The 123969-nt window shown below is 44.5% G+C and overlaps 5 protein-coding genes across 15 annotated transcripts; 1 reads left to right on the top strand and 4 right to left on the bottom strand.

Annotated features, from left to right (window-relative positions):
• Positions 1 to 9696: 9696 nt before the first annotated feature.
• LOC106607146 (transmembrane protein 184B) lies at positions 9697 to 24082 on the bottom strand. Of its 2 annotated transcripts, XM_014203774.2 has the most exons (10): positions 23625 to 24082; positions 21021 to 21257; positions 19760 to 19925; positions 14011 to 14101; positions 13726 to 13801; positions 13543 to 13634; positions 12991 to 13160; positions 12635 to 12829; positions 12143 to 12169; positions 9697 to 11717 (listed from the first exon to the last, which is right to left on the bottom strand). In XM_014203774.2, exons 2-10 carry the CDS (start codon positions 21255 to 21257, stop codon positions 11491 to 11493), a joined length of 1281 nt encoding a protein of 426 aa, XP_014059249.1. In that variant the 5' UTR covers positions 23625 to 24082; the 3' UTR covers positions 9697 to 11490. The 2 variants fall into 2 exon arrangements, with proteins under 2 accessions (XP_014059249.1, XP_014059250.1); XM_014203775.2 differs by lacking the exon at positions 12143 to 12169 and having other exon boundaries at positions 23625 to 24079.
• Positions 24083 to 24232: 150 nt separating this feature from the next.
• Positions 24233 to 34152, bottom strand: kc1e (Casein kinase I). 3 transcript variants are annotated; one of them, NM_001140384.1, is given in 12 exon segments: positions 24233 to 25886; positions 26211 to 27063; positions 27193 to 27259; positions 27580 to 27719; positions 28140 to 28329; positions 28967 to 29115; positions 29279 to 29449; positions 29661 to 29889; positions 30296 to 30444; positions 30734 to 30844; positions 31346 to 31436; positions 33895 to 34054. In NM_001140384.1, coding segments are annotated over 9 exon segments (1248 nt in total). In that variant the 5' UTR covers positions 31422 to 31436; positions 33895 to 34054; the 3' UTR covers positions 24233 to 25886; positions 26211 to 27063; positions 27193 to 27226.
• Positions 34153 to 35405: 1253 nt separating this feature from the next.
• Positions 35406 to 60336, bottom strand: LOC106607147 (trinucleotide repeat-containing gene 6B protein). Of its 3 annotated transcripts, none has more exons than XM_014203778.2 (21): positions 60213 to 60336; positions 57885 to 57972; positions 57587 to 57608; positions 55581 to 55940; positions 51302 to 54001; positions 51060 to 51215; positions 50779 to 50963; positions 50589 to 50651; positions 45147 to 45305; positions 44763 to 44897; positions 44366 to 44509; positions 44055 to 44153; positions 43665 to 43860; positions 43207 to 43359; positions 42911 to 43078; positions 42650 to 42793; positions 38685 to 38777; positions 38325 to 38540; positions 38062 to 38132; positions 37485 to 37624; positions 35406 to 37148 (listed from the first exon to the last, which is right to left on the bottom strand). In XM_014203778.2, the coding sequence occupies exons 2-21, from the start codon at positions 57939 to 57941 to the stop codon at positions 36626 to 36628; spliced, it is 5784 nt and encodes a 1927-aa protein (XP_014059253.1). In that variant the 5' UTR covers positions 57942 to 57972; positions 60213 to 60336; the 3' UTR covers positions 35406 to 36625. The 3 variants fall into 3 exon arrangements, with proteins under 3 accessions (XP_014059253.1, XP_014059252.1, XP_045576386.1); XM_014203777.2 differs by lacking the exon at positions 60213 to 60336 and adding an exon at positions 59553 to 59977; XM_045720430.1 differs by lacking the exon at positions 60213 to 60336 and adding an exon at positions 58247 to 58701.
• Positions 60337 to 61523: 1187 nt separating this feature from the next.
• LOC106607148 (caspase recruitment domain-containing protein 10) lies at positions 61524 to 73946 on the bottom strand. 2 transcript variants are annotated; one of them, XM_014203779.2, is made up of 24 exons: positions 73756 to 73946; positions 70785 to 71027; positions 70136 to 70273; positions 69857 to 70043; positions 69399 to 69537; positions 69003 to 69191; positions 68776 to 68895; positions 68462 to 68587; positions 67953 to 68123; positions 67655 to 67753; positions 67047 to 67083; positions 66367 to 66404; positions 66004 to 66092; positions 65754 to 65800; positions 65515 to 65635; positions 65189 to 65366; positions 64966 to 65089; positions 64545 to 64785; positions 64254 to 64320; positions 63425 to 63527; positions 63161 to 63319; positions 62847 to 62959; positions 62106 to 62221; positions 61524 to 61960 (listed from the first exon to the last, which is right to left on the bottom strand). In XM_014203779.2, the coding sequence occupies exons 1-24, from the start codon at positions 73760 to 73762 to the stop codon at positions 61753 to 61755; spliced, it is 3060 nt and encodes a 1019-aa protein (XP_014059254.1). In that variant the 5' UTR covers positions 73763 to 73946; the 3' UTR covers positions 61524 to 61752. The 2 variants fall into 2 exon arrangements, 1 of the variants encoding a protein (XP_014059254.1); XR_006770223.1 differs by having other exon boundaries at positions 61723 to 61960; positions 62847 to 63003.
• Positions 73947 to 94104: 20158 nt separating this feature from the next.
• LOC106607149 (cdc42 effector protein 1) lies at positions 94105 to 106210 on the top strand. 5 transcript variants are annotated; one of them, XM_045720432.1, is made up of 5 exons: positions 97009 to 97387; positions 101460 to 102070; positions 102671 to 102836; positions 103759 to 104231; positions 105360 to 106210. In XM_045720432.1, the coding sequence occupies exons 4-5, from the start codon at positions 103778 to 103780 to the stop codon at positions 106004 to 106006; spliced, it is 1101 nt and encodes a 366-aa protein (XP_045576388.1). In that variant the 5' UTR covers positions 97009 to 97387; positions 101460 to 102070; positions 102671 to 102836; positions 103759 to 103777; the 3' UTR covers positions 106007 to 106210. The 5 variants fall into 5 exon arrangements, with proteins under 5 accessions (XP_014059258.1, XP_045576388.1, XP_045576389.1 ...); XM_045720433.1 differs by having other exon boundaries at positions 101460 to 102019; XM_014203785.2 differs by having other exon boundaries at positions 101460 to 101966; positions 102671 to 104231.
• The last annotated feature ends 17759 nt before the right edge of the window (positions 106211 to 123969 follow it).

Genomic DNA, 123969 nt, shown 5'->3' on the forward strand with positions numbered 1-123969 from the left:
TCGCAACCAACTGAAAGGTAAATACACCGCCATCTACGGTACTGGATTGTAAGGCCGGTCACGGCCTCCCTATTCATCTATTTCTCTTATCTAGTCCTGTGTTTCCGCCTACTGTTCTGGAATGTGAGTTCATTACACTTTGTGACCCAAAAAGGGATGGGGAAAAGGGAAGAGAAATTGCCCTACTAACTAACCCTACTCCCATGAAAACTTCGCCACTATTCCAATTCTTGGCCCTATCTGATCCTACACTAGGCCGGCAGCCTGTGTGGACGGGACACTTCTGCAGTAAAATCTCGTACACTGAAGTACTTCTCTGCAGCTGCCACCACAACATCTATTTTCTGTGATTTACATTCCATTTCTGTGGTACAGTTGATTGGCTATGAACGCTAAGAAACCAACCGCACTGAAGCACGTTATTCCTATCATTCTGGGCCTCGGCCTACTCACAGGGACTCTCTTAGGATCACTCGCCCCGATCTCTTTACCTGCCTTTCTCTCCCCAGACACTTCTGATCTCCAGCACCATGTGTACCCTTACAGGTAACACACAGCTCTTTCCACCAATACTACACATTCCTTTGTTTCATGCCCTCCTGCACACTTCTCACATCTAGGAATCTCCATCATACACAGTGCTGCAATATGACTATGAGCTTGGCACCTAAACTCCATAATGGGTTTGGGCGAAAAGCTCTCACGGGATAACTGACACATCCTAACTTGACTTTGTCGGGTAAAGACACTGCTTTAAAACTCAGCAGGACAGACAGTGTCTTCTCTGTTTCACCATGCTCTCCACCGGGGCTGCGTTGCTCAAAACGGCGGCCGTCACAGACACCAGGAATCTTCCATTTCAGTTGATCCTCCCAAACACTTAACGCCACCCCAGTTATCACTCTTTTCAACAGCGCCCTGCTCCGGAGAGCAAAGCAAGTCACCGTTCTTATCCCGAGGAGCGTGGTGCGGAACGCCCCATCCCTCTGAGCGGAAGACACACAATCATCACGAGTCCACTTTGAGTTACTTTCACCGATTTCAAGTCCCCAACCTCTTCTCCACCCAACTAGACACCACATATGGATCAGCCAGAAGGCAAGGATCCATTCTCTCAAGATCTCACTTCCACTAGGCCAGAATACCCTTTACCATCATCGGACGAGGCTAGAACTTGCCGGTCTTCACTGCACCTGCTACCGCAGGTAATTCATCCTCATTTTAGTCAGGTTCAATGTCTTAGCTACCGGAGTATGTTTTTAGTTTTTATACTTGACGCCAATCTTCCTCACCACACCGCTTCCCTCTTCTCAGCTCTTTTCCATCTTCCTCGCTGTCCACTTCCACATCTCCATGCTCTTTCCTTTCCTTCATCCGCTGTAGTAGCAAACTGTTCAAATGATTCTTAAACTCCATCCTGGGGTTTTTCTGAAGAGGACTATAGACTACAACATTTGGGGTTTCATACTGGGGTTTTTTCAACAACCTTCCTTGCTGGTGATCATACTAGACCAGCTCCATCTCTGCTTGATCTGCTGGGCACCTCCTTGGCCAGGGAGGTGACCAAGAACCCAATGACCATTCTGACATAACTAGTTCCTTGGCTGAGATAGGAGAACCTGTCAAGACAACTGTCTCTACAGCACTTCACCAATCTGGACTTTATTGGAGAGTGGCCAGATGGAAGCCACTCCTGAGAAAAAGGCAAATTACAGCACACCTGGAGTTTGCAAAAAGGTACGTGAAAGACTGACAACATAAGGAAAAAGATTCTGTGGTCTGACGAGACAAAACATTTACTTTTTGGTCTGAATGCAAAGCGGGGAGCCCAGCCAACAGAGAATTGCAGTAGTCTAGATGGGAGATTACAAGATTCCTGGATTAGGACCTGCGCTGCTTCCTGTGTAAGGATAGGTTGTACTCTACGGATGTTGTAGAGCATGAACCTGCAGGAGCGAGTCAATGTTTTCAGAGAATGACAGGGTGTTGTCCAGGGTCACGCCAATGTTCTTTGCACTCTGGGAGAGGGACACTGTGGAGTTGTCAACGTGATGGAGAGGTCTTGGAGTGGGCAGGCCTTCCCTGGGAGAAAGAGAAGCTCAGTTTTGTCGAGGTTGAAATCAACTGTAAAATTGATTTAAATTAATTTAGCTATTTTAAAAGATTGGCTTGCATGTTCTTGTTTGCTTGTACAAATAGTCAAATACAGTGTTACAAGATGGCCTATTCTCAACCACAAGGGCCTTGGACTGTACAAAATGCAATAGCCCTCTGCTATCTCTGCCATTCCTCATGCCCTGCCTTATTCCCCTCTTCATACTTTTCCCTTAAACCCTCATGACTCCAATCACAGCAGATTTTGCAAAATATGTACGCTCTTTTGCATCACTACCCAACTCAACTGCTGTCTTTTCCATTAGTTTGGATATTGCATCTTTTTTCCTTCATCATATCCCTCCTGTTCCCCTTCCCATAGCCTACCTTATCATCCCTCTTAAATCCCTCTAGTTTCCCATCCTTCTCTCCTTTCTGATACTCTTCTTATATCCCAACATTTTACCCTCCTCCTCTCCCTTCATAAACCCTTCCTTCTCCCCCATCTTAATTCCATGCCCTGCCTCATCCTATCCTTTCCTCCCTTCTTATACACCTCCCCATCTCTAGCTTTTGCAATCTCTTTCTCCAGTGGGGCACAATTATTTTTTTTTGCTTTCTTTCTTGCTTCTCTCTCACTCTCCATATTCAGGTCTTTTATCTAATTTTTCATGCATTTATTTTACAGGCAAAACTTTGCTCTTTCTCCTCTTTCTTTGTTTTCCTCATCAAACATCTGTTCTTTGAGCTCCTCTTCAAACTTTATTTTCTTCTCATTCTGTCTCTTAGCTTCAGTATCTCCTGTTCTGTCTTTTTGAATTCCGCCCCCTTTTCTCTCTCTCTCTCTGATTTCTCTCACTTTACCTCCTTCTGAATGGTTTCTTTCAACTTAGCAATTTCTGCCTCTTGTTTTTGTATCAACTCCTTCTCTTTTTATATTTTCCTTCCTCTCCTTCAGTATTTTAGGGCTGCCTGTACTTTATGGAACATCTTATTGGTGTAGCAACTCCCTCCATTCACTTTCACCATGATGTTTATCTTACCCAGGAGCTCTGTGACCTGAGCGTGGTGTCTATCATTGTTGTTAAGTAAATGGTACACTACATGACCAAAGGTATGTAGACACCTGCTCGTCGAAAATCTCATTCCAAAATCATGGTCATTAATATGGAGTTGGTCCCCCCTTTGCTGCTATAATATCCTCCACTCTTCTTGGAAAGCTTTCCACTAGATGTTGGAACATTGCTGTGGGGACTTGCGTCCATTCAGCCACAAGAGCATTGGTGAGGTCGGGCACTGATGTTGGGCGATTAGGCCTGGCTCGCAGTCGGCATTCTAATTCATCCCAAAAGTGTTCGATGGGGTTGAGGTGAGGGCTCTGTGCAGGCCAGTCAAGTTCTTCCACACCGATTTCGACAAACCATTTCTGTATGGACCTCGTTTTGTGTACGGGGCCATTGTCATACTGAAACAGGAAAGGGTCCATACTAGCTGAAGATTATGAGATAGCTGTGGCAGAAATATTGGTAATGTTATGTCTCTTTATGTAGCAATTTGTCAACTGAATTATAATAGGATGAGCCATTATTAGGGGAGTCATGCAAGCTTATGACAAGTCTTACAGTCCATTTTAACCTCATCATAATGATACAATATGGTTAATTAAATGTTTGCCTCTTATACAGTATATACACAGCAATGTATTTTTGACAAACTAAGTTGATAATGATGCTGATGAATATTATCAATCACTGTATTGCCATGTATTGATAGCCTTCCTTCATAGACCCCAGATGCGCGCGACTTTTGTCTGCAGTAAGAAATCCATCGCTATCTGTGCCCATTCAACAAAGCCTAGATAAAAAATTGTATTACTTCTAAACAAAATATATTTTGGGGGGTCTCATACGCTTACAATTTGGTTGTGATCTTTGAGAAATAACTATTTTGGATGCAGCATTTTTTTATCTAGAATAGTAATGCTCATTTACATAATAGGCTGTAGCAAATGCTAGCAAAAAATACATTTTACTGTTTGAAGTTGAAGTGTTTTTGAAGTATAATGCAGTTGATTTGCGATGATGACACACACAATATATTAAGCAGGACATTCATACGAGCCTTAAAATCCAATTATAATCTAAAAGTAGTGTGAAATGCACTCATAAACAACATGTAAATAGAGGCGTTTTTTTCTGGCGTTTTATAAGAACTTCCCCGTCTTTTGACACCAACTTGCATCGCCCTCGTGCGGCAATGTTTGCTAACACATAAAGGGGTCTATTGTATCAGAATGATCAAAATGTATCAGTGCTTGTAGCCCCGTACTTTGTGCTTGCCATTCCATATAGACATTAAAATACTTACGAAAATATATAATAGGTCCAAATTAATGTATTTTTGACATCTATTTACCTGTTGTTTTGAACTTCTCCAGAGATCTGATAGTCACCCTCATGTTCTCAATCTCTGTGTTACAGTAATGGGATAGATGTACAGATGTAAGATCTTAATTTTAAAAGGTTTAAAAAGGCTTCTGAAGTTTGTAATTTCCACTTTGCAATGTCAGATTTGATTTTCCTCTTATGAAAAATGTATTGACTCTTAGAAAAATCATTCACATTTCCTGTTGCTGAAGGATTCTTTTCCTGCTGTAGCAAACTGGCTAAAATGTAAGATCCTACATCTGTACATGCAAGTACGTACTAGTCCTATAGCATCTATCTGTGTTCCCTATCGTTTTCTCTACAGCCTGAAGCAGAACTGGCACCTCTGAGCTATGGTTTAACTCATGATATCGCCCCTCTGCATTTTTGGATTGTCTCCTGACTGCTCTCTTCTTCATATTTTCTCTTGGCTCTCTGTTTGGTTTTGTGCTTCAACACAACCATAAAGTCATTGACCTTTGAACTCAGTATATTCTGGATAGTCTCTTAATTTATTTCGTCTTCATCAGTGAGTTGAGCCTGTTGAGGTGCTCCATACAGAGCAGGCAGCTCCACCAGAGTGACTACACGTCTATCTACCTTTCCCTGTCTCTTCATACACACTGAGCAGGAGGTTCACTCTGGGCTGGACTTTGTCTGACCCAGTTGGCTGTGTAGAAGTCTTCCAAGCTCCTCTTTTCCCATACAGCACCAAGTTCACTATTGCAGACATTGGGAAGAGAAGATAATCAGATCATATTTCTAATTTACACGCTTCATTTGGATTACTTTATAAGCTACTGAAACATAACTAAGGGTATCAAATAAATATTGCTCAGACAGTCTTAGAGATTGTAGGCCCTTTTTAATAAATTGTTGGTAACCACTATTGAAGTAAATTTCCACTGAGCGAATCTGCTGGGTTTGAATGGTAAACTTCTTAAGTTAGCTGCTCTCTAGAATGCAGATGTCACAGGAGTTGTTGAATGGAGACCAAGGCGCAGCGTGGATAGTGCTCATTCTTTGTATTTAATGAAATCACTTTAACAACAAAAACGACCAACAACAGTCCCGTCAGGTACTCTAGACTAAACGGAAACAACTACCCACAAAAACAAAGCAAAAACAGGCTGCCTAAGTATGGCTTCCAATCAGAGACAACGATAGACACCTGCCTCTGATTGGAAACCATACCCGGCCAAATCATAGAAAACAAAACAGAATGCCCACCCACCTATCACACCCTGGCCTAGCTAAACAGAGAAAACACAGCTCTCCGAGGTGAGAGCATGACAGCAGATCTAGTTATGATAATACCAAAGACTTGTGCTGCAGTAAATTAGGTAATCTACATTGTCCTGAATGTACTGTATAAATACTTTAAAATGTATCTGTATAGCCTACTTACTGCTGGGGGGGATCCAATTCCATGCTCTTGGATTGTTTGTGTATTTTCAAAGTTCCCTCTGTTAACAAAAGGCATGAGTTAAATAAATCATTATGTGTAAAAACATTTTTTTTTTAAATACAATATGAACAATCAAGACACCATAGCAATCACAGGAGGTTGGTGGCACCTTCATTCGGGAGGACAGCTCATAATAATGGCTAGAATGGAGTGAATGAAATGTCATCAAACACATGAAAACCACGTATTTGATACTATTCCGCTCCAGCCATTACCACGAGCCTGTCCTCCCCAATTAAGGTGCCACCAACCTCCTGTGATTGCTATGGCTGACTCATGCCTGATGTCCACTGCATATGAATGCATAATGATTGTACAACTTCATCTATAAATAGTGCTGCTCAGTCCTTTGGCCCAAAAGTCAGTAAATATTCCACTATCAAATTTTCTAAGTATTTTTCCAAGATTTGAATCAACACAGCGGACATGCTTATCTTAGATCAGTGGCATTCTTTCCTGTCATTACATTCTTTGTCTTCCCCTTTTGATTCTCAGTAACAACTTTCTTAGTATCATCTTCTCTGCCTGGTGTATTGGTACAGTATCTTATGTGTTTTCGTTGTAGGTATGATATCCTCATTTGTTGTCAGTCACCATCTTTGCTGTTCTACACTCCTTGGTGAGACAGTGCTTCACAAAGTAGGTGCGGCCATAGTATCCTTTTATCTCTCTATTGGTATGTTTTATAAAATGTCACTTGCTGCTTTTTGGAGACTTACTGACGATGTCCCCTCTTGTGGGGTGTATATGACACATTTAAAAGGTTTGGTTAGTGTTTTTCCAACAAGGATATAATAGTCATAGCTATGAAGAATAGTTTAATAGCAGCCCTACTCTAGTCCAGGGTTTATGCGGATGAGGTACTGCAGGCCAGATCAAAAAGATTAAAAAAATATATGGGCCTGAGCACGCCCCATCCTCAAAATCAGAAACTTTTGCAGTGGAGCAGGTCGATGGCTTTTAAGTTCTTCGGGATTCAAATTGCTAAGGACTTAAAATGGTCCACACACACGTGCACAGTCGTGAAGAAGGATCGACAGCACATCTTCCCCCTTAGGAGGTTGAAAAAGTTTAGCATGGGCCCTGAAATCCTCAAAACGTTCTACAGCTGCTCTATTGAGAGCATCTTGACTGGCTGCATCACTGCTTGGTATGGCAAGCAGTGAACAGCTTCTATCCCCCAAGCCATAAGACAGCTAAATAGCTAACAAAATGGCTGGTCAGACACAGATCTGAATTGACCATTGTATTTATTAAACATTTTGCACTGTCTCTATGCACACTCACGCACCAAAACACAGAACATGCACACACTTTTATACTGACTCTACACACACTTACATACAATCTTCATTTACGCTTGCTACTCTGTTTATCATAGATACTGATGCCTGGTCACGGTATCCCTGTGCATACAATATCTACCTCTATCACTACAGTATCCCTGTACATTGTAAATATGGTATTGGCACTGACCCTGTATATAATTTCTTACTTTCTCGTGTTCTTATTTCTATTTCTCGTGTTTTTGTTCTACCCTGTTACTTTTAGTACTACATTGATACTGATTACTGCATTATTGGGTTTAGAGCTTGCAAGAAAGGCATTTCACTGTACTTGTGCACGTGACAAAACTTGAAACTTGGCGTCTAAACAGAACAACTATATTTCCTGGTAGCATCATACATCTCTGAACCAGAAGACTTTAGCTTTTCTGCATAGGGAAGTGACCAGCTCCTAAAAGTGGCACTTTAAGCTTTTTATGCAGCCAACCTAAAATGAACAAATGCAATATCAATCAATCCCACTGACTCTCCTCTCACTCTGTAGTCACTCAACACAAGGACCAAATGAAAACATTCCATTTTATCTGTCTTTTTATTTTGCGGTTGTTTAAACACCACAAATTGCATCAGAATCTATAAAGCAGAATAATACCAATATACAAATGAACACAAAAGTATGAAACAAAATAATATAAGGAATATGGAGCAAAGATGATACAGAAGTAAGCATTCTGTGCTTTATCATTATTATACCCACCAATAAACATATTCCATTATCTAGTTCATCTTTATATACAATATCCTGTCTTTTCAGAAATAATATACTAATTTCAATCAAACGACACAGCATAGGGCACATCATTAAAACAATCACTTAAGTGTATGTAGCCTATACTTAACATTCAAACCAATGAAATATACAGTACCAGTCAAAAGTTTGGACACACCTACTCATTCCAGGGTTTTTCATTATTTTTACTATTTTCTACATTGTATAATAATAGAGAAGACATCAAAACAAATGAAATAACACATACGGAATCATGTAGTACCCAAAAAAGTGTTAAACAAATCAAAATATAGCCACCCTTTGTCTTGACAGCTTTGCACACTCTTGGCATTCTCTCAACCAGCTTCATGAGGTAGTCACCTGGAATGCATTTCAATTAACAGGTGTGCCTTGTTAAGTTAATTTGTGGAATGTATTTCCTTCTTTAATGTGTTTGAGCCAATCAGTTGTGTTGTGACAAGGTAGGGGTGGTATACAGAAGATATTTGGTAAAAGACCCAAGTCCATATTATGGCAAGAACAGCTCGAATAAGCAAAGAGAAATTACAGTCCATCATTACTTTAAGACATGGTCAGCCTATCCAGAAAATGTCAAGAACTTTGAAAGTTTCTTCAAGTGCAGTCGCAAAAACCATCAAGCGCTATGATGAAACTGGCTCTCATGAGGACCGCCACAGGAAAGGAAAACCAAGAGTTACCTCTGCTGCAGAAGATAAATTCATTGGAGTTACCAGCCTCAGAAATTGCAGCCCAAATAAATGTAACAGACACATCAACATCAACTGTTCAGAGGAGACTGCGTGAATCAGGCCTTCATGGTCGATTTACTGCAAAGAAACCACTAAAGGACACCAATAAGAAGAAGAGACTTGCTTGGGCCAAGAAACACGAGCAATGGACCTTAGACTGGTGGAAATCTGTCCTTTGGTCGATGACTCAATTTGAGATTTTTTGGTTCCAACCGCCGTGTCTTTGTGAGACGCAGAGCAGGTGAATGGATTGATCTCCGTATGTGTGGTTCCAACCGCGAAGCATGGAGGAGGTGTGGGGGTGCTTTGCTGGTGACACGGTCAGTGATTTATTTAGAATTCAAGGCACACTTAACCAGCATGGCTACCACAGCATTCTGCATCGATACGCCATCCCATCTGGTTTGGGCTTAGTGGGACTATCATTTGTTTTTAAACAGGACAATGACCCAACACACCTCCAGGCTGTGTAAGGGCTAATTGACCAAGAAGGAGAGTGATGGTGTGCTGCATCAGACGACCTGGTCTCCACAATCACCCGACCTCAACCCAATTGAGATGGTTTGGGATGATTTGGACCGCAAAGTGAAGGAAAAGCAGCCAACAAGTGCTCAGCATATGTGGGAAATCCTTCAAGCATTCCAGGTGAAGCTGGTTGAGAGAATGCCAAGAGTGTGCAAAGCTGTCATCAAGGCAAAAGGTGGCTACTTTGAGAAATCTAAAATATATATTATATTTAGATTTGTATAACTTTTTTTGGTTACTACATGATTCCATATGTGTTATTTCAGAGTTTTGATGTCTTCACTATTATTCTACAATGTAGAAAATGATAAAAATAAAGAAAAACCCTGGAATGAGTAGGTGTGTCCAAACTTTTCACTAGTACTGTATTTAGTGGACCCTGTAGACCAGGATTTTTTAACCCGAAGTGGACCCTGGGCATGTGAGAGATGGGTCGTGAGTTATGAGAATACATCTATAATAACACACTATTTCTTCTGAATTTGGGTCGTTAGAGGAAGATTTGAGTCACTGGAGGACGGTAAAATGTCTAATTTGGGTTTCAAGATAAATGTTTAAGAACCCCTGCTGTAGAAAAGCACTTCACTCAGGTATTCAAATATGGGTAGTGTTCCTATTTACATTTTCTGTAAAACTGCAGCTTTGGAAATGACAGTTCAGTGAGAGGGTTTTTTTATGAGTAAAACGTTTCAAAATTATCTGTTTGTATGTTGTATTCAGCAAAAAGACCTCTCAAAGGAAAAAAATCTATGAGGCTAGTGACACTGAGCAGCAACATAGCAACCCTAACAAGACAAGAAAACAGCAATGATAAAGAAAGCAGGTATATTCAGGCATAACTGACCTATATTAATGCTGAAGATATACATAGGCAAGGCTTGGCTATGTATTCAAATAAACTATTTCTGCTCAACAAGCTCCTCCCAGAGGCTGGGCTGGAAATCTCTCTGCCTCTTGCCACCAGGGGGAAGAATTGCTTGGTCCCCATACCCTTGACAACTTTACCGAGTTTCTAAACCCAGATGTGCAACATTGAAGTCTTCCAGGAACACTTGCGAAACAGACCAGGCTGAGGTTTGAGATGAGAACAGTGAAATTATTTTATTTTTTTTCTCAATCTAAAGACACAACATAGATTCGAGCCAATGTCTTAAGTAGTTGAACATGTTATTACTCCAACCTCGTCAAAGTGACAAACTGATACGTTTTCATTTTCGTCCAAAAAACATTATCAATAGACATCCTTTGATGAGACAGTTCGGCGCGATATGACCTTCAGACCAACGTGATGGTAAAACATGCCTGATCTGTGCCGCACATAATGCCCCAAGTACGGGATTCTAATCCTGTCTGCTGCGGCCGGGTCCAGCTCTGCTAAGAAGCCCATTCCTCTTTAATCTGAAATCCGCACCAAACCTCTGTCAACAGCTGTTCCCTCAATACGTCACCAACAACAACCATAACATTCCTGGGAGACACCCCAAATGACCCCCAAAACCCCCCAATTATATTATCCTCACTGTACCTTCCTGTTCCTGCCAACACACACTAACACACATCATATAATAATAACCTCCCTTCATAATAGATTAGTTTAAAATGAGAAGAATACCATCAGGTCAATAAACATCAAAATATTCAGTGATTTCAGGGTCCCTTAGTGTCTTATCCAAGTCACTCTGAAATCTTAAGTTAGAGAGGGTCCTGCTGACTAAGCGGGATCTCCCTCTATTTGGCAACATTTCAGCAAGAAGCAGAGCTGGCAGGAGGGTGAGGGGGGATGCTGTATAATTGACAATATTTCAATGGCACTGATGTCAATGGCATGCAGGTTGGTGAGTGTTTCTCTGTGTGGTAGGCCTTTTGTAGTGTTAACACACAGCCTGAAGACACCTGGGAATGGTCTATGCACGTATGTGTGTGTATCTGTATTGATCCATATTGGCAGTGGTATGTGGCAATGGACCTCTATGTAGTAGGTTGCTTGTATTGTCAATAAAGACTGAGAATATGAGTACTATGTTCATGTACGCAATGAAGTGGATCAGCCAAAGGACTCAAGCCTGTCGATTTGGTACGGCACTATAGTAGAGTCCATAAAGCCCCTCCTGTCTCCCCCCCAGTAGTACCACCGGTCGGTGTGTAGAGGGGCTCAGAACTCATCGTCGGAGCTGAGCAGCAGGGTCTTCTCGTTGTCGCGGGTGCTGAGGTTGCTGTGGCTGCGAGACACCGGCGCCCCTCCACGCTGCTCAAGGGTGGACTGCTGTGTGTACTGCTGGTAGGCCGGGGAGAAGTTGTGGATGGCGTCCTGCACCATGTCTCCGGGGTTCATGGTCTCCTTCAGACTGCTGGAGATGCTCTTCATTGGGGCGCAGCGACCTGCCGGGAGAGGATGGAAATAGAGGGAGGATAAGGGATAATGGAAGGAAGAGTGGAACCCTACAGTGAGCAACCTGAATGCCATAAGTAAACAAAATGGAGGATCACATAATACTACTGAACCAAAAAGACAGCAACAGGCAGTGGAGCTCCTAGTGCATTGCAAGGGGTGAGTGAACTCATACACAACACAAAATAATACATTGAAAAAAGCAGTACATACTGTACAATAATGGCAATACAAATGTATGACAGCACTGAGGATGCTCAAAATAAATTGTTTGTACAAAATAAAGCTCTATATATCTCAGAAACAGTTAAAAATAATAGAATAACAAAATATGAGCACATCACAGAAATGGAGTCAACCAGAAAGCACTGTGGCAGTGAGAAGCCAAACACAGCTGAGCTAGTGGTAGACCTACCGTACTGTCCATAAATAGGAAAGGACCCTTATAGTGCAGCACAAAGAGAGACAGGTAAAGAGAGAGAGGAGGGACATAAGAAAATATAAAAGGATGAATATTGAACAATAAAAAAAGAGAAGGGTGAGAGAACAGAACAGGAGAATAAGGAAGAGATGGAAGATAAATGAGAGGAGAAAAAGGGATTCAACAAAAGAAAAATAGTGTAAAAACCGAGAGAGTGGAGAGGACAGAGAGGGAGAACAAAAGAGAGGAAGAAATATTTAGAGACAGAGGGAGCAGGTCAGTGGAACAAAGTCCCTGAAATAGACTTGAAGAGCAACCATGGAGAACCAGTGTCCTGAATCCTCACTGAACACAGTTCCAGAAACATAAGCAACTGCTTGTGTCAGGAATACACACTAATATGCTAGTGATGACTTGATTTCTTTTTACTTAAACAATTACAGTTTTATCTCTCATCTGCATGGATAGTTCCTTCTGTATCCTTACCGTAGGAGTCCAGCCTCTTGTCCATGTAGACCTTGTAGGTGAAGGCGTGGCGCAGGGCCACAGCGGCAAAGAACATCTCAATGCAGATGATAAAGTTCTGGTAGCCGGCGGCGACCGTGCCCTCCCCCACTGACACTTCGGGAGAGTTGATTTTAGGGATGGCTCCACACTTCTCCAGGATGGCCAGCAGCATACCTTATCCCCCAGAGAGAGAGGGAGAGAGAAATCGAGGAAGGAGGATAAGAGTACTGTCAAATCCCATTGTGTGTATTATCTGGGAGAGAGGGTCGGCACACTTGGATGCAGCATTATCTATGATACATTGTGTGTGTGTGTCGATCGAGAGGTTTCCTTACCCTGCCAGAAAGAGAGGAAGATGACAGACTTGACCATGAGGAACTTGAGCATGGGGCTGTAGGGGACCAGCAGGTTGCGGGTGGCGAAGTAGAAGAGAAAGAGGGCGTAGAGAGACAGGCTGACAGAGAAGTTATAGATGATGGTCACATACAGGTACCCACTGGCCACACTGGAGAGAGAGAGAGAGAGAGAGAGAGAGGCACAGCCAGCTATCAGAACAGTGTCAACACATAGAGATGTCTTAGCACAGTCTTGTCTTAGAGATTAAGTAATATAATTCCTACTCTGAGATGCTTGACAACTACAACCCTGACATTTCGGTGAAAACAGATTTATAGCCAGAAGAGTGTAAATGTAAAAATCATCTGTGAGAACAAACAAATAACATTTAAACTGTTCATACAGAAAAGTACAGACTAGTAAAGATATTATAGACAAACATGAATCCTCTGTGGCTTTTGAAACAATTCACTTTGAGGTCAACACAGGTTAAGCAAATACTCTGATATAGTATAGAGTAGAATGAGTGAGTGTCCCATAGCCCTACGTACTTGAAGTCTCCATCTCTGTACTTCCCAAAGGCCTGCAGGATGACCGTGATCATGGCCATCAAAGGCTTCACCACACAGAACTGTAGAGTGGCCTGAGAGAGAATATGTAATTCTGTAACAACTCTGTGTTCATATGTGAGGGTTTCTCACAAGTAATGTGTGAGAAGAAGGCTTTCACTATACCTGTTTGCAGAATCGGAGGAACCCAATGGAGTAAGTCCTTCCCCAGAGACAGCAGGTGCCGTACACACAGCTGGACCTGTAGACAGCCAAGACACAAGCATTTGGTAGTCTGTGTTCTCAAGATCCAAATGGCATGAAGAGGCTCAAACCATACAATAAAGTATTGATATACATTACTATTCTGCAGTTGTGGGATGTTTGAATGACATTCTTGGATTGTACATGAATTGTCTTTTTTCTATTTTTATAAGAGAGGACAAAGAGTAATAATAGAAAGAGACTCACTCAATGGGCTTTCCTCTGATCTCAGCCATGATGGCGCTCTCCCCTCCAAGGTACTCATAACACAGGCTGAGGAAGTTGTAGATCACAAACGCTACAGAGGAAACACACACAAACACATGTAAGCCGTGTCAGAGAGTTGAGAGAATATGAGGGTAGTTGCCACTATGCAACTACAGCAGTCTTTCGGGTTAACCCAGCAAAGCTTTCATATCCAAAATCAATCTGTCTGTCTGTGTGTATTTGGTCTGTTTGGACTCTGGGCATCCCTTGAGAACCCAGAAACATTTATGAGAAAGAACACTAACACACACAGAAGTAAACATGTTCTATCTAGAGGCATTGGCCATATTCCTCTCTACAGTATTAAGGCCTTGGTCCCTATTTCCCACGATGTTCCTCTCTACAGTATTAAGGCCTTGGTCCCCATTTCCCACGATGTTCCTCTCTACAGTATTAAGGCCTTGGTCCCCATTTCCCACGATGTTCCTCTCTACAGTATTAAGGCCTTGGTCCCCATTTCCCACGATGTTCCTCTCTACAGTATTAAGGCCTTGGTCCCTATTTCCCACGATGTTCCTCTCTACAGTATTAAGGCCTTGGTCCCCATTTCCCACGATGTTCCTCTCTACAGTATTAAGGCCTTGGTCCCTATTTCCCACGATGTTCCTCTCTACAGTATTAAGGCCTTGGTCCCTATTTCCCACGATGTTCCTCTCTACAGTATTAAGGCCTTGGTCCCCATTTCCCACGATGTTCCTCTCTACAGTATTAAGGCCTTGGTCCCTATTTCCCACGATGTTCCTCTCTACAGTATTAAGGCCTTGGTCCCCATTTCCCACGATGTTCCTCTCTACAGTATTAAGGCCTTGGTCCCTATTTCCCACGATGTTCCTCTCTACAGTATTAAGGCCTTGGTCCCCATTTCCCACGATGTTCCTCTCTACAGTATTAAGGCCTTGGTCCCTATTTCCCACGATGTTCCTCTCTACAGTATTAAGGCCTTGGTCCCCATTTCCCACGATGTTCCTCTCTACAGTATTAAGGCCTTGGTCCCCATTTCCCACGATGTTCCTCTCTACAGTATTAAGGCCTTGGTCCCTATTTCCCACGATGTTCCTCTCTACAGTATTAAGGCCTTGGTCCCCATTTCCCACGATGTTCCTCTCTACAGTATTAAGGCCTTGGTCCCTATTTCCCACGAGCAGGACACTGATGTGCTGTGTCAGTGCATGGGCCAGTGCAGAAAGCAAAACAAGATGAGAGACTGAGTCATTGTCCCCAATGGCCTCTGGCTAAACCGCCCTCCATTCTAGCTTGGATCAACATCGTTCTGTCCCCATGTGTGCACACAAAGCTACCCTCCCCCACTGTGTGTGTGTGTGACGTGTATTCCAGAGATTCCCACATATTGATATCCATCCAGCTGAATGTTTAGTCCAAAACGATTCAGTTACCATCCTATTTAACAACACATGCACAGTACTGGTATAATCTAATACGCGCCTGTTTATTTGAATCCATTCATTAGCATAAATTATTTAGCTAAGAGATTTGAATGGTTCATAGAGATTTCAATTGATTTGGAAATTAAATAAATTGTTTCAAATGAACAGAGCACAGTTGTCAGACTGAATCACTTCCAGTTCATCGGGGCAGAAGAGGCACTAGGACTTCTCTCTGTCTCTCCTTTGGCTGTGAACACTGTTATTGGTGTCATTGACTGGGAGGAATGTGGTTTCAGCTGCTGTCCCTGGTGTTCAGTCCATGCTAATTTCAGGGTGGTGAAGCAACTACAGGACGAATCAATCCTGAAGCTTAGCTGCTCTTTCTCTTGTTCTGGCATTGGAAACTCCAGCCATAAAGGACCCCTGCCTATTCCATTTGCTTTCCTTGTATATTGTATTTGCACACATATCGCTGCATAGAGGTCTGAGTAGACAATAATGGGAATCCCAGTGGCATCCTTATGGTAATGACTCCTGCTATTCGAATGTTTGCAAGCATGCATGTATAAATACACAACATCTCTCTGTGTGTGTGTGTGTGTGTGAGAGTGAGAGTGAGAGAGAGAGAGAGAGAGAGTGTGTGTGTGTGTGTAACTTTGACAGCACTGAGGCCCTCTATATTCAGCAGTGTGGAGCCCTGGGGCCACAGCTGCTGCCCGTGCGGTGTGCCATGTGCTGGCAGGGAGAGCCCACTGTGTGCAGCCTGGCTGAGCTGTCAGCTCCCCTGCCGTCAATCCATGCACTCTCAGCACTCACACACATCATACAGTACACACACATACACACAGTATTCTCTCACGCATCGTAGACTCACACAACTCTTTGACACAAGGTAGACAAAATGTGCAGCGCAAAACACTCGTTCATGCATTGAGCACACCTTCGCACTGAGATCCCTTTTTCCCCACAGACATAGGGTTGTACATTGTACGTACAATAGAGTTTGTCAGGAATAATTTGATGGCAGAGACAGGTAAGCAAGGGGCACACCTGTCTGTATTATGTAACCCATGTAACAAAATGCTAATGCCAATTTCTGTTGATGTTACTTCTGTTGAGATACAGCCGGCTGATACAGAACAGCCAGACAATTTATCTGTTCATAAGTGAGTGGTTTCTAAAACTCTTCTCAAGGCTTCAGTCGTTTGCATACTGTTGCTAGGGAACAGGCTTCCCCTCCCCAGCAATCCCAGCAGGCCTTGGAAACAACAAGAGAACAAAGATGGCCACTCTCGTAAAGGCAGAGAGACCGCAAAGGCCATCTGTCACTAGGGACAGAACAGATTCCCACACACTCGATACTACGGACCAGGGGTTGGAACCGGTTCAGAGAACAGAACTAAAAACCGGAAAAGAACTACATTTTTCTAGGAACAAAATCAGAACCAGGAACGAAAGTGATCTATTCTTCTCCGGAACAGAACCATTATTTTAAAAGCATGGGGACCGTTTAATAATGTCCCGGGCATTTCCATTTTTTTTAAAGTCCCACATAATAAACAAAGCGCCTATGCAAAGCCCTCCCTCTGTCAATCAGAAACTTCTTCCAGTGTCGTCCTTCTAGAGGTGTGCCGAGTAGTCGGACAAAACGAGTATAGTAACAGATATCTGCAATTTTTTGGAAAGGACTTGATCAGAGTATTTTTTGTAATTATCTTTCTCATGTCAGTCAAGTGAGGTGCTGCATGGTCTAAATAACTCAACTGGCCAGTTTGCCTGTCTTTAAAGAAAAGGACAGGCTGTACATTGATCCTGCTACTCTGATTGGATAGAGTGAAGCTGTATTTCTCTGTCCACTTGCTTCATAATTTCACCCGATCACGTTCACTTCTCTGTTTCGGTCTGATCATTCTGACTGCTGCTGCCTCCTGTTAGCCTGCTACTATGATAAATCAAATGGCAAAGGCGTTTGGTATCAAGCTATCAATGTGCATAATATATAACAATCGGGGCGAGGGTAGGGGAAAAAGATTAAAAATGGAGTCCTATATCTCCTTCTCTAACTTTAAGCATCAGCTGTCAGAGCAGCTTACCGATCACTGTACCTGTACACAACCAATCTGTAAATAGCAAACCCAACTACCTCATCCCCATATTGTTATCTTGCTCTTCTGCACCCCAGTATCTCTACTTGCATATCATCATCTGCACATCTATCACTCCAGTGTTAATGCTAAATTGTAATTATTTCGCCTATATGGCCTATTTATTGCCTTACCTCCCTAATCTTCTACATTTGCACACACTGTACATAGATTTTTCTATTGTGTTATTGACTGTATGTTTGTTTATGTGTAACTTTGTGTTGTTTTTGTCGCACTGCTTTGCTTTAACTTGGCCAGGTAGCAGTTGTAAATGAGAACTTGTTCTCAACTGGCCTACCTGGTTAAATAAAGGTAAAATAAAAAATGCTGACGTGCATTCTGATTGATAGCAAACTTGTCTGGCCGCTACAAATTGAGGACACACAGACACACCGCTCCTAATCTGCAACTTGTTTGGTCTGTAAACGTGCAGGGAGATAAGTAGATGTTGGCAAAATACCGAAGCATATTAAAACCTCTACGTTTTCCCCGATCACTAGTATCATCCGATCTGACTATCAACTGTAAATTTATGGATACAAATACGAGTATGGCCATGTCGGCCCAAACATACTGCCTGCCAGCTGAAAATGTTTGCCAGTGTGCGTGTAGACTACCTGCCCCTCCCCTCTGAAGCATAGCTGTAGCCTACTGACGTTACAAGTATGATTCAGAAGATTGGGAGAGATATTTTGAATTAGAGAAGAATGGATTAACTTTTTCATTGTTAGTTAGGGATACTATAGTTATCAAATTTCACATTGGATTTATTAACTACAAAAAGGTAAGACGTGTTTTTAATTCTGGTGCCGCTCAGTACACACAAGCTTGTTAGCTAGCTCTAAGCCAACTCTGAAGTTCAAAGAAATAAAAGTTCCTCTTTAGAAGCTGCTCCTCCGTTGTTACAATTCTGTGGGCTTAATTCAGATAATGCATGTCATCACAAGATGCTCAGTGCTTCTAGCCAAGTCTCTACCCACCCACAAAATGTCAGTTGCACCTCGTGTCCTACACTTGTCTTTCCATCACGCATGTAAACAGCTCTCTGAGCTATAGCTTGCCCGTTCCATAGAAAGCTGCTCTATCCATACTGCATACTTGGTGAAGTAATTTAATGTTGAGTTAGATGTAAAAAAAATATAGATATTTCAGAGGTTTAAAAAGGAACGATTTAAACCTGTCATCTTTTGGGGTCGAACCGGTTCAGAACTTTATTTTGCAGGTTGAAAAAGTGGAATGGAATGAAAAAAAAAATGTTTCTATTCAGAACAAAACGATTGTAAAATGATTTTGTTTCCAACTCCTGCTACGGGACACAAAACAAGTGCACATGCAAAAACACAATCATCGAACGTATGTCTACCGAAAATGTGTTGAGTACTTGTGCATCTCCGATGGAGTAGAACGTACGTGTGTGATATTACTTAAAAAAAACACAGAACATGTAATAGCACAGAAGAAAGATTTCGGCCTTAACAGTGTACTGCAAACAATGGAATGCACCTGTGCTTAGCGCAAATACATTTTTCCAATGCAACATCAAACCATAGACCAGCAGGATGAGCAACAGACCACAAACCATGTCTATCACAGCTCTATTTGAATGTAAAAGAACAAAAATATAAACACAACATGCAACAATTTCAAAGATTTTACTGAGTTCCAGTTCATTTAAGGAAATCAGTCAACTGAAATAAATTAGGCCCTAATCTATGACTGTTGGTTACAGATACCTTTAAAACAACGGGCCTCAGGGTCTCGTCACGGTGTCTCTGTGCATTCAAATTGCCATCGATAAAATGCAATTGGGTTCGTTGTCCATAGCTTATGCCTGCCCATACCATAACCCCACCACCACCATGGAGCACTCTGTTTACATCAGCAAACCGCTCGCCCCCACACACGTGTTCTGTGGTTGCGAGGCTGGTTGGGCATAATGCTAAATTCTCTAAAACAACATAGGAGACGGCTTATGGTAGAGAACTGAACATTCAACTCTCTAGCAACAGCTGTGGTGGACATTCCTCCAGTCACCATGCCAATTGCAAGCACAGTATCTCTTCTCTCTAAAACAAATATACTTGTATGTATTTTATGTTTCTCAAGGTATTCTATTCAGGTAAGAGTCATACACCATTGATAGGGTTGGAAGGTTCTCACCTTCGTAGCAGTCGCGGACCGTGTCAAAGTAGACGTAGTACTCTTCGTTAGTGAAGAAGAGGAGGCTGAGCCACGAGTCAAAGGCGTAGATGGGAACGATGAAGAGGATGCGAACTATGTGCCTCTGCTCATTGGGAGAGCTGTAGTAGCGCAGGTGCATGTAGATCTGTCAAAGGGAGAAAGATCGGGAAAGATACATAGACGAGAAAGAGAAGGACAGAGTGAAGAGGGCATCATTTAATCTCAGCTCCTAAAGGACCTGGCTAGATTATAATGTACTTCATTGTAGGAGAACAATTTAAAAACTTTAAACGTGACAGTTAAATAGACAATGAAGTGAAAGGAGGGTAATTGTGTTTGAATATTCAACAGCTTCCTTCTCCCTGAGAGGGACCACAGCTCTGTCAACGTGAGCTAGCTAAAAATGGGCTAGCTGAAACAAGTGTCTCATGAAATCAATGTGTTTTCACTAGGGCTCAGTGACTGTGACTGTGGTCCTGCCCATATCCTGGGGAGAGCAGTCGACATCGTGCGTGTGTGTGTGTGATGAGTGGACCTGTGTTGTGTTTTTCCATTCGGATGAGCAGGCTCTGTCATCAGTACCTTTTGTCTACTTCATCCTGTCCCAGGTTCCCACTTACACAATGCTACACCTATCACCTTTCCTGGCCTGGGCACACACACCTTTGGTAAAATAACAAACAGTAGGGCGCTCGCACACAGAGAGCACCGTACCCAGCTTTGTTGCTAGGCAACAGCCCCGCTCTCTGATGTCATTGCAGAGCTAGGTACACCTGTTGTCAGAGCGACGGCTCATCTTTAACCCTTTGTGTGAGCAGCAGCACACAATGGAGAGGAATCATTAACCTGGGCCTTTCAGTAGCTCTGAACCTACAGGAGGTTAGTGGTCTGCAGGCAACATGACTACATATTTGAAGACCTGCCACAACTACTTTATCATGGCTGAACAGCCTGAGCTGTTCCAGAGTGCATAATCAACCTGGACCTGGCAGGCGTGAGGAATCTGAAGGGATGCCTTGATATGCTTCTGCAGTTACTATCTGCAATTTGATTTGTGCATACTGAGATTACTACTGTAGGCACTAGGCATCCATCTTATGCAGCAGTGAGACCACACTAACATATGATTTGAGTACACACAGTTGAAGCATATGTTAGATGCAGCATGCAGAAAAACATAGGAGTGTGTGTGTGTGTATGTATGTATGTGTGTGTGAGAAAGAGTTCGCTAGCCCCTTACCTGGTGGCAGGTTATTAGCAGGGCTGTCCAGACAAAGAACCCTGACACGGTCTGGGCAGTGGAGGTCATGAGGAAGTATGGTTCCTCAGGGGTCACCAGGGGGGTGTCTGGCACCCAGGAGGCGTTGGAGCCCAACGGGGCCGCTGTGGTCGGGGACCCTGGGGCCATATCGGCTGGGGAGTCATTTTCCATTCGATCTGACAGGGGCATGCCACGTCTCCACAGCTCCTCCATCATCTGGAGGGAGACAACAGGGGGATATGGTGGGTTTTGGGTTTTCCGGATATTCACAATCACATTAACAGAAGTAACTAAATATGTAGAAAAGGTGGAGCTACATTAAGGAACAGTGTGCCTCCCAAGGGACCAAAACCCTAGTTTCTTTCAAGGTTATCGAGCACATTATACACATGGATGGTTGTCTCGGGCATACCAATAAAAACCTACTACTTTATTCAATTGAACAATTAAAGCTGAAACTAACATCCTAGTGGACAGAGAAAATCTAAATAAGATAAGGAGAGGAGAGAAAAAGAGGGGAACCAGAAGGAGCTGAGTGAGGGGGGAGAGAGAGAGAGGAACCAGAAGGAGCTGAGTGAGGGGGAGAGAGAGAGAGAGAGAGAGAGGAACCAGAAGGAGCTGAGTGAGAGAGAGAGAGAGAGAGAGAGAGACAGAGAGAGAGAGAGAGAGAGAGAGAGAGAGGAACCAGAAGGAGCTGAGTGAGAGAGAGAGAGAGAGAGAGAGAGAGAGAGAGAGAGAGAGAAACCAGAAGGAGCTGAGTGAGAGAGAGAGAGAGAGGAACCAGAAGGAGCTGAGTGAGAGAGAGAGAGAGAGAGAGAGAGAGAGAGAGAGAGAGAGAGAGAGAGAGAGAGAGGAACCAGAAGGAGCTGAGTGAGAGAGAGAGAGAGAGAGAGAGAGAGAGAGAGAGAGAGAGGAACCAGAAGGAGCTGAGTGAGAGAGAGAGAGAGAGAGAGAGAGAGAGAGGAACCAGAAGGAGCTGAGTGAGGGAGAGAGAGGGGAACCAGAAGCAGCTGAGCGAGGGGAACCAGAAGAAGCTGAGTGAGGGAGAGGGGGACGGAAGTTGAGAGAGAACACAGGGACAGAGTGAATCAGTCAGACAGAGCGAATTGGTGTGACATGGGCTCAGGGCCCACTGACCCAAATTCTCCTTCTCCTCCTGGTTTGAGAGCAGGGGTGAGCATAGGAGAGCCACAAATACACAAAATAAATCTCTATGGAGCACACTGAAGGACAGACTGGGTATATCAGTGCCAGTGGGACATATAGCTAATGAGAGAAATGCATTGAATGACAGAAAAATTGTCAACATTTATGATGTTGGTTTGAGTCTTTTAGCCGTCAGCAGCACATGATCAATTCTCAAAGTCAGCAAGGTGACAGACCCCTATTGCTCATTAGGTCTGTAATACTGATGTATTGCAGAGTAGCCAGATAGCAGTTTTCTAATGGGAAACTGTAGGCTAAGTGGTCATTAGAAAGATGGACAGATTCTCCACACCCTTGTTCTCAATCCTGTCATTAGTGATGCTCACTAGGTAATGTGATTGCTAGATTATCAGTCTGGAGTCCAATGATGGCAATAACCTAATCATTCAGAATAAAACTACTGATTTAAAAAAAGGGGATTCAATTAATATACATGGCTAAATATAGGCAGGCCGTGTCCATGGGTGACTCAAGCTGCTGGACGAAGCCTGCTGTATGCATTACATTTGAGGGGACAGTTACATTTGAGTGTCACACTCGTTTCCCTCAAGTTGGGTTTCTCAAGTAACTATTGGTTTGTGATAAGCATAGACTATTGACTGATGACTATTGAGGTTGAATATCAGCAATATGTAGGCCTATTCTGTATAGGCCTAGAGAATGAATGCCTATTAGGTTTATAATGTGATTTTCCCATGACACAAATGCTTAATTATTCAAGAAAAAGGGAAAGGGTTGAGACAGTAGTAAAGAATGAAAGTATTGGTCAATATCGATGGCTTCTAAAAACAGCAAGCATGTTATATTTATAAGGTATACATACTGCTGTTCAGTCGTAATTGAGAGCCATGTCTGGTGCATTTCGTTTGGTTCAAAGACCAGATAATTCATATAGACACGACAGGGGAGACTCCATCAATCCCTGCTGACTGAACCTGAGGGTGTATTTCATGCCATCTATTGTACTTTGACCTAAATCCTATCAGTCATTCAACATCGGCTTTTTGACATTGATGCCAAAATAAAACGAGATACATTTCTGCAGTTTTCCTCTCCAGATATACTAAAGGCATAACATACTAAGGAGAATATAGGGCGTTGTAGTGAGAATAAATGAATAACATAATTTCCATGCGGACTTCAATAAAAAAAAACATTAAAACAACAGCAGCTGCCTATTTTCATATGAGAAGAAAAGGCAACCAAAACCTCTTTATGGATGATTTCATTATGAAAATGGTCATTGTACTACAAAGTAAAAACAGGAGCTGAAATTACAGCTGTGTCATCAAGCGAAAGCTACATTCATCGTTCGTTTGTAAACAGTTTCTTTCCATCGATTCCGAACACAAAAACACAGCGCGAACGGTGGCTTACCTGCTCTGCTGCAGTTGTTTGATTTGTGTACACACTGCGGCTGTTTAAATCCAAGCATAAATGTATCCTAAATACGTTATTAGCTACGACAGACACACATTCATAAAATAATAATTCATACTAAATTAAAATTACTACAATATAACGTCAAGTGAGCAACCAATTTAAACCATGTTTACAGTTGTATCTAGCTCGCTAGCTAACGTTAGCATAGCTAGTTAGGTAGCTGCTCGCAAACTCTTCAAAGCCTAGGCAAATAAAAACTTTTGTCTGTACTAATAGTCCATCTCATGTAGAAAAACTTTATTCAGTCACTATCATTTCAAAATAGCATTATCGGGGAACGCTCGTGAATTCGGCTCCGTTATTGCCCTGTATCTCTCCTAGAGATTCACTACGCTAAGATTTTACAGTAGCAGAATAGCGAAACTCCTCCACCGTTCCTACTTTCACGCAGGCGCAGTAGCTTCATCGCCTTGAGCCACTTTCCCATGATGTAACTCGTATATGCCAGCTGGTCTTGCATTGTTGTACAAACCCACATTTCTAATATTTGTGTATGAAGAATTTACCAGGTAGTATGAAGTTAATTCCCTTCAGTAGCTTTGTTTTCATTCGAATAATATTACATATTTTATTGTAAATACATACGTCTTAATGAAATAAAAAACACAATTACTTGCTCGCTCCAAAATAACTTGTCACAAAACATTTGGATAATAGTTTCCCCATTTTAAAGTTAATTTCTTTCACATACAAATCAAGGGGCAACCAAGCTTTCTTCCATTCAATTTCAGTAATATATCCGTTCCAGAAGAATTGAACTTAAATATTTATTAAAATCTATAGAATTAGTCAATGACAAGAACAACATTTTCTTACATAATTTCCCAAATGTAAACCCTGATCCTTTTAAAAATGTATCTGCAAATGGAATGTAAAATATTCATTATTCCTGACATCTTCATGTATTCAAGTGTAGTGACTTATTTTTCAATCTGTAAACATACAATAAAGTATGTACTGAGTTGTCTCATTACTGTAATGAATTTAATTTGAATTTTGAAGAAAAGCATTTTCAGACCCAGTCACTCCTCCATAGTCCCCTGAAATGGTCCTATTTTAGATAATTACATGTAATTTCCCCAAATGCAGTGTACACTTACAAAAAAAAAAAAAAAAACAACAGTACACAAGTGCATAGAACTGAAGTAGAATAGAGCCATTTCAACAAATTACTAAAAAGAGTGGAAGTTTTATTTTTTATTAGGTCATAAAATATACACAAATACTGTTGTAAATAAAGTTAAAGTGTGTTAAAGAACTGTACAAGATATCAGTACACAATACATAAAGTGTATACTCCCCATAACCTGACCAGCGCCATCCCTCCCCGTAGTTACATTGCCACTGGGTCACACTGGCTTGCCAAAGGGACACGTCGCAAACACAGGTCATTAACAGAATCTGTGACATCACTGTGACTGCATCCGAGTCCCAGTTATCATCAATGACATCAAGGGTGCTGGTAAATGACATCCAGGGACCTCTTATTTTGCAATAGAAGGCGCCAATGACGTCAACCCCTGTCAGCATCCCCTTTTTCAAGAGTGCATTTTTTGTTTTTAAAGGAAAAGTAGACAGCCCTATATCAGGTCCTTGGTGGAGAACATGGACAGCCTCCAGGAAAGGCTTTGAACAGAGTGATGGGGAGAAGTGTGACAAATTCTCAACAGGCTATGAACAAACTGCTGGTAATAAAATAAACGGGACAAAAAGAGGAAAAACAAAGTGCAATACTTCAAGAGTTTCCTCATACACAAGAGAAACAAAATTGAGTTTCAAAAAAATAACAGTGAGATGGACAATCTGAAATAATAAGGCATGAGTAATGTATAGCCTGCAGTTTGTCCCCAGCAGCCCTGTGATCTTAACAGGAGACCTATGGAATTCTGAGAGTCCATGCACCAGACCTACACTTCTGACACACACACACACACGACCCAGTTAGCGATGTAAAAGTTTCTAAAATCCCTCCCAATTTAGTACTTAATATTTTCAAAAATTCTGATCCCCAGCCACAATTTATGCATTTAGTATGGATTTTTCTACATTACACCTTAAACAACCAGCCACATTTTGGCTTTACACAGAAATAAAAAAAATATTTACAGTGAAGTAAATTTTTTTTTATTAAAATGCCATTCCACTTCATGCACCCCCCCTTCAATCAAGTACAGAGCTCATCCATTCCCATCAGACCTACAAAAAGAAAAGCATAAAAATAAAATGTAAAAGTTGATGTTAAGAACAATCATGAACATCATAGCCACCATCATTTGCCAACTTGTTCATCGCAGTCTCTGGTCAAATACATTAAGAAAGGTTGTGATTCTCCCATGTCTTAAGAGTGCTGCACAGTCTTAAAATAAGCTTTGACCTTACCAACCTACCAAATATTATGACCAAAGAACACAAATCAAAAAGGAGACCAAAGTGGGAGAAAAAGGGAGGATAAAAAAAAACAAGTGTGGATGAGGTGGTGAATAAATGAGAGCAGGAGAAGGGTAGAAAATGCATGTTTACCTCAATCATTGTGTGAGGTGTTGGCTTTTGGGCAACATCAGTTCCAAAGAGGGCTAAAGTAGAGAATTAGCAATTCAGTAAGAGGTAAAGTAGGGGTAAAGAACCCAACACTATTTCTACACCATTACAGCTAATAATCACTTGCTCTTCCTTTCTCATGGCTTCATCTACCACCCACCCATCTCTCAATCTTTCTCACCATTCCTTCTCTTCAGCTGCATCTTTCCTTTCCAAATTGAAACATCAAATAAAGAAACTAAAATTGCCCAAGCCTCAACAATACCCCCACCAAATGAATATGATCTATTCACAGTAAATCATACCAACGGAGTACAGCCCCTTACTATTCTATAGATGAATTGGTTAAAACATACATGGGCACATTTTGTGTGTGTGTGTGGTCTTTGCAGTGTAAACAGAAATGGCTAAATCCACACAAGCCCAAATTTCGAGTTGACCTTTTCTTGGTTTGGAACACGTTTGTGCCGGAACGATATTTGGCAAAGGAGCACCTGCTTGGCTTTGTGGACCCCCAAATCAGTCTTCTACCTCTGCCAGCCGCCCAGAAAATAGTGGGGGAGGGACAAAGGTGTGTGGCAGGGGGTGCATGATCCAAGCTACCATGGGGTAAATAGGTCAGTGGAGAAGAGGGTGTTATTCACTATCTTATCCTCGTACTATTATAGGCCAGGTTTATCCCATCAAAGTTAAGGTGGAGGGGAGAAATTCCTGCAGTCCTTGACCAACTCATCGGTTTATGATTCTCTGTCCTTTCCTCCAAGATCCACTTATTTGTCCAATTGGCAAAAATTCACAAAAGAAACAAAATTGGGACAAAGGATCTCTTGAAGCCCTGCAATGGAAGATTGCGTATTTAGTCAGATGTGTAGATAGTGTTTTTTTTTGTTATTTATCACCTATCTGACAAACTAGGTACATTTAAGTCCTGTGTGTGTCAACTTAGGTAAAGAGACATCCTCACCTGTCAGTATCCAGTGCATGTGGAGCGGAAGGTTTCACTTCCCCAGGTGCTCAAATGGCATGCTGACCTGCAGAGAGAAGAGGGGAGAGAACAAATGACTCAGAAAATTGGAGTGCAAATGAGAGGGGGCGAACGAGTGCCGCAACTGTGGCACAATATAAAAATAATAAATCAACCCACTGCATGCTACATAATATAGAAGCTAAACACTAATAGGAAGTTCTCTGAAACGTTGACAAGAAATGTAATCTTGTTCTGGAAGGGTGGACATTTTTCCAGTTGATACTCCCCCTCAAAAAGTTGGTCGTAGGAGTTGGCCTCTGGTGCATGGCACCTACCTGGGTTTTAGGGTTTGTGATGACGTATGATGCGGTAGCGTTAGCGTACCTGCGATGTGGAAATTCGGGATTGGTCAAGACGGGCTGTGAGGTCAGAGGATGACACGTTTGCGGGTGCTCCTCGGTGGAGCCGCATGCTCACCTTCCGCTCACGCTCAGCGCGAGAGATAGCCCGCGGCGACGTGTTCCCTGAAAGAGGAAGAATACAAGGGAGGAAGCCATTTAGAAATAGAACTATTGACTTTGCAAACCGTCATTTCTGTCAATGTGTTTACAAAAGTATTTATCTATATCAAAAGCTACTTCATTGTCCCCCGCGATGAAATCGGGGAGTGGTCTGCGGCTTGGTCTCCGTTCGTTCGTAAATTAGTCACCCGCAATCTGACAGCACTGGGACGATTTTGACGAAACTTGGATGAATGATGTCTTGCCATAGAGATCCGGCATTTACAAAATTACACTGATTGGCAGAAGGAGGGAGCTATAGTAATTAACTGAAATGTGTTAGGCGCACACACACACTCTCTCTCCTCTTTTTGGATAATTTCCTAAATGTTTCTATTCCATTCAACTATAGCTCTAGTTAAAAGAGCACAGGTGTGTCCTCACCAGACTGCTGCACCCGTGCGGCGGGGTTAGAGATGGCCTGCTCAGGTCCATTCCTAACTCTGTTGACGGCTGGTGGGTTTGGCCCTGGCGGGAGACCTCGTGCAGCAGATCCCCGAGGGCCTCCTACGATACGCTCGTCCCTTTCGTCAGCTCCCCTCCTCTCACCGTCTTCTGCTGTCCTACTGGCACCCTGAGAGGAGACCACACAGGTTACAGCAAACCCATACCTCTACATAGAACTACATCCAAATCTTTCAGAATCATTCTGGTTATGTGGACACACTGGATAGTGTATACCTTTTTTTTTTTTTTTTGTCATTTAGCAGACACTCTTATCCAGAGCGACTTACAGTAGTGAATGCATACATTTCATGCATTTTTTTTGTTGTTGTACTGGCCCCCCGTGGGAATCGAACCCACAACCCTGGCGTTGCACACACCATGCTGGCGTTGCAAACACCATGCTCTACCAACTGAGCCACAGGGTATACCACTGCTTTACAAGCCTGTTTTTGGAGAGCTACCCTCCTGTAGGTTTTCGATCCAACCAGTTGTAACTAACCGGATTCAGCTTATCAACTAGCTAATTATTAGAAATCAGGTGTGCAAGATTAGGGTTGGAGTGAAAACCTACAGGACAGTAGCTCTCCAGGAACAGGGTTGGAGTGAAAACCTACAGGACGGTAGCTCTCCAGGAACAGGGTTGGAGTGAAAACCTACAGGACAGTATCTCTCCAGGAACAGGGTTGGAGAGCCCTGGTATAGACAGACAGAATGTAGCACTTAGTTCCTTGTAAAGAATAAGAGCTTTGGTGTGGCAAACTCACAAATTTGAGCATGTTCCAGTCGAATACGTAGTCATAGGAGAAGCCTTGTCTGTGGAACAGATTCCTGAAGAGTTGCCGAAGGTATGAGTAGTCTGGCTTGTCGTCAAAGCGCAGCGAGCGGCAGAAATTCAGGTAGGTGGAGAACTCGGCTGCAGACAAGCAATGCCAATAAAAAGGGAAGGTTGAGCAAAAACCCAGGATTGAGAGACTGTGGTATATGCAAACATTTGTTATGACACAATGGGGAAGGAAAATAGTCCACACACATTGATACAAATGTCACAGCCCAGACAGATACTAGCAGTCACTTACAGGGGTATCCTTTGCAGAGCACCTCGATGGGGGTGGACATTTTTTTCTCGCTGATGCGTTCGTACTTTTGCCTCTTTGTGGCGGCTTTCAGGCCTTGCCAGGGCAGAGAGCCCAGGTTGAAGTACATGAGGACATATCCCAGAGACTCCAGGTCGTCACGCCGAGACTGCTCTGAAGAACGGGAGACAGGTTTGAATGATTTGCTATTTACGACATAGACAGGATCGAGTGGTATCAAAATATCTAAGCTAAGGACAAGGGGACAATAGTCACTACATCTCAACACTAGGCATGAGCATGGAAGGGTAAAATGAAATCACATTCATAAAGACATTTAGATATTTCAGCCAAACAGGAGGAGGTGATTTATAAAGTCCCTTACCGATGCCCAGGTGGGTGTTGATGGATGCGTAGCGTGCAGTGCCCGTCAGGTTCTTGTTCTCCCTGTAGGGGATGTGCTGGTGTGTGCGGGCGTCTCTGTACTTCTTGGCCAGGCCAAAGTCGATGATGTACACCAGGTTGCCCTTCTTCCCCAGCCCCATGAGGAAGTTGTCGGGCTTGACGTCGCGATGGATGAAGTTCTTGGAGTGGATGTACTCGATGCGACTGATCTGGAGAGGACAGAGGGGGATTCAGAAGAAAAGGAGAAGCGAGACAACAGAAAGCTCTGCTGGCATGGTCTGTAAAAGCCTTGAAACCTTCTTATAAGCAAACCGTAATTTAAACCCTCCAACAGCCAATGCCTTTCGGGGGCACAACATTGGTAAAAACAGAAACAATAAGTAACAGAACAAATCTGAGCAAAAGGAAGAACAATGAGGAGGACAGGAAGTGGAGAAAGGACAGCCAAAGACCATAGAAGAGTAATACGACTACACAGCAAAGTTAAGAGAAAAAGGGTGACACAGCAGCACAAGCAAAGTTAGGACAGCAGACAGAGTTAGAGGTGAAGGGTATAGAGGACAAACAGTACAATGAACGTTGAGGGGAAAAGATGACACCATAAGAGTTCTGTACCATCTGGTCTGCCAGCAGTAGCACCGTTTTGAGGCTGAACTTGCGGGAACAGAAGTTGAAGAGGTCTTCCAGACTGGGGCCCAGGAGCTCCATCACCATGACGTTGTAGTCTCCCTCTGCCCCGCACCACTTTATCGAGGGAATCCCCACTGTTAGGCAGGCACAAAGAAGTAGCTTTTAGTGTACATCTAACCATAGTTACTTGCGCATACATCTTTTTACGGCTAATGTCATACAACAACAACTTCAGCAAAAGAGTGTTTCAGTGCTCAACACATTTGTGGTGAACATGATTCTGAAATAAAATAAATGCAATAAATGGGTACATTTGACCATTTATGATACAGTCACTACTTACTGATCCCAATACACTCAGACGTGTCAATATGGCATTTACTAATGTTCCTTCTCAGTCACACCCCCCCCCATTCTCCTCACCTCCTCCCTGCATCATCTTGTAGAACTTGCTCTCGATGTGCAGCTGTGGGTGTTTGGTCTTCACACATTCCAGCTTAATGGCCACCTCCTCGCCCGTGGCAATGTTGGCACCTGAGGAAGCGCACACACACACACACACACACACACACACACACACACACACACACACACACACACACATATACACATTAGGGCTAGACTCAGGAGCAACTTGTGAACCATGAACATGGAAAGAAACTCCGGTTGAACACCCAGGGAGTGGAAAGCAACTCCGGTTGAACACCCAGGGAGTGGAAAGAAACTCCGGTTGAACACCCAGGGAGTGGAAAGAAACTCCGGTTGAACACCCAGGGAGTGGAAAGAAACTCCGGTTGAACACCCAGGGAGTGGAAAGAAACTCCGGTTGAACACCCAGGGAGTGGAAAGAAACTCCGGTTGAACACCCAGGGAGTGGAAAGAAAATCCGGTTGAACACCCAGGGAGTGGAAAGGCTAAGGCTAAGGGGAGGAAAAAAGACAATACGGGGACTAGGCCAGTAGACAGAGACAAATGGAGAAAAGGACAAGGAAGAAGAGAAATGCCAACAGAGGGAGATGGAGCACTTCCACTTACCAAGGTAAATGTCTCCAAAGGACCCACTCCCTATTTTCCGTCCCAGTCGGTACTTGTTCCCCACTCTCAGATCCATGGTGTTGAAGGTTCACTATGGACACAGAAGACAAGAAGAGGCCAAGATGTTACGAGGCAACCATGACCATACAGTCTTATATTGTACACTTGGCATAGGCTAATTTGCTAATTAAAATAAACAAATGATACAAATACAACATAATTCACTAGACCTCGAATCGAAGGCAAACTTTGACTAACGGAACATTTCTTCCTGAACCAGCGGTAGGCCGTCTTACAATGGTCACTTTGCACATTCCAATAAAGGATGGCCATTAACTGCAAACAACTAAATGAATTGAGTGAGTGTGTAGCTTGAGCGGGTTGATTAGCAGACAGCTGTCTGGGTTCCAGCGATCGGCTACACGATTACATTTGTAGGGCTGCTGAGGAGAGGTGGTACAGAGAAAGTGGGAAATACAGAGGGAAATATGGAAGATGAGGCCTGAAAGAGAGACAAGAGTAAGAAAAACAACATATCTTCCTGGAAGGGCGCGGGAGAGCTCCCCAGAGTCAGCTGGGGCCTGGATAGTAGAAATTGGCAGACACGAGGGAGGGAAGGAAGTGAGTCTTCTGAGCCAAAATGCACATGACACAGGAGTAGGATCATCACTTATTTAGCACCCTCAACCACGCCATATTCTGCAGCCACTGCAAAGGCGCTGCTGCGTGGGCTGTATGTGTGTCAAAGCCCAGAAACGACTCTGTGCAATGAACTTTAGAGCAAGACCTGGAGAAGGATGAGGCATCATTTATAGAGCGCCACACCAATTTAGGTGGCCTAAGAAAAGCTTTTTCTATCTCTCAGTTGACAATGTAGTACATACAGATGGGAAGCATGATTCAGTCAGTTCTCATTAATAAACTACTACAGAGCTTTTCATTGTATGTGTATGACCTTGTCATGTTTTTCCTATGATTAGGCCTAGGCCATTCTACAACACAAGCCACATTATACCTCACCATGATTACAGGTCTACTTCCTCTCAACATAATACTTTGGAAATGCAAGTAGCTCATGACAGAGCAGAACGAGGAAGAACGAGAAGAAACATTCTCAGTCAACCTCAGTTTGTGGGTAATGGGCATACCAATTCGGGAATGGAAAAAAAAGTCATCAATTGCGTAGGACTAGTTGTGCATATTTAAACTACCAAGGGGGACCAAATATCTTTCCGGAAATGATTCCAAAGAATGGGCATGAGGTTCTCTCCATTGCCTGTGGTGTTGTCAGAAGAGGCATCAGCTGACTAGGTGACAGACAGAAATACAGATGTGATGGTAGTAGATGGATTAGGGTTAATAAAGGGTTAGGTTTCATTACAACAGAGCGTTCCAACTGTAGAGACCCAGCTCAGGCCTAACATTAATCAGGGCCTATGTATTAAACACCATAGATGAATTGCTTTGTCGGGAATAGTGACATTGCTTTATATCACACATTGCTCCGTGCATGACATTCAGCTATGTAATACTGTCAACTATAGTGTGTCACAGTGCAGAAAATCCCAATGGTCTACCGCTGGATATTCAGTTTGTAACATGGGACTTGTGATAATTATTTAGCGGTTGATTAATCCTACTGGGTCATGTGAGGTTTTATCAATAGATCACAGTTCAGAGCCAGACTCTATATTTTGGTAGGAAACGATCAGGACCTGGTAACTACAGTGTAAACCGTACACTCCGGCACCATGTATTGCAATATTCAACCATTACCACTATTCCCATGAAACCCTACAGAGTATTTACTGACTTGAATCATTTCATCAGTGTGGGCCTGTAACCTACATAGAATTACAATGCGTTCTCTTTAAGAGAAATTCTGTCTTAACAAAAAGCTAGGAGGATTTCACAACCACATGAAGAGAGGCTGCCTACATAATGCCAGTCTATTTCACCTAGTGTTAACGTATTAGCTAGGTACGGCAACGTGAAATGTAACATTTGTATGGACAAAATCCTTTTATGGATTGGAGTATCATCAACCCAACTAAACATCTTCTCACGTCACCTTTTAGAAAGCTGTTGGTAACAATCAAAAGGGAAGTATCTCAACTAGGTTGAATAGTTGTGACATTTACGATCACTCAAAAGTCGAACTGGTTACAATAATAATAACAACAACTACCGTACACTTCAAACAAAAGGTTGCTACTGTGACAATACCAACTGACCGTATACAGCAGTGGTTGTGCCTAGCTAGTAAGTAGCCTGAGAATACGCTTGCCGCTACAACCATGTACCAGTCATTCACACCATTTTAAATGCCTTCAAGCTTCACAAATAGTTGACAGTGTATACGATCATGTAACATTTTGACTTTATTCTAGCCGCACCCTTACACTGGGGTACCTACCCTATGGTCTCCAGTGATAGCCATCTCTATTCGCCCCTCCCCCTCTGCGACGCTCTGAATACAAGACTCCGGTTCGGTCGAATCAAGTTCCCTGTCCCCCCTGGTTTCGTCGGTTCCCCAGTACACTACTCACACGATATTAGGTTTATTCGAGAGGTGGTTCAGTGGCGGTGCTGATCCGAAGGATGTCAGTCAGACTGGGCCCCGGGCAGCGAAGGATGGGAACGGATTCTGGTGGCTCTCATACCCCAATTTTCCTTTTGCATCGGCTGTACTCCCTGTTGATAGTCCCTGTGAAGCTTCAATACGAATGGCCGTCTCTATCAGAGTTCTGTCTCCCCCTCTCGTTATTTGCAACGCACCATTGACAACATCGATGATGTCAGAAGCACCCGGATTGCCTTAAAGAAATAGAACAGCTACAACTGTAGACATTCTTAAATGTTACACATTTGAGGAATAGGCAGCCTCAGAAAATAGATGTAACTGAATTCGTGAAAATAGGCTGCATTTACACAGGTAGCCCAATTCTGATATTTTTTCTCTCACTAATTGGTCTTTTGACCAATCAGATCAGCGCTGAAAAAGAGCTGATATGAAAAGATTAGTGTAAAGATCAGAATTGGGCTGCTTGTGTAAACACAACCATAGAGAGTTGGCTTTTGTTCAGTTATTCAGAGAATAGGTATTTGCAGGATGATTAGATTCTTATGAACATTGTCATGAAGGATAATAGAGTGAAGACAAGAGCCATCATAACAAATAGCAATGGTTCTGGTTTAGAGATAGTGAAGATTCCATCCAGACATTAGTCCTCATGCACATTACCAAAGGGTTCTCCATAGTCCTGCACCGTGGAGTTTGGACACAAGCAGTAGAAGTGAAATAACAGCGGAGGTCCCCATAAAGTACCTCTGGACCCTGATGGTTTTGCACAGTGATGGGCAACTGGCAGCCCCCCCTTTCGTGGAACTCAGTTGGGGTCTCAATTTGGTGTTGAAAGTCAGAATAGTAGAACACAAGGTGAAATTTCAAAATTTGCTTGTGCATCAACAGTTTTTTCTTGTTACGTCAGTCACTCAATTAGCCCAATTAATCAGCTAACATTTTTTAGATTGGTAAATTAGTCTAGCCAGCCATCTAAACTTCTAGTAATCATGGTCAAATTACCGACCGGGGGTTCCCCATTGATTTTGTTAATCACTCTCACTCATATTCAAAACTACAAACATTTCTCTCCACCCTATGGCAAAATTAGTAGAATTGCAGGAAATGTTCTAAAATGACTGCATGTGTGGCTATGGATGTCGGTATTCAGTCCCGCAACCCACGAGTTCAGATTTTTTGTGGCCCCCACACCCACCAAAGTGGCCCATCTCTGGTTTTTCACATACAGGATTTAATACTCAATACTGTCATACTAATTGCACCGCAAATGATAGATCGCTGGAGAAGCGCATGCTTCTTACAGGCTGTGGCTTGTACAGTAAATAGGATTGGTTAAGATGGCAGAGCAGATGGACACCGGATTATTTGAGTGCATGTGACGTGGACACAGGAACCCGTGTGTGAACGGTGTTGGGACACCTGAGGATAAGAGGCCATTCTGTATAGATGGACAATTCTCAATGACCACAAGACAAGTAGAAGCCAATACTTTCATCTTTATTTTTAATCTTGTTCTTTTTGTTTAAATAAATTTCTTTGTAAAATCTCAAAACGAAACACTGAACAGGAGTGTTAAAGCCTGTCTTAATTTAAAACGATACACAACAAAACATATAAACGCACGGTAACTCTTTTCTGTGTCTTGTAAACAACCCCCCACCACTCCACAGTTTGATAAGATTTGGCATGTCCTTTTTTCAATACATATGCCTTCAGCTCTTTGTCATTAAAATTTTTATTTTTATTATTGCAGTTCGGACAATAAAAAAGACAGTCTGCAAAAAAAATATTAAATTAAGAAAAAAAAAGCATTAGTGCCAATGTTCTTGAACAGTCAGCAGTATACCGAATGCACTCAAAACATATTTTTAGACCTTCTGTAAGCAGCCTCGCACACTAATCATGACAGGCAGTAACATGCACACTACATTATCCTCACATTCACACAGGGGTTTATCACTTGGTCTCATTCTCACTCATACACACACTGAGTATTCCACACACAGTATCCCACTCTCTGAGAAATGCAATGTTGCCTCATACTGCCAGAGTTTCAACAATTATCATAGTAACAGTAACAAACGTGATTGAGAGAAAAACAACAGTAGGAGGTCAGCATTTGAAAGGAACAATTACATTTCAGTATTCCACTGTTCAAAATAAAAACCACCATACAAAACAGAAACTAACATACACAATAAGATACAGTTCTGTCATCAATCAGAGCAGTGTGTTTGCACGTGTTTTGATTCAGTCTCCATAAGGGACATGAATGGAAACTGCAGGTTGTCCTGCATCACGTAGTTTTCCTATATGACGCGAGTAATGCTGTTACAGTGCCCATCTGTCCGAAGGCTAGTTTGTATTTGGTGTGTGCATGTGTATGTAAGTCTGTCATCAAATCACCTACTAAGCACAATGCAATCCAGCCAGTCTCTCAGACCGACAGACTTTAACTTCAGGTTCAAGTCTAGCAGTTGAAATCTTCATCTGTGGAAAAAGGCCTTACACATCTAACAGTCCCTGCATTTGTTTATATAATAGCTTAAGTCTGGCCATGAGAATGTGTGTAAGCATGTCTCACATTTCTGCTTGTGTGTTTACGTGGTTATATTTAGTCATTTATATATGTATTTGTGTGTGTTTCCCAGTGTATGTCATGTCAGTGTGTCTAAATATATACTTATGTGAAGGTGTCAGATGGAGTCAGCCCCTCCTCCCAGCAGGTCACCAGGCAACAGGGCAGCTGGGCTGCCCATTTGGTGCCTGTCCTCCATTTGGGGTGCACCCCACAAGCTGCTGCTGGAGTAACCTGGGGTCACACCACCCCAGAGCCCAGACCTCCCTGCCTCTACCCGTCCCACCCCTTTCCCAGCCCCGTTGGCGCTCCACTGAGCAAAAATACCAAGCCCAGGACCTTGGGCTGAGGTGGCCTCTGGAGAGCTGCCCGTACCATCCAAAGTTTGCCAGCCGGAAGGCCCCACACTACCCAGAACCCCTCCTGCCCCGCTGTTTCCTGCTCCTATTGCTGCTCGTTCACTCCCCGGGGAGCCCCCGCCGCTGTTGCCCATGGCTGTGCGCGTTCCTGACGAGCCCTGGGCTGCCCCTGCCGCTGGGCTGGCCCCCTCCGCACCTCCAACCTGGGAATGTGCAAAATAGCGAGCCACTTCCTCCTCACTCACAAACTCCGCCAGGATTGTGGTGTTCCCCAGAACACACCTGGAGAAAACAAAATAGGGCAGTGTCCTTTAGTAAAACAGGAAGTAGAACATTTACTAACTGAATGGTCATCAGGCTCTGATTCAGCATTATAATCTGAAGTCTTGTTTTAAAAAGAAAGCTCTGTGTGCGTAAATGAAAAAAAAAAAAATGCTCAAGATTGCAATAAAATATATTAATCATTGCAATGAAATAAATCGAGCAATTACTGCTTTTTAAAACATGCTGCATGGAGCTAACATTAGGGCAAATTTGTAAATCTTTCATTACAGGCGTTTGGCATTACACTAGGCAGCAGCCCGGTGTTTGTTAGTGTGTAGAGGGGTAGTAGCCTACATGTGCAGTGCACCCTGAGCCTTGGCTGCTTCCTGACGTGTGCTGTAGCGAATCAGGGCGCTGCCCTGGGTCAGGCCGAGGTGAAAGGTCAGCAGGGGGCCGTGCTGCATACAGATAGTCCGTAGTGTGGAACCGTCGATCTGTAGGGGAACAGAAAACGTAGTGGGATACCCGTGTGTCTGTGGTGGGCAAGTGTGAGACTGTAAAAGGGCGGGCAGTAGAATTAAACATTTCCCCATTCTGTTTTTCCCTTAGCAGCCCTTTCATGCCAACGCCATTCATGCAATCCTTAATTGATTCAATGGATCAGCCAACCTCACAATCCAATTACACTTGGGTCACGCATGACACCGGCTCATTTGCATAGAATACACCGAAGGAGAATGCTGATGAACAAGAAATTCACACCCACCCCTCTCAATGGCCATTTTATTTAACAGCTGTGATAAATTCCACTTCGATGATGGGTCAGAAAACATAAAATTCCAAATCACCCACAACATAATCCCTAGCCCCCCCCATCCTTCTGCTCATTGGTGCTAGTGCCAACATCTTAATCAATTCTCTCCGTCTGTACCTGAGGGGTGAGGTTGCTGAGCAATAGCCAGCAGCTGCCTCTGGAGGCCACACCATCACTCCACGCTGAGCCTACGGAGGAGAGAAAGAGGGCAGTCAGAAACAAAGGATAGCCTTTCAATCTTTTTTCTGTTGTAAAGCCGGTATCTAATAAATATCTTACTACAATGAGTTCTGAAAACCCAACAGCTATAAATGGTTTCGTATGAAGTTGGCCAGTAAACAGTTAATCACTACAGGGTTGATCCAGATATATAATATTACCTGTCCCAAATCTTGAATCCTGACTGCCCCCGCCCTCTCCCCAGCCCCTGGCCAAACGCGGGGCTCCGCTGCCCCATGGGGATGTCGAGGCCTGTTTCTGACTGGTCAGTCCAGGAGGGGGGCGTGGCAGCTGGGAACTGACGCGACTGGTCTTCCACGGCTTATTGTGTCCGATGGGCTCTGGGGGCCAGCTGGGTTTGTACTCCGAGTACTTTGCTGAGAAAACAAGCACAACTTTAAACACATGACCAAGATCATAGATCATTTCAATATATCATCAATTTACAGAGCGTTGGTTAGCAGCTCATTCTCTTAAATATTAGACTTTAAAGTTGTTCATATATTAGAGAATGTCACTACCTGTGCTGTGTGCATTGCCAAGGGGGCTGTCTGAGGCACTGTAGGGCCAGGCACCTGGTGAAGGCAGCAAGGTGTTGAGGGAGGGGTTTGGCCCTGCAACAGAGATGGGATGCGCTCAAGAAATACTGCAATACAACATATGGTGTGCCTAGGGCTGTGACAGTCATGAAACTTTGTCAGCTGGTGACTTACAATCAAGTAACTGTCGGTCTCACAGTAATTGACCGTTAATTAACAAACACATTTAGCATCTCCTGGCTTCCACACACAGCCTACAAGCCACCGCTGTGCACATTCCTGACGAGCCCTGGGCCGCCCCTGTGCCTGGGCTGCCCCCCTCCGCACCTCTAACCTGGGAATGTGCGAAATAGCAAGCCACTTCCTCCTCACTCACAAACTCCGCCAGGATTGTGGTGTTCCCCAGAACACAAGGGAAACATAGCTATTTTCAATAAATTATCAATTTACAGAGCTTTGGTTAGCAGCTCAGTCTCAACTATTGGACTAGACCTTAAGTTGTTCATATTAGAGAATTCCGCTACCTGTGCTGTTGCATCCCCAGTTGTGGGATGCAACAGATCCCAAATTAATACAACCACCAATATCAAAACTTTTTTTACACAATGTGGCTGACGCAACAGATCAGAAGGTTTAGCTTAAAAATGTTGATAAACGATTAGGCTATTTCTTCACATTATAAGCACAGCAATGCGCACATGGTAGTAGGCTATAAGCGCACATGTTCCATTAGTGGAAAACACCATTATTAAAAGTCACCGTGAGTGCAATTATGCATGTAATGCTTTTATTATAAAAAAGGTGCATTTTTAGGGTGAAACTTATCTTCCCCAAACTTGAAACTCACTCGCTGCTCATGTATGCTATTAAGGCTCTACACCCCTTATAAAACTGATGAATGTGCTTAATTTTAAGAAGTTATTTGGCCATTTTAGTTGTGATACAAACATTAAAACATTTTCACAAATATCATTTATCATTCACAAGTGACAGGCTAATATTGCCACAAGGGTTGCACATTTTGGGGAATATATGCAAATTAATATTAATACCATTTAAATGTATATTTTTTGCATTGGATATATTTACCATATCATATGTTGACAGAAACAAACATTTTACCTTATAAGTAGACAATTGCAAATGATTAAATCCTTCCAATAGAAAAAAACATTTGTTACAAGTTGAAGTTTAATTCAATGAATTGACTCTTCACATGGGATGAACAACAAAAAGGGAATTGAATGATCCATCGCATCTCCCAAAAACATTTTCAACATACATCTGTAAAATGATATAGTCTAGAAACTAAAGCATTGGTTGTCTTCCTCAGAGGCTTCCATGTCTTCTCCCTGGACATCCTCAATGTCCACCACCTCTTGAACATCAGACTGAGGCCTCACTGTCACTTTCCAACCTTGTTGAGGATGGCTCATTGTCAGGCTCAAAAAGCCTCAAATTTGCCCACATGGCCACCAATTTTTCAACCCTTGTATTGGTCAGCCTGTTGCGTGCTTTGGTGTGTGTTCCCAATCAAGGACCAGTTGCGCTGAGGCGGCTGATGTTGGTGGGATTTGGAGGATGATGGAGGCAACATGAAAAAGAGCCTCAGATCCACAAAGTCCCTTCCACCAGGTGGCTGATGAGATATGTTGGCACGACTGCCATATTGCATCTCCATCCCAAAGCCCTTGCATGGAAGTGTACTTCACCAGACTGCCAAGAACCTTGTCCTCCCTCCAGGCCAAGGAGGCGAGACACGGTAGTGATGACACCATAGGCCTTGTTGATCTCTGCACCAGACAATGCTCTTGCCAGCATACTTGGGCTCCAACATGTACACTGCAGTGTGTATGGGCTTCTGGCAGAAGTCTTAACACTTTTTGATCCATTTCAGAACTGCAGTTTCCTCTGCTTGGAGAAACAGTGAAGTGGGCAGGGCAGTAGCCATTTCTTCTCATACATCTGCACGCAGAGTCTCAACGTCAGACAGGATGGCATTGTCTCCCTCAATCCGTGCAATGGCTACTGCTATAGGTTTCAGGAGTTTCAGGCTGCTTACCACTCTCCCAAAAAACATCATCCAGGAGGATTCGTTTCCAAATGACGCGGTATGTAAGCAGTTGTTTCTTAGTTTCTCTCTCTTGTAGAGTGTATCCATTGTTTTCAGTGCCATGATGTCCTTGAGGAGCAGATTCAATGTATGAGCAGCACAGCCAATGTGTGTGATGTGAGGGTAGGACTTCTCCACTTTAGACCAAGCAGCCTTCATGCTTGCAGCATTGTCTGTCACCAGTGCAAATACCTTCTGTGGTCCAAGGTCATTGATGACTGCCTTCAGCTCATCTGCAATGTAGAGATCGGTGTGTGTTGCCCCTTGGTGTGTGTTGCCCCAGAATACTGATTGAGAGGTGGCGATGACGTAGTTAATTATTCCATGCCCACGAACAGTCGACCACCCATCAGAGATGATTGCAATACAGTCTGCTTTCTCTATGATTTGCTTGACCTTCACTTGAACTCTGCATCCAGAAAATGAGTAGATAAAGCATGTCTGGTTGGAGAGGTGCATGCTGGGTGAAGAACATTCAGAAATCTCTTCAAATACACATTGCCTGTGAGCATCAGAGGTGAACCAGTTGCATACACAGCTCAAGCAAGACATTCATCAGCATTTCTCCGACTACGTTCCTCCATTGAGTCAAAAATCTTCTGATTCCAGGAGGACCATGAGCTGTTGCTATCGATAAGGTATCCGATTCATCATTTTCATCTCGAAATGAAGTAGAGGTACTTTTGTCAGAGGTTGCTTGTTGTGAGCGCTGAGGGAACTTTGTGCACTTGGCCAGATGATTCTGCATCTTTGTTGCATTCTTCACATATGATTTGGCACAGTACTTGCAAATGTACACAGCTTTTCCTTCTACATTAGTTGTAGTGAAATGTCTCCACACATGAGATAGTGCCCGTGGAATTTTCCTGTAAAGATAAGAAAACAAAATGTTAAAAAAAAATACAATTCCATGTACAGATAAATAGTTAAGCAGTTAGATTAAACAACTCCTTCCTAAGATAAATGTTTAACAAAAAAATAAAACATGTATGGAAACAGGTGAATTAACACTCCTCAGTTAGCAGGCTCAAGCAAACTAAAACCCACATGGTAGAAAAAACTAACTAGCAGAAATTGTTAACAAGTTAGAAATGATTTAAACTTGTTTCTGTAGGCTACTATTTACAAAAAAACATGTATGTCAGAAAATATATTCACCCCATCCAGTATTGTAATCAAAACTTACCAGAAAGCATGTAGTCCTTGGCTCAGACAGTGTAGTAGTGTGGGCTCAACAGCATCTCATTAGTGTGCAAGATCTTGAGAATCAGCTGTACATGTAATGGAAGAATGCACTGCACATGGAAGAATGTGCATGCAGAGGGTTGCAATTCCATTGAATTGGGGATAGTTTAACCAAAATATGCCACAAGACCTAGAATTGCCTTAAATGTAACCTACAAAAAATGGTTCACTGTTTAAGCTAACTTTTTTTGATGAATTTAAGCAAAATTTCCCAAATTCCAGGGCTCAACTTCCCATGGTAAATTTCCAGACATTTACCAACCCTTTGCAACCCTACTTGTCACCCATCAGACTATTCTTGATTTAATCTTGTCTTTACATGTACCAAATAATATATATTTGTGAAATTTGTTTTGATTTAGAACAGACCACTGTCGTGCACCTGTACCAAAACAGGGGCAGCGGGATTTTTTTAATGTCATCTATGCACTTAAATATCGAATGGAGGATGCTTTTCCCACCAGGCAGTTTGACTGCCTTCGTGACCGCCAGTGTAGCAGTAATACGGTCACGGCAACAGCCCAAGGTGTGCCAATAAGTATTGAATGAGATTAAACCTATACAAAAGCAGTGATTAAACAGTGAGTACCTGTGTTGTCTCGCAGTAACTGGTGGTCAGAGTCACTGAGGCTGGAGGGTCCATGGGAGCCCAGAACACTGCCAGGGGTCATGTAAGGGTCAGACTCCGGGTCGGCACTCTGGATGCCTTTCCAGGGCACTCCAGGCTGGAACTCTGTCACCACAGAAACGACTACTGAGCTTGGCAATAGACATTTTTTGGAACTGCAATGTTTCATATGTCCATTTCAAAATTGTGCATTAGGCACTTGGGGTACTGAAAGCAACTTACCTGGGGGCCAGCTGGATGTCCCAGTCATGGTGCCCATCTTGCTTCCAGGGGTACGGTGCCAGCTGTCAGAAGGGCCCTGAGGGGGCATTCCCAAATCATCAACCCCGAGCAACTCATACTGTGAATATGGGGAGCCCTCTCGAACTTTCATGGCCATGGGTAAAGGACCTGCAATAGCACACGACAAAAACAGATATACAAATAATTTGTCAGTTTGACATGGCATTTCCTTTTATGGCTTTATATTGGTATGATTATTCATGTCATTTGCTAGACATTGGATTTTAATGACTCACCATTCTTGTGATGGGCTGTATCTGGGGGAGAGGGGGCCGGAGAGTGACCCTCCATCATCCATTTGAAGCGGGACTGCTGCCCTCCTCCATCCTTCACCCCCCCCACCATGGAGCCCAGCTCCAGCCCAGACAGGTTGCCTCCAGGAGCAAGCCCTGAGATACCGGGAAAAACATGGTCAGATGGTGCAGTCATGAGCAAATATGATGGCTGTGTTGATAAAACTTGGGCCAGCGTAATCCCCCTGAAATCAAACATCACGGAATAGCTGCTAGGGGATTTAAATGAAAGACTTTCGTCATGGCAACGGTGATATACGAGCTACTGTTTACACAAATTAGTTGGATATGATTTAGTAATGGTTTGCCTTTGACGTCATACTGAGTAGACTGCTCTAAACTGACAGATTGGACTGAGATGTGTTAGAGATAATAACAAAGACCAAACCTAAGCAACTTACCAGAGTACATCCCCTGTGTTTTGGCATGAAGATCTGACAAGGGCCCACCCATACCAGGGTGGGGCATCGAGTCTGCCAACGGCTGTTTTGGTGCCCCTCCAAGAGATGGGGACAGTTTGGAGCTCCCACTGCCTCCGCCTACCACTCCCTGTTGTTGCTGTCTCTGTTGTTGCAGAATAGCCATGATTCTAGCCAGCTATGGAGACATGGGGTAAGAGAAAAGATTGAAAACTATGTACATAAACCAAACATTGCATCAAGAGACTAAAGACAAGCTGGCTAGAAAGCTACTACATGCCGAAAGTCTAGAACAACTATTGCATCTAATATTTAAATTAGTCTGGACTGCTATAGTGATAAGGCACTACACTACTATGGGACGTTCAGTACCTGCTGTGGATCAGGCTGCTGGCGTATAGACTGGGGCAACTTCCTCTGGTTCTGCAGGAGCTGCTGCTGCTGTTGCTGCTGCAGAAGGAGCTGACAAGCCTGGGGGGGTATGGAGTTGGCAGGCACAAAGTAGTTTTACTATTCGATTCCACTGAGGGAGCCAGTATAGTAGCAGTTTTACTGTGGCAATTACTTGATATACTTGATATCCAATCAATACAAGATTATTAGAATTACTGAGCAAATTTGAAAACTGTGATGAATGGTTCAGACGGCCTGAACCACAACTTCGAGGCAGAGACGATATTTACCAGGTGGAACTGCTGCACATGGGGGTAAATGTTACTAAGTACTGCAAGTTGCTGTGGGGAGAGCTGAGGTGGGAACACCCCTCCTCCGACTCCTCCAACACTGCTGCCAGGAGAGGGTATCTGCTTTAGCATGGGGCCCGGCACCTGTGAGGTAAAATAAAATAAAAATGAAGCATCACCATGTGTATTAGCACTGTGGACACTGGAGAAAGAAAAATGCTCTCTTGGATATAGAATGTAGAGTTTTGTTATACAACATGGCCAATATTCCAAAATGGTAATCTAAAGACAAGATAGAAAATATGTTATTGAATGCTAGAGCACCTGCTCATACCCAACGTGGAACAACTTTCTAAATAAACACTAATATTCATGAGATTCAACACAGGTAACGTACCTGCGCAGACAAGAACTGATGAGGGACTTGTCCACGTAACCCTTGGGAGGGGTTCATGGGATGCATCCCAGGCTGGTGCATTCCCCGAGACTGAGGATTCCCACCGCTGCCACCAAATAAACCATGACCACCCATCTGGAACGATGGATATACAGAAAAGTAGTTAAATATGAAATTATAAAAAGGAAAAGTGAGAGCTGCTAAAAAGGAAAATATCTATAAAGTTAGTTGACAAAAAAAGCTAGCTGATGTTAGCTGGCTAGCTAATGATAGCGTCAACATATCTAGCCTCCTTCACCTAGGCCAATCGACGGCTCATGCAAACATTGTTTAGCATAGCTTCAAGTACACCTTGAACCCTTTTGACAGGAGTATGACTCTTACCTTGTCACTGTAAGGCCCCATGTCTCCAGGACCCATGTCTTTGGAACTGGGCATACGGTAGCCGCCTCCACCTCTTCCTCCTCTCCGCATTTCACCGCTGTAGTCATTCATCCCTCTCTTATCTCCTTCCAATTTTTTATCAAGACTCAAGTCCTCGCCCTATTAAAAAGAGTAGGACGCTTGTTCTTACTCAAAGTAAGTGTGATCAAAGACTTAGTAACTTAGTTGTCACGATCTGGTTAACCATCACTACAAACACTTATGTTTTAGCATTTATTAACTTAAGGATATCTTCAGAACTATCCATTTCTCAACATCTTGAGAACTGATGCTACTTAGCCAGTTCCAGTTGGCTAACGTTAGCTACTAGCCATGCTAGCATGTAATTACATTCCAAATCATGGTGAGACACTATGTGCATCCACAAATAATAAACCATATAAATTCATGCAAAAAACTGCAACACCTCTACTCCTGTGTGTTTGGTGGAGTATGGGAACCGTGCGCACATCTACTGTATGCAGTGCTCATTTCACCCCTTAGGACTTCGATGGCTTAGTAAACCAGTGGAAGGCAGGATTCGGAATGAAACCAGGTGTGCCGAGCGTTATTTGTGAAGACTGCAGGCTCTATTTCAGGGTTCCCCAACTGGTGGCCTTATTTGGGTCAAGTTCTGGCATGCAAAAATAACAAAATTAGCTGGCTTGCTAAGACACCAGTATATGCAGTTAACATTATTTGATAACTAGTTAGATGTCATTATGTATTTCCAAAACTTTGGTTTACTTTAATGTAGCTGTAAGATAGGTGTTGACAGCAACTGGCTGACTCAAACAGCGCTAACAAAATGTTCCCTCTAAGCTGCACGCATGCCACACAGATCCCCGGGACTGCCGCGCAGAAATATCAGCCCACAGAGAGATGCACAAGATTGAACTTCACTGCTCTAGAAAGTTGAGTGGTCACCAACTGGTCAATCATGATCGACCGGTTAATCGTGTAGGCATTGCTAGTCGATGGCCAAATTAAAACCTAACGATAAAGCATTGTGTTCCTATTTTTACCACTGTTGCCGGAAAGCGCACCCTGATTCAGCTGCCCTGTGCGCCAGGTAGGAGAACTGTTGCCATTTTTAACCGTTTTATTTGTCTTAAGGCAAAATCTCTGCCTTCCTGGTGGGCCCAGAGAGCAAATCAAGTGCACTATAGGTCTACCACTGGCCAATCGGGTGGCTCATATAACCGTGTCTGCAGTAACGTAGCAGGTATAACAGGAAGCTACAGCAAAGTTGATACCGAGTTTTCAAAACCATGACGAGACCCAACGAATACAGCAAAGATATAATTTTTTTTATGAGTGGGTTCAAGTTTAACTCAGCGCTGTCAACACTTTGTATTCAATACTTTTAAAAGCCATAAAATTAGCATTCTTCCCATTTCCACTCAGTGCTACAACATGCACTGCAGCAGTAACGAATGAGTAGGAAAGTATATATAGACTTGCGTTATTATTAGCGGCTTGGGTCGTTTTAATAGAGGAATATTTCACTTTCTCTGTTCATAGGAGTAACATTAATTTGTGCAATAATGCGGTGTCATCAGCTAGAAGACTCCTTTTTTGGTCAGTGGAGGAAAGGGAGAACGGAGGGATGTTAAGAGGCTGTATGCTGCTACCTCCCTCCGCTGAGACTGACCATCAAATGCCGACCCCATAAGAACAGAAAAATAAAAAGCTAATTATTTAAATGTACGCTCACGCAGCTATGTCTCACAAGTAATACAACAATGGATCTACTACCAGTGTGATCATATAGCCTACCTCAAATTTTTTTAAATTAATATTTTAAAATGGCCCAAACAAAAATGCTTTGGCAGGTCAATTCAAGCAAAGTAAATATGTGGTGATAACGTATTGGGCCTAAAGCTTACTGCACAAACCTGATAGCTACAGTACTGTTTTTACTAGTTAATGTTGCATAGGTTATGTTTTAAGTCAGGTAAAAAAAAAAATTCTGAGCAGTAGATCTCAGGTTGCATTTTGACTCAGAAAAGGTTGGTGACCACTGTTGTAGTTTTCCCTGTTAACACTATCAACGTTTCCCTTTACTGTGGTAATTGTGATCGAATCAACGCAATATTATCCACGTTCAATGCAACATACCGAAACAAAACTAACTATGCAAGAGATTTTTATGTAGGCAGAACGCATCGGAGTAGAATACTATTGCATTGACACTCACAACTCAGCCAGGGGCAGCATAAACAAATCAGAGCTGCAGTAGCTCTATATGCAAATAGACCATTGCCATATATGGATCTGTGCCATTTACTTTGAACTGGACTGTGTTTACGGCATGAGCGGTCATGAGTAGATGGGGTTGTTTTGAGATCAAAGCGAGAGCTGCATGTAGCTATGTGCACATTTTGCTCATATTTTTTTATCCTTTATTTAACTAGGCAAGTCAGTTAAGAACAAATGCTTAATAACAATGACGGCTTACCCCGGCCAAACCCCCCTATGGGACTCGCAATCACGTCTGGATGTGATACAGCCTGGATTCAAACCAGGGACTGTGTAGTGAAGCCTCTTGCACTGAGATTAAGTGCCTTAGACCGCTGGGCCACTCGGGAGCTCCTTTGCTAGTTACTAAGTTATTAGCCCAGTTATAGGTCATTTGTAGTCAGTAATAGGGGAGTGATTGCTTCCTACAAGAGAACAAAACCTGTACATTTCTAGACACCTTTGAAAGACGAGTCAGGTACAGACCTTTTTTGTCTTAAAGGGGCAGTGTTGTATTTTGAGTCAGGCTTGAATAAGATAAGTAGCCAATAGGCAGAGGGCTTGCATTATTGGGAATAGACTGGCTTGCCGGGTCCTCCAAATTAAAACCTGTTGGGGCTTGGGGGCAGTATTTGCACGGCCGGATAAAAAAGAACCCGATTTAATCTGGTTACTACTCCTGCCCAGTAACTAGAATATGCATATAATTAGTAGATTTGGGTAGAAAACACTCTAAAGTTTCTAAAACTGTTTGAATGGTGTCTGTGAGTATAACAGAAATCATATGGCAGGCCAAAACCTGAGAAGATTCCATGCAGGAAGTGGAAATCTGATTTGTGGAATCACCTTCAACACTTTGCCTATGAAACACACCGTGAGTTAGGATTCATTTAGCATTCCTAAGGCTTCCACTAGATGTCAACAGTCTTTACAAAGTGGTTTGAGTCTTCTCCGGTAGAAACTGACCGAAAGGGAGGCCTGGAAAGTTGGTCATGGGGGAGGGCCATTACTACTATGACGCAGGCGCCCATGGGTACCCTTTTGTTCCGAAACGTTTAGTAAGACAATGCAATCGTCCGCCTTGAATATTATTGAAGCTCTGATTGAAAAAGGCCCTAAAGATTTATGTTATACAACGTTTGACATGTTTGAACGAACGTAAATATATATTTTTTGCACATTCGTGACGACAAGTCCCACGCGCCTCGTACATTATGAGTAGCCTTCGGAACGCGCTAACAAGAAGGAGCTATTGGGACATAAATTATTAACTTTTTCGAACAAAACTACATTTGTTGTGGACCTGGGATTCCTGGAAGTGTCTTCTGATGAAGATAATCAAAGGTAAGGGAATATTTACAATAGTATATTTGATTTTAGATGGTTCCAAGATGGCGCTAACCTGTATCGCTTAGCCTATTTTTCTGAGCATAGCACCTCGTTTATTGCAAAGTGTGATTTCCCAGTAAAGTTATTTTTAAAATCTGGCAATGCGGTTGCATTCACGAGATGTTAACCTGTTATGGCTAGGGGGCAGTATTTTCACAGCCGGATAAAAAAACATACCCGATTAATCTGATTATTACTCCTGCCCAGAAACTAGAATATGCATATAATTATTAGCTTTGGATAGAAAACACTCCAAAGTTTCTAAAACTGTTTGAATGGTGTCTGTGAGTATAACAGAACTCATTTGGCAGGCCAAAACCTGAGAAGATTCCATGCAGGAAGTGCCCTGTCTGACAATTTCTTGCCCTTCTTGATTATCTCTATCCATTACAGAGGATCTCTGCTGTTACGTGACACTTCCTACGGCTCCCATAGGCTCTCAGAAGGCGGCAAAAAGCTGAATCGTGGCTTTGCAGGCTCTGGTTGAAAAAAAGTAGCGCGTTTGGATAGTGGCTGGTCACAGTACTGTGAGACTCAGGCGCGTGCCCACGTCAACCCCATGCTTTGTTTTCTTTCGTCTGTTTACCTAAACGCAGATTCCCGGTCGGAATATTATCGCTTTTTTTACGAGAAAAATGGCATAAAAATTGATTTTAAACAGCGGTTGACATGCTTCGAAGTACGGTAATGGAATATTTAGAAATCTTTTGTCACGAATTGCGCCATGCTCGTGACCCTTATTTACACTTCGGATAGTGTCTTGAACGCATGAACAAAACGCCGCTATTTGGATATAACGATGGATTATTTTGGACCAAACCAACATTTGTTATTGAAGTACCAGTCCTGGGAGTGCATTCTGACGAAGACAACAAAGGTAATCAAACTTTTGTAATAGTAAATCGGAGTTTGGTCAGGGCTAAACTTGGTCGGTGTCTAAATGGCTAGCCGTGATGGCTGGGCTATCTACTGAGAATATTGCAAAATGTGCTTTCACCGAAAAGCTATTTTAAAAATCGGACATATCAAGTGCATAGAGGAGTTCTGTATCTATAATTCTTAAAATAATTGTTATGTTTTTTTGTGAACGTTTATCGTGAGTAATTTAGTAAATTCACCGGATGTTTGCGGGGGGTATGCTAGTTCTGAACGTCACGCGCCGATGTAAAATGCTGTTTTTATATATAAATATGAACTTTATCGAACAAAAAAATGCATGTATTGTGTAACATGATGTCCTAGGAGTGTCATCTGATGAAGATTGTCAAAGGTTAGTGCTGCATTTAGCTGTGTTTTGGGTATTTGTGATGCATGCTAGTTGCTTTGAAAATGTCAGTGTGATTATTTTTGGCTGGGTACTCTCCTAACATAATCTAATGTTTTGCTTTTGCTGTAAAGCCTTTTTGAAATCGGACAACGTGGTTCGATTCAGGAGAGGTGTATCTATAAAATGGCGTAAAATAGTCATATGTTTGAGAAATTTAAGTTATAGCATTTATGAGGTATTTGTATTTCGCGCGACGCGATTCCACTGGCTGTCCCAGGTTCCCAGACAGGTTAAGTAACACCCCGCAAATGTTTTTTCCAGCATTCTGATCAGTTCTATGTAATAACTCAAAAAATGAAAAGTGAGGTGTAACTTTGTATTGGGACTTTTGATGAGTATTCTAATGCAAATCCATGTTATATGTGGTTACGTTTATGCTAACTACCCTTCAACAGAAAATGCATCGTCACCATCCTTTCTTCCGAGACATAATTAATAGGGCTTACCATGAGTCCCATATTTTGGAATTGTCGTGTCATTGGGTTCATCCAGTTGTCTCCACCTCCACCCTTTAGGGAACAAACGCACAAACATGCAATGTAGCTAAACATAATCCCTCAGAAAGATGTCTTTCATAGTTCCACAGATTAGGATATTAAAACAAAATTGAGCAAGCAGACCCTAATCACAACATACCTTGAAGTTGCCCCTCTTTCCCCCGGGGCCTTGCCCCCAGCCACCAGAGTTGTAGTTGCTGCTGGTCTGTGAGCCTGTGCTGTTCCAAACTCCACCAACGTCCTCCTCATCATCCCAACTGGAGTGTCGAGAGGCTGTAACTGGGCCCTCTCCTTTGCCCCAGCTCTCTTGCACTGACTTTGAGCCTATGGGACATGCAAAAAGGGGTCATGCAATGTCCTAAGGAGTAACAACCCAACAGCACATTTGCCTTACGATGAAAACTCCTTTAAGTGTCTTACCAGATTTAGATGAGGGGTTTCCCCAACCAGCAGCTTTGCTTGAGTTATCTGGGTCTCCCCAGCCAGATGGTGCATCAGAGGTCTGCCCCCAGGAAGCGGTACCATTATCCACAGATTGTCCAACGAGGTTGCCACCCCCTCCCCACATACCTGGGCCTGGTAATACAGAGAAGACCATATTAAAGAATCTCCCAGAAATGCAAGTTGTTGGCCTTTGAAGGAATAAGTCGGGCATAGCTTACCCATTCCAGGTGCATTGCCAGGGTTTGAGTCATGGTTAGCTGGGATCGCAGGCTGTCTCCTTGGTGGTGGCTGTTGTACAGATGTAGGTGGTCCCTGTTGAGTTTGGCCTTGAAGTGGCGGTGGCGGACCAGAGGGGGCACTATTTTTGTCCCACAGGTTCACATTCTTGCTGTTGTAGCAGGTGGGATCGCCCCAGGCTGAAGTGCCATCGTCAATCTCCATCTTGCGGCTAATGGACTGAGGGGAGGGCTCCTCCCACCCGCTGGGCTCAGGAGCCTCAGCAGGCCCAACGGGGATCTGAGGGATGGGGCCAGCAGTCCAGCCCGAGCTTTGGTTCTGATTCTGGGTGGGAGGACCTCCTGACCTGCCCAAGCCTCCTGGTGGCTGTTGGGTCTGTGATTGGTGTTGCTGTTGATTTGGGGCTTTCAGTGTTGCCGCTTGGCTGTTTGGTATCTGTGCTGAATGCGGCTTCATGCACCAGTCCTGGTGCGGTTTGCCGCCCATGTCACCTCCACTTCCCCAACTCCTCTGTGGGCCTCCCTCATCTATGTTACCCCAAGATCCCTTGCCCGTGTTGCCTCCACCTCTGCCCCTCCCTTCCCCCCAGCCTCCACTGACTGTCTTGGGTTCACGCTGCACCCAGTTGCCTCCCCCTCTTTGTCCCCATCCACCTCCCTCCCTACCCAGCTCTTTCCAACCCCCTGCAGTCGCCTTCTCCTCCTGACCACCTCCCCAGCCACCCCCTCTTCCACCACCCTGTTCTCCAAAATCTCTCCAGTTACTTCCTCCGCCCCCTCTGCGGTCTCTCCCCTCCTGCTCCTCACTGCCCCAGCCTTTGCCATGGCTCTCTGAAGTACCGACGTCACCCCAGGCTCCACTCGTCTTTCCCTGGCTGCCATCAATATCTTCCACTGGCGTCCTGGAGGCAGCAGAATTCCGCATGTTGGATGGTGGAGCACAATTTGACTCGTCATCCCAGCCACCCTTTGATGGTACAGGGCCAGGACCAGTGTTCATAGTAGGTATGTGGGCCCCAGCAGATGGATCAGTAGTCATTGTGCTGTTGCTTGCGGGGTAAGTAGAAGACCGGCCAGTAGAATTAACGGCTTGGGATGGAAATGCAGGGGAACTGCTTCCCTCATTTTGACTGGCTGCTCCTATATCCAGGTCCCAGGCCACATTCTGCTGTACCTGGGTCTGCCCCCATCCGGTGTTGGACAGCACCCTGGGATCCAGGTCCGACCCGCTGAGCATGCTTTGTAAGGCCACTTCAGGGTTGGGGGGTGGGTTGCTGGAGCGGTGGCGGGAATGCTCCTGGTGCCGATTGTGACTCCCAGCCCTGGACCCTCCTCCACTGGAGCATGAGGGGCCTCCACTTCCTCTGCCACATTGACCTGCCCATTCCCCCACAGCATCAACCCCTTTCTGATTGTCCCAAGCTGTTGTCATAGAAGCAAATGTTGGTGAGGCAGACTCCTGGGATATGCCACCGCCACCACCACCACCTCCGCTACCTCCACTGCTGCTGCTGCTCTCGCCTCCACCGCTACTTCCTATAGCTGGGTTGCTGGAACCCCTGACACCTGTCGACCCCTGTGTACCGCCCCAACCCTCCTCTGTAGCCCCATCCCATGCTCCCTGAGATACCACTGGGGTATTTGAGCTAACATTTCCCCTGACCCATTCCTCATTTACTGCTAACCCAGCTTTCTCACCTTGGCTGCCGAAGCCCCACACGTTGGCCTCCTCCCCCTGAGCTGCATCTCCCCCTAATCTGTCCCACCCGTCAGTCTTAGAGGCACCTGTGTTGAGGTTAGAGGGGGGAGGCAAGGCTCTCCATGAAGAGGAAGAGGTTGTGGAGGAGGATGACGAGGCAGAGAGATTCCCGCTCCCTCCAACAACCCCACTGTCCACAAGGTCTCTGCCTCCTTGATTTGGTCCTTCTCCAAGCTCCAGCCCCAAGCCTCCCCAGTCCCCATGGAGATGCGCTCCATCCCTGGCAGGCATTTCATGGAGTTGGTGCTGATGGCTAGCTTGATTCACAGAGGAGAGTGGATGAGTATGGGTGGTACTGGCAGAGAAGGATGTTGTGATGGATGAGGGCACAGCTTCAGTGGTAGCTGCACCAACCCCTGTCGTTCCATCCTGCACAAGGGCAGGCCAGGCTGAAGGGTTGGCATTAGGGTTGAAGTTGGCACCAGGAATTCCACTGTTCACACTAAGAGGGCTCTCCTGAGCCCCAGGAAGAAAGGAGACTTTGGAATTGTTGAGCACTAGCCCCTCTGTTGTTGCTGCTGCAGCCACTCCAATTCCAGGCTGACTGGAAGAGCCCCACACGACACCAGACAGGACACATTCAGTGAGTGACGAGGGGGAAGAGTGGGGTGGGGAGGGACTGTCTGAACTCCCAACTCCTCCTGCCCTCAGATGCTGTTGGGTGCATTTGTCAGTCCGTGAGGCACTGCTGTTGTTGGGGCCATCCAGCTCTGCTCCCTCAGTAACCACTCTATCCCCACCCACGATGCTGGGCCACTCTTCAAGGTCACTCCCATCCACTATCACCTTCTCCCAGCCCTGAGAAGGGGGCTGGCCGCCAGAGCCCACCCCCCATGTGGAATTTGCATAAGTTGAAGAAGCAGCGACTGAAGATGAGGGTGAGGCGTGGGGGGGTGAAGGAGAAGGTGACCCCAGATTGGGATCTGTAGATAATGAGCAAATATACTTTGTTAACTTGAGGACCGTGTTAACCTGTTAGGGCTAGGGGGCAGCATTTGCACGTCTGGACAAAAAAAAATGTACCCGATTTAATCTGGTTACTAATCCTACCCAGTAACTAGAATATGCATATACTTATTATATATGGATAGAAAACACTCTAAAGTTTCTAAAACTGTTTGAATGGTGTCTGTGAGTATAACAGAACTCATTTGGCAGGCAAAACCCTGAGACATTTTCTGACAGGAAGTGGATACCTGATGTGTTGTATTACCTTTAAACCTATCCCATTGAAAAACACAGGGGCTGAGGAATATTTTGGCACTTCCTATTGCTTCCACTAGATGTCACCAGCCTTTACAAAGTGTTTTGAGTCTTCTGGAGGGAGATCTGACCGAACAAGAGCCATGGAACGATGATGTCCCATTAGACACCTGGCGCGCGAGTTCATGTTGGGTACCCTCGTTCCAATACGTTATAAAAGAGTATGCATTCGTCCACCTTGAATATTATTCATGTTCTGGTTAAAAAGGCCCTAATGATTTATGCTATACAACGTTTGACATGTTTGAACGAACGTAAATATATTTTTTCCCCTCGTTCATGACGAGAAGTCCGGCTGGCTTAGATCATGTGCTAACAAGACGGAGATTTTTGGACATAAATGATGAGCTTTTTTGAACAAAACTACATTCGTTATGGACCTGTGATACCTGGAAGTGACATCTGATGAAGAGAATCAAAGGTAATGGATTATTTACATAGTATTCGATTTTAGATCTCCCCAACATGACGTCTAGTCTGTATCGCAACGCGTATTTTTCTGGGCGCAGTGCTCAGATTATTGCAAAGTGTGATTTCCCAGTAAGGTTATTTTTAAATCTGGCAAGTTGATTGCGTTCAAGAGATGTAAATCTATAATTCTTTAAATGACAATATAATATTTTACCAATGTTTTCTAATTTTAATTATTTAATTTGTGACGCTGACTTGACTGCCGGTTATTGGAGGGAAACGATTTCCTCAACATCAATGCCATAGTAAAACGCTGTTTTTGGATATAAATATGAACTTGATAGAACAAAAAATGCATGCATTGTCTAACATAATGTCCTAGGAGTGTCATCTGATGGAGATTGTAAAAGGTTAGTGCATCATTTTAGCTGGTTTTATGGTTTTGGTGACCCTGTCTTTGACTTGACAAAACATTACACACAACTCTTGTAAATGTACTGTCCTAACATACTCTAAATTTATGCTTTCGCCGTAAAACCTTTTTGAAATCGTAAAACGTGGTTAGATTAAGGAGATGTTTATCTTTCAAAGGGTGTAAAATAGTTGTATGTTTGAAAATTTTTAATTTTGACATTTATTTGGATTCAAATTTGCCGCTCTTGAAATGCACCTGCTGTTGATGGAGTGCACCACGGGTGGCACGCTAGCGTCCCACCTAGCCCATAGAGGTTAAGGTTAAAACAGCATGTTAATTACACTTGGACAAATATTCATTTTGCTGCCAACTTCAGATCCAAACCACATCCTTTCATTTCAATGTTGACCCACCTGTGGATCCAGATGTGGTTGCATTGGGGGCATCTCCCTGTGAAAGAGGGGGTGTGTCTCCCCTACCGCTGCCTCCCCCCAGCAGCATGCAGGACAGTGGTGGCTGGCCTCTCTTCAGAAGCACTTTGTGGTCCTGCTGGCAGCGGAATCGTGGGGGCACCTCTCTGGGCATATAGCGCTGAGTTCCGGTGGGGGGCTGTCCGTTGGCCACAGCCGCCCGGTTTGCATTGTTCCCGCCCGGAGGAACAGCGAACCCAGCTGCAGGGCAGGGGGACGATGGTGGAGTGGGGCCAGGGCTGGGAGACACAGAGCCAGGAGTGGCTAGTGACTGTGTGGAGGTGGCCTTGGTTGATTCTGGCACTTAATGAAAATTAAATGAATGAACCACGTCAATAAAGTCAAAGCTGGAATGCATCCTAATGCTATGTAACAATATAAACGTTACTATTTCCTCGCTCATCCTTATCTTGTTTGATGAAAGGAAGGGGTGTTACAGATGTACAGTACCAGTCAAAAGTTAACCCCTGGAATGAGTAGGTGTTTTCTTTATTTTTACATTGTAGAATAACAGTGAAGACATCAAAACTATGAAATAAATACATGGATTCACATATAAAATTATAATTTAATTTTGTTTCTATTTGAGATTCTTCAAAGTAGCCACACTTTGCGCAAAGCTATCATGGCATTCTCTCAACCAGCTTCATGAGGTAGTGACCTGGAATCAATTAATTAAAAGTTAGTTTGTGGAATTTCTTTCCTTCTTAATACATTTGAGCCAATCAGTTATGTTGTGACAAGGTAAGGGTGGTATACAGAAGATAGCCCTATTTGGTAAAAGAACAAGACCAAAGACCAAGAACAGTTCAAATAAGCAAACAGAAATGAAAGTCCACCGTTACTTTAAGACATCGTCAGTCAATACAGAACATTAAGAACATTTAAGTGCAGTCAAAAACCATCAAGCTCTATGATGAAACTGGCTCTCATGAGGACCACCAGAGTTACCTCTGCTGCAGAGAATAAGTTCATTAGAGTTAACTGCACCTCAGATTGCAGTCCAAATAGGAGAATGCGTGAATCAGGCCTTCATGTTCGAATTGCTGCAAAGAAACCGGCGCACAATTGGCCCAGCGTCATCTGGGTTAGGCAGTCATTGTAAATAAGAATGTGTTCTTAACTGACTTGCCTAGTTAAATAAATAAAATATATAAAAACACTACTAAAGGATACCAATAAGAAGAAGAGACTTGCTTGGGCCAAGAAACAAGAGCAATAGACATTAGACCGGTGGAAATCTGTCCTTTGGTTTGGAGTCCAAATTTGAGATTTTTAGTTCCAACCGACGTGACTTCATGAGACGCAGAGTAGGTGAACGTATGATCTCCACATGTGTGGTTCCCACTGTGCAGCATGGAGGTGGTGGTGTGATGGTGCTTTGCTGGTGAAACTGATTTATTTTCGAATTCAAGGTACACTTAACCAGCATGGCTACCAAGGCAATGCGCCATCTCATCTGGTTTGCGCTTAGTGGGACTCTTTTGTTTTTCAACAGGACAATGACCCAAAACACACCAGGCTGTGTAAGGGCTATTTGACCAAGACAGAGAGTGATGGAGTGCTGCATCAGATCACCTGGCCTTGACCCAATTGGGATGAGTTGGGCCGCAGAGTGAAGGAAAAGCAGCCAACAAGTGCTCAGCATATGTGGGAACTCCTTCAAGACTGTTGGAAAAGCATTCCAGGTGAAGCTGGTTGAGAGAATGCCAAGAGTGCGCAAAGCTGTCAGCAAGGCAAAGGGTGGCTACTTTGAAGAATCTAAAATATAAATTATATTGATTTGTTTAACACTGATTGCTACATGATTCCATGAGTTATTTCCGAGTTTTGACATCTTCACAATTATTCTACAATTTAGAAAAATAAATAAAAACCCTTGAATGAGTAGGTGTGTCCAAACTTTTGACTGGTACTGTATATACAGGACTACAACAAAAAAAACATACCTTTGACTTTTTGTTCAGTCACCTGAAAGTATAGAAGACCGTCAGTGCCATGAAACAGCCCACACATTACTGTAATGAATGTCAAGCGCAAATACCACAAGCAACTATGGAGCGCAGGCCAAGTAACTCATTATTGCCGTCACGACTACAACTAAAACACAGCCAGAACAGTGTGGCTCTGACTTTCAATGGGCCATGAAACTGGATCAAACACCAGACAATTCTGTTTTGAGGAACATACCAGAGCACTCTGAATTATGTAGGCCTAATTTCCTGATGAAAAGTGGATATTATATACCTTCTGGGAAGCTTCCCTTTTCTTTTTATCCTCTTTCTTCTTTTTCTTGTCTTCCATGAACTGCTGTTCCCTTTCCTGATTCTCCTATCTGGACACATTTAAATGGATGTGGGCATTGATATTGGGCAACAAGCATCAACATCAAGTTACATACATTTGCTGCGACTTGCCTAAAAACGTTTTATCAACAGTTTATCAAAATGAACTCTTCCACAATTAGTTAATGTTGTCAGAACTATAGTATTAAGCAGACAACCTTGGCAACAGTGTGGTAGCCACCCTGAATTATTCATTTTTCAAGCAAACGATTACAACTCCAAACATGCACACCAACAGAGAGGAAATGTAAGACTGGGCAGTACCTGACTGGTAGATAAGAGAACCCGTTTGCTGGTAGAAATATTTAATTATCACGTAGGTCAAAGCCTAACGAACTAGTAGAGATGGCGAGAAGGTGAGTGTGTGCAGGATAGAGCGAGCTAGTTGGCTAGATGGGTCAGGTATCACGGGGTGGCATTTAGTTTTAGTCCCCCTGTTTGACTCAGCTTTACAAAAGCGCTCCACTGAAAACGCTAGTAAGCTGAAAATGTGGTCTTTTGAGTGCATGTATGGGAAACAGAAACAAAGCAAGTTTGCGCTATGGGAGGCATTTTGGCAATTTGGACAAGAGCTTGTCCAAATTGCGTAGTAGTAGTCGTCTAATCTGTAAATACAATTTAAGGACGGCAGTCAAGTTAAGCCGCTCAAAATTGTCAGAGGTAAAGAACTAGCTAGCAAGCAATCTAATGTTCGAGTAAAAAAATATATATTTATACTGTGTTATGCTGATCTATACGCGGCATTAAATAAAAACAATTCCAATAATAGCTAACGTTACATTATGCTAGCTAGTGCCACTTAATACAAATCAGCTAGCAGAAGCTTGCCTGGGGGTATCGCTCTGCCGTTTGCCAGGGCCTTTTCCAGCCTCGAGCTCGAGTACAGAGTAGCCCCAATCTGGACACCCGGTGGCGTTGGACTTAAAAAACGGACTTCGCGAGAACCAAGTCACGTAACGACACAAATGTGTGTTAACCTAACTAACTAAATTGTTAAAATAGTATTGACACTAACTAGCTGTAAGATAGCGCTTTCGTGCGAGCGACTTTGACGTCGTTAACTGCTGCTCAAAGGTAAAGTCAAGTAGGGAACACGACGTACAGCTGCCGGTTTGCTAACCAGCTCCCATAACTAAGCTCCATACATAGTTTAAAAAATAAATAAATACAAAATAAATAAAAAACATCCATACATATCGGCTACAGAGATACTGTTGATTAGCTGAGAATTCCGTGCCTATCAAAAATAGTTAATGGCAATGTTAATTGAATTGAGTGTGTTTCTCAAAATTATTCATACATACACACACACACTAAATAATATTGCTTCATAGCATGACTTGTCTGTTCAATCAACTGTCGTTTCTGGACTGATGTGACTGACAAGGCCAAAGAAGCTACGATAAAACTTCAGTGACGTTCTCTATAGCTAACTTAGCTGACTGACGTTAGCTAGCTGTCGCTTATAACGTAACAAGGAAAGAAAAAAACCCAATAGCACACACATTTTACAACATTGTAATGAACAACCTAACGTTACATCGTGTGAAATAATGTTTTAGTTACTCACCTCAGGAATCACAAACATAAAGTACTTTGTGAAATTCTTGCAGACCTAGTTAGCTAAAGCTAGTTTAGCAATCTAACGGTAGTTCAAGGCTAAACCGAATAAGAAATAACATCACCAAAAGGCGAAATGTTAAAAATCGAGAAATTAAATTAACGTATATCCTTTCGTACGAATGTAGTTTAAGCTGTAAACTACACATGCATAACCTCTTGTTGGTTGCAAAGCGCTGTGAGGTCGGTTAGTTTACTATCGGCCATTTTGCTTCTCTGTGCAGCTTGTGTTGTTGACCAGAGGGATGGGGGCTGGATGGATATCTGCACTCTGCAGCAAGGGGGCGTATTCTCTCCCAAGCGTGACGTCATTTACATCCAATTAGCCAGAGTGTTATCAGAGATGACACTTCTCAAGTTTGGTAGAAAAAGTTGTAAGCCAAAGCAACAGTACAGGACCAAAACTAGACAGTGGAAACTGAACAACCTCTGCCATAACTCAGTGAACTTAGATATTGCAAAACAAAAACTCATCAATAACCTAGTCCGTTCTCATCTTTGGTTTACAGTCAGCTCCCGAATGAGATAATGTATAATCAATGCATTCACTCTCTTCTCTTCATCATACCTTTTCCAGAACACAAAGTATTATCTTTATCGTAAGACTGACCTCAAAATACCAGCCTCATTTGACTGCTTATTTATACCCTCTTGTTATGTGATATTTCCTCATGTTGTTGTTTTTCTCTTTTGTTGCCTAGTGGCGTCCGCATGCTTCCCAGACGGAACAGTTCTTGCATATATTATGATGACATTTTGTGACGTTTTTGTTTGTTTTGGGACCTCGGGATGTTTTTTTTCAGCAGTTCGGGCACACCATTTTTTTCTCTCAAGGCAAGCGGAAGTCGGTCGATGAAGTCTACGCCCCCTCGTCGGCGATTGGTCAACAGTAGGGCTACTTCAATGATGTGCTGTCTCAAAGAGAAAAGTATCGCCCTCATCCATATTTATTCCCTTTTTCGTTTTTTTTATTTAACCTTTATTTAACTAGGCAAGTCACTTGAGAAATACTGCACCAAATATCCTAGTCAAATGCAAAATTGCGTGACTAAAATTTCCTTAACAAAAACGTCAACATTAATGAAAAATGTCTTTGAGATATGCGGGGTTCAAAACTGGTAACTCGGAAATCTCCTACTTCCGACTTCAGTCCATTGGAAACAACTGGGAACTCGGAAAAAACGAGCTCCGACGGGAAAAATCGATTTGAACGGTCATCCAACTCGGAATTCCATCTCGTGAACGAGGGGCACTTTCTAGATCTCCGACTTTCCAACCATAGGATCACTGACGTCATGATTTGACCTCGTATTTTTCCGAGTTCCCAGGTGATTTGACCTCGGCATTATTATATCTCTGCGGTATCATCATGCTTTATCCTAAAATGTGGTCTGAGGTGCCGTATGGATGGTGTGACGCGATTGCGGGTCTCCAGAGGCATGCAGAGGTCAAATTGAGTGGAGGTTTGATTGGTTGACAGTAGATGAGAGGGGGGGGGGGGGTCCTAGATATACACAAACGCACTTTCTTGACAACTTCCTTCACAACAGCTCTGGGCTGCTCTGCAAAGCACAACAAATATGTTTGCTCTGACTTCTGCGGAGGCCGCATTGCAATGAATACTGTATGGTCAATGCAGATGACGTATTGACCATGCAGCGCCTTTAAGCTCTCGTTTTTTCCGAGTTTCCAGTTGTCTAGAAAGCAACATTCTAAAGGCCAAAAGTTTTCCTAACCATAAAGCAGTTTATGTACTTTATTTTTAGAATAACTTTCAAAAGCTATTGTATTGTGACTAGTGACCAAAGGCAAATGTAGGCAAACCGCAACTACTAATATTAATGTCTATGGGTGTTAGAAAAGCGCTATACAAATTCCATGTATTATTATAAATTATTCAAGAATTAAAAAAGATGCTCTGTTAACTAATGAAGGTTGTTTAATGCTGATGTTTAGCATAGGTAGACAAGAAATACAACATAAAAACATAAAGACACGTTACTACTAAGGTTTAATTCATCATATGAACATGAAACTTCCTTTTTACTGCGGTAGAACTAGGTTTCTAAATGGGTGTGTGTGAAATGTATCTTTAATTGTATAAAATGTAGCTTAGTAAAACAATAAAATTGGGCGATAAACATTGGGATCTATTGGAGCCTTTCCAACTCAACCCACAGCAGTGCCTTCTGCTGGCTGTGGATGACATTGCGTATGGCGAGAAGCAGATCCTCGGTGCAGCTCCAGGTGCTGGGTTCCAAAGTGTGGTAGAGCAGGGGCAGGGTCTCCAGCTGCTGCTCGTCCGCCTGACACACCTCCTCCATCACGCCATCCTCCCCTCGCCCGGTCAGCAACTTCCTGTCAATGGGGCAAAATAGATAGACTTTGTAACTAGTATTTATAAATTGGATTAGAGAACATACAACTACAAAAATAGAATAACTTATGATCTAAAAGTGTCTTGTAAACACACACAAATACAGATAGTCAGTCAGGCACCTACTTTAGCTTCTTGTGTTTTTTGTTCTTGGGTCGGATATTAATGACGATAGGGTAGACCCCCTGCCTCAGGAGGCCCTCCACACTACTCAAGCCCAGCTCCAACAGACAGTGCTTGTCCTGAGAGACAAGACACAGAAACTGATATGGGAGAGGTAACCCACTGGGTACAGACATCAGTTCAACATCTAGTTTTGATTTACATTAGGTGAAGTTGTCAACTAACATGAATTCAATGTGAAATCAACAAAAAATGTCACCATGTCATTGGATTAAGATAAAATCTTTGATGGAAAAAAAGACAAAATTCCCTTACGTTGATGACTTTTTTCAAATCCAATCAGTTTTTATGTCGATTAAACATCATTACATAACATTTTCTTGTTGAAATATCGTGGAAGCAACATTTTGGGGCTCCCAAGTGGCACAGTGGTCAAAGGCACTGCATCTCAGTGCTAGAGGCGTCACTACAGACCCTGGTTAGATTACAGGCTGTATAACAACCGGCCGTGATCGGGAGTCCCATAGGGTGGTGCACAATTGGCCCAGCGTCGTCCGGGTTAGAGGAGGGTAGGCCATCATTGTAAATAAGAATTTATTTCTGACTGACTTGCCTAGTTAAATAAAGGTTAAATAAAAAATACAAATTGACACAACCAGTTTTTGCCCCATGGGAAGTGTTTTTTTGTATGTGTGAGAGAGAGAAAGAGAGAGAGAGAGAATGAATGAATGAAAGAGTGTATACCTGGCTTATTACATCCTGAATAGACTGCAGACTGATTCCAAGAGCCTGCTCTGGGGTGGAAGCATCTAGCAGGAAAACACTCTTATCATTTCTCTCTGTGGCCTGGATTGGCTCTGAAATACATCACTCCATGAGAAGCGATAGAGAGACAACATATCTACAAGTAATTACTTTAAAACACAGCCGACCATGCAAGAAGGACAACAAGCATGCAACTAGTGCTTCTGAAATTGAGTGTGTAGTGACAGTATGTAAATAACCGTGTGGTGTGTGTGTGTGTGTGTGTGTGTGTGTGTGTGTGTGTGTGTGTGTACCTGGTTGGCAGGTGTTGAAGTCCAGTCCAGACTCTGCTGGCTGAAGCAGTCTCTCTATGAGGCCGCGAGAGAGTAGGGAGGGGGAGAAGATGACAGGCCGTTTGGTCTTGACCTGTATTGGCTGGACCATACTATAAGGAATCAGGTGCTCCTCGTGACCTGAGCAAAGACACACACACACATTTAGGTTCATGCATTTTTATCTTACTATAGTCTTCAAAGGACAAACAAAAATATCAATAAAGTCATATGGGAGGAGCTTACGGTTGCTGAGTGTGTAAAGGACCTGTGGGGTGGAACCAATCCCACGACAGCTGGGGGACACAGCCTTGACCAATCGCACACGCTCAGAGCCCTTCTTGGATACCTACAGTGAGGAATGGAGGAATTAGTAGTCTGGTTACCCTTGGTTACCAGAGATTCACACACAGTATTTATGCTGCAGTAGTTTATGTGTCGGGGGGCTAGGGTCAGTTTGTTACATCTGGAGTATTTCTCTTGTCTTATCCGGTGTCCTGTGTGAATTTAAATGTGCTCTCTCTAATTCTCTCTTTCTCTCTTTCTTTCTTTCTCTCGGAGGACCTGAGCCCTAGGACCATGCCTCAGGACTACCTGGCATGATGACTCCTTGCTGTCCCCAGTCCACCTGGCCGTGCTGCTGCTCCAGTTTCAACTGTTCTGCCTGCGGCTATGGAACCCTGATCTGTTCACCGGACGTGCTTGTTGCACCCTCGACAACTACTATGATTATTATTATTTGACCATGCTGGTCATTTATGAACATTTTAACATTTTAACATCTTGACCATGTTCTGTTATGATATCCACCCGGCACTGCAAGAAGAGGACTGGCCACCCCTCATAGCCTGGTTCCTCTCTAGGTTTCTTCCTAGGTTTTTGGCCTTTCTAGGGAGTTTTTCCTAGGGAATTTTTCCTAGCCACCGTGCTTCTTTCACATGCATTGCTTGCTGTTTGGGGTTTTAGGCTGGGTTTCTGTACAGCACTTTGAGATATCAGCTGATGTACGAAGGGCTATATAAATACATTTGATTTGATTTGATTTTGATTTGAGTAGGGACAAGAGGAGACTTACTTTCTTCTTGAAATCATTCTGCTCCAGGGCTATGGTACGTAACCTCACCAATAACAGCTGCTGGGCTCTGAGATAGAGAAAGATTTAGGGGATACACATTTATCACTACGTGTCCCATGCAGTCTGTGAGTGCAGTCTAACAAAGCTAAACATTTGCACAACTGTCTCTTATAGATTAATGGAACGTTTAATCTTCTTCTCATGCTTATTAAAATGTCTTACATTATATAACCCGTTCATTTGAACTCTGTCACAAAGGTATTATTACAGTACATGGCACCTCTCCCTTACCGGTTGTAATTGGGCATGACCCCCGCCTGCAGGGGCTTGGCTGTGCGGGGGTTCACCAGGGTGCAGCGCCACTGGTACTTCCCATTGTAACGGGTGTCAGTGACGTGTATTATGTCATCACAGCGTACCCCCAGACAGGGCAGGTCGCTATGAGGGTCCAGGTCCAGGTTGACACGCACGTAGAAGGAGTCAGCACCGTAGAAGGTAGGAGAAGGGAGCTGGGAACATAACTTGGAGTAGGCTGAGAAGAGGAAAAGGGGTGGGCAGTTAGTTACACACACTCTATTCTTTTATCTTGTTTTGTTCTATAAACAGTCTGACGCCTGGATAAAGGCCAAGACCATACACTATAAAGGTGTACTGTACTGAAAAAGCACATCAGTCAAGGAAAACAACTGTAAAAGCTGTCTCAGAACTTCACCCTCTGTGTTGGTCTGGTGTTTGAGAGAAGAGGGCTCTGTCCACCACTGCAGAGAGAAGTGGGCCACCTCTCCAGTGCACTGGCCCATCAGCACACTGCCCCCACCAAACAGAACCTTCTCCAGCTGGGCAGGGAGGAGAGTGACAGTTATACTCAGGCCTGTGTGGCTGTTTTTCTACTATCTGTTTGCCTGTCCATCTGTCTGTATGCCTCTGTTTCTCACCTCCAGTAACTCACTGCCCTCCTTCAGACCACACTGCTCAGCAGGAGAACCAGCTCTGACGCTGCTAACAAAGATGCCTGTGCGGTTGCCCCCAATGATGGTGATGTCATCTGCCAGGCAGCCTCTTCCTCTTTTGGGCATGGTGGGGGGACTAGGTACGGGGGACAGGGGCTTGAAACTGAAAGAGGAAGTGGAAAGAGAGATGGTAATTGCACTTATCAGTATACAGTTAAGATTATATCTCACACCATAATGGGTTAGCAAGTGTACCTACACTACGTTGGATTAGCTGCCCTGATGTAGGCAGCAAAGAGATGGAGACATACCCGAGACTGCTGTAGTTGGGTTTATGGGGTGGGACAGGGGGCAGGTTGACGAGGTCAGGGGGGAAGAGGTGAGAATGCAGGGAGCTACAGGAGTTCGACAGGGAGACCTCACTCTGGACTCCTGAAACACAACATAATGAGACATCACTACACACATCTATACTTAGCAGGGGTTACAGGTATTACAGGTTGCTATAGACTTAGACAGACAGGTGGGGATGTACTGAACTGAACCAAACCTGTGAGGTTCTCATTCTCATCACTGCCCCAGGAGTCCAGGTCAAACCTGTAAAGGGATAAGATCACAATAGAGGAGTTTTCATCATAATTTATTTAGTTTTAAATGCATGTACAGCATAACATGGGATTTAAGAGAGTGATATCTCCATATTAGAGAATAATGTAAAAGCTGACTTGCTATGGTATGACCATAAATATCCTCTTAAATTAATAATAACTCTAATTCCTAATTCTATGGGTATGACATACTCTATGTTGACCCTGCGGTTGATGGAGTTCATACAGGGAGGGAAGGGGAAGATGGAGAGCCTGTTAACATCCCTCTCACTGTCCACTGTCTGTAAAACACACAGGACACAAACAAAAAGGGAAATAGACAATGACTAAAGCATCGATGCAGGCCCACAATTTAAACCTATTCATTGTCTCCTTGACAACTTGAAAAAGTTGATTAATTATTCAGCAATCCACATATACTGTGTGTATTCACAGCTAAACTGTTCAGTGAGAAAAATACATTTGTTAATATAATACAGATGAATACTAGATGAGACATGATGCTTTGATATGTTGGAATATCACAAAGTGTTGTGGAGTAATTCAACAACTCACTGGTGTCAAGAGATTGTCCTCTGAGTTTGAGCGGGAACCTGCAGACAAAATAATGTATTTAGAAGTCCAAGCCTATCCTCTCTCATCAAAGTTGTCAAAAAAAAAAAAACATTTGTTTTGGCCATGCCTATTTCTATCATGTCTTATTCAAACAGTAGTTCAAATACAAGGTTTATCCTTCATCAGCTACAGTGATGTAAAAATGTTGAATAAATAAAGCAAACATGAAAAAAGAGGGATTAACTCAGGAATGCTCTTTTCTTCAATGCTATCCTTGCAAAACCTGAATCCCCTAATCCAGTTGTCCCCAACCTTTTTCCGTTACTGTACCACAAAGTATATTTTGCTCTGCCCAGAGTACCCTTGAAGTACCCCCTCGTGTGCATTTACCAGTAAGCCTATGGTCTGGTGAGTCTTCTCAAGTACCCCCTATGGATAGGTCCTAGTACACCTGGTTGGGAAACACTGCATTCATCTCAACTCTACCCCCTGTATATAGCCTCGCTATTGTTATTTTACTGCTGCTCTTTAATTATTTGTTACTTTTATTTCTTATTTTTGTTGGTATTTTTCTTAAAATTGCATTGTTAGTTAAGTCAGAATGTCACTGTAAGGTCCGTTGTATTCGGTGCATGTGACAAATAACATTGGATTTGATTTGAATTGAAATATAGGCTTACCTTCGGAGTGGTCATGGGTTTGGCCTGTAGAGGGAGACTGTGACACAGAAATGAAAACAGAGACGTCATCAACATCTGTTCACTGAAAGGTATCCTACAGGTACCAACATGCTGACAGTTACACAAATTCCTCTCTGGCAACATCAATTCAATTCAATTCAAGGAGCTTTATTGGCATGGGAAACATATGTTAACATTGCCAAAGCAAGTGAAGTAGGTAAAAAACAAAAGTGAAAGAAAAAATACATAAAACATCATATCTCTAACTCCATGCAAAACAACAATGTGACCTAATTAGCACACATGAGTTGCTTCACCCTGATCTAAAAAATAATATTCTCTGTAGGTAGACCATGAATAACCATGCCAAGTAAAATGATCATTATTGTTATGGGGATCAGCTCAATGGTACCTACTTAAGTACAACTCTGTGAATGAGTCAAATGAAAAGACAGGTTGGACAGCCACATTGCCACACTCTTCAAGGAATATTTATTACATGATTATGAAGAGATAAATGTTGTGGCTGCTGTTGATGGTAACACTATAATGTTGCTAATATTCTAGCTGCTGCCAATGAAGATGATAAGATGGCGATGAACCCTGACCTTGCAGAGCAGCTGGTGAGTGCCGTTGGGCAGAGGGCTGAGGTCTAGGGAGCAGCAGGGCCCGTAGCACTGGTCCTCGCTGCACAGAGACAGGTGAGACTAGGAGAGGGACAGAGAGACAATCACATTAGAAGAGTACAGGAGAAGGCTAACAGGTCCACACTGTAATTTGATTATCATATTTTTGTGAGTGTGTGAAACTGTATGTCTGACAGAATAGGGAAACACACTTGTGTTGTGCAAGTATAATCAAAAGTGTGTACACAGTATGTGTGTACACACAGTAGCTGAGACTCACACAGTGCAAACAGGGGGAACTCTGCTCCCTGCTCCTGTCCTTCTCTTTCTCCAGCTCTCTTTGCTGCTGCTCTAGATTGGCCTGAAGCTCTGCGATGCGTTTACGTAGGCGGTTCTTGTCCAATAGGCAGTCAGTATACTCCAACTGCAGGCTGTCTCGACTGCGCAGAGCCTGAAGGATTTACAGTATCAGAAGGAGAGAACGTGCCAAAGAGATGAGTTATGAGGAGACAGACAGACACTGAGTGGGGGAGATACTGAGTAGTGGAAACACCTGCGTGACTAGACAAAAATGATGTATTACGGTGAGTAATGGGACAACTATGTAGAGAAAGGCCTTATATTATCCAGCAAAAAGGCCTCAAACTCAACACTCCGACCTCAACATTCCTCTGTGCATGTGCATTCAGTGTCCAAACAGCCATGAACTATTTAAACCAACAGAAACAAAAACCTTACCACACATTGATTCGTTGATTCTAACCCATATCCCTACTCAGACCTACTGACCTGGTCCCTCTCCTTCTCCAGCTCCATAATCTGGTTGAAGTAGGATATGCTCCTTTTCTGTTCTGTCTCCCAGTCCAGCTGGAGAGTCCTCACCTTCAGCTGCAGCTGCTCACACTGAGACTCCAGCTTCACAACACAACACACCATACCATCAAAGACAGAATAATACAATTGTGTTGATATACAAGAGGCATGTTTTAACACTTTATGAAACCTTAACAAAGACAACTTGAAAAACTATCATCAGCTCAGTGACTTCTGAGAGTAAATTTACGGGACAGAATGGCGTGAATAGGCTCTTTCTCTGCTCTCACCTTGTCCCTGAAATCCTCAGAGCTCTCCAGCTCTCCTTGTAGTCTGGCGATGTTGCCACACAGCTCGTGTCTCTGCTCTGCTGCCTCACTGCGGTCCTGCTTCAGGATGTCCAACAGAGCCTGAGGTGAAAACGGAACAACACAAGAGTTAGAGCAGCACTGTCGGAGCGGGAAAACATCACAAACTCACAGGGTGAATCAGATTCCCTCTGAGTGGTGGCTCTCACCTGTGTTTCAATGTGACCTGACTTGTGAATGTCAATGTGCTGTAGTGGCTTCTCACTCTTCTCCGGAACAGCGGGGGTGCCGTTCGTGCGATGGGCGACACTACTGTTCCTTCTGACTGGCGCCGTAGAGGCAGGGCTACTGTCAGTCTGTTTCTCTGCCTCCATCAGTCTGGTCTTCAGCTGCTCCATCTGTAGAAAAGGTTGAGTAAGAATATTACAAGGGAATCCTACCAGGGAAAAGGCTTCCTATAAAGGCATGTCCCAACAGCTCTTTAAAATAAATGTATACCCTCCATCCACCCTTTTATCTTTCACCAGCTGCTTTCTTCTGTCCCAGTCACCTTCCCTCTCCTTCAACAACCCATCAGACCCTTTGTCCCCCTCTCCTCTCTATACCTGTTCCAGTAGCTCTCTCTCACGTGCGGAGGCCTTGGCCTGATCCTCCAGGGCACGAGAGTATTTCACAGCCTGTTCCAGGTGTCTGTCCTTCAGCCGGCCCAGCTCCCTGCAGCCTGCCTCCCAGTCCTGACGCAGCCTGTGGGAGACACATTCAGCCAGCTCTCAGTACACTGGACATAGAAACTGTACATCCCTATTAAAGAAATGTATGACAGCCATGGACCATGGCTCATCATGAATGTAGTTTATGTATATCATTCTCGATGTTTCAAATTCCGGTCTGAATACTGTCATTCACCTTGGGTGTAGTGCACATTGTTGGGCCCTGTGGATAACAACCAGATGTTTGTGTGGTTTTACCTGTGAAGGTCAATGAATCAAACTTTAATGCTTCTCATACTGTCATTTGTCTCACAGTTATTTAAGCCCTGTATGTGTGGTTCCGTGTGGTGTACCTCTCCATCTGCAGCCGGTCATGTCGTAGGTCCAGTGTCTTGCGTTCAGCCCGGCTGCGCTCCTCCTCGGCCACACGGCAACGCTGAGACAGGCGGCGCTCACACACGCGGCTCCCCCGCAGCTGCTCCCTCAGCTTACGCACCTCGAGCAGCAGGAACTGAGTCAGGCCCTCTGGACCCTCCTCATCTGGGGGGGACACAGCAGTGGAGGTAAATGGGGGATGGGGGAACACTGGTCATACAGGAGTGGAAGGGGGATATTTGAGGACAAATCCTTACCCAAGATGATGGAGCAGCGCTGGGTGGGCTGTTGTCCAGTGAGCTGAGTGTATTGCTCGGGGTGGTAGAACTCCAAAGACTCCATGAAGGCCTGCAGGCCACGCTGGCCCCGCCCATGCAGGATGTCAATCAAACGTCCTGATTAACAGTTATGACATCATTAAAGTTTATAAGATGAGGACGACAATACATCCTGAAGATGGAGACACTGTAAGTACTGTACTGACACAAGTGTGAAAGCTGCTCATGTTCCAGGTCATTTTTTGTCACCTCTCTAACCTCATCTCTCTGTTTCTTCCTCTCTCCCTGTCTTTTTCACTCCCCATCTGTCTACCTCCTCCTTTATCTCCCCCTCTCCTTTACCTAGCTAGTGGCCAACCCTTCATTCCTTTCATCATGATCTCCTGCCTCGTTACTCATACCCGTCTCCCCTCCCTCTGTCTCTCACTCCCCTCTTGCTATCCTTCCTAACCACCTTTTTCTCACACGGCACAAACCCCTACTTACCTCATTCTCTCCGACCTACCCCTTCTCTCCCTGCCTCCTCTCACTTACCTTTTACACTCTTCTCATTCCCTTCCATAATTTTTCTCTCATTCTCCCTCTCTTTTTCGCTCCCACCAATTCCCTCTACCTCCCTCTCTCTCACCAGCCTTGCTGATACGTAGTGGGTACTGGGTGGAGTTGAGGACCTCATCCTCATCCTGCTCGTCGATGACCTTGCACTGCCTCAGGTAGGGGGTGAGCTTGGCTGGGTTCAGGATGCGGGTCAGCTTGTGCCTCACCCCCTCCACCCGGTCCCACAGCTCCTCACAGCACTCCTCAGAGAACGGGGACACCGGCCGCCCCTCTTCTTGTCCCGTGTCATAATCCTTCACCAATACTGTGATGCCTGGTACAGAGGAAGCAAGTTAATACAAGACTGGTTTGAAAGAGGAGCCAAAGTTATTCTGTGTTATAAAGAGAACAGGCTCAAACTATGTTCATAATACAGTTTTTGGCCATTGTCTGCTGCATTGTGAGAAGGAGCAGAAGGATTTACTTTTCTGGCTGCGCTCCAATGAAAGCTGGAGGGGATTATTTCACATTTAACATACATTACAGAACATTCGGAAAGTATTCAGACCCCTTGACTTTTTCCACATTTTGTTACGTTACAGCCTTATTCTAAAATGTATTAAGTAATTTGTTTCCTCATCCATCTACACACAATACCCCACAATGTGAAAACAGGTTTTGGAAATGTTTGCTAAAAAACAGAAATACCTTATTTACGTAAGTATTCAGACCCTTTGCTATGATACGTGAAATTGAGCTCAGGTGCATCCTGAGATGTTTCTACAACTTGATTCTACAACTTGAGTCCACCTGTGGTAAATTCAATTGATTGGACATGATTTGTAAAGAAACACCTGACTATATATAAGGTCCCACAGTTGACAGTACATGTTAGAGCAAAAACCAAGCCATGACGTCGAAGGAATTGTCCGTAGAGTTCCGAGATAGGATTATGTCGAGGCACAGATCTGGGGAAGGGTACCAAAAATATTCTGTAGCATTGAAGGTCCCCAAGAACAAAGTGGCCTCCATCATTCTTAAATGGAAAAATTCTGGAACCACCAAGACTCTTCCTGGAGCTGGCCGCACGGCCAAATTGAGCAATTGGGGGAGAAGGGCCTTGGTCAGGTAGGTGACCAAGAACCCGATTGTCACTCTGACAGCGCTCCAGAGGTCCTCTGTGGAGATGGGAGAACCTTCCAGAAGGACAATCATCTCTGCGGCACTCCACCAATCAGGCATTTATGGTAGAGTGGCCAGATGGAAGCCACTCCTCAGTAAAAGGCATATGACAGCCCGCTTGGAGTATGCCAAACGGCACCTAAAGGACTCTGACCATGAGAAACTAGGTTCTCTGGTTTAATGAAACCAAGATTGAACTCTTTGGCATGAATGCCAAGTGTCACGCCAGGAGGAAACCTGGCAACATCCCTACGGTGAAGCACAGTGGTGGCAGTATCATGCTGTGGGGATGTTTTTCAGCAGCAGGGAATGGAAGACTAGTCAGGATCGAGAGAAAGATGAACGGAGCAAAGTACAGAGAGATCCTTGATGAAAACCTGCTCCAGAGTACTCAGGACCTCAGACTGGGTTGAAGGTTCATTTTCCAACAGGACAACGACCCCAAGCACACAGCCAAGACAACGCAGGAGTGGCTTCGTGACAAGTCTCCACCCAGAGCCCAGACTTGAACCCCATCGAACATCTCTGGAAAGATCTGAAAATAGCTGTGCAGTGACGCTCCCCATCCAACCTGACAGAGCTTGAGAGGATCTGCAGAGAAGACTGGGAGAAATTCCCCAAATACAGCTGTGCCAAGCTTGTAGTGTCATACCAAGAAGACTTGAGGATGTAATCACTGCCAAATGTGCTTCAACAAAGTACTGAGTAAAGGGTCTGAATACTTATGGAAGTGTGATAGTTCAGTTTTTTTTTGTATACATTTGCAAAATATTCTAAGAACCTGTTTTTGCTTTGTCATTATGGGGTATTGTGTAGATTGATGGGGAAAAAACGATTTAATCAATTTTAGAATAAGGCTATAATGTAACAAAATGTTGAAAAAGTCAAGGGGTCTGAATACTTTCCGAATGCACTGTATACCAGGATGTAGGATTAACTTCTAGTACTATGAACACATTTGATGGTGCATTATCTGCACCAGTGATTTACTCAGATTTCTCCTGGTGTTGCACAAGGTTGGTTGGTGGGTCGTAAACAATGATAGGGAGGACATTCAATCTGTCTCAGAGCTCAAGAATGCAAACACTGGTGTGATTCATATCACACACTTAAAAACCTACTGCGATAGCAGACAAAGACCTCCTCAACTACTTAGGAGCAGTTGAGCCAACTCCCTGGACTAAGAAAAAACTTGTTCAATTGAGACTCTCGACACGTTTAGTTGTACAGATCAGGGACCCATGATCTAATTCCGTTACCATAATTCCATTACCGGGTGTAAATCCCCTTCCCTTACTGTAATTCAATAACCAAAATAGATTTTTTCCAATTTAAGGTGCCGTGTCATAGCTGACAGCCCATTTTTCTGCAGAACTCTGAAGCCACGTAATATATGTTTTAAAGTGAACTATTCAGAGACAATGAGGGGGTAAGTGCTCCATAACCACGCCCCCCTCGCGAACAGACAGACAGGTCGAAACACATCTGTGTCCTGTGGAATCTTTTCCTGTCATCTCTCTTTTGCTCATGCAGACTACTCATGTAGTCAATAGAAAACAGATATCGTGAGACCCTTTTTATCAAGAACAACTTTTTCCAAGAGCAGTGTCAACATCTCAAAATAAAAATAAACACCCCTCAGACTACTTGGCAATATGAATATTTACTACATTATTTGAAAGGAGCTTACAATACCAAAAATAACTGTGACTGACAAGACAATAAGGAGGGTGAAGTGTCATTCAGTGCCACAACTTTTCACCACCGATTTAGTCATCTAACTTTATCTGAAAAAGTCAGGTAAGAAATTCTGTAATATCATCTGTAAAAGAAATTTAGAAAATAAACATGATAAGAAGAAATCTTAATTTCCAACTTACCACTCATTGTCAAGGATTGATCGTGTTGTAAGCAAACTCCTCAGACAGATATTCCACTTTTCATTTTGATCAATCATAAAAGGATGAATGAGTACATAGAAACGTAAACTACTATTCCACTATGGCTATGCTATTTCGTTGAGAAGCTGGTTGTGTTGTACCTGGGACGCAGTATCACACTCCTCCCCAATTTTGCAGTCCCTCCTCCTCACAATTGCTTGCACATACCATATTCCACCAATCAGCAATTGTTCACAACTGTCCTGATCATTCCAGATGACCAAACCAGGATAAGTTTCCAACAACCGGATGTATCCGGTTTTCAGGGATACAGCTAATTCAACATAAGCTTCATTTTCTGCTGAAAACCGGATGTGGTACTCCTCTCAGGCATTTTCTTTTAAGCCTACTACTTTAGGTTATAGCCAGGTCAACCCAAATACTGTATCTCCAGTTAACCCAAGGGCGAAATCTTCTGTTTGAAAATTGAGAAAGCGGAGGAGTTTGACCGTTTTCATGCCCAAAGTTGACCGTTAAAGCTAATTTCCTGCAATAAAGTGTTCTTGGTCTTTGGAAATAGATATTCCTGTGCACACAGTGTATGGTTAACTTTAAACAAATGTTGTTAAAAAGGAAAGCCTACCATAGTTCAAATGTAACCAGCCATCATTAGGCTAGAGGACAACTTCCATTTCAACTGGCCATACAGATCTAAGATCATGAAGATCAGTTATTTTCACTGTTCAACTTTTAGAGTTTACTCCCTTCAACGCAATTAGGTATTAAAGCTGCTTTTGAAGAGGGGCTTGAGAAGGGCTTTTCCACAAGGTGGAGCAATCCACCCACTGCTTTACAAAGTTGCTCAGTTTAATTTCTCTTTCTTTCTTTCGTCAATATCTTTGGAAGTTCCATTGCTCACACCAATAACACCAGCTGTTTTTATTACATATTTGGATTAATTCTGTTGAATATATAGGACCGTTTTGTCCTATGTTATATTTTGTTAGATAGCTATACCCTGGGGCTCTTGCCCAGCAAATGACTCACCCTGGCCTGGTCCACTGACTGGTCTCTCTTTTACTACAAAATCTTGAATCATGATGAAAACCTATTTCCTAAAACTGCTGTAGCTGTCTACAATAGAGGGAACACGCCTTACATACACAATGACACATCATTTCATTTCAATATTATGTAATTGCTTTTGAAGCAATGAGATTTAGAAAAGCCCACTTATTGCATACAGTTAAGACTAATAGTGGGTTTAATGTGAGACAGGAAATATGGGGTGCTTGACAAATGAATGTGTCTTTCTCTTGACACACTGAAAGGAAATGTCAAGCTACCCTCGGTCCCTGGGCCTCCCCTGAATAAACAAGCAGACCAGTGTCTCAGAGCTGCTGGACTGAAGAAGGGCCTACAGCACAGAAGCCAAAGCAGTGGGGCCTACAAACAAAAAAACATAAATTACTTTGTTTTTAGATATTCATAGGCGCCTTAATGTTCAGAAATAGATGTTTGAAACCACTTCAGCACGTCCTCTCCCCCCTCCCCATCTCTCTTTCATTCTCATATTTTCTCAAAGCCCTCCCCTGCTTCTCACATTCAGAAGAACTATGGCCACAGGCCAGGCCCAGAGGGGACATCGTTCTTGTCATTTCTGAGGTGACAGAAACAGAGAGGGCATTGAGAGAGCCCCAGAGCCCATTGCTGCAGTGTTGGAATGTGTTGTCCCAGTTCAACACAACCACACTGGCCTTCACCCAGTAGACCCACGGCCCCATCTCTGACTCGACCCTCACTGTCGGCTCTGCTGCAGCAGAATCAACCCTTTGTCCACACAAAGAATGTGTCTTTCCTCACTTTTGGGGGGAAAACAGAGAATGAAAGAGTAAATTCTAATCTTGCTCTGCAATTTATTCTCCTCTAATTGTTCCCATATGATGTAGAAGAGATTATGCATGTTACTGATTTAGATTCAGATCAACACAAAAGATGCAACATCACCAAGGAGGATCCAGAGTGTCAGAGTGTTAGGAATGTTTTATTTAAACAAAAAGAAGTTAGAGGAAAAACAAAGAAGAGAGAAAAATAGGGTGCATCTATACAGAGACAAAATTACTCAGCCCATCAGAGGAGGCTCTCTTTGGGCATTATGCACTGTTTTCAAAAGTTGGAGGGGCTCTCTTTCAATGGATTCACCCTGAGTGATTTGTGATTCAAGTAAGTCAGCTGGGTAGTGACGTCTTTCAAAAGCCAATAACTCTCAGATAGAGGCTGATGATGAGGGCAGGGCCCACTGTGATGGTCAGGTGTCTCAGCAGCCGCTCACTCCAGTCCAGATAACACAACAGCTTCTAGCATTCTGACTGTCGCCAAGCTCAGTCAGTCAGAAAAATAATGATTTCCTGGAGACACAGTGACTGCTCCTCAAAAAACCGCCAATGCACTTCACTAAGGCATGCGTGCCTAACTGTGGAAGCACTGAGAGTAAACAGGAAAGGAGCAGGAGTTTCTCAAGATCCCGCGCTGCCCCCCCCCCCTGCATGTCTAGATGTCTATATAAAGTTGGAGTGAGAGAACACAGCACTGTGAAATAACTTAGTACTCTCACTTAACCCACATTATTTCCTAAGTCCTATAATTAGTAACAATTATAGTCTGTATAGTTTTTTTATGATTGGACAGGTCTTATAAGCTCAGAGGAAACAGGATGTTTGCTGAGTGGTGAGTGACTGTCACTGGCAGCTTCTTTGTTTTGCTTTGTCAACGGCTGCTCAGCCAGCAATTACAAAACACAGATATACTTCACACAAATAAGTTCAGTCCACTTTCTTGGCAACAAGTTCAAACCCTGTGGTGAATTTTTTTTTTTAAATACAGGGTTACACACTTAGAAAATAGGTTTCCTCAAGGATTATTTGGTAAGGGTTTGTGCCCTTTAATGGTTATTTGCAGTTCAGAAAAGGGTTTGTTCATCTTTTTGTGATAATTAAAATGTAGGGGTGGCAGTTCATTCGAATATTTTGGGGTGTGGTTTTACCGTGAGTGAGAGTGTCATTCCAGTTGATCTAACCTGTTGTGTTATGTTTTTACATGTTAATTATGACTGTGGCCAGTGACGGTGTCTTGTGAAAGACTCACGTATGGCCTTGTGTCAATTGAGAACTGTTGACTAAATCAGTTCTCAATTCTCCCCTCAGGGACCCCTCGGTGTTCCAGAGCTGGCATGCCTGATCCAACTTGTCAAATAACACAATAATAACACCTATGGAATTGTAGCAATATAACATGCCTAACCAAAATAAAAATAAAACTTGCATGGTTATCCAAAAGGTTCTTTGTCGAACCTCTGAGATTGAGAAAGGTTCTTTATATAACTATTCTCCATAAAGGTTCTATAAAGAACCATTAAAAAGGGTTCTATCTAGCACCAAAAAGGGTTATAACCATAGCGAAACTCTTTTTGGTGCTATATATGAGTATGGTTCTTTATAGAACCTTAAAAAAAGGTTCTAGATAGCACCAAAAAGGGATCCGCTATGGTTAAAAGCCAAATAACCCTTATTTTGCACTATATATATATTTATATATACTGCTCAAAAAAATAAAGGGAACACTTAAACAACACAATGTAACTCCAAGTCAATCACACTTCTGTGAAATCAAACTGTCCACTTAGGAAGCGACACTGATTGACAATAAATTTCACATGCTGTTGTGCAAATGGAATAGACAACAGGTGGAAATTATAGGCAATTAGCAAGACACCCCCAATAAAGGAGTGGTTCTGCAGGTGGGGACCACAGACCACTTCTCAGTTCCTATGCTTCCTGGCTGATGTTTTGGTCACTTTTGAATGCTGGCGGTGCTTTCACTCTAGTGGTAGCATGAGACGGAGTCTACAACCCACACAAGTGGCTCAGGTAGTGCAGCTCATCCAGGATGGCACATCAATGCGAGCTGTGGCAAGAAGGTTTGCTGTGTCTGTCAGCGTAGTGTCCAGAGCATGGAGGCGCTACCAGGAGACAGGCCAGTACATCAGGAGACGTGGAGGAGGCCGTAGGAGGGCAACAACCCAGCAGCAGGACCGCTACCTCCGCCTTTGTGCAAGGAGGAGCACTGCCAGAGCCCTGCAAAATGACCTCCGGCAGGCCACAAATGTGCATGTGTCTGCTCAAATGGTCAGAAACAGACTCCATGAGGGTGGTATGACGGCCCGACGTCCACAGGTGGGGGTTGTGCTTACAGCCCAACACCGTGCAGGACGTTTGGCATTTGCCAGAGAACACCAAGATTGGCAAATTCGCCACTGGCGCCCTGTGTTCTTCACAGATGAAAGCAGGTTCACACTCAGCACATGTGACAGACGTGACAGTCTGGAGACGCCGTGGAGAACGTTCTGCTGCCTGCAACATCCTCCAGCATGACCGGTTTGGCGGTGGGTCAGTCATGGTGTGGGGTGGCATTTCTTTGGGGGGCCGCACAGCCCTCCATGTGCTCGCCAGAGGTAGCCTGACTGCCATTAGGTACCGAGATGAGATCCTCAGACCCCTTGTGAGACCATATGCTGGTGCGGTTGGCCCTGGGTTCCTCCTAATGCAAGACAATGCTAGACCTCATGTGGCTGGAGTGTGTCAGCAGTTCCTGCAAGAGGAAGGCATTGATGCTATGGACTGGCCCGCCCGTTCCCCAGACCTGAATCCAATTGAGCACATCTGGGACATCATGTCTCGCTCCATCCACCAACGCCACGTTGCACCACAGACTGTCCAGGAGTTGGCGGATGCTTTAGTCCAGGTCTGGGAGGAGATCCATCAGGAGACCATCCGCCACCTCATCAGGAGCATGCCCAGGCGTTGTAGGGAGGTCATACAGGCACGTGGAGGCCACACACACTACTGAGCCTCATTTTGGCTTGTTTTAAGGACATTACATCAAAGTTGGATCAGCCTGTAGTGTGGTTTTCCACTTTAATATTGAGTGTGACTCCAAATCCAGACCTCCATGGGTTGATAAATTGGATTTCCATTGATTATTTTTGTGTGATTTTGTTGTCAGCACATTCAACTATGTAAAGAAAAAAGTATTTAATAAGATTATTTATTTCATTCAGATCTAGGATGTGTTGTTTAAGTGTTCCCTTTATTTTTTTGAGCAGTATATTTCAATTGGCAGCTGTCAGCTTCTTAATAGTGCTTTGGTGATTGACCAGTTCATTCAAACACTGTTCTAAAGGAGCCAGTGTTCTTATGGAAGTTCTATGACCTATACACACACACACAAAAAAATATATACAACTACTCAAAAAAATTAAGGGAACACTAAAATAACATATCCTAGATCTGAATGAATGAAATAATCTTATTAAATACTTTTATCTTTACATAGTTGAATGTGCTGACAACAAAATCACACAAAAATAATCAATGGAAATCCAATTTATCAACCCATGGAGGTCTGGATTTGGAGTCACACTCAAAATTAAAGTGGAAAACCACACTACAGGCTGATCCAACTTTGATGTAATGTCATTAAAACAAGTCAAAATGAGGCTCAGTATTGTGTGTGGCCTCCACGTGCCTGTATGACCTCCCTACAACGCCCGGGCATGCTCCTGATGAGGTGGCGGATGGTCTCCTGAGGGATCTCCTCCCAGACCTGGACTAAAGCATCCGCCAACTCCTGGACAGTCTGTGGTGCAACGTGGCGTTGGTGGATGGAGCGAGACATGATGTCCCAGATGTGCTCAATTGGATTCAGGTCTGGGGAACGGGTGGGCCAGTCCATAGCATCAATGCCTTCCTCTTGCAGGAACTGCTGACACACTCCAGCCACATGAGGTATAGCATTGTCTTGCATTAGGAGGAACCCAGGGCCAACCGCACCAGCATATGGTCTCACAAGGGGTCTGAGGATCTCATCTCGGTACCTAATGGCAGTCAGGCTACCTCTGGCGAGCACATGGAGGGCTGTGCGGCCCCCCAAAGAAATGCCACCCCACTCCATGACTGACCCACCGCCAAACCGGTCATGCTGGAGGATGTTGCAGGCAGCAGAACGTTCTCCACGGCGTCTCCAGACTGTCACGTCTGTCACATGTGCTGAGTGTGAACCTGCTTTAATCTGTGAAGAACACAGGGCGCCAGTGGCGAATTTGCCAATCTTGGTGTTCTCTGGCAAATGCCAAACGTCCTGCACGGTGTTGGGCTGTAAGCACAACCCCCACCTGTGGACGTCGGGCCCTCATACCACCCTCATGGAGTCTGTTTCTGACCGTTTGAGCAGACACATGCACATTTGTGGCCTGCCGGAGGTCATTTTGCAGGGCTCTGGCAGTGCTCCTCCTTGCACAAAGGCGGAGGTAGCGGTCCTGCTGCTGGGTTGTTGCCCTCCTACGGCCTCCTCCACGTCTCCTGATGTACTGGCCTGTCTCCTGGTAGCGCCTCCATGCTCTGGACACTACTCTGACAGACACAGCAAACCTTCTTGCCACAGCTCGCATTGATGTGCCATCCTGGATGAGCTGCACTACCTGAGCCACTTGTGTGGGTTGTAGACTCCGTCTCATGCTACCACTAGAGTGAAAGCACCGCCAGCATTCAAAAGTGACCAAAACATCAGCCAGGAAGCATAGGAACTGAGAAGTGGTCTGTGGTCCCCACCTGCAGAACCACTCCTTTATTGGGGGTGTCTTGCTAATTGCCTATAATTTCCACCTGTTGTCTATTCCATTTGCACAACAGCATGTGAAATGTAGTGTCAATCAGTGTTGCTTCCTAAGTGGACAGTTTGATTTCACAGAAGTGTGATTGACTTGGAGTTACATTGTGTTGTTTAAGTGTTCCCTTTATTTTTTTGAGCAGTGTATAAAGGCCACAGATCAGAGACTTTGAGACAGCCAATGTCAAATTGTTTAACAACCAAAAATGGATGAAAGGATACAATTAATCTAAAACATTTCAGTGAAGACCAAAGGTAATCTGAACAATGTTTTTAATGTATATGTCCCACTACTGGCAACAAAGACAGCTGTGCACTATGTGCAGAAACCCACCTCAAGGTGAAATGTCTTTCTGCTGTGTGTGCGCATGTGTCTATGTATGTCTGAGTGTGTGTGTGTTACCTAAACAGTGTCTGTTCCTCAATGCTCCAGACATCAGAGGTCATACTCCAACTCCACTGTCTACATGTGTTGTGAATGGCCAGTTTTAGGATTGACGATTATCATCACAAATGTTAATCAGTGTTAATGAGATGAGCTGGTCAATATGGATATACAGTATGAGACTTACCACTAAAGAGTAAAATAATAAATTGTGATCTGGGAACATACTGCACTTCAAATTGACAGAGAGAGAAGATCAACTTCTATCACTCTCCTTCCATGGTTCTCCTCACTATAAATGAATTTTTCAGTCATAAAAACCATCCAACACCATTAAACTCAGCCCATTGTGTTTTGTAGATCTAGTAACCATTCCAGGACATTCCCTCTCTGCTAACCAAGGAACACTATACTGGGATCTGGGCACAGAGCCATGGGTAGCAGAGCAGCCACATCCACAGACCTGCCTGTGTTTTCCATCAGGCCCTGTGCAGCGCAGGACGCAGACTGTAACATAAAGCCCAGTTAAAAATTTTGCATATTAGCATTAGTTGTTCAGTTTGTATAGTTATAGAATTTGCGCAGGGGTCACGGGTTGAAATTCAATACCTTATTTGTCTTAATAACTCACTTACTCACACTTAGAGACACACCTACAAGAAAACAACCCTCTACCCAAAATGTACACACCTTGCACATGCACACAAATGCACCACCCAACATCACCTTATTCAATATTACCCTCATGCCAGCCATATCTTTATCACTTCCTTTCCAAAAACATGTGGTTATCATTAACCTTTAAATTATAGAATGTATGTAGCATGCATGGCTATCTAAATGTAAGCACTGCCACACATATGAACTGCATTTATAGACAGCTTTGTTGACCACTCAGACTTTATGAAACGTTTAGATTTTAGAATGTGCCTTTTCTAACCGCATGTTTAGTGTTGTGTTAAATGGGTTTAGGCACATTTGAGAAAAAGCACACAAATAGAAATGGAAAGTTGTGGCAAGGCCAAATACAATAAATACTGACATTTTTCTCTTTCCTATAAGAGGGACTCCCAGTAACGTTGAAAATGGAACAGCAATACTTGGCCGACCAGTTACAGTCGCATCTGAAATTATTGGCACATTTGATAAAGATGAGCAAAAAAAGACTATATAATAAATAATACAAGAAGGATTACTTAATCCTATCCCAGGTATTCCTTAAAGAGGTGGGGTTTCAGGTGTCTCCGGAAGGTGGTGATTGACTCCACTGTCCTGGCGTCGTGAGGGAGCTTGTTCCACCATTGGGGTGCCAGAGCAGCGAACAGTTTTGAGTGGGCTGAGCGGGAACTGTGCTTCCGCAGAGGTAGGGGGGCCAGCAGGCCAGAGGTGGATGAACGCAGTGCCCTTGTTTGGGTGTAGGGACTGATCAGAGCCTGAAGGTACGGAGGTGCCGTTCCCCTCACAGCTCCGTAGGCAAGCACCATGGTCTTGTAGCAGAAGTCCCCAGGACTTTCCTGCATATGCCTCCTTCTTTGGCGTGGCCAAAGAGCTTTGTTTTCATCTCATCTGGCCATAGCACCCAGTTCCAATACAAGTACCAATGCTGTTTAGAAAACTACAGTTGTTCACATTTGTGTGCGTGTGTGTGTCAATAAAGGCTTTTTATGGCAACCCTTCCAAATAGCCTATTGGCATGGAGGTGGCGTCTAATTATAGATTTGGAGACTTGGTGACCCCAAAATGCGACCAAATTCTGTAATTCTCCAACTGTGGCTATTGGACATTTCTTTCCCTCCTTTCCCTCTCTTCCTCACTGTGCATGGGGACAATATACACTTGGGTCCAATACCAGGCAAGTTCACCACTGTTCCAGTAGTTTTAAACATAATTGTTGCCCTAATTGTGGTAAGCGGTATACAGTGGCTTCAGAAAGTATTCATACCCCTTGACTTATTCCACATTTTGTTGTGTTACAGTCTGAATACCCCATAATGACAAAGTTAACATATTTTTGGGCATTTTAGCAAATTTATAAAAAATGAAATAGAGAAATCTCATTTGCATAAGTATTCATACCCCTGAGTCAATACATGTAGAATCATATTTGGCAGCCATTACAGCTGTTAGTCTTTCTGGCTAAGTCTCTAAGACCTTTGCACACCTGGATTGCACAATATTTGCACATTATTCTTTTAAAAATTCTTCAAGCTCTGTCAAGTTGGTTGTTGATCATTGCTAGACAGCCATTTTCAAGTCTTGCCATAGATTTTCAAGACAATTTAAGTCAAAACTGTAACTAGGCCACTCAGGAACATTCAATGTCGTCTTGGTAAGCAACTCCAGTGTATATTTCGCCTTGTGTTTTAGGTTATTATCCTGCTGAAAGGGGAATTTGTCTCACAGTGTCTGTTGGAAAGGAGACTCAACCAGGTTTTCCTCTAGGATTTTGCCTGTGATTAGCTCTATTCTGTTTTGTTTTATCAAAAAAATCTCCCTAGTCCTTGCCGATGACAAGCATACCCATAACATGATGCAGCCAGAGTAGTACTCAGTGATGTGTTGTGTTGGATTTGCCCCAAACATAATACTTTGTATTCAGGACATGAAGTTAATTTCCTTGCCACATTTTTTTGCAGTTTTACTTTAGAGCCTTATTGCAAACATGATGCATGTTTTGGAATATTTTTTATTCTGTACAGGCTTCCTTCTTTTCACTCAGTCATTTAGGTTCGTATTGTGGTGTAACTACAATGATGTTGATCCATCCACAGTTTTCTCCTATCACAGCCATTAAACACTGTAACTGCTTTCAAGTCACCATTGGCCTCATGGTAAAAGCCTTGAGCAGTTTCCTTCCTCTCCGCAACTGAGTTAGGAAGGACACCTGTTTCTTTGTAGTGACTAAGTGTATTGATACACCATCCAAAGTGTAATTAATAACTTCACCATGCTCAAAGGGATATTCAATATACATGTTTTTACTCATCTACCAATAGGTGCTCTTCTTTGCAAGGCATTGGAAAACCTCCCTGGTCTTTGTGGTTGAATCTGTGCTTGAAATTCATTGCTTGACTGAGGGATCTTACAGATAATTGTATGTGTGGGGTACAGAGATGAGGTAGTCATTCAAAAATCATGTTAAACACTATTATTGCACACAGAGTGAGTCCATACAACTTATTACATGACTTGTTAAGCACATTTTTATTCCTGAACTTATTTAGGCTTAACATAACAAAGGTGTTGAATACTTACTGACTCAAGACATTTCAGCTTTTCATTTTTATCAATTTGTAAACATTTCTAAAAACATAATTCCACTTTGACATTACGGGGTATTGTGTGTAGGCCAGTGACACAAAATCTCAATTTAATCAATTTTAAATTCAGGCTGTAACACAACAAAATGTGGAAAAAGTAAAGGGGTGTGAATACTTTCTAAAGGCACAGTATTTTTTTGTACCCATTGCCTGGTTTATGAAAGTCAACGACCATTTGTCTCTTTTCATTTGTGAGTTCTTTGCCTTTCCTAATGGTGATGGATGACAAATGGATTTTACATGCATGTTACCTCATTTTTATACCCCAATGAAAAAGGATGCCATGAAATGCCACTATACCGAGTGCCACTATACACTATACAGTTCCTTAAACTGAGATTAATTTTAAAAAGTAGAATGTTAATGCAGATAAAATGTTGTTTTATCTACATTAACATAGGCAAGACCACAATATTTGCATATGGAGCAGCAAGAGGAATTGCCCTGCCCTACCTTAAGGCTATGCTCAAACCCTACATCCCAACCCGCCACCTCTGGTCTCTTTGTCCTCCCACCTGAGCAATTGCATTAGTATAAAATTATATATATATATATATATATATATATATATATATATATATATATGGAGCATACAATATATGTCACGTCCTGACCAGTATAAGGGGTTATTTGTTATTTTAGTTTGGTCAGGACGTGGCAGGGGGTGTTTGTTTCATGTGATTTGGGCTAGGTATTTAGGTAGAGGGGTATTTGTTTTATATGGTTCGGGGTGTGTGTGTACTTAGAAGGGTGTTGTATTTATGTGTTCCGGGGTTTTTGGTTTATGTTCTTGTTTTGTATTCTAGGTTTTCTATGTTGTGTATTTCTTTGTTTGCCTGGTGTGGCTCTCAATCAGGAACAGCTGTACATCGTTGTTTCTGATTGAGAGTCATACTTAAGGAGCTTGTTTTCCACCTGTCCCTTTGTTGGTAGTTATTTTTGCATTGCTTTTAGTATAGCCTGCGAAACTGTCATTCTGTCGCTTTCTTGTTTTTTTTGTGTTCACGTTTTAATAAAATAATGATGAGCACGCAACACGCTGCGCCTTGGTCTAATCTCTTCGACTACCGTGACAGAACTACCCACCAACCACGGACCAAGCAGCGGGGTAAGGAGCAGGAGGAAGAAGGATGGACATGGGCGGAGATGAGGATGAGCATTTCCAGGGCTATGGAGGAGTTAAGGGAGCCCGAGAGGCAGCCCCAATAATTATTTTGGGGGGGGGCACACGGGTAGTTTGGCTGGGCGAGGATTGAGCCCCAAGCCAAATCCCCGTGCCTTTTTTAGGCGACATATGACTGGACAGGTCCCGTGCTTAGGGGTGGTGCGTACTGTGGCGAGGCCAGGTATTTTCAGGCCGGTGTGCACAGTGCCAGCGCCCCGCATTTGCCAGGGGGAAGTGGGCACCCAGCCAGTATGAGCGGTGCCAGTTCTGCGCTCGAGACCACCAGTGCACCTCTACGGTCCAGTGTTTCCTGCTCCTCGCACTAGCTTTGAAGTGTGTGTCTCGAGTCTGATACCTCCAGCACCAGCACCACGCAATAGGCTTCCAGTGCATCAGCCCAGTCCAGTATGTCCTGTTCCCGCTCCTCGCACTAGCCTTGAAGTGCGTATCTCCAGTCTGGTACCTCCACTACCAGCCCCACGCATCAGGCTTCCAGTGCGTCAGCCCAGTCCAACTCGGCCTGTTCCGGCTCCCCGCACTAGCCCTGAGGTGCGTGTCTCCAGGCTGGTACCTCCACTACCAGCCCCACGCATCAGGCTTCCAGTGCGTCAGCCCAGTCTCGAGCTTCTGAAGACAGTGCCCCGTCCAGAGTGTCCGACGACAGTGCCCCGTCCAGAGTGTCCGACGACAGTGCCCCGTCCAGAGTGTCCGACGACAGTGCCCCGTCCAGAGTGTCCGGCGACAGTGCCCCGTCCAGAGTGTCCGGCGACAGTGCCCCGTCCAGAGTGTCCGGCGACAGTGCCCCGTCCAGAGTATCCGGCAACAGTGTGCAGTCCGGAACCGAGTGAGACGGCCTACAGTCCGGGACCGAGTGAGACGGCCTACAGTCCGGGACCGAGTGAGACGGCCTACAGTCCGGGACCGAGTGACACGGCCTACAGTCCGGGACCGAGTGACACGGCCTACAGTCCGGGACCGAGTGAGACGGCCTACAGTCCGGGACCGAGTGAGACGGCCTACAGTCCGGAACCGAGTGAGTCGGCCTACAGTCTGGAGCTCCCAGAGGACAGTCCAGGGTCTGTAGTGACTGGCCTTCGGCAAAGGTATTCAGTGGGGGTGGACTAGTCAGGGAGGGGACTAAGACCTGAGCCTGAGCCACCTCCACTGTAGGAGGTTTGGGGAGGGGGGGGGTGTATGCACGAGTGCCGTCAGTGATGGCAGCCACCCTCCCTTTAGTTTAGGGGTTTATTTTGGGGTTGTTGTCAGGTGCATACGTGGTCTGCACCTTTGGGGGGGGTACTGTCACGTCCTGACCAGTATAAGGGGTTATTTGTTATTTTAGTTTGGTCAGGACGTGGCAGGGGGTGTTTGTTTCATGTGGTTTGGGCTAGGTATTTAGGTAGAGGGGTATTTGTTTTACATGGTTCAGGGTGTGTGTGTACTTAGAAGGGTGTTGTATTTATGTGTTCCGGGGTTTTTGGTTTATGTTCTTGTTTTGTATTCTAGGTTGTCTATGTTGTGTATTTCTTTGTTTGCCTAGTGTGGCTCTCAATCAGGAACATCGTTGTTTCTGATTGAGAGTCATACTTAAGGAGCTTGTTTTCCTCCTGTCCCTTTGTGGGTAGTTATTTTTGCATTGCTGTTAGTATAGCCTGCGAAACTGTCATTCTGTCGCTTCTTTGTTTTCTTGTTTTTTTCGCGTTCACGTTTTAATAAAATAATGATGAGCACGCAACCCGCTGCGCCTTGGTCTAATCTCTTCGACTACCGTGACAATATAGCTCAGTATTTGTATTATTTATTTTATATAGTCTTTTTCTGCTCATCTTTATTGGGGGGGGCAGGCAGGCAGGCAGGCAATCTCTTTATCAGAGATAATATGCCAATGAGTGTGTGTCTGTTACTGTGTGTGAGCACGGGCATTCACACACCTTTGCACGTGCGTATTAGAGAAGCCAGACATAGAAATGTCTTCGAGTGGTCTAGACCCTCAGTCACAGGTCAACAGTTAAAGGTCACATAGGGACATTTTTCACAACTCTTGGCGGCAAACATCTCCCTCCTCACATCGCCTTGGCCCAAGAGATTCCCTCTAAATCTGGAATAAAGTCAACAAACCAGCACAGAAGTGTCATCTCTCATTAGGATCATAACAATGGGAAGAGTGTGGTGGGGACGGGATGGGAGGTTGCAGGGTAACAGCAGGATATGCTGTTGTATTAGTGGTGTGTGCATTTTATCTGTTATAATTAGGTGAGTGACACTATTTAGGAATTGTGTTTGTACGTTAATGTTTTAGACATATTTTCATACTTCAGTATACTGTGTAGGGGAATGTCTCACACAATGAACCACAGTGCACTAATGCATCCAGCACAATGGTTGAAGGACTGTTTTGATGTGTGCGTGTCTGGACCATGAATGTGTGCATGTTGAGGAGCACAATGGGCTGTTTCATACAATGGACTGTCTCGACCAGACGTCCAAATATAGAGAAAGGGAGAGGGTATTAACCCCTGTGTCTCTTTGACTCACCCATCACTCAAATTGGAAGATTCCACTCCACTATTGTTCACTCTTTTCAACTGGGTTCTCTTTTCAACTGACCCCGTCCGTACAATCCCCCCCCCTCTTCTTCCACCTTTGACTGGTGAAACCTGGTTCTCTAGTTTCTGTGGTGTGTCAGTAAAACATACACTACCGTTCAAAAGTTTGGGGTCACTTAGAAATGTCCTTGTTTTTGAAAGAAATGCACATTTTGTCCATTAAAATAACCTCAAATTGATTCGAAATACGGTATAGACATTGTTAATGTTGTAAATGACTATTGTAGCTGGAAATGGCTGTTTTTTAATGGAATATCTACATAGGCGTACAGAGGCCCATTATCAGCAACCATCACTCCTGTGTTCAAATGCCACATTGTGTTAGTTGTGTAATCCAAGATTTTAATTTTAAAAGGCTACTTGATCATTAGAAAACCCTTTTGCAACCCTTCTGCCTTGAAGGCCAGCATCCCGGAGTCGCCTCTTCCCTGTTGACATTGAGACTGGTGTTTTGCGGGTACTATTTAATGAAGCTGCCAAGTTGAGGACTTGTGAGGCGTCTGTTTCTCAAACTAGACACTAATGTACTTGTCCTCTTGCTCAGTTGTGCACCGGGGCCTCCCACTCCTCTTTCTATTCTGGTTAGAGACAGTTTGCACTGTTCTGTGAAGGGAGTAGTACACAGCGTTGTACGAGATCTTCAGTTTCTTGGCAATTTCTCGCATTGAATAGCCTTCATTTCTCAGAACAAGAATAGAATGATAGTTTCAAAAGAAACTCTGGCCCCTTTGAGCCTGTAATCGAACCCACAAATGCTGATGCTCCAGATACTCAACTAGTCTAAAGAAGGCCAGTTTTTAGCTGTGCTAACATAATTGGAATAGGGTTTTCTAATGATCAATTAGCCTTTTAAAATGATAAACTTGGATTAGCTAACACAACGTGCCATTGGAACACAGGAGTGATGGTTTCTGATAATGGGCTTCTGTACGCCTATGCAGATATTCCATAACAAAATCAGCCGTTTACAGCTACAATAGTCATTTACAACATTAACAATGTCTACACTGTATTTCTGATCAATTTGATGTTTTGTTAATGGATAAAAAATGTGCTTTTCTTTCAAAAACAAGGATATTTCTAAGTGACAAAATAACAAAATGACAGCCAACAGTTCCGTCAGGTTAACAAACTAAACAGAAAGCAACTACCCACAAAAACTAAAGGAAAAAAGGCTGCCTAGTTATGGCTTCCAATCAGAGACAACGATAGACAGCTGCCTCCGATTGGAAACCATACCTGGCCAAAACATAGAAATACAAACATAGAATGCCCACCCTCTATCACACCCTGACCTAACTAAACACAGAGAAAAACAGCTCTCTAGGTCAGAGTGTGACACTCATACTATAAGTGCATATGAGACTATTTACCTTTGATAGAGAATATGTCTTTGAAGAAGTTATAACTTTTAGAATCCCCCTGTTTGGTTCTTTGAGGAGCCCTGACTACAAGATATGCCTAAATTATGGCTGAAGACGTACTGGAAGAAGGAAAAGTAGTGGAAGGGGAAGGATTTCAGGATAACTTGAGGGCTCGATACTGTGCCAGATCATCTGTCAAGTCATGTTCAGTGTATCATCTGACCCCGGAGACACACAGGGCTATATATAGCCTGGCTCGTAAAAACAAAGAGGTGAATTTCAGAGTCTCACAGCCTCTCAGTGTGTGTGAGTGAATTTTTCAATGTGTGTCTCTGCATGAGTCTGAGTATATGTGTATTTGTGCGCACTCAAGTCAGTCTTCCTGTTTTAGCCTGACAGAAGCGGTGGCTGGACAGCACAATGATCCATTGTCTCTGGGCCATGCATGGCATCCTGACCGGTCAGAATTCACCGGTCAGGTGAAAAACAAAGGGTGGAGACTTTGACCCACAGTTCCTAAGTATGTACCCCCTAACCCAACCTTTCCATACATGACTATTTCAACCACAGACACACACATGTACACACACACACACATTTGTTTTACTATCCTTGTGGGGACCAAACAATTGATTCCCTTTCACAAGTATATTTTCCCTAACCCCTAAACATAACCCTAAACCGTACCCTTAACCCTAACCCCTAACACTAAACCTAACCCTAACCCTAAACCTAACCCTTAACCTTAACCTTAACCTTAACCTTAACCCCTAAAACTAAACTTGACCCTAAACCTAAGACTTTACACTAACCCTAATTCTAACCTTAATTCTAAACTTAACCCTAACCCCTGAGCCTAAAATAGTCTTGTTCTTTATGGGGACCGGCAAAATGCCCCTACAGTTTTCTTTGTTTTACTATCCTTGTGAGGACTTCTGGTCCCCACAAATATAGTAAAACCAAACACACACACTCATGCACACACACTGTCTCTGTCTGGATGGGAGTCAAACTGAGGAGATCCTCTTCCTCCTACACAAAGAGGACAAATAAATCTGAAGAGGAAATGAATGTGACATAGTGAATGGGTTCATATACGCTAGTACTAGGAACCTTCGGTATACCAGAGACCAATTGAGTCTGTCAGAGCTATGATCCCCCTCTTCCTATTTTACCACAGACCATGCAATGCCATCCCATCCACAGTGTGGTTATGGCAGAGCGGTAGCTGCATAAATCTCAGACCCTGCAGGGAAACCCTTGACTCTGGGTCCGAAGAGATGCTGCCCCAATGGCTCCACCATGGTCTCCCTGAATCCCCCTCGTACATCCCTCCCCTCCCCTCCCTGGCTGTCCCCTACGTTCCAGGAGAACATCTGGGTTTCATAAGGGATTCTGACTCCAGCCCTGCTCTCCACAGCTCTCCTAATGCACTTTAATAGCACGCCTGGCAAGGCAGCCCTGGATGAGTGGCAGAGGAAAATACAGAAATTAACCATTTGTATTTGAAACATATGTTGATGTATTTTTCCATATCCCACCAGCTTTGTACTGTACGTTTGATTGACTGTTCTAGATACAGGTTAGTGGCTAGTTTTAGTAAGGGCTGAAGAGGCTTTGAACAGACCAGTAGGGGACTGGAAAGCAAGCATAGACCCACATTATGCCCCCTGCCCTTGACCATGCTGCTCTTGGCCCATGCTGTACTACAGTATATTATTGGGATTGTTTTGTTTGGCCGGCTAAAGAGATGGTCGATGCAACATAGTTCAAAACTGTTTTCATTCTGGTGATCACACACAAATAATTCATCTTAACTGAGGGATGAGGTCTGTGGAGTGGTGACTGATGCATACTGGTCTGCCACTTCGATTTATCCTCTGGGTGCAGTGGATAGATGATTGTATGAACATAGTGCAGCATCAGCACAACTATTAAAGACTTTATTAAAGATAACCCACTAGACATAGACGTCAGTTCAAAGTTAAGTTTTGATTAACATTTAATTAAATTGTCATCTAATGTGAATTCAACGTGATATCAACAGAAATGTTAAATATGTCATTGGATTTAGGATAAAAGTTTAAGGAAAAAAGACAAACGTTACCAAAATGTCTTTGCGTTTTTTACTTTTTGCAAATACAATCAGTTTTATCTGTTTTCCATGTTGATTCAACGTCATTGCATTGAATTTTGTTGAAATTATGTGGAAACAATGTTGATTCAACCAGTTTGCGCCTAGTGGGAAAGCACTTTTTAATGTCCACAAGTATTTTGATGTACCTGCAACAGTGAGCACTCAATTGGAATGATGTGTGGTAGAAAAGAGCAATACAGCATCACACATTGAACAGTAACTTTAGTATGACAAGCCAAATTAAGTCAGAGTAGTTGTTCCTATTACAATCAACTAACAAAATGTTCATATCTTACAATTTAGTGTATTTCTACTGTAGTAAAACCATATACAGTAAGCTACTGAAAGTGTTTCTTGGCAGCCTGTAAAAACTGTGTGAAAGTCATTTCCTGAGGAGAAATCCTTTTTCTGTCTGAGAGACTTCTCATCCTGTTTTACTAGCCCTCCTTCCCCTCTACCTCCCTCACTTTGCTCCTCTCATGCATACCCAAGGCCTCCCCTCCTCCTTGCTCTATCGTCCTTCATCTTTTTCTCTCCACGTCTCTATGTCCGTCTATCCTCTTTTTATGCATGTCTCTTGGCTCTTCTTGTTTCTCTATCATCTTTTTCTCCCTCTCCCTCCCTTGTTTCCCTCATTTTATTTAGCTCATGTGGCTCCCCTTAAAAGAAATGGAACACTGGTTGACAGAATTCCAAGCTTTCTTTTGGATGTGAAATTTCTGCTCAGCTCCAGCTCTCTCTCTCTCTTTCTGTCTGTGTGACTGGCATGGGTCCAGCTCTAAACCTCCTCTAGTTTCAATCTAAAATGGCTAAATCTCAATAGGAAAACAACAACAGTGTCAGCCTGAGGCCAACAAAGCAAATCACTCTTACAAACAGAGATACTCAACACTGTATACATTCCCATGTGTGAGTGCTGTGTACGCAGCGGCGACTGTGGGTGTATATGACTACAAGAGGATCCTATAATAATAAGCAGTTGTGACTGTTCCCAGGCCAGTGTGTGTTTGTGTGTGTGTGTGTGTGTGTGTGTGTGTGTGTGTGTGTGTGTGTGTGTGTGTGTGTGTGTGTGTGTGTGTGTGTGTGTGTGTGTGTGTCTGTGTGCGTGTATATTTTATCAGCCTATGAAAGTGAAAAGCCCCCCTGTCTCTGAACTCGGCAGATTCCCGTCTTAACCTTAGAGCTTCTGGTGTGAAGAGGGCCTGCTGTTCCCAGGCTGCATCTGTACTCTCTACATCAGGGTGTCAGATGACATCACATTGCTCATTTGTCACCAGCAATCTCCTTCAATCCCTTCGATTCTAGAGTCTGTCACACTTCAGGTGGTTTGTTTAGGTGATGCATGCAAATGTACACTCATCTCATTACTGTAAATCATGACAAGACAACTGGTATTGCATAGATACCTCATCAAAACATATTTTGCACAGTAAAACAAATTGGCACAGAACTCACGTACAATTGAAAGGGAACACAAACAAGCACGCACACACATTCCCACACCCAAAAGCCGCCAGTGGAGCTTAAAAATATTTTATCCCCTAAGTGGTCACAAAGGAGCCATCAGTCCTTTTCAACTCCTCTCTCATTCCCACTGTGTAAACAGTGTGTGTGTGTCTGTGTGTGTGAGTGAGTGCGATTGTGAACTGTGGAGATCACACTCCATTAGTACCCAGCCACTGTAGGCTACTCTGAGGCAGATCTAATGGGCCACAACATCACACAGAGTGTATGAAGAAAACCATAGATGTATGGATAAATGACTAAACAAAAGGAGTCCAAGAGAAAAGCACTTCCTAAAACAGGAAAAGGAAGGAATAGATAGAAATGCAAAAGGAATGCATAGACATGCAGACCAAGACCCTTTATTCTGTATAATTTGACTGATCTATGTATCCATTTACCATGTGTTACTACTGTATGTGTTATGCATTATTAAACTTGACTGACCCTTGACTGACTTCAGTTGCTTCTGTAAGTGGTTGATTGGATTCTGGCTTGCTGACTGGTTTATGAGTGAAGTGGGTCAAGTGGGAGCACCGATATCATCATGAGGGATCAGGACCTGAAGACCATGGGGACAGAAACTTCACAGCCACCAAAAACTACACAGAATCAGTTAGACCTCGCTCTGTGACAGTCAAGTCTTTAAAACAGTCAACAACTTTAAAACAACAGTGCTGTATGTGCCAATGCCTCAACCAGCATACAGGGCATCCCATAAAAACAGTCCTACAAGTTTGCCAGAATTTGCCACTATACAAAGATATCCTGGGTGATTCTGAACATCCCAATGATGTGGATATTGTTTGTTTTCATCATCAGATCATCAGTTCATATTTTACTTCAACTTTACACCGAGGCTTCTGGGGTTCGTGGATGTGCCTGTGGTTTCACTGACGCCCACTTCAGGAAGGCCTGGCAGCTGGAGAACTGAACAAATAGAGACTAATGGCAGGAGAGGCTTTCATAGTTGCCTGGGAAATAAGTGATCAGTGGAGAAATCCATTTCCCATGAAGGGGAATGTGCCGGAACCTCAGAAGCCAATAGGGAGGGATGGAGAGAGGGAGGGAGAGGAGGAGGAGTGGGTGTAAAGGATGGATTTGTGGGGCTGATGAGGTCAGACAGACTTCTGTAAATGTATGAGGACTACCAGGTCCTGTTGATAACAGCTGCAGAACCTCAGTATGTCTAATTCTGAATGAGAGCATGGAGGGGAGAGCATGGAGGGGAGAGCATGGAGGGGAGCGCATGGAGGAGAGAGCATGAGAAAAGGTGATTAAAAAGGTGAGGATTAGAGAGTTGAGAGGGTACAAAAAGAGAGGAGAGCGATGGAAAAGGGCAAATAGTGTGTGAGGAATTAATTCTATGTATGAGAAAGTGTGAGAGGGAGAAAGAGTAAAATGTCATCTTGCCTTCCTTTAGGTCCAGGGTCCAAAACTGTCATGCTCTTTTTTGTTGAAGAACCGGCATACTCAGCCCAAGACTGTTTTCCTTGGGACAGAGTGGAGTGGGCAATTGTGAGGGAGAAAAAATAAGGAAAAGAGGGAGAGAGGGAGGGAGGGAGCTGACTGAGAGAGGGTTGTATGAGCAAGGGAAATCAAGGTTCCAAACTATGCCTCATTGTTCTGGTCTCAGAGTGTCTTTGGTGTCTGACATCCTTACACCCCCTCTTCTTTCTGCCTTCTAACTTCAGCCCAGTGGTATGTGGTTTTGTTTTTTGGGGACAGACATGAAATGCAGCACATTGACCCCCAGATACTCCAGAGCTGCCTGCCTTCCTGCTGATTGCCTGCTGGTTTGAGAAACAGCCAACAGCCCAGGTCATCAGGGCTCAAGGAGTTTTACAAGATTAGCCCAATCACTAACCACTTTGGAATTTGGAAACTATTTGCTGACACATCAAGGCTTTGTCGATTCTTGGGCATTCCTGACGAGGCTGTATCCTTTTGGAGTGTCCAGCAGTCCATTCCCCCACCCACCCCCTTAACCCCCTCCATCAAACTCCCTGTTCCAAGCTCTTGCTGGCTGGGATGGATGGCAATACTATGTAGACTTCAAGACCTACAATCTAGGGAAAAAAGGGTTCCAAAATGGTTCTTCGGCTGTCCCCATAGGAGAACCCTTTTTGGTTCCAGGAAGAACCCTTTTTGGTTCCATGTAGAACCCTTTTGGATTACATGTAGAAACCTCTGTGTAAAGGGTTCTACATGGAACCCAAAAGTGTTCTACCTGGAACCAAAAGGGTTCTACCTGGAACCAAAAGGGTTCTTCAAAGGATTCTCGTATGGGGACAGTCAAATAACCATTTTAGGTTCTAGATAGCACCTTTTTTCAAGAGTGTATAAATAATTAGTGGCACGTTTTTGTATTGGCCTAAAAAATATCCTAACATCAGGAACTAAAATAAAGAGGACATATCAACTGAATTGAAAGCCAGAGTTGATTAACAACCACATTGTATTTGTTAATGAGAAAAGAACATACAATTAATTTATTAATCATAAAAGTGTTTGCTGCTGCAACAGTATAGTCGTGGCCAAAAGTTTTGAGAATGACACAAATATTAATTTCCACAAAGTTTGCTGCTTCAGTGTCTTTAGATATTTTTGTCAGATGTTACTATGGAATACTGAAGTATAATTACAAGCATTTCATAAGTGTCAAAGGCTTTTATTGACGATTACATGAAGTTGATGCAAAGAGTCAATATTTGCAGTGTAGACCCTTCTTTTTCAAGACCTCTGCAATCCGCCCTGGCATGCTGTCAATTAACTTCTGGGCCACATCCTGACTGATGGCAGGATAATGATCAATGCTTGGAGTTTGTCAGAATTTGTGGGTTTTTGTTTGTCCACCCGCCTCTTGAGGATAGACCACAAATTCTCAATGGGATTAAGGTCTGGGGAGTTTCCTGGCCATGGACCCAAAATATCAATGTTTTGTCCACTTAGTTATCACTTTTGCCTTATGGCAAGGTGCTCCATCATGCTGGAAAAGGCATTGTTCGTCACCAAACTGTTCCTGGATGGTTGGGAGAAGTTGCGCTCGGAGGATGTGTTGGTACCATTCTTTATTCATGGATGTGTTCTTAGGCAAAATTGTGAGTGAGCCCACTCCCTTGGCTGAGAAGCAACCCCACACATGAATGGTCTCAGGATGCTTTACTGTTGGCATGACACAGGACTGATGCTAGCGCTCACCTTGTCTTCCCCGGACAAGCTTTTTTCCGGATGCCCCAAACAATCGGAAAGGGGATTCATTAGAGAAAATGACTTTACCCCAGTCCTCAGCAGTCCAATCCCTGTACCTTCTGCAGAATATCAGTCTGTCCCTAATGTTTTTCCTGGAGAGAAGTGGCTTCTTTGCTGCCCTTTTTGACACCAGGCAATCCTCCAAAAGTCTTCGCCTCACTGTGCGTGCAGATGCACTCACACCTGCCTGCTGCCATTCCTGAGCAAGCTCTGTACTGGTGGTGCCCCGATCCCGCAGCTGAATCAACTTTAGGAGACGGTCCTGGCGCTTGCTGGACTTTCTTGGGTGCCCTGAAGCCTTCTTCACAACAATTGAACTGCTCTCCTTGAAGTTCTTGATGATCCGATAAATGGTTGATTTAGGTGCAATCCTACTGGCAGCAATATCCTTGCCTGTGAAGCCCTTTTTGTGCAAAGCGATGATGACGGCACGTGTTTCCTTGCAGGTAACCATGGTTGACAGAGGAAGAACAATGATTCCAAGCACCACCCTCCTTTTGAAGCTTCCAGTCTGTTATTCAAACTCAATCGGCATGACAAAGTGATCTCCAGCCTTGTCCTCTTCAACACTCACACCTGTGTTAACAAGAGAATCACTGACATGATGTCAGCTGGTACTTTTGTGGCAGGGCTGAAATGCAGTGGAAATGTTTTTGGGGGATTCAGTGAATTTGCATGGCAAAGAGGGACTTTGCAATTAATTGCAATTCATCTGATCACTCTTCATAACATTCTGGAGTATATGCAAATTGTCATCATACAAACTGAGGCAGCAGACTTTGTGAAAATTAATATTTGTGTCATTCTCAAAACTTTTGTCCACGACTGTACAGCGATTAGTGTGCATAAATGTTACAATACTTCCAAGTCCTCTCACCATTTTTTTCTTACGGTGAACGTTTGTTGAAGGCGTCATTCAAATCCTGATTTGACAACTGTTTTGTCGCTCACGTTCCTGCGGCGCAGCCCTGTATCTCCTTCCCATCTTCCAGCGAAACAATTTCTAAGGAGCATCGCAACACCTCTGCAAAGCACATTATGGACTTTACTGGAAACATTTTAATACATCGAAACATATCAAAGAAGACAAGGGTGGCACACACTGAAAATACAATTTCTATGTACCTTTTCCCTTCATAGCTTATGGAGCGAAAGCGAACTTTCAGTGGATTTTATGGTAAGTTTACATCGGAAAAAAATGATTACATAGTCTATACTTCGTATGGAAATTACTTTATTCACATATCTTTATCCTAACTGCTGATACATTATTATTGTAGGCTACTGCATAAATAAACAGTAAAGTAAAGACAAATTGAAACAATTAGTTTTCAATTTACAGTTGCTGATGGTGGGGGCAATATATCACGTTGATCAGTCCCTTAAATTTTGTATCAAATCTGTAACGTTGTATAGTAATTTTCTACATCGAGACGAGGTAGACTGTCGGATATTCTAGACAGGAGTTGGGATCGGTTGTGTGCCTGGAGGGCATAATTGTGCGTAGAGAGAGAGAGCTGACAGTGGCGCATGGCTGGGGACAGTGGGACCAGTGCACAAGGTGACAGTGAATGTTCTCAGTCCAGTTACCAAAATATCATTAGAAATTCACATTGTTACTGTGTTTCAGTGATTATAATTTCAAGTAGGCTACAGGAAGGTAGGCTAATTATTTTGGAAAGTCTGAGACCATCATCTCTTATGCATGAATGTTTTATTGTGAGTGTCTGTGGGCGCGCTCGTGAGTGCGCTCGTGCGCGCGGCTGTGTCACCAACAAGGACATGTGTGTGTTTGTTTTTTTGATATTTTCTTTCTCTAATCCCATTTCTGGCCCCTTACATACTTACATTCTCAACATCCCTAGGTGCATACTGTAGAATGAACCTAAAACCAGACCACTTATCTTGGCTGCATGTACATTGTTTATGAAACTGTAGATCAGGATTAACTTACAAAATGAGGTCAGAGTTGATTAACATTGATTAATTTCTTCTGAATGCGTGCACCCCTACATCAGGAAATGACTACCCATTGCCAGTATTCAGCATGATGTGTAAATAGAACAAGAGTAACCAAAATCCTAATTCATTGTCCTGTAACGCTTTGAATATGTAATTCTAAATCAATGTTCTCTCATATAAATTCTAGGGGTTAATTATTTCACAAACAGGTGTCTTAAAACCTCTGCGGCTTTCAATTGGACCCCAAGAAACCCAGTACTTCGAAACAGTGAAATCAATTGGCCACTGCTGGTGTGTCATGGCACAACTGTACTGAGATCCTGCCAGCATCACAGGCCAGTGAATAGTGAGGCTTACCTCACACAATCACTCTGCTAGTAACTGATCTGAGAGCAGCAAGAAGGGAGCAGCAGCAAAACACTTATCATAAGAGGCTCCCTTATTGCGACATTTCTGATGGTATTTCTGTAAATGGGCTCTACTAATGTTTGCTATGTGGAAGTTTAGAGAGCAAACACTCTCTGGTCTGGTGGTCTAACATGCTATTGAAATGGAATAGGGATGTATTTACACTCCACTGTTGTTCTGACTTATTGCCCTTCTGTTGTGTTAACATACAGTAAGTATGGTCAAGAAGACACTGGTTAATGATGAGAGAGAGTGCTGGGAAATGAACATCTTTGGAGATTTATTTGAGCATTAGGCAATGCAATGTTGAAATGTTGCAAGGTACTGCATCAAGGGAATTATGGGGAGGGAGGACTATGTGTACACACACACACACACACACACACACACACACACACACACACACACACACACACACACACACACACACACACACACACACACACACACACACACACACACCACACCACTAGGGGACCTGGCAGACTTTCTATAGCCACGTCGCAAAAGTAGATCCTCGTAAACTAAGTGACAGTATTTGGAGTCATGCGTCTTAACCCACAGCCTGGTGATGCAATGCTCTAAAGCAGGGATCATCAACTAGACTCTGCTGTGGGACGATTTTTTTCTTGAGCAGATGTATATTTTTAGACTAAAACAAAATCATTTCAAACATTGCTTACATTTGTATATGATCACGTGTCTCTTTATAATGCGTGGGAATACAGATTTCCAAAATTAAAATCACTTGGAGCTGATTTCCTCCTTTTTTTATGTCCAACAATTATTATTTTTCATAAATCTTGGAGGGCAAATAAAACCAACCACGCCCGCGGGCCACAAGTTGGGGAACCCTGCTCTAAAGGGACCAGGACTCTCCAGTGGAAGCATCCTCAGAGCTGACCCACTGTGGCAGAACCATCCCAGTGCAGAGCTCAGTTCTGCAATTTGCGGGCTTTGTGGTACCAGCTGTTCCTCTGAAGACTTAAACCCATTTACTGGGCAAGCAGGAGGACACAGAGAGGGGAAAGAAGAAAAGAAAGAAAGAAAGAATGAAAGAGAGAGGCAAGGAAAGAGTGACGAGAGAGCAAAAAGAGTATAGGGAGACAGAGAATGAAAAATTGACAAGAAAGGGATATTAAAAGTGTTTCCATTCAGAGCTTTAGGTCCTTTATTTGACGGCCATAATGAAGCGCGTCCGGCTGTCTTCCCCTCACCCACTGCTCCCATTAGAGTTTCAGATCGCCGTCCCTCCCTCCCTCCCTCCCTCCATAGTTTAAATACAATCAGACAGGCTGCCCTCGCCAGCCTTGCAGCATAACTCATCTTGTTTACGGATGTGCGCCGGTACAATTAAATAATAAATATAATGTTTAGCAGAGCCATGCATCTCCCTGTGCGTCTTTAACCAGTCCATGTACTGTATAAAGAGCCTGCAGTGGATTCCTGGTCTGCAGTATAGGGTTTATGAGCACAGAGGCATCTAAAAGCTCACAGAAAGTTGTGGAATTACTGATAAAGAGAGAGAGAGATGGGACCGTGTAAAATGTCAGGGTAGTGGAAGGAGGGAGCCATTTAGTGTGCGATTAGGGGAGATTGCAGAGGTGCTATAAGAGACAGAGACACCCACTGTGAACGATAGGAGTGGCAATTAGCCAGGGACAGGCATCCCTTACAACAGATTGGTTTTGACACAACAGGCAACCAGCCAGCAGCGACCGTCCCTCCTCCCTGCCACTCGCACGCTACCGTCACAGACGGCTAATCAGCCTCTTAATTGAATTGCAGCTAATCGTTCATGAGAAGACGAAACAGTACAGGCGCCGTCGACAAACATCCTCAGTCCTCCTTCCCCCTTTCCTTCCCCCACTATCCTAAGCCTGAGTAGCAGCAGCCTCAGGTGCCTCTACTCTAACCCCTGTACTCCAAATGAGACACCACGTCACACTGACAGGCCATGACACTAATCCTCAGAGACGCTGCGGAGCAGTCAGCCAAAGCCACATGGGGCTAAGTTAGGTGTTCACTTCCTCAGCATTTAGGACAAACATGACAGACTAGAGTAGACCTACATAAACATGGCTACAGTCCTGAAGTGCCTTAAATACAGTTAGTGGTGTAAAATTAGATGTACATTGTAACTCTAGAATACAGAATTATGTTAATTCCGCATTCTTCCTAGGGTGTCAGTTTAGTTAAGAAGGTTTGAGACAGACCTGACAATTAAACAATTAAGATTCTGTAAAGCAGAACTAGATTCAGCCGCGGACTGATTTTGTTCTTGAGCGGATGGTCAGGGGGCCGGAACATAATTACTAATCATTTTTAGACTGCAAATTGACTGCAAGAAGCCTAAAAATATATAACGTTTGACCAAAACATAATCACATTACATTTTTATTAAATCACACATCTCTCTATTGTACATGGGAATACTTTGGGACAGATTTCCAAAATCACTTGGAGCAAATTTTCTGGTGTTTTTACAGTCTTTTATGCTTTTATTTTTGCTCAGGAGGACAAATAAAATCACCTGACCTGCGGACCGGAAGTTGGGGAAACCTTCTGTAAAGACCTCTGAGAGAACTGGTCTTGTTGAAATGGATATATTGCATTTGGAGTCTGGCAATGACATACAAGGCTCTCTAAAATGTGTTGTGGTGCTCTCTTATTTTGGAAAACAACTCACATACCAAAAAAAACAAACATTTTATGACCTGTTGGCCGTTAGAAGTGACTCATGAGCCAAAACTGGGTGAAAAGAAGCATTCCCAAAATAAGTCAATCTAGATGTTCAGCAACCGGACACATTTATGTGACCCCATTTATGTGTCCTATTAATGGTTGCCTTTTCTCTAACTCTGTAACTCTCTGTGAAGTCTTCTCCAGGCAGCCCTGACGTGGTCTCAATGAAGAAAGAGAGAGGAGCCACTTACCAGTATCTCAAAACACTATCTGGATTGTGGGAGGCAGAGAACGAGAGAGGAGAGGGAGGAATGGAGAGAGGGATTAGAAGCTAATCCAGGACACGGCCAATCCCAGAGGAGCTCCTTTTCTTCCAAGACGCAGACAAAACAGTCGCACGGATTACTGCACTTTAGTGTATTGCCTTTTTTTAAAAAAAAGCATTATCCCTTTTGTATGGTGTTTCATTGCCCCTAAATGCCTGGTGTCCCGGGCCTGTGGTAAATTTCCTGAACTCTACAACAAAGGATAAAAGAAGACAACAGTCCCGGTGAGAGGGGAGCGAAGTGACAGGATGTCCCATGGACTGTGTGGTGCCACACGCAGATAAAGCGCTTTAGTGGAGACGACATGTGTGAACGGACCCCCTGCTCTTTCTGCTGGGTCTCAGAGGGACTGAAAGCTGACCACCCCTGTGGACGGTACATTCAAGATCAAACTTCTATGAGGGAATACTAAAACGACTGAGTGACTAGTGAGTGACAGGTTGGAGATATTTTCGTTGTTGATTACAGGGGACTATAAGGTGAGGTTGCTTTCAAAGCAGGATTACAAATTAGTTTCTGGAAACACTTAATGTATCTGAAGGGAAGAAGGACTTGATTGAGGAGACTTGCGGCAGCCTAGAAACCTCCATCATTAACTGGAAGGATCTGAGTTGTCAGTTAAGTGATTAAGTATCAAGTGTGTGTTTTGGTATTTGAGTGCAGTGTGTTCATGTGTGTAGGTGCATTAGAGAAGATTATTAGCTGACAATCAAAGGTGTCAGCCTATTGAGTCAATCCTCAATAAGCCATATCTAAAGTGACCTGGTTGGTGAGAGAGTTGTTGTCTTGGTGTTGTCTTGGTGTTGAAGCCTGTAGTGGTGAGAAGAGAAAGCACTGGGTGAGAGTGAAGTGGTAAATAAAGGGTGTTTTAAAGCTGACATAATCCCATTACAGTTCCTTAACAAGTTATTTATAATCTCCAACAAGTTTATTGGACAGAGCACACAGGGCCAAGCAGCTTAAACATAACCACTTTCAGATGTATAACACAGCCTAACTCCTATCTACTGTACTGTGCCAAGTTGCAAAGGAATTTTAACTAGGTTTACAGAAAACATAAATATTTCTTCTCATTTTAGGAGGATCTCGTAAACCTCTGGCAAGCTGATTGGTGTCTAGACGGGTGGGATGTTGGTTAACTGTTTGTTAACAAGACCTTGGATGGTTTTCACAGAAAGGGGTCTCTAAGTAACACTGCTGGCTGTCCAGCCTTGACAGAAGACATTGGTGCTCATTTTAAAGGAGGTAGGTATAGACTTCAGTTTGGACTGATCCTAAAAAGAGAAGAACAAGAATATTATTTTTGTAAAGCCTCATTGCTTAACTTTGAGAGGGAAGTTTAAGGACCTGTATATTTTTGTTGCTGAAGGGAAAGGTGCATTTAAATGACCTAATTATAGAAATTGTTGTGCACGTCTAAGATTGATTTAGCTCTAGAAACGTTCACAGGTATGAGCTTGCCAACAGAGAGAGCATGGTAGTTATATTGTTAGTGTTCACAAGCAGAAACACAAGTTCAAAATAACAGTCAGGCACTACTTCAATCCACAAAGAGTGAAATGTATTTTGTCTGACAAAATATGAGCATCTCTTAGTATTCTCTCTCTTTCACTGCACAAATACTGGATGAGTTATCTTTAACTGTCAGTATATATTTGGAGCTGCAAGTGGATATATTTTCTGAATTGACATTCAAAAACCCACCGTCTGGGAAAAGACCAGTGGATCCCAAGCTCAGACCACATAGGCTGTGGTTATTCCAGAATCCCTGGGATGTGTCATTCCTCCTCTTTTTATTCCTCATGACTAAAAGCTGCTGGGAAGGAGGACAGGATTTCTTTGAGGCTGGAGTCATTCTAAAGCACAGAATTGGCCCTGAGAGAGAAAGCTTTGAATGTTGACTGACTCCATAGATAACCATCATTCAACTGAAAACTTCAGTGGGACTTCCTACAGCCAAACTGCAGGTTTACGCTCAATGAATAGCTGGCACTTGCTGCCGTGTGGAGAATGTATTCCACACACTTTCTCAGCACATACTTTGTGTTTTTCTTTTTTTTAAAGATCCAGAAAGTTGTTTAAGTGTCTTTTAACACTCATTTTACATTGGAAAAGTTGACTGATTTCTTACTGGATTTTTAATCCCCCTGATTAATTATATTTAAAGGGTAGTCATCTCTGCTACCATGAGTCTGGGAAAACTGCCAGGGATTAAAGGCCTAGCGTCGGGCTCTCAGGGGAAAAGGCGCTTTAAGAGCGAACTCTCCGTGGACATGATCAGCCCACCGCTCCCAGATTTTCGCCACACCATGCACGTGGGCCGCGGCGGCGATGTGTTCGGAGACACCTCCTTCCTTAGCAACCATGGGGGCAAAGGGGAACCAGCGAGCCCCGATTCACCCACCAGCAGCACGAAGACCACCCGCTTCTTCTCCCGCACCCTGAGGCATGTACGCAGGTCCCCTGTGCCCCGTGCCAGGATCGGTTCCCGTGACCTTTCACCCCCACCGCCTCCTGTCTCACCCATCATCAAGAACGCCATCTCACTGCCCCAGCTGAACATTGACATGCCCAACGGCTACCAGAGGGTGCTGTTCCCCAGCTCAGTGAGCTCCCCAGATACCTCCCTCTACAGCTACGGTAAGAACATCTGTAATGGGGAAAAGGACATATTGCACACACACACACACACACATGCACATGCATGCGCACACACACAGGTTGCAATTTCCTCTTCTCAAACCTCCAAACAGTCAACAAACAGATAACTGTTTTCTGAGTCATCTGCAATTACCTTGGTTACACCTGCATGCAATTACGCCTATAAACACAAACAAACATAGCTGGGGAGAGAAAGATACCGAGAGGGCATTTCCTGTCATCTTTTGTGTTTGTGTGCTGCTTGACTGCATCGCATAAACCCAACACTCATCATCTCCCTTTTAAATCACTGCTGGTACAGCGAAACTGTATGTGTGTGTGTGTGTGTGTGTGTGTGTGTGTGTGTGTGTGTGTGTGTGTGTGTGTGTGTGTGTTCAGGGGTAGGGGTTTTAGAACAGTATGTGGGATGTCTGGAATTCCCCCCAGCCACTGGAATAGTTACCCAACTCAGATGGAATGTACCCAAATAAAGAGCACCAACAGAGGGCACAGAGAGCTAGATGACCTGGGGGATTAACAGGTTAACTCACACTATATCACCTCTTACTGTGATGTACATGTTCATTTGTATATTCTGGTCATTTCTTTAGCTCTTCTTTCTTTCCTCTCCTGTCCCATTTTCCTCTCATTCCTTTTCTACTCTCCACGTCATCAACTGTTTTTAACTTTAAGTTCCTTTCTCTTTCCCACTCTGTTATCCCCTTTATATGCCTTTCTGGGTCCTTCTCTCACCTCTCTTTCAGTAGTGGCTGAGAACTGTCCACTAGGCATTAAACCAAGCCCCCCCCCATCCCCCACCCAGGGAGCATTCAGAACCAGTGAAGTCATGGCACCGTGGAATGTGTGTGTGGGTTGGGCTGGTGCTCTGAAACGACTAAACACCTTGCTTGTTTTAGACTGTCACCCTCTGGCCAATGAGGCAAACTGCAAGGCTACCTGACATTATTTTCAATGCACTTCTTTGAAAGTTGGTTTCTCTGTCTAATGAAAGTAATTGGATATTATACTGTAGATGCATTAATAGAATCAACAATGGCCTTTTTCAAGGCATGAACTGTTCTAAAAATGTATTGCATTTTAATATGTTTGTCTCCTTCCTGTCTGCAGGTCTGCAGTCTGGTTTCGTAACACTACCCCGCCACTCCCGCCTTGATAAACAGCTGCAGGACGGCACCGGACTGTTCGCTCAGGACTATCACTGTGGCTCGCTCCCTGACAACGACGGCTTCGCGCTAACGCGCTCCGACTCCTTCACCTCGTTCACAGTGGACCTTGGCCCCTCTCTCATGAGTGAGGTTCTGGGCATGATTGACAGCCCCAGTTGCCTCAGTATGCCCAATCACAGCTGGGAGTTGGGGGAAGAGGAGGAAGAGGAGGAGCAGAGCTCTGTGTTTGAGCTGGCTGTGCAGAGCCCCATGCTAAGCTCATCAAACCCTTCCATGTCAAGCACTCCGCTCAAAGTGAATGTGAACAACAGGGGGCGCTCTTGCAGCTCAGAGTGGGCAGAGGGAGAGGAGGAGGATGAGAGGTCTCTTAAGACGCCAGACGCATCTATGCGGTCTCCTACACAGGTAGAACCAGTTATGGAAGCTGAGAGGTTCCAGAGGGCAGCTGATGTGCTGGCGCGTCACTACGGGGGAGGCTCCTTCTCCAGGAGTCATCGCAGCGATTCTGCCTCCTCCTCCTCCTCCTCCCCCCTCAGCCAGCCTAAAGCCCCTTACGCCTTCCCTGAGGAAGAGGAGATCAAAGTCTGAAACATTTACCAAATGTCTATCATTGTGAGGAGAAGAACCCTTTTGATCATTAGACTACTTACTGGGTGACTGGTTCTGAATCCTTGCACTCAAGACCTTCAGAGGGATCCATGTTTTTCAATAAACCTTTTACATGAATGATTTGAATTGAAAAGCTCCTCCTCATAATGATAAGAGCTCTCGTCTACCATCTAACAACTGGATCAATACTGTCTCTTGTTCAGTTCTAGAGAAGCTTGTGTAGAGTTTCTCAGACATGATCTGACAGCAACATTGAACAGAGTATACAGTGGGGAGAACAAGTATTTGATACACTGCCGATTTTGCAGGTTTTCCCACTTACAAGTCTGTAATTTTTATCATAGGTACACTTCAACTGTGAGAGACGGAATCTAAAAAAAATCCAGAAAATCACATTGTATGATTTTTAAGTAAGTAATTTGCATTGTATTGCATGACATAAGTATTTGATACATCAGAAAAGCAGAACTTAATAATATTTGGTACAGAAACCTTTGTTTGCAATTACAGAGATCATACGTTTCCTGTAGTTCTTGACCAGGTTTGCACACACTGCAGCAGGGATTTTGGCCCACTCCTCCATACAGACCTTCTCCAGATCCTTCAGGTTTCGGGGCTGTCGCTGGGCAATATGGACTTTCAGCTCCCTCCAAAGATTTTCTATTGGGTTCAGGTCTGGAGACTCGCTAGGCCACTCCAGGACCTTGAGATGCTTCTTACGGAGCCACTCCTTAGTTGGCAAACTTCAGACGGGCCTGGACATGCGCTGGCTTGAGCAGGGGGACCTTGCGTGCGCTGCAGGATTTTAATCCATGACGGCATAGTGTGTTACTAATGGTTTTCTTTGAGACTGTGGTCCCAGCTCTCTTCAGGTCATTGACCAGGTCCTGCCGTATAGTTCTGGGCTGATCCCTCACCTTCCTCATGATCATTGATGCCCCACGAGGTGAGATCTTGCATGGAGCCCCAGACCGAGGGTGATTGACCGTCATCTTGAACTTCTTCCATTTTCTAATAATTGCGCCAACAGTTGTTGCCTTCTCACCAAGCTGCTTGCCTATTGTCCTGTAGCCCATCCCAGCCTTGTACAGGTCTACAATTGTATCTCTGATGTCCTTACACAGCTCTCTGGTCTTGGCCATTGTGGAGAGGTTGGAGTCTGTTTGATTGAGTGTGTAGACAGGTGTCTTTTATACAGGTAACGAGTTCAAACAGGTGCAGTTAATACAGGTAATGAGTGGAGAACAGGAGGGCTTCTTAAAGAAAAACTAACAGGTCTGTGAGAGCCGGAATTCTTACTGGTTGGTAGGTGATCAAATACTTATGTCATGCAATAAAATGCAAATGAATTACTTAAAAATCATACAATGTGATTTTCTGGATTCCGTCTCTCACAGTTGAAGTGTACCTATGATAAAAATGACAGACCTCTACATGCTTGTAAGTAGGAAAACCTGCAAAATCGGCAGTGTATCAAATACTTGTTCTCCCCACTGTATATAAAAAACAACCCTTAAAACATGACAGGTTTCATTATATCTTCATAAGAAATATACCTTATACTAAGCAGATTCCATTAAACTGTCATTCAATTCTGGGATGGAACAATCTCTTGATATCGTGCAACTCTGTGCTATAGCAGCTGCAGTACAACAGTCACACTAGACGCCGTACAACAACCAGAAAGGAGCCAAGGTTGTGTCTGTTAAAACCACTCATAGTGGTCATTCACAGACATGCCACATGGATGTAAGGAACATAATACGTTTTATTTTTAGAAGACAAAGGTAGGATTTCCAGCCTAATGGCACACTCCTTCTGTGGAAAGGATTGAAAAGGGAGATAAAACATGACTATCTGCAAAACTATTTGTAACAGTATGTGGATACTAAAGGGACAATACATTTTGTTTTGTTTGATTTTGTTTCTATCCACCTGACCTAAATTGACATATCTTCAGTGACAAAATCATCTCAGTTAGACCTAACACAAAGCCAGTTTCATAAATGATCATTTCCTGAGAAAAGTTTGATAGGAATAAAGCTTTTCTCACTAATATCTGGAATAATATCTGAGATTGCACTGCATGCTAAGGTTGAAATGAAGGGCGTGCCCTGTAAAATGTATAAAACTCATTTGGGATACACAGCCCTATAATCGTTTAAACCTATAGCTGCCTTACAGTGATAGTTATTGTCAAGTACTTTTTCCAAGTATGTTTGTTCACGGTGTTATGTTCATACATGTGACTATAATTTCTTTTTAAATAACAAGGAAACAAATGCATTGTCATACATGAAGGTAATCAAATGAAGTTGAATATTAGCTATGTTCATAAGACTACAGGCACTCTACTTAAAATGACCAGTACAGACTTGTATGTGATGTCACATATGAATACAGTATGTATACGGAATAAAATACGATTGTATAATTTTATCCATTTACCAGTAGCTGTCATAGCAGTCATATTCTTAACAATAAATACCGTTTTTTAATAAACATTGGTTCTGTCCTTTTGTCGGGTCGCGTCTGTCACGAATCCCACCGAAGGTGGCTCCCCTGCCTGCTCGGGCGGCGCTCGGCGGTCGTCGTCACCGACCTACTAGCCACCGCTGATCCCTTTTTCCTTTTTAATTTGGTATGTCTTATTGTTTGCACCTGTTCCTCATTTGGGTCTTTTGATTTTGGTTATTTAAGCCTGGTTAGCCCGCCCAGGTTTGTGCGGGATTATTTAGCGTCAGGTTGTGTTTTTTGTATTTGGATGTGCTGGCGATTTACTGCTGTTATATTGTATGCATGCTGTGCACCTGTTCTGGGCACTTTGCATTTTTTCCACGCCGGTTGCGTTGGCGTCGATCGTGTTGTGTTTTATTTAAATAGACACAAAGTTCCTTACCTCTGCTCTCTGCGCCTGACTCCTACCACCACTCCTAGCAACTACTGACAGAATCCTGCACCAGCTATGGAGTCAGCAGGAGCAGCCTCCCCTCCTCTCCCATCGATGGAGGAACGGGTCCTTCACCATACCACCATCCTCCACCGAATCGGCTCAGCGATGGAGCAGATGATGGAGAGGATGGACCGATGGGAGAGGAGTGGCCTCCCTACCGCATCCCCAGCACCAATTCCCCCTCCACCATCTACCCCTCCACCGACGTCCGGACCCGGAGCCCTACGCCTGGCTCTCCCCAGGGAGTAAGATGGAGCGGCGGCTGGGTGCCAGGGGTTCCTGCTACAGTTGGAGTTGTACCTGGCTACCGTTCATCCGACTCCCTCGGGAGAGGAGAGCGTAAGCGTCCTCGTCTCCTGCTTAACGGGACGTGCCCTGGAGTGGGCCAACGCAGTGTGGTATGGCCCAGACTCGGCAAGGGATCACTACCCCGAGTTCACCCGCCGTTTCCGGGCCGTGTTCGACCACCCAGCAGAAGCTGTTCCACCTGCGGCAGGAGACGAGGAGCGCACAGGACTTTGCTCTGGAGTTCCGGACCTTGGCTGCTGGAGCGGGGTGGAACGACAGGGCCCTGATGGACCACTATCGGTGTAGCCTCCGGGAGGACGTCCGCCGTGAGCTAGCCTGTCGGGACACTACCCTGTCACTAGATGAACTAATCGACATGTCCATTCGTCTCGACAATCTGCTGGCTGCGCGCGAGCGTCCAGACAGGGCCCTGTTGGTTCCACCTCCTGGTCCTCCAGCTCCCATACCTATAGAGCTAGGGGGGGCCGCGTCCAGGGGAACCGGAGGAGGAGGCTCCTCTTGTACTCCTCTTGTACCCTGAGATGAATGAGCACTCCTCATTCATATCAGGTGAGTAAGCACCAACCTCACCCAGAGCTCCCTGTTGGTCACATGTTCGTTTTAGTAACTTTCCCCTTGTTTTCTCCCTCTTTCCAGCATAAGGCGCTAGTCGATTCAGGCGCAGCTGGAAACTTTATGGATCGTGGGCTCGCATTAAGGCTAGGGTGTCGTTGGACCAACCTTTCCCCGTGCACTCCTTAGATAGCCGACCATTATGGTCAGGACTGGTCAGGGAGGCCACGGTGCCACTGGACATGGTAACGCAGGGGGATCATGGGGAACGGATTAGTCTCTTCCTCATTGATTCTCCTGCGTTTCCGGTGGTGCTGGGGATTCCCTGGCTGGCCAATCACAATCCCAATATTTCGTGGAGACAGGGGGCTCTCAGAGGGTGGTCAGAGGAGTGCTCAGGCAGGTGTAAGGGAGTTTCCATCGGTGCGACGACGGTGGAGAGTCCAGACCAGGTTTCCACTGTGCGCATTCCCTCAGAATATGCCGATTTGGCTATCGCCTTCTGTAAAAAGAGGGCGACCCGATTACCACCTCATCGACGAGGGGATTGCGTGATAAATCTCCAGGTAAACGCTGCACTTCCCAGGAGTCACGTGTACCCATTGTCACAGGAGGAAACGTTGGCTATGGAGACATATGTCACGGAATCTCTGAGACAGGGGTACATTCGGCCCTCCATGTCACCCGTCTCCTCGAGTTTCTTTTTTGTGAAGAAAAAGGATGGAGGGTTGCGTCCGTGCATTGATTATCGAGGTCTAAATTCCATCACAGTAGGGTTCAGTTACCCACTACCTCTCATCGCTACGGCGGTGGAATCATTTCACGGCGCGCGTTTTTTCACGAAACTGGACCTCAGGAGCGCTTACAATCTGGTGCGTATCCAGGGAGGAGACGAGTGGAAAACCGCATTCAGTACCACATCGGGCCACTATGAGTACCTCGTCATGCCGTATGGGTTAAAGAATGCTCCAGCCGTCTTTCAATCCTTTGTTGACGAGATTCTCTGGGACCTGCATGGGCAGGGGGTGGTGGTGTATATTGATGACATCCTGATTTATTCCGCTACCTGCGCCGCGCATGTCTCCCTGGTGCGCAAGGTGCTTGGGCGACTGCTGGAGAATGACCTGTACGTCAAGGCTGAGAAATGTGAGTTTTTCAAATGAGCCGTTTCCTTCCTGGGGTATCGCATTTCCACCTTGGGGGTGGTGATGGAGGATGACCGCGTTAAAGCCGTGCGTAATTGGCCGACTCCGACCACGGTAAAGGAGGTGCAGCGGTTTTTAGGGTTTGCCAATTACTACCGGAGGTTTATCCGGGGCTTTGGTCAAGTTGCTGCTCCCATTACCTCACTGCTGAAGGGGGGTCCGGTGCGCTTGCGCTGGTCAGCAGAGGCGAACAGAGCGTTCAGTCGCCTGAAGGAGCTGTTTACCGTCGCTCCAGTGCTGGCTCATCCAGATCCCTCTTTGGCATTCCTAGTGGAGGTGGACGCGTCCGAGACTGGGGTGGGGGCCGTGCTATCACAGCGCTCGGGCACGCCACCCAAACTCCGCCCGTGCGCTTTCTTTTCTAGGAAGCTCGGGCCGGCGGAGCAGAACTATGACGTGGGGGACAGGGAGTTGTTAGCTGTGGTCAAGGCTCTGAAGGTGTGGAGACATTGGCTTGAGGGGGCTAAGCACCCTTTCCTCATCTGGACTGACCACCGTAATCTCGAGTACATCCGGGCAGCTAGGAGACTGAATCCGCGTCAGGCCATGTGGGCCATGTTCTTTACCCGTTTCCGGTTCACGATCTCTTATCGGCCAGGTTCACAGAACACGAAGGCCGACGCACTGTCCCGCCTATATGACACCGAGGAGAGGGCCATCGATCCGGCTCCCATTCTTTCAGCGTCGTGTTTGGTAGCTCCGGTGGTATGGGAGTTGGACGCGGAGATCGAGCGGGCGTTACGGTCGGAACCTGCACCATCGCAGTGTCCGGCAGGTGTTCAGTACGTACCGCTTGGTCTCCGTGATCGATTGATTCGATGGGCCCATAATCTCCCCTCTTCGGGTCACCCTGGGATCGAGAGGACAGTGCGGAACCTGAGGGGGAAGTACTGGTGGCCCACCTTGGGTAAGGACGTGCGGTTTTATGTTTCCTCCTGCTCGGTGTGCGCTCAGAGCAAGGCTCCTCGACACCTGCCTAGAGGGAAATTACACCCCCTCCCCGTTCCACAGCGGCCGTGGTCACACTTGTCAGTGGACTTCCTCACTGACCTTCCCGTATCTCAGGGGAACACCACTATCCTGGTCGTTGTGGATCGGTTCTCGAAGTCCTGTCGTCTCATCCCGTTGCCTGGTCTCCCTACGGCTCTGCAGACTGCGGAGGCCCTGTTTACCCATGTCTTCTGGCACTACGGGGTAGCCGAGGACATCATTTCTGATAGGGGTCCCCAGTTCACATCCAGAGTTTGGAGGGCGTTCATGGAACGTTTGGGGGTCTCGGTCAGCCTGACCTCGGGTTTCCACCCCGAGAGTAATGGGCAGGTGGAGAGGGTGAACCAAGAGGTGGGTAGGTTTCTAAGGACGTATTGCCAGGACCGGCCCAGAGAATGGGCGAGATACGTGCCATGGGCAGAAATAGCCCAAAATTCTCAACGGCACTCATCAACCAACATGTCACCGTTCCAGTGCGTGTTGGGCTACCAGCCGGTCCTGGCTCCATGGCACCAGAGCCAGACCGAGGCTCCTGCGGTGGAGGATTGGGTGCCGCGCTCGAAGGACACTTGGAGAGCCGTCCAAGACGCACTCACAAAGGTGAGTGGACGGCAGAAGAAGAGCGCTGACCAGCACCGCAGTGAGACCCCTGTGTTTGCACCAGGGGATCGAGTCTGGCTCTCGGCTAGAAACCTGCCCCTCCGCTTGCCCTGCCGGAAGCTGGGCCCGCAGTGTGTAGGGCCGTTTAAAGTCCTGAGGAGGATAAACGAGGTGTGTTACCGGTTACAACTTCCATCTTACTACCGTATTAACCCCTCGTTTCATGTGTCTCTCCTCAGGCCGGTGGTGGCTGGTCCCATGCAGGAAGGTGAGGTGCCGGAGGTTCCTCCCCCCGCTGGACATTGGGGGTCCCCGGCGTATAAGATATGCGCCATTCTGGACTCCAGACTTCGGGGGGGGGGGGGCCTACAGTACCTCGTCGACTGGGAGGGGTACGGCGCGGAGGAGAGGTGCTGGGTACCCAGGAAGGACATTTTGGACCCCCCACTACTGAGGGAGTTCCACCGCCTTCATGGGGATCGCCCTGCGCCTCGTCCTCCGGGTCGCCCTCGAGGTCGGTGGTGGCGCGCTGCGGGAGCCGCGCGTCAGGAGGGGGGTACTGTCACGAATCCCACCGAAGGTGGCTCCCCTGCCTGCTCGGGCGGCGCTCGGCGGTCGTCATCACCGACCTACTAGCCGCCGCTGATCCCTTTTTTCCTTTTTCATTTGGTATGTCTTATTGTTTGCACCTGTTCCTCATTTGGGTCTTTTGATTTTGGTTATTTAAGCCTGGTTAGCCCGCCCAGGTTTGTGCGGGATTATTTAGCGTCAGGTTGTGTTTTTTGTATTTGGATGTGCTGGTGATTTACTGCTGTTATATTGTATGCATGCTGTGCACCTGTTCTGGGCACTTTGCATTTTTTACACGCCGGTTGCGTTGGCGTCAATCGTGTTGTGTTTTATTTAAATAAAAACAAAGTTCCTTACCTCTGCTCTCTGCGCCTGACTCCTACCACCACTCCTAGCAACTACTGACAGCGTCAATTCGAATCTGGTATTAGGATATAAACAAACCATGCAACTTAGTTTTGCAATGATTATTTAATTCATCTTTAAGTAAATAGAATGATAGTACAGATGGAAAATATGATGTTCGTATATACGGTCTCACTGTAACACCACGCAGGGCAGACAGAGAACTGAAATGTCATCACAAGTTCTTCTTTAAATAGTTCTTGACAGACGTAGTTCCCACCCCTTGATGGGCCTGTCAGAGTAGAGACTGGGTGTGGTTTAGACTTACTCCAGCCTATCGTTGGCGTGCAGGTTGGTCCCAACCTCGTGACGCATCACATGTTGCCTGGCGTTGGATCTTATCTTCTTAGTGTATACTCAAGAGTCAGCAACCACTCAATTTCCAGTGATTTACTTATACTGTTGTTTCTCCACTCTACCTGTTCCTCACATGCTCCCCTTGTGATGGGTTTCACAACCTCCTATCACTAAGTCAGCAGCCTACACCTTGTTACATAATGCACAGTTCTCTAAAACCCCTACTTTGCACCCATTATCTTGTTATTGCTGTTGTTCAGCAAAAAGCTCTTGCAAAACCCTGTTTTAAAGCATCATCATTCTGTCCACATGACCCACCATCACATGAGCCACTTCCTCTATAGGCTATGCTAACAAATAGTTGGTTAAACCCTAACAATCCCCCTTTTCACACCTGATAGGTGTGAATACTTAAGTTCTTAAAATTTCAGGGACATTTTTGAGATTCCCCCTTTTGACACCCCCCAGGGTGTCACTCACTACAAAATAGTTCTCCAACTTAATGATTAGATAAAAACCCTCACGTCCTTCCGGCTACACCTCACTTGTACTAGGTTGACTACCAGTCACCCAGGAACTTCAAACCTTCACATAAGGAAAGACAAATAGTACACAGGATAAATTCAGAACATATTATTTAAAAAACGTATAAAAAGAAGACCTTCTTGCGGCAGTGGCTACACCTAACATGTGTGGGACAGACACTTTGTCCCAGTACTTTAAACCTTCACATCCACCTGCCACTACATTCAATACATATGAAATTACTGTGGATACGCTTTATTCAACCACTTCCTTAACAGCAAACCAAGGATCGTCCTCGGACAGATCCATCTTTTGCCCAGAGCTGGATTCAGTGTCCTCCGGGGTCAATACCATCAAAGGCATCATTCTGGTTGCTCTGACAACATCTGTAAGAGACTTTCTTAAACAAGGGATTATACAGGCAGCCATACCACTGCTCTGAACTTTGACTCGGTCCGTATCTCACCATCTGCTCCGTTATCGATCTCTCCAGAACCCTGGTAATGAGACCTCTCGCACAAGGGACCCAACAACAACCACACAACACAAACATACTCATACAGGTGAAAGCAGCCCATAATACAGTTCTTACAACACTTTTCCATTTCCCAAACATGAGCTGTGTTATCAGGAATGTACGTACAGCAATGAACCTAATCATTCTACCTACACCGTCCTCTTTTGCCAGTAACATATCGAGAGTCAGTCTATTTTACCCGGTCATGAGGGAGGTGGCGGATAATTAGTCAGAGAACCTCTTTACTGCATCCCCGGTTTCATTCATGAATCTCTGTTGATTATAAAAGATGTCATTATTTCAATCCTCATTTTTATTTATTGTCACCCACCAAAATAATGTAGTGTTATAACCTTCACATATTTGATTCATAGCTTTGTATTCATCTGGAACTTCCCTGAGGACGCCAATAGCATCCATCTAGACAAAGCTACTCCCATCCTGGTCAAAACTCCTCCTGTGCCTACTTTATCCTCCTATAACTGGCCTCTGATGACTAACTCGAACTGGTTGGACCAATTTTTTTATTTAACCTTTATTTAACCAGGTAGGCAAGTTGAGAACAAGTTCTCATTTACAATTGCGACCTGGCCAAGATAAAGCAAAGCAGTTCGACAACATACAAAAACACAGAGTTACACATGGAGTAAAACAACATACAATCAATGATGCAGAAGAAAAAAATAATGCTATATACAATGTGAGCAAATGATGTGAGATAAGGGCGCAAGTTCCTAACCACCCTTTGTGGTCATTTCTGTCGTATGCGTCCTTTGCTGGTACTAGCCCACCCTACATAGGTGCTGTGAGGTTAAGAATTTTCTCCTGTGTTTTCAAACCTAAGTCAGTCCCATTAATGATTACCTTCCAGCTATTAAAATCATCCAAGTTCTCGGTGCCATTCTTGCATCTATAACACTGGTGCTCATCAGGAATTTAAGTGAACCTAGGTGGGTTGGCCGAGTACCTCAATCTGACCCACCCAGTCCCTGTACAGTGGTCTGCTTTTCCAGGAAATTGTTTAATGTTTACCTTAAATCCTACATCTTGATCTTCTTTGACTCCTTATTCTGTAAGTCACTCATCAGTGTATTATATAGTTCATCTTCTACTTCTTCTCAATGACAACGGTATCGTATGATTAGTACCAGAAGGTGGTGGATCTGAATGTATCAGAAAGATTAGACTATGATGCAGCTCAGAGTCTCTACTCTTCCCAAAAACCGCCAACCCTCTCCTGCCCTTAGTCTCTCTGCTAGGTACCACCCCATACTCACACCTCTAGGAGCACACACAGTGATGAACGGTCGGGATAGGAAATCTTCGTTAAGGAGGTAGCCCCCGGACCCTGTTGGTACTTTGGTTCTTCTCCTAACTCTGTGTGTGATCAGCAGTGCTCATATGTGTACATACCTTCTTGCAGTGGATAACGTGGACCCAAGTGACTCTCTCAGCTTTTCTAATGGCAAAGGCAATGGTTTAACAGAACCTGGTTTGGGCCTTCCCAACGGGGCTGCTTCCCGTCTTTTCTCCTCAGGGACTGGATCCACACCCAGTCTCCTGGTTGTACTGAGTGAATCCCGTTCTCCTGTGATTCACCTGTTGGACACAAAATCTTGTACATACGGGTTTGGTTAACAAACAGTCTTCTCATGTGTTCTGTTAGTATTTCTTCAACTTCTATGTCTACCTGTTCTCGTATCTCTATTCTCCCTAACTCTGGCATTCTATAGGTCCTACCTGATTAGCTAAAATGTCATCCATCATTTAAAGAGATAGATCCCAGTACCCCAACCCTAGGGATAATATCTTGTCCTAATATTCTAGTTACCATAATCATGTCCACCAAGTAAGTTGGGTACGCTTCTACCCATTTGCTACACTTATCTGTTATTGTTAAACACCCCTTCTTCCCCTCAATTCGGAATAGTTCAATAAGTCCATTTCCAAATGTTGGAATGGATATTCTACAAAAAAACATTTTTTGTTAAGTAATATGTTCTTGTTTAAGTAATTATCCTAATCTGTTCTATCGCCTGCTCTACCATACTTCCCCTATTTATACATGGCTCAAGCCATGTATCAATATTGCTGCATATCTAAACAATGTCTTTGGTAAGATCAGTAAACTATCCTTATGTCAGCCCTTCTCTTGTAGGATTTCCCCCTTTCATTGTCCACATGTCCAACTCTCCCTGGGGCATTCATCCTTAGTTACCCTGTAACAATTCTCTGTCAATTGTCTTATTCAAGATTTATCTGTGCTGCTTTGTATGGTTTTAAATGCCTATGTGCTTGTCTGTGTAAATAGTCATATCTCTTCTTAGATAATTTACCAAACATAAACTTAAAATCAAAACTAAAATACATGCCAATGGAGCCGATAGTCCCTCCATGAATTAATATCCTAACTAAGCGAACCAAACTAAATTATCTTCCCATCTTCTATTCTTATTATGTATTTTCTGTCTGTCCTAGTGGTATTTCTGTCCTCACCTGTTTATAATTTAACTATGCTGGTCTTCACTCACTAACCGTTATCTAATTCTTCTGTGTCACTTTTATCTTCTCTTCCTGGCTTATGCTCTCCTCCTGCTACTTCCAACCCATCAAGGTCTCAGCAGTGCAGGGGAGGACTTCTCCATCTGCCCTTCCTTCTATCTGTCTGTCTGTCGCTCTTTCTCATAACTGTTAGTATCAAATATGGTTTGTTTCCAAATATTGACTAAATGTCTCACGGTCTCCCCTGTTGCACTTCTGAATTTTTTGAAAAATCAACCTGTCTAGATATTGCATATCTACTTAATTTTATCTCGCTACTCTCAATGATCCTGGATCACCTACAAATGTCATATATCTGTTCTGTTGACATAAGTCTACCATTATTAAACTTATTCACAACAATAATATAATAATACTGTTATGTCAATTCCACAGGCTTGTTGTGTTAAATCTCTTACACTGCTTACAACCACAGCTGACTTCCTAAGGGAAAATACTTATCTAGATAATGTAAAGAATACCCCTGCTTATTAATCTGAACTACTCCACAAAGAAAATGTATTATACCCTTATCGCCATTCTGTCTTCTCATTGGTTCAAATTATCAATTGTGTCTTAGAACTTTAACTCCATCATAATTATTAGTTCTACAAATTTCCTTAAAATCATTATCACCAATGACCTTAAATTCACTATCCAAATGGCTTCCATTTGGATAGTGATAGTCATCACAAGTTCTTCTTTAAATACTTCTTGACAGACGTAGTTCCCACCCCTTGATGGGCCTGTCAGAGTAGAGACTGAGTGTGGTTTAGACTTACTCCAGCCTATCGTTGGCGTGCAGGTTGGTCCCAACCTCGTGACGCATCTGTCACAACATCCACAGAAGGGGGCGCCTCTCCTCGGTCGAGCGGCGCTCGGCGGTCGTCGTCGCCGGCCTACTAGCTGCCACCGATCTGTGTTTCAGTGTCTATTAGTTATGTCTGCCTTTTGAACAGAGCTTCTTTTTGTCCATTTTTCTGACTGTTATGCTCCCAGCCGTATGTGAAACTTACCCGTGGATTTATTAAATTAAGATTGTTCCAACGGACCTCAGTCTCCTGCGTTTGACTCACTCCTTAAACTGTTCATTCCGCTCGTGACAGAATCCCGCACCAACTTATGGAGTCAGCAGGGACAGGAACATTGTCAATGGAGGAACAAGTCGGCCAACATGCCAGTCTCCTCCAGCGACTGGGCACGGCCATGGACCAGGTGCTGACCCGACTGGAGAGCTGGGAGCGAGTCGCTCCATCACCCCCACCAGGACCAATTCATCGCCCTGCGCCCCTACCGAATCCAACCGAACCCAGTACAAGCGGGATACGGATAATGGCTCCCAGGGAGTTCGATGGGACGGCCGCTGGGTGCAAGGGGTTTTTGCTCCAGTTGGACCTGTACCTGGCGACTGTCCGGCCCTCTCCCTCCGATGAAGAGAGGGTGAGCGTCCTCGTCTCGTGCCTCACGGGTAGAGCCCTGGAATGGGCCAACGCCGTCTGGGAGGGCCCAGACTCAGCAAAGGACAACTACCCAGAGTTCGCTCGCCGCTTCCGGGCGGTATTCGATCATCCCGGAGGGCAAGGCGGCGGGGCGAGCGATTATTTCATCTGAGGCAGGAGACGAGGAGCGCTCAGGACTTTGCGCTGGAGTTTCGGACTCCAGCCGCCGGATCGGGGTGGAATGAGCGGGCCCTGATTGACCACTACAGGTGTAGTCTACGTGAGGACGTCCGCCGGGAACTGGATTGCCGGGACCATACCATCACTCTGGACCAGTTGATTGATTTGTTCATCAGGCTGGACAACCTGCTAACTGCCCGGGGACGTTCCGATCGGGGCCTATTCATTCCACCTCCCATCCCTCCTGCTCCAACGCCCATGGAGCTTGGAGGGACCGCTGCTAGGAGGACCGGAGGGGGGGGGGCTCTCCTGCACCCACTGTGGCCGTAGAGGACACACTGCGGACCGGTGCTGGAGAGGTTCTCCCGGGAACTCAGAGGGCAGGCAGAGCACTCCATCGACCCCCCAGGTGAGTCCGCACCAGTCTCACCCAGACCCCCCTGTCGACCACATGTATGTCTCTGTTTTCTTCCCTGGTTTTTCCCCTCACTCCCAGTATAAGGCACTAGTCGATTCAGGCGCAGCTGGGAGTTTCATGGACCGAAGTGTTGCTGATAAGTTAGGGATCCCCCTGGTTAAACTGGACAAACCCTTCCCCGTGCACGTGTTAGATAGTCGACCACTAGGGTCTGGCCAAGTGAGGGAGGAAACAGTGCCACTGGTCATGGTAACGCAGGGGGGGTCATGAGGAACGTATCAGCCTGTTCCTTATTGATTCCCCGGCGTTTCCGGTGGTGCTGGGACTTCCTGGCTAGCCTCTCACAATCCTCTGATTTCGTGGGGGCAGAGGGCTCTTAAGGGGTGGTCGAGGGAGTGCTCAGGTAGGTGTATAGGAGTTTCCATCGGTGCAAGCACGGTGGAGAGTCCAGACCAAGTCTCCACTGTACACATTCCCTCTGAATATGCCGATTTGGCTATCGCCTTCAGTAAAATGAAGGCGACTCAATTACCACCCCATCGACAAGGGGATTGTGTGATAAACCTCCAGGCTGGCGCGGCCCTTCCTAAAAGTCACGTGTATCCTCTGTCGCAGGAGGAGACAGTGGCAATGGAGACATACGTCACTGAATCCTTGAGACAGGGATACATTCGGCCATCTAAATCACCCGTCTCCTCGAGTTTCTTTTTTGTGAAGAAGAAGGGGGGAGGCCTGCGCCCGTGCATTGACTATAGAGGTCTAAATTCTATCACAGTGGGGTTCAGTTACCCACTACCTCTCATTGCTACGGCCGTGGAGTCATTTCACGGGGCGCGCTTTTTCACCAAATTAGATCTCAGAAGCGCTTATAACTTACGGTGCGTATCCGAGATGGAGATGAGTGGAAGACCGCATTTAGTACCACATCGGGCCATTATGAGTACCTCGTCATGCCATATGGGTTAAAGAATGCTCCCGCTGTCTTCCAATCCTTTGTGGACGAGGTTCTCAGGGACATGCTCGGGCAGGGGGTGGTGGTGTACATTGATGACATCTTGATCTACTCCGCCACTCGCGCCGCGCATGTGGCTCTGGTGCGTAAAGTGCTTGGGCGGCTGCTGGAGCATGACCTATACGTCAAGGCTGAGAAATGTGAGTTCTTCCAACAAGCCGTTTCTTTTCTGGGATATCGCATTTCCACCACAGGGGTGGTGATGGAAGATGACCGCGTTACGGCTGTGCGTAATTGGCCGACCCCTACCACTGTGAAGGAGGTGCAGCGGTTCTTGGGGTTCGCCAATTATTACCGGAGGTTTATCCGGGGTTTTGGCCAGGTGGCAGCTCCCATTACCTCACTGATGAAGGGGGTCCGTGCAATTGCGGTGGTCGGCAGAGGCGGACAGAGCCTTCTGTCGTCTGAAGGTTCTGTTTACCAACGCTCCGGTGCTGGCGCATCCGGATCCCTCTTTGCCATTCATAGTGGAGGTGGACGCGTCCGAGGCTGGGGTGGGAGCTGTGCTTTCGCAGCGTTCGGGCGCTCTCCGAAGCTCCGCCCCTGCGCTTTCTTTTCTAAGAAGCTGAGCCCGGCGGAGCGCAACTATGATGTGGGGGACAGGGAGTTGTTAGCCGTGGTCAAGGCTTTGACAGTGTGGAGACATTGGCTTGAGGGGGCACGTCATCCTTTTCTCATCTGGACCGACCACCGTAACCTGGAGTACATCCGGGCAGCGAGGAGACTTAATCCTCGTCAAGCCAGGTGGGCCATGTTCTTTATGAGGTTTCAGTTCACCCTTTCGTACATCCCGGGTTCTCGGAACCGGAAGGCCGACGCACTGTCACGTCTCTACGACACCGAGGAGCGGACCATCGATCCCACTCCCATACTCCCTGCGTCCTGTCTGGTGGCGCCGGTGGTGTGGGAGGTGGATGCGGACATCGAGCGGGCGGGTCGGCTCGAACCCACTCCACCTCAATATCCCGCGGGTCGGAAGTTCATTCCGCTGGGTGTTCGCGATCGTTTGATCCGATGGGCCCATACTCTACCCTCCTCGGGTCACCCTGGGGTGGAACGGACAGTGTGAGGCCTGAGGGGGAAGTACTGTGGCCCACCTTGGTAGAGGATGTAACACACTATGTCTCTTCCTGTTTGGTGTGCGCCCAGTGTAAGGCTCCTAGGCACCTGCCTCGAGGGAAATTACAGCCCATCCCCGTTCCACAACGACCTTGGTCTCACCTCTCGGTGGATTTCCTTACGGATCTCCCGCCATCTCAGGGAAATACTACGATCCTGGTTGTTGTGGATTGGTTCTCGAAGTCCTGCCGTCTGATTCCGTTGCCCGGTCTTCCTACGGCCCTACAGACCGCGGAGGCCCTATTCACCCACGTCTTCCGGCACTACGGGGTGCCCGAGGATATCGTATCTGATCGGGGTCCCCAGTTCACGTCCAGGGTGTGGAGGTCGTTTATGGAGAGGCTGGGGGTCTCGGTCAGCCTGACCTCGGGTTTCCACCCCGAGAGTAATGGGCAGGTAGAGCGCATTAACCAGGATGTAGGCAGGTTCCTGCGGTCATATTGCCAGGACCGGCCAGGGGAGTGGGCGCGGTTCGTACCCTGGGCCGAGATGGCCCAGAATTCTCAGCGCCACTCCTCTACTAACCTGTCACCCTTCCAGGTCGTGTTGGGGTATCAGCCGGTCCTGGTGCCATGGCAACAGAGCCAGACAGAGGCTCCTGCGGTGGAGGAATGGGACCAGCGCTCTAGGGAGACCTGGCAGGCGGTCCAGGAGTGTATAAAGAAGGCTGGAGAACGACACAAAGAGAGCGCTGACCGCCACTGCAGTGAAGCCCCCGTGTTTAACCCGGGGGATAGAGTCTGGCTCACGACCCGGAACCTGCCCCTCCGCCTGCCCTGCCGGAAGCTGGGTCCGCGATTTGTGGGGCCATTCAAAGTCCTGAGGAGAATAAACGAGGTGTGTTATAGGTTACAACTTCCTACATATTACCGTATTAACCCCTCGTTTCATGTGTCTCTCCTCAGGCCGGTGGTAGCTGGTCCGCTGCAGGATGCTGAGGTGCGGGAGGCCCCCCGCCCCCCTGGACATCGGAGGGGCCCCGGCGTACACAGTCCGGGCCATCTTGGACTCCCGACGTCGGGTGGGGGCCTGCAGTACCTCGTGGACTGGGAGGGGTACGGTCCGGAGGAGAGGTGCTGGGTCCCGGCAAGGGACATTCTGGATCCAGCCATGTTGCGGAATTTCCACAACCTCCGCCCGGATCGCCCAGCGCCTCGCCCTCCGGGTCGTCCTCGAGGCCGGGCGTCGGTGCGCTGCGGGACCCGCGCGTCAGGGGAGGGGTACTGTCACAACATCCACAGAAGGGGGGCGCCTCTCCTCGGTCGAGCGGGCGCTCGGCGGTCGTCGTCGCCCGGCCTACTAGCTGCCACCGATCTGTGTTTCAGTGTCTATTAGTTATGTCTGGTTTTTGTTTGCACCTGTTTTGTGTTTTGTCATTAGTGGGGGGGTTATTTAGTCTGTCTGTGTTTAGCTAGGATTTTGTGCGGGATTGTTCGTTGTTACGTGTGGTGTTACTTTTATTATCTAGGCATTAGGGTTGCCGGGCTGCGCCCCGTCTGCCTTTTGAACGGAGCTTCTTTTTGTCCATTTTTCTGACTGTTATGCTCCCAGCCGTATGTGAAACTTACTCGTGGATTTATTAAATTAAGATTGTTCCAACGGACCTCAGTCTCCTGCGTTTGACTCACTCCTTAAACTGTTCATTCCGCTCGTGACAGCATCACATGTTGCCTGGCGTTGGATCTTATCTTAGTGTATACTCAAGAGTCAGCAACCACTCAATTTCCAGTGATTTACTTATACTGTTGTTTCTCCACTCTACCTGTTCCTCACATGCTCCCCTTGGGATGGGTTTCACAACCTCCTATCACTAAGTCAGCAGCCTACACCTTGTTACATAATGCACAGTTCTGTAAAACCCCTACTTTGCACCCATTATCTTGTTATTGCTGTTGTTCAGCAAAAAAGCTCTTGTAAAACCCTGTTTTAAAGCATCATCATTCTGTCCACATGACCCACCATCACATGAGCCACTTCCTCTATAGGCTATGCTAACAAATAGTTGGTTAAACCCTAACACTTTTTGACACATTGAGTGGATAAAGAAAATATACAGAAACAAGCAACAGTGATTTTCAACCAGGAATGGATATTCACTATAGACCAGGGGAACTTGATTCAGCCGTGGGACAATTTATTTCTGAGTGAATAGGGGGCTGGAACATAATGATAATAATTTGTACACTGCAAACTGACCACAAGTAAGACCAGACAGATATTGTATTTGGAAATAACATAATAATTTCCTACCATACATTGAGACACTATCACGTGTCTCTCTACTTATTCAAGGGAATACTTGGGAACAGA

Source organism: Salmo salar, chromosome ssa06 (assembly GCF_905237065.1).
Source record: "Salmo salar chromosome ssa06, Ssal_v3.1, whole genome shotgun sequence".
NCBI lineage: Eukaryota > Metazoa > Chordata > Actinopteri > Salmoniformes > Salmonidae > Salmo > Salmo salar.

What these genes read in the sequence shown, in the direction of transcription:
- LOC106607146 (XM_014203774.2), bottom strand. Translation starts at nt 21,257, where the DNA reads ATGATGGAGGAGCTGTGGAGACGTGGCATGCCCCTGTCAGATCGAATG. An exon ending in TGCTAATAACCTGCCACCAG is followed by an intron (nt 19,926 to 21,020) that starts GTAAGGGGCTAG and finishes TCCCTTTGACAG; the next exon opens with ATCTACATGCACCTGCGCTA. An exon ending in TCCTCCGATTCTGCAAACAG is followed by an intron (nt 13,635 to 13,725) that starts GTATAGTGAAAG and finishes ATTCTCTCTCAG; the next exon opens with GCCACTCTACAGTTCTGTGT.
- kc1e (XM_045719451.1), bottom strand. Translation starts at nt 31,421, where the DNA reads ATGGATCTGAGAGTGGGGAACAAGTACCGACTGGGACGGAAAATAGGG. An exon ending in CTTTGGAGACATTTACCTTG is followed by an intron (nt 30,845 to 31,345) that starts GTAAGTGGAAGT and finishes GCGCTTCCTCAG; the next exon opens with GTGCCAACATTGCCACGGGC. An exon ending in TACTGCTGGCAGACCAGATG is followed by an intron (nt 29,890 to 30,295) that starts GTACAGAACTCT and finishes TGTCCTCTCCAG; the next exon opens with ATCAGTCGCATCGAGTACAT.
- LOC106607147 (XM_014203778.2), bottom strand. Translation starts at nt 57,941, where the DNA reads ATGGAAGACAAGAAAAAGAAGAAAGAGGATAAAAAGAAAAGGGAAGCT. An exon ending in GACTGAACAAAAAGTCAAAG is followed by an intron (nt 55,941 to 57,586) that starts GTATGTTTTTTT and finishes ATTTTCATTAAG; the next exon opens with TGCCAGAATCAACCAAGGCC. An exon ending in ATCAGTTCTTGTCTGCGCAG is followed by an intron (nt 44,510 to 44,762) that starts GTACGTTACCTG and finishes TTTACCTCACAG; the next exon opens with GTGCCGGGCCCCATGCTAAA.
- LOC106607148 (XM_014203779.2), bottom strand. An exon ending in TGGAGAAGGAGAGGGACCAG is followed by an intron (nt 68,124 to 68,461) that starts GTCAGTAGGTCT and finishes TAAATCCTTCAG; the next exon opens with GCTCTGCGCAGTCGAGACAG. An exon ending in TGAGAATGAGAACCTCACAG is followed by an intron (nt 65,636 to 65,753) that starts GTTTGGTTCAGT and finishes GTTGTGTTTCAG; the next exon opens with GAGTCCAGAGTGAGGTCTCC.
- LOC106607149 (XM_014203783.2), top strand. Translation starts at nt 103,778, where the DNA reads ATGAGTCTGGGAAAACTGCCAGGGATTAAAGGCCTAGCGTCGGGCTCT. An exon ending in TACCTCCCTCTACAGCTACG is followed by an intron (nt 104,232 to 105,359) that starts GTAAGAACATCT and finishes TCCTGTCTGCAG; the next exon opens with GTCTGCAGTCTGGTTTCGTA.